Source organism: Eleutherodactylus coqui, chromosome 8 (genome assembly GCF_035609145.1).
Source record: "Eleutherodactylus coqui strain aEleCoq1 chromosome 8, aEleCoq1.hap1, whole genome shotgun sequence".
Classification (NCBI taxonomy): Eukaryota; Metazoa; Chordata; class Amphibia; order Anura; family Eleutherodactylidae; genus Eleutherodactylus; species Eleutherodactylus coqui.
Window position 1 is genome coordinate 109,333,121 of NC_089844.1, and position 144,179 is coordinate 109,477,299.

A 144,179-nucleotide genomic window follows, 5' to 3' on the forward strand; every position below is an offset into this window, starting at 1 on the left:
ATTAATTTGACCTAGATCTTTCTCCCATTTTTCTTTTGCATCTATTGCACATTGTCGCAACTAATAAGGAAGCATCTGTTTATATAAATAAGATTCTACAACCCTAATAATTCCCAAACACCCAAGAAAGTTCACCAAAGGGTATTGGACCGTAAGCACAGATACTCACTAGCCTTGAGCAACCAATGCATGTTATAATTGAAGGAACTGAAAGAAACAACTTTGGGAAACATTATAAAGCTCTCTAAATTGCTCAAAACTATGAAAGAGACCCCCAAAATGTACCTGACCCACACATTTTACCCCTCTCTTCTCCCACCATGAAAACCCAGCCAACCTAAAAGACTGGCAATTTAGGTTGCTTCCAAAGAAGGGTGTAAATAGTGAATCCATCTAGTTGTAAAATCTATTAAAGTAATCCCTTTTTTTCCTCCTTTCATCATTCTCTCACATACCATTATAGGGAGAATACAGCCTGTCATTTGAGAAACCAATCTGCTATTTAACCCAACCCCAAATCTTTCTCCCTACCCCTTCAGCTGTTGGAACACATCCAAACATTTGGAACTGCCAGCCCTCCAGACAGTCTATCCCTTTGAAGGGTCCCTAATTTAAGTCTAGCAGATTTTTTTTATTCCACAATAAGATCTTAAATATCCTATGGAATCTAAAAAATATCATGATGGAATCAAAAATCAGGGAGTTTTCAAGTGTCTAAAGGAGTTGTGACATCATAAGCATTTTAATAAGATTTCCCCTGCTAACTATCAACAAAGGAAGACACCTCCAGACCGTGACTTTATCCTCAAACGTTACTACCAATGGAAGAAAGTTAACAAAGATAACGTTCTGATGTCTAGAAGATACCACAATTCCCAAATATTTGAACTCCTTCACTATTTGTAATTGCATATGTTCCAATGGTAAATCTGCTGCAAAGGGTTTAAGGGAAGAATAACATATTTCCTTCAATTAATAGTAAGCCCAAACATCCTACCAAATATATCACAGATGGACATAATAGGACCCGTAGATCCCCCGTAAACAACAACAAATCATCTCCGTACTATTGAACACTTTCCTTAATTTCTCCATGATGCTGTCCAACTATATCAGGTGATTGTCTTATCAAACCAGCCAGGGGCTCAACTGGCAAGGCAGAAAGAAGAGGGGACGGGGAACACCCCTGCCTTGTTCCCTTCTCTAACACCATCTGTCCAGAAACATGGTTGCTTACCCTCACTCTTGCCCCTGGCATTGAATAAATCAATTTAATGCATACCAAAAACTCCTCAGCAAAGCTCATCCTGTCAAGAACAGTCCATAGATAATTCCACTTGAACCCATTAGCTCACTTGAAGATTCAAATGTAAACTCTTTAAATTAATAGTGGTTAATTTCTTTGGCATAAAGATACATCAGTAGTCAAAAAAGATATTAACCAATAAGAACCAAGAAGGGACAAATCCTTTCCTGGTTTAGGAATTAGGACGATTATAGCATCTCTCCTAGATGATGGAAATATAACTGTAAGCAATAATTCATTAAAAAAATGTTAATAAATGTGGCAAAATGATATCTTGATAAAGTTTAAAAAATTCATTTAGAAGACCATCCAATCCAGGAGTCTTTTCATTAGGAAATGTTGCAACTGCATCCTTTAGTTCATTCAGAGCCAAAGGAGCATCTAACTATGCTGCTTTGAAACAGACAAAATTGGCATCTGCACATGAGCTAGATACTCATAAATATCCTCGTGATCTACACTTAATTTAGAAGCATACAGATTCTTAAAATAAACAAAAAAGGTTTTCAAAATGTAATTTTCCTTGGTAGCCAAGGAGTTATCAGGTCTTCTCCATGCTGCCACATAAGATGATCATCCCTTTGCCTTAATTATAGAAGCCAAAAAAACAACCCCCGGCTTCCTCTTTCTCTAAAACCCTCCACTTTATAAAGAGACGCTTGTTTTTTATGATACCTCTCACATGTTCTACAAGGCAGGACTGTGTCTCTTTCCCATTACTTTCTGCCTGATTAGTAGGAAAATGTATGTACGCTTGTTCTGCTTCTAAAACTCATCGCTGGAGAGTCATAATAGCATCCCAAGATTCAAATTTATACCAACTAATCTTCAGTAAGTAATGACCATGCGTAAGTGCCTTCATAGCATCACACACCACAGACACTGAAGAGGAACCAACAGTAATATGAAAAAAAGCCTGTAAAACCTCTCCTGTTTAAGCATTACCACCCAGCAAATGTAACCAGAAGGAATTTAACTTCCAAACTCTATCAATGCAAAATCCCCTGCTATTTATGGTTAACAACAAAGTGGGGAGTGCTCAGACATAATTTGTAGTAGATGCTTTATTCTATGAACATAAGTGAACATAATGGAGTACCTATCGGAAGATTTATTCTAGAAAGTGTATTATGTCAGCTTGGACAGCAAGACTATTGTCGAATTTCTGGATTTCTCAACTTCCAGAAGTCACGTAGACGTAGTTCTACTAATAAGCATGTGAAAGCAGTTGGGGAAGGAGAAGTCACTATAGGGTCCTTATTAAATCTATCCAAACACTTATTAAAATCATCCAGCATTAATACAGCCACATTACAAGATATATCCATAAATTCCATCATGTTCTTAATACATTCACTGCAGTACAGAGGGCAGAAATATATTGCCACTAAAAATTAATTCTTTTGTGCAATAGTACATCTAAGACAAAAGAATCTCCCCTGGGAATCTATGAGCGAAAACTCACATCTAAAAGGAATAAGTTTATAAATCAGTACACTTAATCCATGTAAATAACTCAAGTACACAGAATGAAAAGAGTGTGCCCAAATAGAATGGCGCAGCAAGTGTACAACATTTCTTGTTAAAGAAGTCTCTAATAAACAAACAATAGCTGGTTGAAATTGCTGAATAGATGCAAAAAACAGCATATTTTTTAGACTTATCCCACATACCGCACACATTCCATGAAATTATATTATCCTCCTGAACCATGGTAAATGACATTCATTGTCATGTCTCTCACCTAAACACATAATTTGAGATGCTGGTTGCATTGCATACTCTATAAGGCGTTAGTCAGACGGGCGTTTTTTCGCGCGATTTGCGCATGCGCATGCGTCCGGTGATTTTATAAAACCATTGCTTTGCAATGGTATCGGACACATGAGCGCTTTTTATGCGCTCGTCCAATAAATTATAGAACAGAAATCACAGATCACACCTATCTGCGATCTGCGATTACTGTTCTCTTCTCTATATGCGCTCAATGGGGCCGGCGGCAGCAGCGCCGACCCCATTGAGAACATATAGAAGACAAATCATTCTTCTTTGCCACAGCTGTAACAGCTGTGGCAGAGAAGAACGATGTTTGCCCATTGAATTCAATGGAGCCAGCAATACAGCCGGCTCCATTGAAAGCAATGCGCTGCGGGCGATCGCGGGATGAATTGTCGGGAAGGGCTTAAATATATAAGCCCTTCCCTGCAATTCATCCAGAAATGTGTAAAAATAAAAAAATATATATACTCACCTTGTCCCGGCAGACGGAGTTCAGCACGGCCGGCCTGCAGTGGGTGTAAAGGGGGTGTGAGTCAGACCTGCCCCCTGATTGGCTCAGCGCTGAGCCAATCAGGGGGCAGGTCTGACTCACACCCCCTTCACACCCACTGCAGGCTGGCTGCGCGGAACTCCGGCTGCCGGGAGCAGGTGAGTATGTATATATTTTTTATTTTAACACTTTTCTGGATGAATTGCAGGGAAGGGCTTATATATTTAAGCCCTTCCCGACAATTCATCCCACACTCGCCCGCAGCGCATTGCTTTCAATGGAGTCGGCTGTATTGCCGGCTCCATTGAATGCAATGCGCTGGACAGCTCCAGCCCGTTTCTAATGAAACGCGGCTAGGAGCAGATTTTCGGGTGATTTTCGGGCACCGGCCACGCGATTTGCGGATGCGCATCCGTCATGCGATCCGCAAATCGCGCGAAAAAACGCCCGTCTGACTAAGGCCTTAGAGTTTGCATACTCTTGCAGAAAGAATGTTGCCTCGCTTTGTCGTCTGGTTTCAGGGCCGGTAACAATTGCAAATCGGTAGGGATAACATCGCAAACGTTTGTGCATAATCTTCCAGACAGGCGGCTGCGGGACATCCAATACTTTGATGGTGTATTTCTGAGGACACGCTCCACTGTTTCCACAGTTACTGGTGGATGGACGGATGTTTTTTGCTTACTGATGCAATCTTTTTCCTTATAATTGGTGTACCAACTACTGAACTGTTTGAAAATGACGTTGCACACTGATAAAAGACTGGTAGACGTGAAAATAAAGCACACAAAATATTCTCCTGTCTGTATTGTCAGTCATTTTGTTTCATATTCTCCTAATAGAAAAAATCTGAAAAAACCTTTTTGGACCTCATTTAGCAAAACTAACTGTAAGATTGTCCTTGGTGCCCATAGCAACTAATCACACTGTAGCTTTCATTTTACCTGAAGAGCTAGAGAAATGAAAGCTGTTGTGCTGTGATTGGTTGCTATGGGCAACTAGGACAGTCTTACTGTTAGGCTTTCTACACACGAGCGAGCGTGATATCGGGCCGAGTTTCACAGCCCAATATCGCACTTGTCAATGTGTGATTTACAAGCAGATGTAAGGCGTTTTTTTTTTTAAAAAAAACACCTCCCATCACTTCAGGTAAAGTAGCGATCCTCCGGTGTGGCTGAAACCGAAAGGGTTTACCATGATTTTCAGTGGGAAACCCTACATCACACTCAATGCACTGTGTTTTCTGGTCCCATTGAAAACAATGGGCGATGCGTTCTGAGAGAACGTCCAAAGATAGGTCATGTCGCAATTTTTTTCAGCACGGCGATATGGGGAAAAAATTGCTCACGTATATAACCCTATTCAAAAGGAAGGGGTTCATGTTCATGCAAGATTTTCTCGGCCATGTGAAAGCGTTCTTAGACAGTTTTGCTGAATGAACATTTTTGAGTTTCTGTTTCCAGTGATATCAAATTTATGTGTCTGAGTGTCATTAAATGTGAGTTATGAGGGTTTCAAATTGGGAAGATCATTTGTAATAACCCTGGGCTTACACATGTATTTTTTGATAGAATTTATGTCAGTTTATGGGGGAATTTTAGGCGACTGCACATCTCGGTACAACATCTTGTGAATATGTGTCCTTTTTGTGATTTTAGATATTTTAACTGATTTGTCTGTGGTTTTGGTGCATAAACTAATGGTGTGGATTTTAATGTAGATTTTGGTGTGGATTTGCACCAAAATCCACGGCACAAAATATGCTGCAGATTTTGGTGCAGAACCGAACCAAAATCTACTACATGGGAACGTAGCCTTAAAAATGTAATTTATTTCAAAATAAATTATTTTAAAAAAGATTGCTAAAATATATAATCATTAGAGATGAGCAAGTGTACTCGCTAAGGCAAACTACTCGAGCGAGTAGTGCCTTATGCGAGTACCTTCCCGCTCGTCTCAAAAGATTCGGGTGCCGGCGGAGGAGAGCAGTGAGTTGCAGGAGTGAGCAGGGGAGAGAGTGAGAGAGTGAGAGAGAGATTTCCCCCCCCCCCCCCCCCGCTCCCCGCGTTCCTCCCCACTCTCCCCCGCCGGCATCCTTTTGAGATGAGCGGGCAGGTACTCACATAACTACTCGCTCGAGTAGTTTGCCTTAGCGAGTACGCTCGCTCATCTCTAATAATCATATACACTAACTGAATAGTATAGGTAATTGTAATAGAAGAGATTAATGTGTGTAATGCAATCTCCATTACACGGATTACACTACTCTGTTTGCAGAAACCAGGGCAGGTCTGAAGCAGCTGATATGGAAGATTAAGACTAAAAGTGAAAAAATGGGCCTCTAACTGAATTTAAAGACATCAAAAATTATGACAACGGCAAAAAATGGCCAAATTCAAATCAAAATTGACAATGAGGTTGTAGAATGCGTGGGAGATTTCATCTTCCTTGGTTCAAAAATTGACCAGGCTGGAGAAGCTATGCCAGAGATACAACGTAGGATAGCATTGGGGCGAAGTGCGATACTAAACATGGACAAAATCTGGAAAAATAGGGATATCAGTATAGCAACTAAATGCACAATAGTGCAGACCATCATTTCTCCCATAGCCATGTATGGATGTGAAAGCTGGACTGCGAAAAAAGCTGATAGGAGGAGGACTGATGCAAACAAGCAGAAAACAATTGTGGATGAAAAACCGCAGCATGCTCCATTTTCCTGTGATGTCTGCACAGACAGTTTGCCTTGAAGTCAATGGAAGCTGGAAAGGCCGCGGATTCCATGGGAACAGCAGGAGTTTAAAAAAAATCTCCGAGCCATGCAGAGCATCTGCAGTACAGATTCAGAAAGCAGGTACGCATGGACTCCGCTACCGCCAGGTCCGGATTCCGCATGCAGAATCCAGCTCTGCCATGTGCATGCGGCCTAACTGTCATTCCAAGCATTTTTTAGCGGTTGTTGGTTTCCATCGCTTCTGCGTGTTTTTTTACATACATGCAGCAGCGAGCCGTGTCAATGGCTTGAAATACGGAAATAAAGATTGGGACTCGATCGGGTCAAATCTTCATTCATGCAATTATATGGTGTGTGTGGGTGAACGGAAAAACACATACGGTTGAGTAAAGGAGGCCCATGGGTTTATTCTCACTTTTGCAACATGCTCCATTTTGGTGCACATTTGCCCACCAAAGGCACAGATGCTTTGCCCACTATGGGGGGGGGGGCGCGATCACGGATTGACTGACATAAATTTTACAGAACCCAGGCAGCAATGTAAATTTACTGTCGGTAGTCATGAAGGAGTTAATAAAGATTTCCGCATGGTATAAATTTTGTCTTTATTGCTGGTCAGTGTGTGACCATACGTTATAGGGTGGTGCCTGCTGTTGCTGCATATGAATCAGTCAAGCTGCATGCACAGGGATTGTTACAAAGTTGCGCCCGAGTTTTTCCATGTGTTGTCCTATGTGTGGGACACCACACAGTCACAAAAATAGGACATGCTATATTTTTATTCAGACTATTCGTCCTAGGAAAAAAAAAAACTGTGTGAATACACCCATTCAAATGATTGGGTGCTATTTCAGACTGAAAAAAGTCCGTGTGCATGTGCGCTAACATGTAATCATAATGCTTGTCCAACTTTGCAATGGAGGTAATTGTATTCTATACTGAACACCTTCTGCAATAGATTCTACTGTGAGAAGTAAGTTATAGTGTTGATTGACAGGAGATGGACTTACAGTCTTCAATCATAACAGGTAGAACTAGAATAAACATAAAAGGTAGTCTTTTTGCATGTAGCTTCACAATTCCTCGGTGCGGCTAGTTTTGTATTGTTCGATTCTTTTTTATTTGACATTTACTAGAATAATATAACTGAGAGAAATAGTTTTTTATTTTATTGTTTGTGTAAATTTTGCCGTGTTACTGTCCCTAATTACATGCCATACTTGATGCAATCAATTCTTATGTGTTCTCCAAAGTGGTGAAGTTTTAATACTGCTGTAATAAATAAGTGAAGACATCCGCATCACTACGGAATTAAAGGAAAACCATTTACCAAAGTGCCACCTACCTCGTAACCAGCAATAGGGCAGGGGTCTTTTGGCTGGCAGCTCTTGCAGCTTTTCTGGACCCTTTGTACTGTGCCCATACATGCAGCTTGAGTATATACCTGATCCCTAAAGCCCCATTTACACTCGCTCAAAATGCATTCAAAAGATAGGACGATTGACAGTTTGAGCTATCATTTTGCATAAGCTGCTAATGGACACTAATGCCCATTAGTAGCTTATTAGTTCATTTGCATGTAAATGAGCATCCTTTCGCTGTATGCAGATAACAGCAGGTGGTCTGTTATCTGCATACAGCCCCCTTTGTTCTGCTGTGGAACTGCAGCTGAATACAATGTTATCAGTGCTCCTGTGGAGATTCACAGCGTGCGGTCCCTGCTATAAGCTCTCCGGCCGAAAGATGGATTTTAAACTTAACTAAAAATCATTGTTTGAACGAAAAGCAAACAATAGTAGCATTTACATGCAACGATTATCGCTCAAAACCCATCCTTGGAACGAATTGTGAGCGATAATCGCTGCGTGTAAATGGGGCTTAATAACTAAGCCACCATCTGTGAATAGTAGGTGTGCGAATGGCTGTTCTTCAGTATTTTTGCACCTATTCTCAGTTCCCTAATTTTGCTTTGTTCCAGTGATATGAAAGTTGAGTTTGATCCTAGTGTTCTTTCGTTCGAAATATATCATAATTTCACCCTATTAAACAGGTGTTGCCATTTGTTATAATTATTAATAACTTCAGAAGGGTCGGTGATCCGGGGATTATTACGGTTGCCAGATTGGGTCAGCAAGGAATTTTTTTCCCTTGAATGGGGAAAATTGGCTTCCACCTCATTGGTGGTTTTTTGCCTTCTTCTGGATCATCACTGGGGAGTTAAAGGGTCACCTGGATGGACATATGTCTTTTTTCAGCCTAACATACTATGTTACTATATTTGAATAGTATGTGGTTTTGGAAAAAAAATGAAGGCAAAATCTGCATCAGATTTTACATGCAGATTTTGAGTTGGATTTTAAGCCATCTGTGCGAAGAGAAGGTCCCCTACGCATTCACGTGACCTTAAGAGAAAATCATAAAACTGTATTGAATTATTTTGCCACTTGAAACTTGGCATGAGAAGATTCTTAAATTGTGATGCAACTTCTTGCAAGTATGTTTCTCATGAATATCCAATAAAAATCTGCAATAAAAATCTGTTGTAAAATATGTTATATATGCCAATCTGCTGATATAGCCATACAGCACCAGTGCCCCGGAGATTCACGAGGTAATCAAAGCCAGCTACCAGCATATCGAGGGAGTTTTCATTTCAAACATTACTCGACAAGGATGTCAGACAGCGGCAGATAAACCTCTAGCTTATCCTCTAAGTTACTGTTGTATTATCTTGTACTGCACTGTTTGTATTGAACATTCTCCAGGTTATTTACCCCTGAGAATCATCAGCTGCAGATGTTAGGAAGGGCTAGTATTTACTGAACAGATTTTTAGAGTTTTGTACTGCATACCAACACTACAGTGGAATATTGCATTAAGGTCTTAGAAAGCACAACGTTTATCTCAATGCAATAGAATATGTATTACTTGCTTTTCTACCTCCTTATCATTCCCTTATTAAGGAATTTGCAAAACGAAGCACCAGACAGAAAAATGTGTTGTTGGAATTAGCACTTCGAGGCTCCTTCAAATTATTTGTGGAAGTTTTTTTGTTTATCAAAAAAAGCCATAATTTTATACATTTCTTATACATTTTTGGGTTTATAATAGACATTTTTGTCATGTGTTTTTTCCTATAGTGAAGGCTGTGGAAAGACAGATGACAAAATTCATACTTAGGGCTCCTTGACACTGGCGAGCGTGATAACGGGCCGTGATTCACAGCCCGATATCGTACTCGCCACCATGTGTAAGCCCCATGAATGCGAGTCGTGTTCATGTGGAAACAGTCTCATATCACTGTAGGGATGAAGGGAATCCCCGCTGCAGCTCTCACAGCTGTGGCAGAGGATTGCAAAGTTCTCCCATTGCTTTCAATGGGGCCGGCACTGCTGCCACCGATCCCGTTGAAAACAATGGGCGATCTCACAGAGAGATAGGACACACTATGATTTGTTTCCAACATCGCATCGTGGTGCCATGCGGCAAAACATTGCTAATTTGAGTGAACCCATTCAAAAGAATGGGGTTTATATTTGTTTGCGATTTTCATGCCAGTGTGAAGGCAGCATTAGAGCTTGCTGCATTTAACCCCTTCCAATCCACTGTCTGACGTCTTTCTACATTCTGATTGAAGCTTGTACAGCTCCAATGTCAGAAGACGTCCCACAGGGTATTCTTACCGCCTATTGCCAGCCACTATGCTGTCGATGCATCTTTGGCGCACACACATTGGCTTTAGCCAGCAGATGGCACTGTTGTATAACAGCAAAAAGAGAAAGCCTTTTAGGAAACTCTGAATCCAAAATTGGATTGGTAAGGGTTAGAAAAAAAAAAGATTGACATAAAGAACACACCAAAAATTGAGAAAAATAATACAAAAAATGCTCTACTTATAGCGTGTATCATATTTCCTTATTGCCTTATAGTTAGTATGTAGCAGCAGTATTTGTAAATAAAAAATAGTGCATGTCAAAAAAGACAGAAAAAAAAACACACAAAAATACCACACTATTTTCTCTAAGGTTAACCTCACATGGGTGAGCGTGATATGGAGCCGTGAATCCTGGCCCCATACCATGCCCCCCACCATGTGAAATACCAAGGGATGCCAGGCGTTTTCATGTGAAAACAGAGGAATGAACAGTTTTTCCCATTGCTTTCAATGGGGATGGCGCTGCTGCCGCCAACTCCATTGAAAGCAATGGGGCTGCGATGCGAGATCTCGCAGCTAGGTACAACATGCTGCGATTTCTTTCCCACATAGCATCGCGGTGCCATGCAGGAAACCATTGCTTATGTGCATCACCCCATTCAAAAGAAGGGGGTTTAAATTTCTATGAGATATGTACGTCTCAAAAAGCACAAATCTCGCACAATGTTATCGCTTGTGTAAAGCCGGCCTTAGGGTACTTTCACATTGGATGAGATATTCTGCAACGACATTGCCTGCCTACGAAATATTCTGCACCAAAATCAGCACTACTAACTTGTGGATTTTGATGTAGAATCAAAAATAGCAGAATTCTACCAGTAATTCTGCATCATAATCCGCAGTTAGACATGTGTATTGTTGTGCGTTATATTCCGTCCCATGTGAAGGTACCCCAAGGCCTCATTCACACCGCAGTATTGTGTATCAGTATATTTAAATTAAAACCAGGAGAAGGTCCAACATACAGAAGAGGTGGAAATCCTTCAATTATACAGTTTTTCTGTAGGTTCCACTGCTGGTTTTGGCTTACAAATACGGATTCAAAACATTCATCAAATTACTGCCATTAGAAAGAGGGGTTAAAATACAGTTTCTGGCATAATTTATAGTATATTTGTGGCCCCTTCAGAATATCCCAACTATTTTTTTTTTATAATAGTGTAGGGACGGTAGAGAAAAGAGTAAAAATTCACAAATTGCAAAAGTCGCAACTTAAAAAAAAAAAAAAAAAAAAGCCCAGCTATTTTTCTGCTAGTTTTTCATGAAGTGCCAAAGCCAGAGGTAGATAAAAAAGAAACAGGAAATGTAAAGGAAAGACTTAAAAAAAGACTTAAAAAACTGTATGAAAAACTGGTGTGCCATTTTTCCTAAAACTCTGGAATGTGAAACTACTCTAAGCGCTCTTTTACATCGGCACTGTCCACCCGCAGTGTAGCCGCATGCATAGCTCGCGGCTACACTGCTCCAAAGATGGCATGAATGGGCTAATTAAAATAGCCAGTTGACACGATTCGAGGTGCGGGCTGTGTATGGAAAGCACACAGCAAAGATAGGACAGTTTCCTATAGAGGCGCTTTCTGTGCGCACCTCTCATGTGTGCCCACAGCGCTAGTCTGATTTCAGACTAGCATATTTTACCTCTGTATTTGGTCCGTGTTTTGCTGACTGTAATACAGAGATAATGTGTATCTATTCACATGACTGTATTTTTCAAGTCCCGTATAATTTTTTTAGACACAACATGACCTATTTTTTCCTTTTCTGCCTAAATATTGCTATTATCTTCTATTCAGCAAATTCAGATCTGATGACATACAGTCTCAATGTCATCTGTAACACCTCTGTATTATAGATGTGTTGTAATACACTCACCTGAAACTGAAGAGTATGTTTAGAGTTACTTAGATTTTTTCAAAAAGTGAATATATATTCAGTGTAATTACCATATATACTCGAGTATAAGCGTAGTTTTTCAGCACATTTTTTAATACTGAAAAAGCCCCCCTCGGCTTATACTTGAGTGAGGTTAAAAAAAAAACAAAAAAAAAAACCCACAATACTCACCTCCCAGCCTGCATGTGTCCCCAGCGCAATGGTCTCCCTGGCGGTGTGGCAAACTGCTTGAGAATACACCTCGCTGTCATCTCCCTGCTCAGTTTTGAATTCCCCCGCCGTCAGCGCTGTGTAGATAAGCGCTGTGATTGGATCGAGCGCCTCACTCATTCACAGCTATTCAATGAATCACATCACTGAATGGCTGGGATTGGTTTATCGAGCGCCGGCTGTGATTGGCTGGCACTCGATCCAATCACAGTGCTTACTTACACAGCGCTGACAGTCGGGGAATTGAAAACCGAGCAGGGAGAGGAGAGCGGGGAGAAATCTGAAGCAGCTTGCTGCACTGCCGGGGACACAGACGCCAAAAGTTTTCCTTTTTTATTTTACCCAGTATATACTCGAGTATAGCTAGGCTTATTATCGAGTCAAAACGTTTTACCAGTTTTTTGTGGTAAAACTTATTGCGTCGGCTTATACTCGGGTCGGCTAATACTCGAGTATATACCGCATTTGGTTTTTATATACTTATGGACAGTCCTTCTCGGGGATTAAATTATATACTTATGGAAAACCCATTTATAACTGCTGATAGAATGATCCTGTAGAACAACGACTGACAGGATATTGGGCAGTTGTGTGTTGGGTGCTCCAGAAGAAAGGGTACCTTTACACTTAGCGTAGTTACTGCAAACATTCCCCAATGGAAAACCCGCAGCAATTACTCTAGAAAAGCAAAGTGGGCAAATCTGTACCTAAATAATGCAATTTTAAAGGGGTTGTCTTGCGGCAAGCATCAAAATTTAGCATTACCCCATTCCCCCTGTCACCCCCCTGGCATAAAATAGCAAATTAAAGTGGTTTTTAAACTGCTTGCTACTCACCGATCCGACGAAATAAGGAGTTTAAAAAATCTTCTCCCTAAGAAGGCCGCCGGTCCTTTCCCAGGGATGGACTGTGGTTTTCTCCCATGGTGCACTGCGGGTCTTCTCCCATGGTGCACCATGGGCTCTGTGCGTTCCATTGCCGATTCCAGCCTCCTGATTGGCTGGAATCGGTACACGTGACGGGGCGGAGCTACGATGACGACGCGGTGACCAGCTCTCCGGCACGAGCGGCCCCATTCACCAGGCAGAACACCGCACAGCACAAGCGCGTCTAAAAAAGCAAGAAGCCAGCGAAATTAGACGGAGCCATGGAGACGTGGACGCTAGCAACGGAGTGGGTAAGTGAATAACTTCTGTATGGCTCATATTTAATGCACGATGTATATTACAAAGTGCATTAATATGGCCATACAGAAGTGTATAACCCCACTTGCTTTCGCGAGACAACCCCTTTAAATGCATAAATGTTATGGGAATTAACCCATTTATTACAAGAGCTGCATTCCACAGCATAAATCCACAGCATAGATATGTTGCAGACTTCTTGCAATATGTGAAGGAGAGTTTAGAAATTCCCTCAAAGCTTGTACTGTAAATGTTGCGGAACATCTGCTGCGATCCTGGCAGCAAAAATACCGCGGCATTTCCGATGTGTGTTAAAATGGCTTAAAAATGGCGAATAACCATTTCTGTATTCCTGATCATGCGATCTGGTGTGTAAGCCGCTTCCTGAAAATAGACTTGAATACAATAACCGTTACATATCAGAGCCGTTTTCCCTTGTAACTGAAGCTGCTAAGGAATCTGTAGGGGAAATTGTAATGCATAGAAAAAGTATCTTCCACAAACTCAATACTTCTTAAAAAAAAAAAGAAAAGCCGCTACTCTGTGTATAAAATGATAAGAAAGGCCTTTGCTATCAGGAAAAAAACAGCGGAATTCACATTTTCAGTCCAAAAAAAAAAAACACCAAAAAGCTACAGCTATTTGATGAAGAATCACATAAAATAGATATGAATAGTCTGGTTATTAAAATGTAAAAAAAAAAGAAAAAATTGGTATAAAAGAGTTATTAGTTTCCCTGAACTGTTAGGCTATATGTATTCACATTGGCAGATTTGTCAAAGACATTTCTGCGACTATTCAACTCATCTGAATAGGAGCTGCAGAAATTCATGTTCTCTCACTGAAACAACCCCATTCAGAGGTATGGGATTCATTTTCAGTGGCAGACATTTTCTGCAGCCAATCTATTGCATGAGGATATAGCCTTATATATAATACAGCCAAAGTAGTTTTTTAGATTAAAAAAACAGCAATTAATAACATTTATTTTATGGCCTTGTTCATGCATTAATTTTCATCTGAATTTCATGTGGTTTACCCTCAAGAAAACAAATAAAAATTCAGTGACTGAGAACATTTCCATATGTGCTGTAACATTAACATGTCCCGCATTCATTCTTTTTCCACATAGCAGAATATTTGTGTTCAGAGTCTTCTTAATATCCCCCCAAAAGTTATTAAAATTGGTATTGCTCCCAGTCTGCCTGAGGAAATCATAAGGATCTATCCACTAGGACGCATGCGCAGCATGGTTCAGGTTAAGGTTGGGACATCGAAAAACGATATATCGAAATATCGCTAATGCTTTGGCAATACTTTTCATCGATATTGTTATGTCCAATATATCGGTAACATCGATAGTTTAAGGCGATATAATAGCGATTTCTGTAAAGAAGAAACGTGTCTTGTGGTCCGGTGACCAGATTCTCTCTCTTTATATTCCGCCCTTCCCCTTGTGTTGTACAGGATGTAGTTTTGCTCGAGGCACTAATGAACTTATAAACAAGTTCTAGAAACTTCTGGAAAGTGTCAGGTGACTCTTTGTCACCAATAAGGTTTGCTCCAGGCAAAACGACTCTCAGAAAAAGTGGGGTCTTAGGCCCCTTTTCCACATGCGTTTGTTCATCGCGTTAGACGCAGGCTCTGAATGCTAGGATCTAAAGCGATGGCTGCGGGCAATGCTTTCTGAATTAAAGCATTTCCACATGCAGATGGAAGGCTGCGTTAAATGCCCGAAGGTTGCGTCCAGAAAAGGAGACGTGACATGTCGTGCGTTCAGCATCTAACGTGAACGCAGTGCCCATAGAAAAGATAGGAGACCCATCTAACGCAACTACAATTGTGTTCGGGGCACTGCGTTCACGTTACCAGGTTCTACCACCAACTTGAAAAAATGCAGGGCATGCTGCCCCACAAACACACAGAGATCATGCTCACATCCCGTCAGGTCCAGCGTCCATCTTCTGGCTTCCTTGTAGCTGGCAGGACCTTGCTTCAGTGTGTTTACCTCCAGTCATCTTTCTGCACTCCTGGTCAAGCTGGTGAAATTCTGTCTGCTCGAAGGAGCATTGTGAAGGGAGAGCATGTGAGCAAATTAATATTTCTTGGCTCATTAGATAATGATTATTGGGGCCAATGATAAACTTCTTTTCATATAGCTAATTATAATTATATGTTTCACCTGTAATTTTTATTTTCATTTGTAACTTTAGTATATTTTCATGTTATTAATAGTTAGAAGTTAATAATAAATTCAACAGTTTAAAGTTTTAAAAGAAAACTATAATTTTTTTGCTGATTTGTTGCTTTATTAACCCTAGACCTCTTTTATTTTTATACAGCATTTAAAAAAAGTCGATATAATCGAACTATTGATAGTTTCCCACAGATATTTTACAATAATCGATAGTATCGACTATCGCTCAACAAACTATCGACTATCGATATTTTAGTGTCGATGTCCCATTCTAGTCCAGGTTATCATGGGGTCAGAAGCAGTCGCACCCTGATGACGTCAACAGAACGCTGACGGACGTTCAGCTCTACAGTAATGGCCACTGCTTTACAGAATCTTATGCGGTATGCTGTGTATATAAGGACATTGCTGTATTTAGTTACATATCCTTGATAAGGGCGTGATTTGAACGCCATAACGCGTCACATTTTAGAAAAGATTTTTTTCTGTCACATTTTTCTTGTCGTGTTATTTGTTACGGATGGTAAGGCCTCAGTCACACGGGCGCATCGGCATCCATACAGCGACGCTGATGCGCCCGTGTGACTGACACCAGCAGACGGACGTACCTTAAGACGGCCGTCTCTCTGCAGCGCCGGAGGAAAGAACATGTGACTGGCTTCATTGCCGGTCACATGTTCTTTACTCCGGCGCTGCAGAGAGACGGCCGTCTGCAGGTACAGCCGTCTCCTTCATGCAGTCACACGGGCGCATCGGCGTCGCTGTACGGATGCCGATGCGCCCGTGTCACTGAGGCCTAACATGGAGTTTTATTGAATAAATTGTTGGTTGGAACTTGGATCCCATGGGAATTTTTCCAGGCTAAAGACTGTTAAGGTCGTCAACACGAGCGCGGAAGAAAGTTTTTTATTTTCAATAGGACAAAGTTTGGAAGAGTTTGAAGGTACATATTAAAGTGTCTAAATTAAAAATGACAGTGATGATTACCCCTTGTTTACTTAATATGGTAAAAGAGAATCCGCAGATGACTGGAGTCCATGGGGAAAAGAAAAGAAAAAGACAAGAGATTTTCTTCTTCATATGACACACATGTAATTATAATAGAGATCAGCAACAACAGATTCTTGTGACAAATAAATATCGGAGCAATATGTGTAATGAGTGTGGATATCAAAATCAGCACAGACGGATGATTATGTGTCTATACCGTCCAGTTGTCATCAAATTATCTCCTCTCTTGTCAGCTTCTATTCTCCCGTCACAGACAGTGCAGTAGGCTGTCGGAGCTTCTGCAACCCATAACTGCTCTTCTCATTAACACAAACACAGCTCACACATGCCAGACTGATTTTTCATCCTTCAAGCGCTCAATTTTATGGCTTTCCGATTTTAGAGACGTACGAACATGCCAGATCTAGATTTTACCCATATAGTATACATTGTTTTGATACAGTCATGTTACTAAGATAGTTGCATGACATGATGTGATCTACTTTGAGTTTCAAGTATCATAATGTAACAGTAGTCTTTTATATAAAGTGTTCCACGGCGTTTTATAAACCTGAGGGTAAGTGAGCACATTAAATCAGACATTACATACTGTATTGTGTAAAAGTTTTAGACAAGTGTTGAAAAAATGCCAGAAAGTAAGAACTTTTCAAATATGGAAGACGTCTGATTGGCTCCAAATCTATTCCTCAGCAGGACAACGAGCCCAAACATAAAACCAATGTCGTCAGCATAAAGGAGAACAAGGAGTCCTGGAAGGGATGATATGACCCAACAGAGTCCTGATCTCAACATCATCCAGTCTGTCTGGGGTTACATGAAGAGACAGAAGGATTCCAGCAAGCTCCATCCACAGAAGATCTACAGTTAGTTCTCCAAATGTTTGTTCTGTACAACAGTCCAGCCATCTTTTAATACTGTATACATAAAGTTGTAGGAGCGATTCCCCTGCTTTTATCTCCGTATGTACAGATACTGTGTGAAGTGTACTAGCATGTAAGGGATGTGGGATACAGCAGGATGATGGTATGAAAACTAATAGAAAAAGTAAATGGACATTTTCCTCATATTAACCGATAACTACTTACATTTTCCAACAAAGCTAGAGAAAACTTGATGTTTTTTTAAGTTGGATTCATACTTGCAATTTTAGGTGCAGTTTTAAACTTTAAATTCAAATACATTCAGAGGACAAGAAAAGTTATTCACCTAGCCTTTAAGGGTTTCCTTTTTTATGACCCACTTTTAACCTTGGCTAAAAGGAGAACCACAATCTGGGATGTCGGCATTATATTAAGACAATGTGACCTATTAAACATATTGTAGTGCAAAGGAAGAACCAATTAGACATTATGGACAAAAGCGCTATTTATTGACACAAGTTTTTATAAATGTTCCCAAATTTTTTTCTTAAAAAGAGATTAGAATGCTTTATTTAAAATTAATGACTGTAAGATGAGACAAGAATTGCTGTTATGATTATTAGTATTACTAGATTGACTCTATGTTCATGTAATGAACATCAAGTGTTTGGAAAAATAGTTGTAAATGTTTTAAAAACTTATTATTTTAATTGGCAAGGACTTCAGGATACACTGCATTTTCAGTGTACCAACTTCCAACTGAGCATACCCCTTGAACTGTTCGCCATCCATGGCTTGGTCTTCCATGTTTTGGGGATATGTCAACAATCAAACTGGTAAGCACTTGATATGAGCATCGCTTGTTAATGCTTGACTCTCCCTAGTGGCGCTGTTGGCTGAAGAACAAGAGCATCGCTAGACTTAACACAGGAACTTTGACCTGGCCTGACTGGTCCCTCAATGTATCAAACTCACATTTTATGATTTTACGGCAGTGGTGAGGATGTCACAAATCTAATGACACCAAAATCATCCACCAAAGGTCACGCAAAGGGGGCCAAGTGTGGTGCAAGAAAAAGCCTGTAGGATTCTTTACATTAGATTTGCTTTAAATTCCAGGGTCCTGTACATATGGAAACAGGATCAAAAAAAGACCCCACCATGTGTAACTCTGGGTGTAACTTTTGGACCAAGCAATGTAACTCCTCGTGCTTCCATCTCATAGTTCAACACAGGTTGTGGCCGGTGACACATGCTCGTATATCTGTGGCTGAACTAAACAAAAGTATAAATACCTAGTTGACCGCACTAATGAATTATGTTCATTAAGTTTTGTAGTTTGCATTATTATTAAAGGGGTTGTCCCGCGGCAGCAAGTGGGGTTATACACTTCTGTATGGCCATAATAATGCACTTTGTAATGTACATTGTGCATTAATTATGAGCCATACAGAAGTTATAAAAAGTTTTATACTTACCTGCTCCGTTGCTGGCGTCCTCGTTCCCATGGAGCCGACTAATTTTCGCCCTCCGATGGCCAAATTAGCCGCGCTTGTGCAGTCCGGGTCTTCTGCAGTCTTCTATGGGGCCGCTCGTGTAGAATGCCGGCTCCGTGTAGCTCCGCCCTGTCACGTGCCGATTCCAGCCAATCAGGAGGCTGGAATCGGCAATGGACCGCACAGAAGCCCTGCGGTCCACGGAGACAGAGGATCCCGGCGGCCATCTTCAGCAGGTAAGTATGAAGACGCCGGACCGCCGGGATTCAGGTAAGCGCTGTGCGGGTTGTTTTTTTAACCCCTGCATCGGGGTTGTCTCGCGCCGAACGGGGGGGGGGTTAAAAAAAAAAAAAACCGTTTCGGCGCGGGACAACCCCTTTAAGTGTTCTATTTTTGTTTTAGGAAGCAAATATTCCACTTTCCTAACTGAAGAGCAAATAAGGCGCATATTACAGAACAAAAATGACAATGAGCAGACAAATTTGTCTAAAGACCAACATAGTACCAGATGATATAGCTGATTCTTATAAGTTCTAATTATTATCTTAGAAGGCTTTCTTTTTTTCTGTGTGCAAGTTTCTACAGTTTATTTTGTTTTTTATAGACATAAATAAGTATTTTTAACTTTGTGCCTTCAGGATAGGTCATCACCCTTAACATGTCTATTCAGATTAGCTAAAGAGGCATATGCAAGATGGTTATCCTACAGTCTGTGAGGACAACAGGAGAAGTGGCATTCAGACACTTATATTGCCACTTATCTTGAAATCGGACATGTTGAGTCCTATTTCCACCAATGGTAGGCAATGGTGTGCCAGTCGAGAAGAGCAGGGTTAGATAAAAAATTTGAGATAACCAGAAGAATGGGTAAATAAGGGTGTGCTACTGAATCACTATCCATCTGACCCACGTCATGGGCCTCTTACTAGCCAAGCCAGGATCCAAATGCACACTGATCAGGGGCAAAACCCTGAAACAGCTGTCTGTGTATGGATTCTTGCCCGATTTTCAATTCCCAATCATTGTTCTAAAGCCCTGTATAAAAGGGTCGGACATTGATTTGAAGGAATGCTGCCATCCATTAGGTGGCGCTCCAGAGGCATCGTTCCCTCTTCCTTATTTGCACTGAATCAAACTACTAATGACCACTTGACTGTGACTATGTATGTTTGTGTGTAGGTGCTTCTCATTCTCTATCCCTGGTGACATCATCACAGGTGCTACAACATATATAAAACATAGAGTCTGACCGACAGAAGAAAAACAAAGTTAGGGCTCTTGGAAGTGGAGGACAAAAAAATAACAAAATGAAAATACAACTAAGCTATTATTATCTCAGACACAACAACTCAGCGGTCCTGACAGAAGACACTGACCTATCGCCACCACAGAGATCCAGTGGGCAGAAGGACCTGCAGTGACATCATTGCTGTGGGAGGAGCCATTGTGCAGCTTGGTAAAAGAGATCCAGTGGTCTGAAGGACCTGTGGTGATGTCACTGCTGTGGGAGGAGCCATTGTGCAGTTTGGTAAAAGAGATCTGGTGGTCTGAAGGACTTGCGGTGATGTCACTGCTGTGGGAGGAGCCATTGTGCAAATTGGTAAAAAGTACTGTATACTGGATAAGCCGACAGCAGCCACTAGGACCTGTGATGACGTTACCGTCATGTGATCACCGGTGTGGGTGGAGTCAGGGATCACATGAGCAGGGGCTGATTACTGTATTCAGGAGTCTGCTGAGCTGGTGATGTCTGGAAATCAGCATGAACGTACCACAGCTGTGTGTGTGTGTGCGATGTGTGTGAATCTGGATGCATGTAGTAGAGCTGTGTGTGATGTGTCGGGATCATACTGGATGTACCATGTAGCACAGCTGTGTTGTGCATTGCAGCACCTGAAACATTGGTACTATAATTTCCTAATAATTACTAGTCACTATATACAGAGCAGGGATGAAAATCTTATAAAATGTTGCTGGTTGGTGTTAGGATTGTAGAAAAAGGGTTCCAATCTGGATAAGATTGGTTTCTGCGCGCTTTTAATTTTCTTGTAAAAAATAATAGTGGGTCGCATTTGTTTGCTGGGGCATAGTTAGAAATCTGGTCTGTATTCATTATACAGTAGTGCCCACATCAACCCATACTACACCTTCTACATGATAACATGAACTTGTATCTTATTACTAGCCCCCTGTACTACCTCAGCATACCTTCATGTGCAATCCAGTTATTAATGTAGGATGGCATGGACTCTAAAGAAGAAGAAGCCAAAGAACTGTCCCAGCTGCTCTGAACTTATTACAACCCAGAAGAGGACTCACATGACCGGAGCTGCAAAGTGCCAATGTTTGTTTTGGGACAGAGATTGGTGTTATAGTTACTAGTGCAGGAAAATCACAGTGTGTTAGTGTATTATAACTCTGCAGTTTGATATTTTGTAGTATAATATCGCTCTATAGTTTAACCCCTTAGGGGCCAAGCAGTTTTTGGCTTTCAAGACCCCATAATTCTTTTTGGTTTTGCCTGCATGCCTTCAAGCAACCATAACTTTATTTTATTGTTGGTGTAGTTTTATAAGATTTTTTTGGATGAAGAATTGTAGATTTTTAAGTATAATTTTGGGTTACATATAAATTTAATGTTAAATTTCTATTTATTTTTTATAATGGCTGGATGCTTAAAATAATACTTCCACCATTGTTTTCACTTTTATGTTTACTATATACACCAATAGTAACATTATCTTTATAGTATGGATTGGAGGGAAGCCAAATATATGGAGAGAGCATGTGTATTTTACTAGATTTTGAGTTGTTTGATAATAAATGTGTTTTTTTTTTATTTTGTGAATTTCTTAGTTTAAAAAAAGGTTATATGTATTTAACTGTATCAAAGTCCCACTACTGGATTTCTAATCTTTTACTTTTAAAGGGGTTGAGCCAATTATAGCCAATTAGGACTGATGGCCCTTGTAAAAGAAAAAAAAAAAAACACAGACCAGAATTGGACTTGCAACGTCCTCTACCTGCGGGTATTAGGATGGACACGGATGTGTGTCTATGTGCTGTTCAATGTGAGTTGCGTCGGAGAACCTTGGGCACAATCACATATGTCCATGTGAATGGGCCCTAACTGCAATTTACAGGGTAATCACAAATAAAACATAATTGAACAGAACTTGGTAATAATACTATCCAGGACATGCAGTAGCAATCCATGTGAAAAAAAAACAACAACAGAAGATGTTGCTAAAGCTGTTTTTGAGAGGTTTATGGAGAACGTGCAAGGTAGTGTTTCAAGACAGTTAGGCTGGTTTCACATCTGTGTTGGAACCTCTGGTCGGAGGTTCTGCCACGGATCCGGCTCAAAAAACTGGAAGAAAAAGCGATAAAGCAGTGTTTTTTCTTTCATCTTAAAGCCAGCCAACTAAGTGGAAACTGAATGAACCCCATTATAGTCAATGGGGTCTGTTTGATACTGTTCAATTCCATCTTGAGACAGAGCCATTTGGCCATGGGCATTCCCCTTTCCTCAATGGAGCAGGAAAGGGTAACCCCAATTGTAACCTGAAGTGCAGGTGTGTGAAACCACCCTTAGGCCACTCTCACACATCCGTTTTTTTACAGCGATTACAGCGGCATTTTTCCAACGCTATGTGTGAGAGTGGCCTTAGACATGGCCCAATCAATAATGCTTAAAATCCTGTTTCTGTTGGCAAGATTTGTAACTCTTTTTTTTTCACATGGATCACCACAGCTTGTCTTGGATAGTATTGTTACCAGGTTTGGTTCTATTATGCCCAGTAGAGGTCTTCTAGACATCTCTGAATAGGGATGGGATACTTATTTTCACCCTGTATTTATTTAAAACTGAGCTACCAAAGGGGTCATGACTGCACTACATAATAAAAGGGGATAATGTGGCTGGCACTTTGTACTCAAAAGTAGGCAAATGAGATATTAGGATATGAAGAGAGAATATAAAAAAGGGAGCAAGGGCAAAAATCTGTGTGAAATTAGATGTTCCTAGCAGATCTTGTACACACTATAAAAAACATCCCAGGTACATCCTGGACCCAGCAGCATAGTCTTTGCTAGATGTTACTTCTCTGTAGGAACCCACTGCTTACATGACCTGATATTGGTATACCCAAGTGCATCTATAGAGGTCTCTTTAAATACCAGGGATAGAGCTCTAATGCTCAATTATTTTGAATAATTATCTGTTCTTGCAGGCATAGTAATATTCCAAGACTTTAAAAAGAGAAGTACAGTAGTAGGAGAGATATTAGTCAGATAAGAAAAAACAGCTTGTGTATACAAAAAGAGTCATTGCGGCCTTGTTAATTACACTTTTACAATCTTCTACCGCAGCCTGAACTTTATACTGTGTACACGGATCTGTGTTGCTATGGATATAGCTACCCCACTGACATCTAGTTAACCACTCACTTTATCATTAAAGATATTCTTGCACTACTGGTTTGGAAGGGGAAGCTCTTACTCTTGGGCTGTAGTCATAACCAACCCTATCATAATCTGTAATTGTATAAGAGGATTATGCTCAAAACACTGATGTGTTATTTTGTTTAGTTTTATGCCAAAACCTCTGAAGTAAATAATACGTCGCTGCTATTCAGAACGAATATTAAATACAACCATTACATTCATGGCTTTATAGGACAGAATAAAAATGTATGTTCTCTTTCTCTGTTGTAACGTTTTCTATATATTACAATACATATAGACATTGTTATATTTCAGAATGGGAGAAATATGGTTTTACTATAGGAAATATGACTATTGACGGAACACTGAGAAATGGAAAAATTCCATTCGCCAGCATTCTGTTGATAGATGTATTTCCTATTATGGAACTGTATTTCCCTATAAAATAGAATGGAGACTGACATTCTGAAATATGGATCCACATTTCAACCTCTGCTATTATGGAGCAAATAGACCATAAGGAAACATCAGAAAATGCTGTTATATCGGAGTGCTATACCAATGTGTCCTCAAGGATGAGATCCCTCCACAGTCATATAACATGGCAACATAGAAGACCGATGTCTGTCCTTATATTATTTCCTTGATCCCAGGCATCTTTAAACCAAATATATTAAGTTCTTAAAGCAACCCTCCAAGCCTGGACCAACTGAGATGGCCACACCGCTTCTGTAACTACCTGATGCACACTGTGAATTAACATGCATTAATTGTCTAAAAGGCTGGTTGTAACAACCATTCTGTTGATCTAGGTTTCGTTAAACAAAGTTCAGCTAATCGAAGTTTAAGGAAAATCTGTTGCACCAACACTTTTTTATCTAAAATTTCCAAACCACGTTCACTTGATCTTCGATCAAAAGGTTGAACCTAGAAGACTTGTATTGTTCATGGTGACTGGGGACTGTGGTCACCAATGGACACTACCACCAGCAAATGTGGGTGTAATTTGACCACCCAGGAAAAGCCTATCAGGCCATAAACCTAGTCCGCCATCTAGGATTTTAGTTGCTAAACTAAGTTCAACTAGTTTCATCCCCCAAAATGGGGAGATCAAGTTTACCAATAGTCATGGGCTAAATCATGTTGGTCCAACCTTTTTCTACTTGATCTTAGATCAACTCTTGTTGATCTTAAATCAGAACTTTGGTGCAACCAGCTCTAAGACTCTACATGCTGATCTGACTGGCCAGCACTGCTCGCATGGCAGCACTGAATAATCTATTCAGGTATAGTGTCTTAGACTAACGATGCATAGTAATGCACTGTGTGTATCAGGCAGTCAGAGAAGCTTGTGAGGCCATCCTTGTTTGTCCAGGCCCGGAGTGATGTTTTAATGGTTCTCTGTAGTAGAGCATAGTACAGTATAGTAACAGATACACAGATTCCAGAAGTATGTCATTCATGTTGATCCATTCTGCAGTTCTTAAAAAATAAAAATACATTTAAATTATGCGGCATGTGTTCAATGCTGCTAGAGATTAAATTGAGGATATTCATGTATGCACACTTTATCCATCCTCGTCGAGCTATCCCTGGCAATAATAATTTAATGATAAATAACTCACCCGGCTCCATGTCACCTGCCCTAACAGCACCATAACTTAGTTAATGGTGCTTTAAGCAGATGACAGGTTCCCTTTAATGTATGTAACTATACTAGTTTGCCACAAGAGGATGAGATCCAGGTTGTCATCCACAAGTTGTTTCTTAGCAGCAGTCAGACTTGCTTGTAGTTTTCTGCAAGCGCTTTCTGGGTTGGAGATTCACAATCCCCGCCTCCAGGAAGCGCTGCTGTGATTGGTTCATCAAGCATTTGCTCTGATTGGTTCTTGAGCGCTGCAGCTCAGCCAATCACAGCCATCGCATTAAATGGCTGTGATTGGTTTATGAGTGCCGAGGCTCAGCCAATCACTGTAGCGCTTGATGAACCAATCACAGGCAGCAGCTCCTGGAGGCAGGGATTTTGAACCTCCAAGCCTAGAAGTGCTTGCTGAAAACTACAAGCAAGTCTGCCGGAGCTGCATAGGAGACGTGCGGCAGGCCTGACAGCGGCTGTTAGGCCATATTTTCAGGGTTCGGCTTATATTTCAAGATCCCCTGAAAATCTCGGCCAAAGAGAGCTCTAAAGCTGCGCGACTTTGTAGTGACACAAAATCGTGATATCGCCGCGAGAAAATACAGCGATATTGCACAGAAAACAGATGCGATATCGCTGTCATTTTCTCTCGGCGATATCGCTGTCGCCTGTCTGAAAGAGGCCGTAGATCACATTTTTAATTTTATGCTTAGTGGTTTTATTCACATAACTGCGAACTCTTCATATTTATGTATCATAAATACATAGATTTAATACAGTAAGGTAAATTTAGCCTAAAACAGAAATGAAGATGAAAAAACAAATACATACACTTTTTTTTTAATTTCAAGTTTTATTGGTTGCCAACAAACTGTCTCTTCTCAAGTTGCCTTTAAGTTTACAGTATATAGAATTCATATTCCTAGTCTCATTCTAATAGGTATAATATAGACCCATCCATCAGGTCTGTATAATACCGCACAAACAGCTATAAAGAACAAATTACATGAATAAAAACAACAGCACATAGAAAGAAAAACAGGATTACAAAAAAAGTAATTAAAAGTTAGAATATACTTTCATACATTTATTCCAGTATTGAATAAATACATTTATAATTGATCTATAGGTCACTTGTAAACAACTAAATGGGACCCCTATTGATTGAAAAAAAATTTGAGCATGCTCATTATGGAATTCAGAATTTAAAGAACTGCGGTACATCCAAAATAAAATCCAACCATCTTTATTATATAAAAGGCAAATCAGTGATATGCAACGACGCGTTTCAAGGTACTTCGGTTCCTGTTCACAGCTGAATGCTAAGGAGCAAGTGAAGAGCAATTTGAAAGAATGTAATACTTAATGCATATTTTTTCAAGTTAAAACCAGCTAGTGAAGCATGTTCCATTTTTTTATTTTATGACTGTTTTTTTTTTAAATTTCATTTTCTGCACATGGCTAGGAGGGCTGTCAACCTACTTTGCTGCAATTAACATTTAGGCATGAGCCATGCACACATGGGACAGTGTTGTTTTGTGACTTGTGCAGAGGTTGTTGCGCAGGGAGGGAGAGGTGGTGAGATGTGACATCACCTATTGCAAATGGTGGATCCTGTTATATCTATGTATAAGTGTTAGTTTTCATTGTAATGCTGCCTGTGATGATAATGAGATGACAGCTGAAAAGTTCTCTGTACAGAACAGAAGTTGTCTGACTATTAATGGGCTTAATAATCAGTAAGAAATACAACTTTTTAAAAAAAATATAGATTGTGACATTGAAAACAAGCCAAAAAAATGTTACATATATTTAACATAAAGGTAATTTTCTGTGGTATATTCCCTAAAAGTGACTTGCGGCAAATCTCAACAAAGGTGGTGCTATGCTGAAATATGCAAGCACAGGTATAGGAACACTACATATAAAACATTTATGCCTTTAATGCAATGTGCAATGCTGTGACTATTTATTTTATTTTTTATAAGTCACGCATCTATTGTAACATTTGTACAGTGTATCACGCAATAGTATTTCGTTTGTTACGACAAGCATTCAGCAATGTCCAAAAGCAAACAAACATTGTGAGCCGTGTGAAAATCAAAGAGTTAAAACATCCCTCTCTAATCTGTCCTTCAACCTCTTTGGCAAAAAGACTTTGTCTATGTTGGCACATCTTCTCTTCTATATTTTAAGTGTGGCCAAAAATAAAGCAAGGAAGTGAATGTGGTAGTACAAAGAGGCTTTCCAAAAAAACATCCCAGCTATCTCCTGACATTGCACAGAGGGTCCAGGGACTCAGATGAACACTGCAAGAGCAATAAGGATTTTTAGGGGCATTATGGTAGTGTAATGGAAACACATCTGCCCCCAAAAGTCCCTCATTTTCCCTGCGGTATACAGCTATGCAGAGCGAGGTAGACCTTGGCAGTTCATGGTTCAACTAAAAAGGAAAGGGGTATAGTTAGTAAAGTAATGCAAGAAAAATGTCTCTCCCACAACTGACAACATAATAAAAGACATTGTCGACATTGAAATATTAACTCAGACGCAGTGTACAATAAAGACAAACTTGTTTTGTACATAAAAGAACATCATGTAGCCCAAAAGTATAAATATAAAAAGCTCAATACAGAATTTTAGCCAGCTGAAATGCTCCACATTTTCCTAGGTGGCACTTTAAAGGGCTTTTGTACCTTAGGAAGGCGATCCATGATTACCACTGACCCAATAACGTCATCGTTGTAACTTCTACATGAGTATTAAATGAATTGAAATAGTGAAACAATACCAAAAGAATTGGCAAACCTCTCTTAATTTAATCTGAGCAATATTACATAAGTCACCAATGATTCAATAGTGCGAGTATCCTCATAGGGTACATTAGTGATAAACATGTCTTTATTTGTAATAGCAACACATGACTAAACATCCAGTAGGGACTCATACAGTGAAATCAGCTGCACAATTTCAACTTCATTAGACTTTGTAGATATGATGAAACTGACTTTATGTCTTGTACTAGGAGTCTTAGGCAATAATAAGACTGGGGATGCCTTTTACTGAATCACTGTATTTTCACAAGCATTAGTCAAGAAAGCATTAGGAAATCCAAAAGCTGTCTTCATAAATTTTAAACCATCTGTTTAATCCGCATCAGCATTTGATAGCTCTTTAGGTAGCTCAAGGCCTATGGTATGTGATTCCCACTGGAGTGGATTGGTATGGTGGCATCAATGCCACTTACTGTATACTTAATTGTCTCATTATGCCAAACGTAGGTGAAGACCATAAGCTGTTAAAAAGGTACGCCTCATTTAAGAAAAAACGTTGGATACATAAAAAATAGTCAGAGAGCACAGCAAGCAATATACAGATCCCAAGAAAGTAATGGAGTCTGTAGACTGCTCTCTTAGCTGAGGAATGCAATGCAAAAGCAGAGGATCACAGTGCTCAGTTGAGTTGTTCTGCTCCTGTTTTAGTGATTGGTGGGGGTCTCAGCACCCAGATCCCCATAAATCTAAACTTTAGGGTACTTTTACATAAGACAATTATTAGGTTCTCAAGTGGCTGATAGCGGTCACAATGATTATCGCTCCTGTACTTTCACACAGGAGCAATGATTGCTTACTGAAAGGAGGTGGAGCGGGCCAGAGATCTTTTCCAGCCACTTGCCTCTATCCAGAGTAAACAGGCAGTCATTCATAGATAAACAAGTGCCTGTTTACAGGGGCCAACAGTCGCTGAAAACCAAGCGACTCTGACAAGTGAGCAATTCTCACCCATATGTCCTGTCGGTTCCCGTGTTTTAAGTGGTTACGTGAATGACCGTTAGCCTTAGGACTTGTTCACACAAGCGTTGTTTTGCGCGCACAAAATCGCAAGTCTATTAGAACCATTGTTTTCCTATGATGTGTTCACATGTCCGTGTTTTACAGGCCTGCAAATTCAAACACCTGCAAAAGATAGGACATGCGTGCTCTGCATAGGTCTGTGCTGTGCGTAAATATTCCCTGCGGGGAGTCCCCTCATCACTGAACACTGTGACAGCACTGTCACAGTGTTCAGTGATGATGGCATTCCCCTCGGGGAGTAAAGAATCCCCTGCCACAGCTGTCACAGAGGATCGCAATGTTCTCCCATTGCTTTCAATAGAGCCGCCGCTGCTGGCGCCCCATTGAAAACAATGGGATGCAGGCAACCCCTGCAGTGATTTTCGGGGAAGGGCTTTAAATAGAAGCTTGTGTAAAAATATATATATACTCACTTCCCTGACGTGTCAGAGTTTGGCACATCTAGCGGCTTGGCTCACCGGCACTGTACTGAAGCTTTTTCAGCAGGCAGGAATTTAAAATCCCCGCCTCCTGAAAGGGCTGCATTTGATTGGCTGTGCACTCAACCAAACACAGGCAATACTCAGCCATTCATTAAATGACAACTGAGCGCTGCCTGTGATTGGTCACAGCACTCAGCAGATTTTAAATCCCCGCCTGCTGAAAGAGCTTCACAGCAGTGCCGGGGACCAAGTGGCTAGATGCGCCAAGCCCCTACAGCATTGGAGGGGTGAGTATACGTTTTTTTTGTTGTTTTTTTTTAACACAAGCTAGGCATGATTTTCAGGGAAGGGCTTACATTTCAAATCACCGTGGTTGGTGCCTGTAGCCCATTGCTTTCAAAGGGGCCGCCGACAGCAGCAGCAGCCCCATTGAAAGCAATGGGCACGGAGCTTCGTTCGCGTGTTTTTTTGCACATCCGTACAGTTCTGCTTTTTGCAGCTCGGATGCTTGCAAAACAAGGTACGTGTGAACGAAGCCTTAGCCTGTAATTATGAAAACAATGCTATGATATTTCTAATCAATGCTATATGCAAAAGTTATTTCACCGCTTTAGATCATTTAACACATTCAAATAATGATTGCAACAATGTACAGACCTTGTAAATATACCCCAATAATTTAAAAAGATCAGATTGTGGGTAAAAAAAATATATATATTTTGTTAATTTACCTTTTTTTTATTTTGTTGATTATTTTACTACAAACCAAGGTTTCCTAAGCTATATATTGTAGGTTACCTAGAGAAACAAATGCGATTGATAAATCATGTTTAGCATCATGCTGCTGCAAGCATTCTCAAGAATTTGCTTTTTCAGTAAAAATGTGTGCATAGAATATAAACCATGCATTGTAGAAAATCCATCACAACAAAATGCTGAAAGCAACATTGGGTCTGGAGGAATGTGCAATAAAACACCACATGATTTCAGCAGAACAGAGATGTTTTCTCCTACGTGTTATATGGACCTGGGCAGCTGCCAGCTGTCTAGATACATCAATGACAAAGTACCCAACTATTGGAGGCAACCAGTCGACTAAAGATATAGTGTCGCAGGTATGCAAGGCAAAGGAACACACCGTTCCCAATACTAGTTAACCATGTCCTACTGCTCTGGAAGAAATCCCTGAAGCTCAGATGCAAGAACATACTAGTACATGGCCCAATATATCCATAAGAAGTAAATACAGACAAGGAATCCAAAGTACTTCATTACTTTGAATTAAAAACCCTACCCACCTCACACGATCCGAAAACGTTCCCGTTCTGCCAATGTACTCCGCTGCAGCAATAACACCACTTACACATGGCTGAGGAATCCAATCATCAGCTCATTTTGTCCAGGAAGTCATCACTGTTGTAGCAGGAAGTGAGCCACAGCGGGGGCTGGGGAATGGCAGAATGGGAGCAGTTGGATTAAGTAAGGTTAGTGTTTCTTTATTATGTTTTGCAACCACATTGACCTGCATTGAAAATGTTTTTTACCCTGGTCAACCCCTTTAAAAGCTGTGCAAGTTCAGAGTGCTTGCTTAACAACCACTCCATTGAAACACCTTCTCACTATGGTCGTGCAGTGAAGGGGAATTGGGAGCGCCAGACCCCTGTTTTAGCGATCGTGGAATTCTCAGCAATTAGACCTTTATCAGCTATCCTGAGGTTGAAAATGTCCATTAAAGGGGTTGTCCCGAGGCAGCAAGTGGGTCTGTACACTTCTGCATGGCCATAATAATGCACTTTGTAATGTACATTGTGCATTAATTATGAGCCATGCAGAAGTTATAAAAAGTTTTTTACTTACCTGCTCCGTTGCTGGCGTCCTCGTCTCCATGGTGCCGACTAATTTTCGCCCTCCGATGGCCAAATTAGCCGCGCTTGCGCAGTCCGGGTCTTCTGCAGTCTTCTATGGGGCTCCGTGTAGCTCCGTGTAGCTCCGCCCCGTCACGTGCCGATTCCAGCCAATCAGGAGGCTGGAATCGGCAGTGGACCGCACAGAAGAGCTGCGGTCCACGGAGGAAGAGGCCATCTTCAGCGGTGAGTAGAGAAGTCACCGGAGCGCGGGGATTCAGGTAAGCGCTCCGGTGAGCTTTCTTTACCTCCCTGCATCGGGGTTGTCTCGCGCCGAACGGGGGGGGGGTTGAAAAAAAAAAAAACCCGTTTCGGCGCGGGACAACCCCTTTAAGGGCCCCAGTTTAAACTGCTTAACAGTGATGACAAAGTGAACACACATGTGGCACAATTTGCCTGCCCAGCAAGATCTGCCCTCCGGACATTCGTAAGAGACTGTAATAATGATAAAATTAGTTTAGTCCTCATGCATAAAAACTCTTCTACCAAAAAATGATAGTGCTGCCCACAGCAATCAATCAAATAAAGAGAGGTGATGTAATAGGTTTCAGTGGGCAGCATTTAATGTTTATCTAATATTAAATGTATGTACCGTATATAAGTTATTATGTTACTTCTCCAATACCAAGAGTTCAGACAACTATTTTTTCATATTTTTATTGACATTATCTGCAGATCGTGTCATTTGATGTGATAAACTAGAACCAGCCAGCCATCGCTCCCTTCCACTTAAATGGTTGAAATGTGGCAAATTAACAAAGCAGCTGAACAAGATTTCCCTGTAAATTAAGCTACTTTTGCCAATAGCCACTGCCAAGAGGTCCTGCCTTGCTCCGGACAATACAGTTGTGATATACGAGCGGTTGTACTTCGTAGGATAACAATGAGCAAACCTTTGAAAAGTTCAGTTTGGTCAGTTCACCAAATTTCAGCAAAAAGCTTGCTTCAGTCCAAACTAGTTTGAACTAAACCAGAGTCTCACCAATACCCATAAAACTGGTGTATAACACTGTCTAAGGGCTCCTTCACACAGGCCCTGTGATTTTCGTCCAGCCGCATCACGGCCACAGCGCAGCCCAAAAATCATGGGAACAAGAGGCAACCATGACCAAGTCATGACTACATCTCCCGTTTTACCGCCCATTCAGATGGCCGTGCCTGCGGTGTATACACCACAGCCCAGGATACCATCGGACAGGGGGAGAGAGTTTAGCTGTGCTAAACTCCCTTCCCCTTCCTTTCCCCTTTCCACCCCTTGCCAGTTGTCGGCAAATGGAGGGGGTCGGGCGGGAGCTAGTGTGCAAATTTTCCCTTAACGTCCCGCTTCCTCCCTTTGCAAACAGCAGGCAAGGGGTGGAAAGGGGGAGGGAGTTTAGCAAAGGCACTGGAAAACTCCCTCCCACCTCCCTTTTCTGGCAGTTCTCATAGGCTTCCATAGATTCCAGACCTATCTTTCCAGGCAGATGTTAAAACAGCCAGCCAGAATGCGCACCGTATGTGCTATCTTTTCTGGTTGTCCGTTTTTAACGAATCCAGGAAAAAATAAATAAAATCGCCCATCTGAGCTGATGCATTGAAACCCAATGCATCAGATGGTCATGATTTTCGGCCAGCATTTTATCGCGGCAAGATTGCCGCAATAAAACACTCGTGTGAATAAAGCCTGAGAGCCATAAAAGCTCTGTATAAACACTCTTAGGTCACCTAAGTAGGAGTCCAAGTACTTTTGAGCTGTTTTCAAGGCAAAGTTAGTGAAGAAAAAGAAACTAAAGAAAGAAGAAAAAGAAAATTATAGAAAAGCGAGAATGAAAAAGAAAGGAAAAAGACTTTTGACAGCTTCCTTCTTTTAGCATGTTCGGCTGAGTCGAACCGTCCCAGGTTCAGGTTCTCAATGAACATTTAGCAACGTCTGACCCGCGATAGGGTTCAGCTGGTTCAGTTCACTGAACACTATTCATGGACATTGCCTTTTTAAATGTATATATCAATGTGACTATATTTTGAGCTACAAAGAACTGCACTGATTGACAAAGACAAACCCTTTCCATTTGCCCTTTTCAAGCAAGCATATTATTGAGGGGAGTGCTCTACTTATGACCACTCCATGTGCCGGAATGGATACCTCCCCTGTAAGAGTAGTTCTTGCTTTGGCAGACCCGTCACTTTCAGTGCATTATATGTATGACTTTTCATTTTAATAACCAGCATAAAGATGCTTCATATCCTTTGCAATAAACTCTTGTAGCAGTGGAAATCTCCCTACCGCTAGAAATCTTATGCAGTCACAATCAAAAAACATTTGGAAAACAAAAACTTCCATTAGTCTGAGCCAACTATATCAGTCCTATAAACACAATCATTGTCTTTTACAGATGGCTCTAACTTTTACTTTTGACGGTCCCTACAACCAATAATGGTTGTTACTAGGCATGTATTCATCTATTGTAGGAGACAACATCACTCACAAGAGAACCACGTCTGTACTTTTATTGTGATGTTTTAGTGTACTGTCCCTTTAAGACAGGATTCTGAATAACTCCGTTATAAATGATCTCCACTATTATTCAGCCAGTTACGCAGTGCAATAAAGTGTTACATAAGTCTAACACAAAATGCTTTTATGTCAATATTTTTTTCCAAAGAATCACAGTTGGTTTTCTAAGTAAGACATGTCAAACATGTGACAAGTATAAATAAATGTTTCAATGACAGAGGTTAAAATACTGTAAAATACATGGCTGGATCAGTAAATCACATCTCACTGGATGACGAACCCTGAGGTTTTATATTGATGAGAAGAATTTCTGTTAAATAATACGTGTTAAAAACTTGTTATTAATGGCCAATACTGAGAATATTCCAAGAACTGTTTCATAACTCGGCTGTGATCCCTGAAATGTTTCTGCTTTGGTTAAATAGGAAAGGAAGTTTAGCTGAACATTACACTGACTAAGCTTTGTGTTTGCTGGCTTTCTGAAAGATACAAGTGTAAGTTATACTCCTAAGCACACTGTTCTGTTCTGATACAAGTAAAATAGGACCATAGATTCTAGAGAGTTTATTTCCAAATTCAATCAGAAACTATTCAGGGCATAGGTCTTGTGGTATACAACGAGGAAACAATTAAGTATGAGGCTGGGTTTACATCAACATCAACCTTTGCCGTTCTTTGGCTCTATCCTATGAGCTGAGCAACAGAAAACATGGAAGTGCTGGATCCAGCAAATACAAGACCCGACAGCTTTGGATGGACCCAATTGACTACAATGGGGTTCGACTGGTTTCCAGCATGCTACTCTCTCATCTGGGATTTCATGCCAGGGACCCTGAATGGAAACAAACCAATCAAAAAAAAGGAGAAGGACAGCACTTTACTCAAATATGTAGAGCAATAGAAGTGAGTAATATTTACCTGGTGTAATCAGTGGTTCCACAAATGGGGACCACCTTCACACACAGAAGCCCAACAAGCATTTAAAAAAATGATCAAAGAACCACGGCAAACCCTCATCCTACTAGGACATCACTGAGGAGAGCGCCAACTACCACCTTGTGAAACAAGTGGTCCTCAGTGTAAGAAATGTAGCAAAAGGGGGAAATACAAAGATACCAGAATTTAAGGGTGACCTAGTGGATGATTGCAGATAAAAGGTTAATGTCACCAAAAATAACTTACAGGAGGGGGGTAGTAGGACCTCATAGCTTCCCCTTTCCAGGTCCACGCTTCAGGTCCTAATTCTTATAAACTAATAGGTCATCCATAGCCATCAGAACTACTATGTATAGTAGTGATTAATTGGATGCATATAAGTATAAAAACATATGATGCGTTTGAGGTGCCAGAATACATTCTTATCTCAAGCACTGTGTAATTATACGAATAGAGCCTCTGCCACACATGAGGATATAGTCTTAGAAACACCACTTTTTTCATGCAGGTATGCCCCAGGCCACGGGCTACACTGATATGAGAAGCAGGAGAAAAAGTTAGTTACTTCATTCCTCGTAAAAATGAGCCTCCAGTCCCAGGGACCAAATTTGAAGCTATGCTGTAGGGTGTGTAATACTACCTGGTGCTCTGTGCTTGCACAATTCTCTTCTGGGTACACCAGTTTCCAGGTCCCATTTTTGTCTTCTAAGATGGCCATAGCACTCCTCTCACTAACCGATTCACACTGTATATCAATAGTCTAAGACTCTACACGCTGATCTCGAGATTGGTCAGCGCTTTTCTATGGCCAAATAGAGAGCAGAGTTTAGTGTATTAGTCTACGAAAGCTACAGCAACATACAATGTGCCTCTGGTAATGTGAGGGACACCGCAGCCATCTTGTAAGACAGGAATGGAACCGAGGAACTAGTAAATCTTCAGCAGACTGGCACAAGCAGATGGCACCAGGCGATATTAGTCCCTCCCCCTTAGTGTAACTTCATGTTTTGTCCCAAGATCAGCCTCTTAAGTCAGCACTAAACTGCATTCCCCAGCATTCCTTTCAATTAAAAAAAAAAACACACCTTGTAATAGACTAAATACTTTGATAGCCTACAGAAAAGGCACACAAGCTGGTTTGTGAGAAGAGGGGGCCAAGAACAGGTGCGAGAGATACGTCTGTGACTAGGTGACATAACAAACAGCTTGAAGGGAGCCAATATGGCTGTCAATGGAAGTTGGAAACTTGGCTTTATACATTCAATGTCTATTGACCAAACCCATCAATTTTGGCCAACCACCTGTGTATGGGGTCCTCTCGACTGTCCTTCAAAAACTGAAGCCAGAGGAGACAAGAGCCACTTGTGCTGTTGTATTTCAACATGTACAATCCTTTTGTTCTTGAGAGATAAGCCACTGCCAGGAGGTGTCTGGTAGAAGTTTTCTCCTCTCTCCTATTCAGAGCACATGCATACTTGGCCGAGCATGCATCCATATGGGTGAATTGGAAGAGATAGCTCTCGGCTTAATGCTTGGATATGTCATGTGTATGCTCAGCTTGAAAAAACAACCAAATGTTAGTCTACTGCTATTACTTTGGAAAGACATAGTAGAAATCTTGATAAAGCTGGCTATAAACGTAATGATTTTTATATAATCAATCCAATATTTATATCAATCAGGGCCTAATTGTTTCCAGATCTCCCATAAGTGATTCATCCAAACAAATTCAATTTCATGCACATCTCCTGAAAGCTTACTACTTGTATGGTCAATGTGCCTCATAATGAAACATCATATACAACTTTTCAAATTCCCATAGAAATGTCATAAAGATGCAGTTTAACAAGCTCTAATACATTTTCCATATGATCATTTTTGTATTATCATTATGGTATAAGAAAATGTATGTTTATGGCCAACGCTGAACTATTTATCCAGAAGATATTACCACCTTACAATGAACATGGGTTTTCCAATTATGAGCTATTGGCCATCAGGATAGGCCATCATAGCAGAATGGTTGGGGCCCGCCACTTGGGATCCCCACCGATCAGCTCTTTGTTGAGTTGCTGCATTCAGACACGGAGCGAATTTCTAGCAGAAGCAGACAGCGCTACTGCTATTGCAGTGGCTCACGTTGGTATGGCAGGCCAAGGCGCGATTGAAATAAATGAGAACTCAGGCTACAAATGAAATGGCCCAAGTTGGGCTACTGCAGTGGGAATTCAGCTGATTCCTCAGTTCCATACATTTGTCTGGCTAACACTGTACCATATTGTTTTTGCTCAGCTCCATACCAAAGGCCTGGCAAACAGCTGATTAGCAAGGGTGCCGAGCAGCAGGCCATTGCCAATCTGCTTTCAATAGCTTATCCAGGGAAAGCCAAATCTCTAGTCAATTTTGCCTTACAGGGCAAACAAATCCTTCCTTGCTTCACATGGCATTCATTAGTCACTGGATGAACATCTAGTACTTTTTGAATGTCACTGTATTGACCATTACAATTGTTTAAGAGGTAGGGCATTCTATAGTTCTATGGGGCTGTTCACATCAGGATTTTAATGTACGTTTAGTATATATATTAAACATGCATGAAAAAAAGGATACAAAACATATGCCATTTTAAGCCTGTGTACAGTTTTGTAAGCGAACACTTTTTTTTTTTTAGGCATTTAAAAGCAACAAAATGATACATATAACATATGGAAATGCACAGCTTAGGTTCCATACGTTATGTTTGACATATGTCTCCCCCCAAGAAATGTACACGAACAAAAAGGATATCAAACGTGTGAAAAGTATGCACTTTTGAACTACATTCGGCCAACTATACTTTATTGTACTTCAAGCAATAAGCTTTAATCCTTTTTTTGGCATTAAAATGTATGTACTTGACATATGGCTAAAACGTGAAGAGCCCCCAATTGTGAAGAACCCTTTCCTATACTGATATTGGAATTGCTTCCAAGTAAAGGTTTAGTGCTCTACTGTACAGTTCTTCAAATGAAAAAAAAATCATATGCTAGTTCTTTCTAATAAACATGTATATATTTTTCCCCAAGTTATTAAGACCACCACTAATATGTCTTTTTTTATATGATGATGTAAGAGGTTAAAGGGAAGACTCCATGCTCCAGGGCATACTTACCTGTAGGCTGCTGCTGGGGCAGCCAAGATGTGCTGACGGTGGCTGCCGAAGTAAGCCACACCCCCAGTCAGTGACATAGCCGGGATGGGGAGAGAGGTAGAGAAGGATATGCCATTTTAGATACTTGCTTACTGGTGCTTTAATAAAAAGTGTTATAATGTAACATTTAAGTACAAGAACCCTCCTATGGAGTGCCATTACGTATATAGTAATGTTTTTAGAGAAGTTCACTTTTCTGCATGAAACATGTCTCTGCCTCCATCACTGCACCTTCACATACCATCCTCCTACTTCACTGAGAAAGCTCAATTTTTGTAGCCTTTAATTGTTAGAGGAACATTCCCGGATATCAAATCCATTAATCTAATCACCTACCATTAAACGCCTCTCTAGTGATCCTATATCCTCTTTTTATACCACTACACATATACTAAGAGGCATCATGCAGGGCCGACCCTACGGTTTTGCCACTTTAAGACTATGGGGAAGATTTACTAATCCAAATAAACCAGAATTCTGGCTCAATTTATGGCAAAAAAAAACTGGCAAACATGCCTTGCACTAGATTTATGTGTTTTAGACCCTTTGTGAACCTCACAACATGGGGTCTAGAAAAACTAGTGTGTGTGGCTTAAAATGTGCCACAAACTTTTGGTATAAAATATTGCTATAAAGTCAGCCAACCAAAAGGAAGAGAGAAATGTCTAAGAAGATTTAAACAATATGAGGGAGTGGGGGTGATAAATTTGGCGCATATATTTTTTTTAATTTTATGACAATATTAATAACTCTACCCCAGTGTGTTTTTGTCAAGCAGAATATTATTAAGAATGCCAGAAATTAGTAATGAAGGTAAAATATTTTTTATACTTCAAATAACATAAGCAAGAATGGAAACTTTAATTGAAGTATGAATTCCCCACCATTTGGTTTTCTGCTAACAGCAGGGATATCACAGTTAAATATTAAACAAAGATTAGGCAATAATGTATGTGACTGCTCATACGTGGGAAGCTGCAGCTATAAGCAGACTGAGTTATGGCAGCAATGGGTTCGGTATAAGAAACTGGATATGTTTCTGCAAATAAAACTATTTCAAATATTTTAATTCTTCTTTTGATCTCTTTCTTTTAAAAATACATGTTAGTGTGCAGAGATACATTGCAGACCAGTTCATTTGTCAACTTCCAAAGTTGTGATACTGCTATTTCACTTAACCCTAGAATAAATTGGAATGGGACCAGAAAAAGAAAGCCTACATTTATTATCTGTCACAATGGCTAATCTACTAGACCCGGAGAGTTAGGGGGTAAGCAGATGGGTCAGATCCGCAGTGGCAAAATGAACACCAGTCGGTGTGGATATGGTTGCAGATTTGCAACAGATTTTGCCCTTCACATTGCAAAGGTGAAATCTGCAGCCAAAAATTGACATGCTGAGGATTTAAAATATGCCAAATCTGCTGCAGAATCCGCATAGATTTTTCCCTCACCATTTAAACGATGCAGATTTTCTATGCAGAAACTCCATCAGGAAAATCCACAGCGTTTACACTATATGTGAATGTACCCAAAAGGGAGTTCACACATAGTGGAATAGCTGTGGAATTTTTGTGTGAAAGGAGAGTTAAAATTATTTCACAGCAAAGTAAAGTATAAACATAAAAGAAACCCCATTCATTTGCAGCAGAAGATGGGCACCATGTGGGCTTGAGGAGTTAGGCACCATGTGGACTAGAGGAGTTAGGCACCATGTGGACTAGAGGAGTTAGGCACCATGTGGACTAGAGGAGTTAGGCACCATGTGGGCTAGAGGAGTTAGGCACCATGTGGGCTAGAGGAGTTAGGCACCATGTGGGCTAGAGGAGTTAGGCACCATGTGGGCTAGAGGAGTTAGGCACCATGTGGGCTAGAGGAGTTAGGCACCATGTGGGCTAGAGGAGTTAGGCACCATGTGGGCTAGAGGAGTTAGGCACCATGTGGGCTAGAGGAGTTAGGCACCATGTGGGCTAGAGGAGTTAGGCACCATGTGGGCTAGAGGAGTTAGGCACCATGTGGGCTAGAGGAGTTAGGCACCATGTGGGCTAGAGGAGTTAGGCACCATGTGGGCTAGAGGAGTTAGGCACCATGTGGGCTAGAGGAGTTAGGCACCATGTGGGCTAGAGGAGTTAGGCACCATGTGGGCTAGAGGAGTTAGGCACCATGTGGGCTAGAGGAGTTAGGCACCATGTGGGCTAGAGGAGTTAGGCACCATGTGGGCTAGAGGAGTTAGGCACCATGTGGACTAGAAGAGTTAGGCACCATGTGGGCTTGAGAAGATAGGCACCATGTGGGCTTGAGAAGATAGGCACCATGTGGGCTTGAGAAGATAGGCACCATGTGGGCTTGATAATTCAAGGAATAAATGAGGATAGTGCCTTAGAACCAAAGAAAACACAAAGTTCCCGGGAGGTTCTCTCAGATCCTTACACGATCCATTCCGGTGGAGAGCCGCATGGGAAGTAAAAAGTAGAATTCCCCATCAGGTATGGAGAGAGTTTTTGGCCACCAGCTGATCTCCCTCCCATCTGCCCAGTGAGTTTATTCTGATCCTCCTGACCTAGTGTCTGAGCGCATTAGTAAGTGTTTACTGAATGTGGGCTTGAGAAGATAGGCATGTTCTATTTGTTGCGAAATGCTGCAGATTTTCACCATGAAATTCGTTTACTGAAAGTGCACACCAAAATCTGCATCAAAATCCACAATGGGATGAATTATCATAATAACGTAAGGCCGGCTGTACACTTACCATGTGTGCGAGTTGCATCCGAGAGGTTTGGGCACAACTTGCATCGGACATCTGTTTGTGTGCTGTCCGATACACAGGACAGCCCGCACAATATCATGCATTTGCATGCCCTAGTTCCCATCCATGATATGAGCAAAAACGGAACATATCGATGGTCTGTACGAGAAAAAAATGTCAGTGGACATAGCCCCAAAGGCTATAAAGATCCGTATCTGTACTAATTCATGCTGTCCGTGAATTAGTACAGACAACATATGGACCCACAGCCTTGTGTGGTGCAGAGTTTTAAAGGTAGCAGAAATGCAGTCCTAAACTCTTGCTCACGACTTGAAGGTTACGAATTCAATCCCTGCATCGTTCAGGTAGCCAGTCGACTCAGCCTTCCATCCTTCCGAGGTCAGTAAAATGAGTACCCAGCTTGGTGGGGGGTAATAAATAAATTACCCGAAACCACTGCGGAATAAGTTGGCGCTATACAAATAACAAGATTTATTTTATTTCAAACTAGCTTACCTGTCGCACGTTGCTGCGAAGACAGACATACATTCATTCGTTTTTATATATCTAGATAACAACCAATCACAGCGCAGCTTTCATGTTACCTCAGTGGTATAATATATAACAACCAATCACAGCGCAGCTTTCATGTTACCTCTGCGGTATTATATATAGCAACCAATCACAGCGCAGCTTTCATGTTACCTCAGTGGTATAATATATAATAACGAATCGCAGCACAGCTTTCATCCAACCTCAGTAGTATAATAGTAGCCCCAATCACAGCACAGCTTTCATGTTACCTCAGCAGTATAAGAAATAGCAACCAATCACAGCACAGCTTTCATGTTACCTCAGCAGTATAAGAAATAGCAACCAATCACAGCACAGCTTTCATTTTACCTCAGCATTCTCAATATCCAGCAATTGTCTTGCGAAACGTTCGGCGGATGCATCATTTTGTGGTTGAACACTCATCCCGTTGCTCGTAATGCCTTTTGCTTTCGTGCTTGAGATGGAAATCAAACGATCTTTGTCTGGGGGGGCATAACTGTCGACGATGCTCGCACGCGCGCCACCTATCGTAGGATAGTTGTACTATGCCTATAATCTTCCCAGGAGTGTACTCAACAACTTCCCAAAGTCTCATGGCAATTGGATGAATGGTGTAGTAATGCATAAAGGACAGACAGACATACATTCATTTATATATATCAGGAAGTGAGAGAATTAGATTACAAACGTAAAATTTGGACGCTAATTGTTTTGCGCTTAGAATTGAATAATCGAGTTGGGACCCATTAGCTTTTCCTATTTATGACATATTCAATGCCCATGCCAAATTTAATGTTTCTATGTGAGAAAATTACATTCCGTACGTAAAATTTGGACGCTAATTCTTTGGCGTATAGAATTGAATAATCGAGTTGGGACCCATTACCTTTTCCTATTTATGACATAATCAATGCTCGTGCCAAATTTCATGTTTCTACAACATCGGGAAGTGAGAGAATTAGTGGCAATGATGGAAATCGAACGATCTACGTGGGGGGGTCGTAACTGTCGACGACGCACGCATGCGCGCCATTTATCGTAGCATAAATGTACTATGCCTATAATCTTCCCAGGAGTGTACTCAACAACTTCCCAAAGTTTCATGGCGATCGGATGAATGGTGTAGTAGCGCATAAAGGACAGACAGGCAGGCAGACAGACAAACACGCATACATTCAATTTTATATATATAGATATGCTAGTGTTGGGGAGGCCTGGGACGGTTTCTCTCCCACACCAACATTTAACAAGTACCTGTGAGCTCTCCAGACAGGATTGTTTTTTGTGAACATTTATGATCACAGTTTCCTCCAGGAGAATTTCTGATAGAAACCTTAGACATATAGACAGCCACTGTAAAAAAAAAAAAAAAAAAAAAAAAAAAAAAAATAGAAAAAAATATGTCTAGTGTTGGGTTCTGTTTAAATGACTGCAATTAGGTACCTCACAACTGCACTCACGTAAAGAAATCCTGGCGGGAAGGTCCCGAGTATTAGTAGTGGTGGACTGAACCAGTGAGTATACCTTATCTTAACATATTTCCCGTTTTTTTTTTCTTTTTAAGTCAAAAAATTTCAAAAACAAAAATTATTACGGATACTTTCACTATAAAAAAAACTGCACTCACCATGAGATCCACAATATAAATATATCCTAACAGCCTGCAGGTGTCAGTGTTTCCACTGCTTCATTTGAAAAGATTTGGCCATTGGCTGAAAGGTCCTATTGGCAGTAACTGCAATGGTTACAGCATAAGAAAGTTATTTGTGAAAGATGGCAACACAGCGAATATAAACAAAATGATGAACTCTTTTCTAATTCAATAAGTGAAAAAGGTCAATGAAATCCAACTTTTCAAGTAATTTACCTCTTTTAGGCCAAGAGTCAAAGAAAAAGTATCCAAAATAGCGCTTCACGGGATGAAGTATATTTTTCTCTGCACCTTAAAGGTGTAGTTTTATTGTTGCAACGCGTTTCAACCCACTCAAGGGTCTTTTTCAAGCATCATGCTTGAAAAAGACCCTTGAGTGGGTTGAAACGCGTTGCAACAATAAAACTACACCTTTAAGGTGCAGAGAAAAATATACTTCATCCCGTGAAGCGCTATTTTGGATACTTTTTCTTTGACTCCTGTATACACTGGGCTCCCTGTCCCTGGGGATCCCAGACATCCAAGCAGCTCTCCAGACAGGATTGGGAAGGAAGTTCGTCCAATTTATCTACAGGCTGTCCCGGATTTGGAGGTACTAGTGAGTTAACCCGCCACAGGGTTGCTCACTTAGTGCCGGGTAAGTCCTTTTTCATTTACATTGATAAAACCATTAGCACTGTAGGAGCGCTTCCACTGATCCCGATATCATTGTTATTCTCTTTTAGGCCAAGGGGATTTCATACCAAATGTTATCTTTATTGGACCAGAAATGAATATGTTATTTCAGTTTGTCCTGGTAAGCAAGGGTGTAACTATAGGGGTTCTAGACTATAAAGAGGTATCTAGGCTGTCTTGGTCCCCCTAGGGCACAAGCAGTCCCTATATGAGAACAGTAATATAAAGATGGAGGGGGGGGGGGGGGGGGGAGTATGGAGAGGCAAGTAACTGCTGATTTGTCATTTTCATGCATGGGAGACCTGTTGAGAGGGGTTTGCCTAAACCCGGATAATCCTGTTTGACCCCAATACACATTCATTGGTATCGACAACATAGTCCCTTTTCTCATGTGCTGCTGACAGTGATAATTTTTCTAGCAGCAGAAACAAGCTTCTCAGCCGACAAATCACTTGTTTACATAAGCCATAATGAAAGAGTATTTGTTTTAGGCCCATCTCTACTTGCTGTTTATTTTCAAGCCTGAGGTATCTGGTAGAGATGAGCGAACGTACTCGTCCGAGCTTGATACTCGTTCGAGTATTAGCGTGTTCGAGATGCTCGTTACTCGAGACGAGTACCACGCGATGTTCGAGTTACTTTCACTTTCATCTCTGAGACGTTAGCGCGCTTTTCTGGCCAATAGAAAGACCGGGAAGGCATTACAACTTCCCCCTGCGACGTTCAAGCCCTATACCACCTCCCTGCAGTGAGTGGCTGGTGAGATCAGGTGTCACCCGAGTATATAAATCGGCCCCTCCCGCGACTCGCCACAGATGCATTCTGACAGAGATCAGGGACAGTGCTGCTGGTGCCGGAGCTGCTATAGGGAGAGCGTTAGGAGTTATTTTAGGCTTCAAGAACCCCAACGGTCCTTCTTAGGGCCACATCTAACCGTGTGCAGTAGTGTGGAGGCTGCTTTTTGCAGTGTTGCACTTTTTTTTTTTTTTTTTGTATATCGGCCGTGCAGAGCATTGCGTCCTGCAGTAATTTTACATTGTCCAGGGCCAGTAGTGGTGAGGCAGGAATAGAAGACATATTTAGTGTATATGGGCAGTGGGCCTTTCCAAAAACATTTGGGGAAAAAAATCTATTTGGGCTGCCTGTGACCGTCCTCAGTGTACTGGGTCTCTGCTGGGGGTAGTTGTCCTAATTCATACGCAGCCAGCAAAGTGTTACAGCAGGCTTGCGCAAAATTCTTTCCTGCCTCTGTGTTGCCTCTTACATCACCGCTGTATTCCTGTCCACAAGTGTACTGGGTCTCTGCTGGGGGTAGTTGTCCTAATTCATACGCAGCCAGCTAAGTGTTACAGCAGGCTTGCGCAAAATTCTTTCCTGCCTCTGTGTTGCCTCTTACATCACCGCTGTATTCCTGTCCACAAGTGTACTGGGTCTCTGCTGGGGGTAGTTGTCCTAATTCATACGCAGCCAGCTAAGTGTTACAGCAGGCTTGCGCAAAATTCTTTCCTGCCTCTGTGTTGCCTCTTACATCACCGCTGTATTCCTGTCCACAAGTGTACTGGGTCTCTGCTGGGGGTAGTTGTCCTAATTCATACGCAGCCAGCTAAGTGTTACAGCAGGCTTGCGCAAAATTCTTTCCTGCCTCTGTGTTGCCTCTTACATCACCGCTGTATTCCTGTCCACAAGTGTACTGGGTCTCTGCTGGGGGTAGTTGTCCTAATTCATACGCAGCCAGCTAAGTGTTACAGCAGGCTTGCGCAAAATTCTTTCCTGCCTCTGTGTTGCCTCTTACATCACCGCTGTATTCCTGTCCACAAGTGTACTGGGTCTCTGCTGGGGGTAGTTGTCCTAATTCATACACAGCCAGCTAAGTGTTACAGCAGGCATGCGCAAAATTCTTTCCTGCCTCTGTGTTGCCTCTTACATCACCGCTGTATTCCTGTCCACAAGTGTACTGGGTCTCTGCTGGGGGTAGTTGTCCTAATACATACGTAGCCAGCTAAGTGTTACAGCAGGCTTGCGCAAAATTATTTCTTGCCTCTGCTGTGCGTTCCGTAAGCGGTCAGCCTCCAACCACAGGCCAATAAGCGGCACATTTAATTACAGCGTTCTGTTTCTGCACTACTGGTAATACACCATGCTGAGGGGTAGGGGTAGGCCTAGAGGACGAGGACGCGGCCGAGGATGCGGAGGCCCAAGTCAGGGTGTGGGCACAGGCTGAGCTCCTGATCCAGGTGTATCGCAGCCGACTGCTGCGGGATTAGGAGAGAGGCACGTTTCTGGCGTCCCCACATTCATCTCACAATTAATGGGTCCACGCGGTAGACCTTTATTAGAAAATGAGCAGTGTGAGCAGGTCCTGTCGTGGATGGCAGAAAGTGCATCCAGCAATCTATCGACCACCCAGAGTTCTGCGCCGTCCACTGCTGCAACTCTGAATCCTCTGCCTGCTGCTCCTCCTTCCTCCATTACAATGACACATTCTGAGGAGCAGGCAGACTCCCAGGAACTGTTCCCGGGCCCCTGCCCAGAATGGCCAGCAATGGTTCCTATCCCACCGGAGGAGTTTGTCGTGACCGATGCCCAACCTTTGGAAAGTTCCCGGGGTCCGGGGGATGAGGCTGGGGACTTCCGGCAACTGTCTCAAGACCTTTCAGTGGGTGAGGAGGACGATGACGATGAGACACAGTTGTCTATCACTCAGGTAGTAGTAATTGGAGTAAGTCCGAGGGAGGAGCGCACAGAGGATTTGGAGGAAGAGCAGCAGGACGATGAGGTGACTGACCCCACCTGGTTTGCTACGCCTACTGAGGACAGGTCTTCAGAGAGGGAGGCAAGTGCAGCAGGAGGGCAGGTTGGAAGAGGCAGTGCGGTGGCCAGGGGTAGAGGCAAGGCCAGACCAAATAATCCACCAACTGTTTCCCAAAGCGCCCCCTCGCGCCATGCCACCCTGCAGAGGCCGAGGTGCTCAAAGGTCTGGCAGTTTTTCACTGAGAGTGCAGACGACCGACGAACAGTGGTGTGCAACCTTTGTCGCGCCAAGATCAGCCGGGGAGCCACCACCACCAGCCTCACCACCACCAGCATGCGCAGACATATGATGGCCAAGCACCCCACAAGGTGGGACGAAGGCCGTTCACCGCCTCCGGTTTGCACCGCTGCCTCTCCCCCTGTGCCCCAACCTGCCACTGAGATCCAACCCCCCTCTCAGGACACAGGCACTACCGTCTCCTGGCCTGCAACCACACCCTCACCTCCACTGTGCTCGGCCCCATCCACCAATGTCTCTCAGCGCACCGTCCAGCCGTCGTTAGCGCAAGTGTTGTCGCGCAAGCGCAAGTACGCCACCACGCACCCGCACGCTCAAGCGTTAAACGTGCACATAGCCAAATTTATCAGCCTGGAGATGCTGCCGTATAGGGTTGTGGAAACGGAGGCTTTCAAAAGGTATGATGGCGGCGGCGGCCCCGTGCTACTCAGTTCCCAGTCGCCACTACTTTTCCCGATGTGTCGTCCCAGACCTGCATGACCACGTCTCCCGCAACATTGTACGCGCCCTCACAAACGCGGTTACTGCCAAGGTCCACTTAACAACGGACACGTGGACAAGCACAGGCGGGCAGTGCCACTATATCTCCCTGACGGCACATTGGGTGAATTTAGTGGAGGCTGGGACAGAGTCAGAGCCTGGGACCGCTCACGTCCTACTCACCCCCAGAATTGCGGGCCCCAGCTCGGTGGTGGTATCTGCGGCGGTGTATGCTTCCTCCACTAAACCACCCTCCTCCTCCTACGCAACCTCTGTTTCGCAATCAAGATGTGTCAGCAGCAGCACGTCGCCAGCAGTCGGTGTCGCGCGTCGTGGCAGCACAGCGGTGGGCAAGCGTCAGCAGGCCGTGCTGAAACTACTCAGCTTAGGAGATAAGAGGCACACGGCCCACGAACAGCTGCAGGGTCTGACAGAGCAGACCGACCGCTGGCTTGCGCCACTGAGCCTCCAACCGGGCATGGTCGTGTGTGACAACGGCCGTAACCTGGTGGCGGCTCTGCAGCTCGGCAGCCTCACGCACGTGCCATGCCTGGCCCACGTCTTTAATTTGGTGGTTCAGCGCTTTCTGAAAAGCTACCCACGCTTGTCAGACCTGCTCGGAAAGGTGCGCCGGCTCTGCGCACATTTCCGCAAGTCCCACACGGACGCTGCCACCCTGCGCACCCTGCAACATCGGTTTCATCTGCCAGTGCACCGACTGCTGTGCGACGTGCCCACACGGTGGAACTCTACGCTCCACATGTTGGCCAGGCTCTATGAGCAGTGTAGAGCTATAGTGGAATACCAACTCCAACATGGGCGGCGTAGTAGGAGTCAGCCTCCTCAATTCTTTACAGAAGAGTGGGCCTGGTTGGCAGACATCTGCCAGGTCCTTGGAAACTTTGAGGAGTCTACCCAGATGGTGAGCGGCGATGCTGCAATCATTAGCGTCACCATTCCTCTGCTATGCATCTTGAGAAGTTCCCTGCAAAGCATAAAGGCAGACGCTTTGCGCTCGGAAACAGAGGCGGGGGAAGACAGTATGTTGCTGGATAGTCAGAGCACCCTCCTGTCTATATCTCAGCGCGTTGAGGAGGAGGAGGAGGAGCATAAGGAGGATGAGGAGGAGGGGGAAGAGACAGCTTGGCCCACTGCTGAGGGTACCCATGCTGCTTGTCTGTCATCCTTTCAGCGTGTATGGCCTGAGGAGGAGGAGGAGGAGGATCCTAAAAGTGATCTTCCTAGTGAGGACAGCCATGTGTTGCGTACAGGTACCCTGGCACACATGGCTGACTTCATGTTAGGATGCCTTTCTCGTGACCCTCGCGTTACACGCATTCTGGCCACTACGGATTACTGGGTGTACACACTGCTCGACCCACGGTATAAGGAGAACCTTTCCACTCTCATATCCGAAGAGGAAAGGGGTTCGAGAGTGATGCTATACCACAGGACCCTGGCGGACAAACTGATGGTAAAATTCCCATCCGACAGCGCTAGTGGCCGAAGGCGCAGTTCCGCGGGCCAGGTAGCAGGGGAGGCGCAAAGATCAGGCAGCATGTACAGCACAGGCAGGGGAACACTCTCTAAGGCCCTTGACAGCTTTCTGGCTCCCCAGCAAGACTGTGTCACCACTCCCCAGTCAAGGCTGAGTCGGCGGGAGCACTGTAAAAGGATGGTGAGGGAGTACGTAGCCGATCGCACGACCGTCCTCCGTGACGCCTCTGCCCCCTACAACTACTGGGTGTCGAAGCTGGACACGTGGCCTGAACTCGCGCTGTATGCCCTGGAGGTGATTGCTTGTCCTGCGGCTAGCGTCTTGTCAGAGAGGGTGTTTAGTGCGGCTGGGGGAATCATCACGGATAAGCGTACCCGCCTGTCAACCGACAGTGCCAACAGGCTTACACTCATCAAGATGAACAAAGCCTGGATTTCCACAGACTTCTCTTCTCCACCAGCGGACAGCAGCGATACCTAAACAACATGTAGGCTGCACCCGCGGATGGAAGCATTGTTCTCTATCACCATCAAAAACGTGGACCTTTTAGCTTCATCAATCTGTGTATTCTATTCATCCTCCTCCTCCTGCTCCTCCTCCTGAAACCTGACGTAATCACGCCGAACGGGCAATTTTTCAATTTTTCTTAGGCCCACAAGGCTCAGTCATATAATTTTTGTAAACAATTTTTATACGTTTGAATGCTCATTAAAGTGTTGAAACTTTCACCTGAACCAATTTTTATTTTAACTGGGCTGCCTCCTGGCCTAGTTACAAATTAAGCCACATTAACCAAAGTGATTAATGGGTTTCACCTGCCCTCTTGGTTGGGCATGGGCAATTTTTCTGACGTACATTAGTACACCAATTTTTTTGGGCCCTCGCCTACAGTGTAATCCAATAAATTTTTTGCCCACCTGCATTAAAGCTGACGTTACATCAGCTGTGTTGGGCACTGCAATGGGATATATTTATGTACCGCCGGTGGGTTCCAGGGAGCCACCCATGCTGTCGGTCCACAGGGAGTTGTAACTGCACGTGTCTACTTCTAAAGAACCCCAGTCTGACTGGGGCATGCAGTGTGGGCCGAAGCCCACCTGCATTTAATCGGACGTTACCTCAGCTGTGATGGGCACTGCAATGGGATACATTAATGTGCAGCCGGTGGGTTCCAGGGAGCCACCCATGCTGTGGGTGCACACGGAATTCCCATTGCGGAGTTGTACCTGCCTGTGACTATTTATAAAAAACCGCGGTCTGACTGGGGCATGCAGACACCTTGACAGAATGAATAGTGTGTGGCACATAGGTTCCCCATTGCTATGCCCACGTGTGCAGCTCCTGATGGAGGTGGCACAGGATTGGATTTCTCATTGCTTCTGTACAGCATTGTGGGCTATCGCCCCGCCCCTTTTAAAGAGGGTCGCTGCCTAGCCATGCCAACCCTCTGCAGTGTGTGCCTGCGGTTCCTCCTCATGGCAGACGCACTTATAAATAGACATGAGGGTGGCGTGGCATGAGTGCAGCTGAAGGCTGCGCAGGGACACTTTGGTGTGCGCTGTGGACACTGCGTTGTGCGGGGGTGGGGGGGTGGGCAGCATGTAACCCAGGAGAAGTGGCAGCGGAGTGTCATGCAGGCAGTGATTGTGCTTTGTTGGAGGTAGTGTGGTGCTTAGCTAAGGTATGCATTGCTAATGAGGGCATTTCAGAAGTAAAAGTTGTTGGGAGGGGGGGGGGCCCACTCTTGCAGCTATTGTGGCTTAATAGTAGGACCTGGGAACTTGAGATGCAGCCCAACATGTAGCCCCTCGCCTGCCCTACCCGTTGCTGTGTGGTTCCCATCACTTTCTTGAATTGCACAGATTTTCAAAAATGGAAACCTTAGCGAGCATCGGCGATATACAAAAATGCTCGGGTCGCCCATTGACTTCAATGGGGTTCGTTACTCGAAACGAACCCTCGAGCATCGCGATAATTTTGTCCCGAGTAACGAGCACCCGAGCATTTTGGTGCTCACTCATCTCTAGTATCTGGTGAATACCCTACTTTTAGGCAAGGTCCACCAAACCGTAGTTGGTTAAGAAGAATGTGCTCTCCTGTATTTTGAGTTTCCCTTGTTTCAGTGATGTCATGGATTTATATGTTGGTCCATTGCCGTCATTATTACATCCCAGTCTAACGCTTTGGTAAAATTCAGGGAGAGCATCATAGTTTGTCCTACATGAACATAACACCCTGTATATATGCTCTATTACAGCATGTGGATGTCATAATGGAGTTGTCTTCTGCTTTGGACCACCTTCTACGAGCCTGGAATGCTCTGGCAGACCTAGGACATCCATGCATTATATGAAAGGCTATTCCATTCATTGGTTGCCATGAGAAGCTACATAGCCAGACATGACTTCCACAATGATCAGAGGTGTTAGATCAGTCAAACGCTTTAAGATCTTACTCACATGAGTGTTTTTACGTGACTAATTTAGCCAAGATAAAAAATAATGATATTATATATAGAAACTATCTGAAGCATTGGTTTCCAATGTACTCATTCAAATGAGCAATTTTTAGTTGCATAAAAATGACGCACCAGGAATAAATAGGCCATTGTTGACTGAAAATGGAGACCGATTTTATATGTAGTCGGAAGAGATAGGTCTTGTCCTGTCTTTTTGCCGAGATACTCTGGAAGCTCCAATAGACTCTTATGGGAGCTGGAAAAAAAATAGGGCGAGGCAGTTTAGCTGTGTCTAACGCTGGGAAAAACATTGTAGCCGGATCTAGTTAAACATAAGAAGTCATTCTAAGGATTTATGCCGACCAAGGGATTTCCGCACTGTAGAATATATTTTCGCTAATTTGCCGCAGTCGCCTGTGAATGGATGAGAGAACGTGGCTAGAGCTCGGGACTTGCTCGCTGCTATTCTTAATTCATGCGATTTCAGCCATGACGCGGCCAGCGTGAAAACGCATTGCTTGTGTGAAGGAGGCCTAAGGTGTAGGCCATTCCAAATACAATAAATGTAAGACATGGCATTAGAAATATATTATTTTTATTACAATTATTACCAATTACCATAATTATTATTTTGCGATTAATACTATAGTCAACGTGTAAATACGTATATGCACCTTTAAGTTGGATGCACACTATGGAAAAACATGCAATTTAAATGGAGAGTTTACCTTAGATTTCAACCATACAATATAAAAATCGGTCAAAACTGTGGTCTTTCCATTTTGTGACAGACCGCACATACTGCTCAATTTTTTTGCAGCACGGCCCAAAATGTGTAGATTTTTTTTCTGCTGTGAGTGAATGGGGTGTAAAATTATCTTTAAATAACAAAGTATTCATCAAATGCCAAAAACGTTACTAGGAGACAAATTTGGAATTTGTCCATAATACATAATGGCGTTTCTTAGCAAGTTCTTGTCACATCTAGTCACGTTCTTTTCAATATCCTGTAAATTGTATTTCAATATATATAAATGAACGCTGATCTATTGGTGGGCTGAAAAAGTCTGCAGACTCAGATAATAAAAAAGTACAAATGGAGCCTTACCATCCACAATAGCCATGATACACACAAACATGGAGAAAACATAGAAATCCCATGTATAGGTTACCCTTTGTCAAACTGAAAGCCAGTACAGCAATGCAACTGCAGCAGGCAGGAATAAAGGGGAATATAGCAGTGGTTACAAATATATATGGAACGCCAGAAGTTTGTAGTGACACAGGGACATGAACACTGGATTTGTGTGTACTACAATTCCACTCGCTGTGGGTATGGCCGACACAAGGAAACCAGAGATGTCTCGCTGTGCCCTTGCGGTTTCTCCAGCGGATTGGGGAAGAGGGAAGATCATCAGCTCCAACATGGGGAGCCCCTCCCTCTTCTCCATTTTCAATGTAGGGAAGCTAAAGGTGCTTCCCTGCATCACTGTGGGTCCTCCAACAGCATAGGAAGATGGAAGATCATCATCAACCACTCTTGTTCTCAGACACTCACTTTTATATCCTCACTTGTACCACATGACACAGTAGGATATATACATTCAGCAGCAAAGCTGACAGGCAATGATTTAAGGGGAGTTAACCTTTCAGATGCCACAGCTATGCAATATACATACAGAAAATTGAAATGACAGTTTTCCACAGGCAATACGTGTATGACAATTATGGAGGGGACCAGGATGTTGTTCTGGCACACTACACAACCATTGAGACACCAAGGAAGGATATGTAGGTATAGAAAACAACATAAATAACCTTGGTATACCTCTGCAGGAAATTAGATATGGGATATGGAGGTGCGGTAGAGCCCTGAGACTTCTATTCGTGGCATATTATAGCCCCCATACAACTCATGTTTTACAGATCAAAGAACTGTTTACATGCACGAGGTCTTCTCCACAGTTACCATGAGCTCTACTTTTGTCAAGAATTATGTTGCGGAGCTCAGGAGGCCACCAGAAACTGGGTCGGGGATGATGTCACAGTGTGACCCCCAGCCTAGGTGACCACGGTGTCATGTACATATGCTGAATGACAGGGCACATGCACCATCAGCCGCCACTGTGAGGCATGATTGGTCAGCAAGAAGGTGGTTCCCCAGAGGGCCAACTAATATCGTTGCACATTTATTCAGAGGGTTGCTGGTTATTCCTCTGCATGGTGGAGTTCTGGTTCAGTCCATGTCCTGCTGGTGTCATCTGCTTCAGATAAGTCCCTGATATTTATACTTTATTGGTGTTGCAACATCTGCTTTCTAGTACTGTTGTGACTATTGTTATTTACATCAGTTATTTGTCACCCCTTGTTACCATGTAGGGGCAGTCTAAGTTGCCCCCCAGGTTCAGCACGTGGAGCCGCCCTTGTCAGGGCAATCTCCCCTTTTTAGGTAGGATTTTCCTTGTATTTGTATGATAGGGAGAGATTTTTCTTTCACCTCTGTTTAGTTTCATTATTAATGGTTTTGTTCTCTGCATTTATTAATTGTGCATATATCCATCCTTTTAGGACGATCCAAATGAAAAATTTTTTGGCGTCCAGCTAAGACGTAACAAATTAGTGCTTGCATACAGAGTTGCTGAATAGTTCATTCACGAAGAAGCAATCATAAATTGTCATTCGTCTAATAATGGAGTTGCTATAGGCAATACCTCAATCTTTTTTGCCATGATTTTAATGGAAAAGAATAAAAAGTATGAAGTTTGTATACATTTATGTAAATTCTATATAAATTTATGAAGCAATACTGCTAATAATCTGCTGTCCTTGTGTACAGCACTTCAACCCAAAGTAGGCTTTTATTATCTAGGACACTACTAAATCCAAGCCTGCAAGTAATGACACAAGCCTCGTGATATTTCTGCTTGCAGCCTAAAAATATGTGTGGTCTCCTAGGGAGCAAGGTGTTCTCTTTAAAAGCTGGCTGCTGCTGCAACTCATGTCAGCCTTTGCATTGATTGTCCATTAGTTCTGCTTCAAAAGCGCTCAGAAAATCCATTGTGGAATATGACTATATAAGAAAGCTTTGTCTATAAAATATAAATATACATAACAGGATGGAACAGCTTTGCATCTGAATACATACTGTCCATTCTGTAGGCTGAAGTTCTCGGCTTAGGAATCCATTGTCACAAATCACTGCGCACAAGTTATATTGATTGTGATAAAATGCAAGTTGATCCAGAAGTTAAAAAGATTCTGTAATGCTTATATCTTCTACTACAACGTTTGTATAAAATTAAAATTGATCAACCAAATTGCATTTAATTGCATTATTTGTGGCTAGATTTATTCTCTGCAATCAACATTAGTTAAAATCTGTCTGACTAATTTGTCTAAACTATATTCACACCTGCCCAGATGACATTCCAACTGGGTCTCCTTCTAGGTTTTCATCATTTTTGATGCCAAGAACATCATAATATCCCGTGCTATCATTGCTAGCAAAATTACAGAAATATCGCCAGTCTATTATTATCATTACGCAAATGAGGTCCACCAGTCGCCATTTAGATTAGTCATTATAAATGAAGGGCATAATACTATTGTGAACAGAGCACAACAACATCACCTTCCCAAATCACTTATAGGGGTTGTCTTGTTACAAACGGACCTTTTAAATTTAGATCCAAATGGGTTAAAACAGTACTTACCTGTCCTCGGCCCCAGCGATCCAGCACTGCAGACCCACAATCCTCCTGGTCTGTGTAGACTGTGAAAGTCAGGTGACCACTGCCTGATAATCAGGGGGCCGCAGTGTCACCACCCATTCTTCTGGCATCAGCACTCACACCTTAGGTGCCATGATGCCAAAAGTTTGGAACAGTGCTGCTGTGGTCACCGGAGTTCCACTGTCAGACCAGATAGATTATGGCGTTGCAGCATTAAATCGCTGGGGTTGAGAACAGCCAAGTACCATTTCTTTTACTGTTTTAACTCATCTGGATTCAATTTTAAAAAGCCAGTTTGTAACTGAGCAACCCCTTTAATGTCAATCCCATGAACGTCTACCACAGTACCATACATCAGCCATTAGGACAGCCACATTTTCTGTACAGATTAAGGGTCAACCCTCAATATCACTTCTAGTGTGCCCAAGGAGCTCCAGCCTGACACCGTTAGATTAAAGATGTCCTTGCCTATTCAATGTCATCAACAGTAAACCAATAACAATCAATCAGCCCAACATACTATATATTCCAAATAGGACTCAAATATTATTCACCAAGAGAGTCATCATGATCCATTGCCCATAAACTTTCAAATGCAACAGAGATTCCTCTGTGGGTAGGCTAAGAAAATACTGTATGCATAATACCATAAGACATAGCTCAGCATCAATGTTATTTAGGAAAATATATCAACAAAACCCATGGAAGGTTTCCTAAAAAAAAAAAAAAGTCAGATTCACCTTCCGTAAAATGAAAAGTAATATCATAATGATCTGCCTTTAGTGAAACAGAAGGAAGGTAAATACAAGGAATGTGCAGTCATATCCAAGAGCTCTACCTCAGTTGAGGCCTAAAATAATAAATAAGCTGTCAAACGTTTTGGGAGTATTGAAAGATAGCCTTAACTGGTTTTTACCTTTTTTTAGATTTTTAAGTTGCTGTTATTTTATATTCAATGATTCTTGAAGTGCAACTCACAACAAAAACTCCACAGGCCCCTAAAGTTTCACTTTTGAAGATACCCGTTTCTTGGCTGGAAGTAAAGTCTGCGCTGTGAATGGCAATTGAGCGCCTCTTTTATGAGCCACATGGAAGTTTGCATAGGGTATACTCCAACTGCAAATCATTACATTTTTCATATTCACTTCCAATTGGTTGAAGACATTATTGCTCAGTTGACGGCACAGACTTTAGCTGCAAACTAGAAAGGGACATATGCCCGTCTCTGGAAGAGACATGTTCAGGTAGGTTAAACTCTAGGACCATGTAGAGCTCCTTGACCATGGCCCAAATTAGATTTTTTTTTATTTTGCCCTGAGTTACATTTTAACATTGTAATAAAGGCAAAAAGTAAAATGAACTGGTAACAAAGCTGATATTTTCATTTTATCTCTTATGACAGTTAGCTGATGGCATCCCTTGCCTCCTCCTGCCATTGATCATAGACAGTGTTGTGTCACCTCTATTGTTTGCGGCAGACGCTGGATCTATTGACTGTTTTATGGTCCCATAGGGTGTGTGCCTCTTAAAAGTGCCAGTGCACAGCCAGATTTTCCAAAATGGCCAATTAGGACAAGGATCTGCCCATTTTAGAATCTATTCCCTGCTAGCAGGTGCCTGAGCAATTAGTCTAGTTTGGTATACAAAGAGACGCATTTGTTCAGACTCACTTCTGGTTTGACTCGTGCTTGTTCTACCCAAGTTTCCAGACTCCTCCGCTCCTGACCTCCACTTGTTTTTTGACCACATTATCTTTGCTGCCTGCTCTCAACCTTTGCTAGCTATGTGGTTATGCAAGAACTCCACTTGTCCTGAACTCAGCTCTGTTCTGAAGCCACGTCTTTGTCTGCTCCCCCAGTATCACAAAACAGTTATCTTGACAAGTTTATATCAGCTGCTACAATACCAGGACTGCTTCCAGCTTGGGGACTTTTGCCTATCCTAATTGGTGGGGTTAAAGGGTGAATACCAGGAGACTCCCAGGTGCTGCCCTCAGAAATAGCTCTAAGTCAAATTGGTTTGTAGCACAGTGGGTCCACATCCACTGCTTAACAGTAACTATTCATTGGGAAGTATTTGTTCTCTAGTTAATAGTTTCCTAATAACCATGCCATGACAAGCAATGGCCAAAGTGTGTTCAATCCCCTGCTTTGCAAAGGCATATGTAGAATTTTGTAAATGGGAGGGGTTCAGGGCCATGAAGATGAACACACACACACACACACACACACACACACACACACACACACACGGATGAGAACGGACATAAGGGGAAGGTTTTAACCCTCTAACTCCCCCTTGTATATGCCCCTGCTACTTAGTAATAGAAGACATACACCACAGGTGACTACACTGGATCTCCATGCACTGATTTTGTTAAAGTGTTGATAGTACACATGGTGCTGGGCATAAGAGGATGACCAGAAAGTAATGCTGATGGTCTGACTTTGTATCTTTCGGACCAAAGCTGAATATTTGGTGAGGAAACCCAGGGGTCAAAAAGTCAGTGATCATTAATGTTAGTGGCATGAAAATGCTATCAATCAACTGCCTAGATGTCATAATCTAACTTCAGCAAAAACTTATTACAGATACATACGTTGAGACTAGAGAAGAAAACAATAAGTTAGCAGATGATTATTTTGTAGAGAGAGAAAGCTGAAAAATGTTAACATGCTGCACTTCAACTGCTGTACAATATAAATAGCAATCAATATGGCAAAATTCATGGATAATAATTTTTTTTTATTATACCCAACTATTAAAGGGTTTTCGGAGATTAAAAAAAAATACAGGATGCATGTAAAATAAAGAAAAAAAGCCATACTTACTTTTCCAATGGCCACACCACTTCAGACCCAGACAGTCCAATCCCGGAAGCGCTCAACCAATTACTAACCTCAGCTGTTATATGTCATTCATGCACAGAAGCCTGCTTAGGCAAGTGATTGGCTGAGCTGTCATGTGAATGATGAACAGCATTTGATGGCTGCATTTGCTTCTAGGATTGGACTCAAGGGGTTGGAATGGTGGGACGGGAAGCCATTGAAAGGGGAGCATGGCTGTTTTCTTTAAATTTACACCTTTATCAGCCGCTTGTATTTTTTTTAATCTTTAAAACCTCCTCTAACACTTCAGTCCTTTGGGGTTGGTCATTAGTAGTTGATAAATGGGCATCAGTCACTTGGGATCTCCATCCATCCGCTGGTCGTCCGGTCCACTGCCAATGCAGCAGGGCCAGATGTGATCATCAGTGGACAGGAAGTGATAGCACCGCCTTCATGTATGATGGCTTTTCTTACTGGGGCAATTAGAATATAATGCATAAATACTAAAGACATATTAGGCCTCCTTCACACTGGTGACAAGGCATCACTGCGAGAAAAATCACGGCGATTTTGCATTGCTGGTCCGTGCGATATCGCTGCGTCTTCTCGCGGCAATACTGCGATTTTGTAGCACTACAAAGTCACGCGACTTTGTAGTGTCACATGCAAGGATTTGGGGGGGGGGGGTGCTTGAAATACAAGCCCTACCCCAAAAATAAGCTGTAGCTGAAGAAAAGAAAAAAGGATACATCCCCTCTCTTGCATAGTCTGGGGTGCCGACGCAGCTTCTCCCCAGGTCCAGGCACTTTTTTTCTTATTCATCTTCTGGCCGGGGATTCAAAAAATTTCCTCCTCCTGAAAGCACTGGCTGTGATTGGCTGACAATTAGCCAATCACAGCCAGTGCTCAATGAATGGCTGTAATTGAACCAATCACAGCCATTCATCGAGCACTGGCTATGAATGGCTAAGCGTCAGCCAACTACAGCCAGCACTTCCAGGAGGTGGGGATTTTTTGAATCTCCGTCCAGAAGAGAAGAAGAAGATCAGTGCTGGGACCTGGGGAGAAGCTGCGGCCTGGCTGACAGCGCATCAAAGGTGATGCATGGGGGTTTTTTTTCTGCAATTAGGGCTTAGATTATAGCTTTTTTTGTGTCGGGTTGTTGCATGCTACAAAACATCGCATGTGTGAGGGAACCCATAGGAAGGCCTGGGCTTCTCATACATGCGATTTGTAGCATTGCAGTAACGCTACAAAAATTGCACGACTTTCTCGCCCGTGTGATGAAGGCCTTAGGTCGATGTTCTGAGAGGGAATAAAGAAGAAAAATAGCAGGGTATACCCTAATAACTTAGTGACAGTAATATCTAGACACAGGAGCAATTTATTTGATTCCAATTGAACAATGATGTTTTGCAGGATCTAAAGGACTAAATTAATACTTAATTTTGAGAAAATTTAAATTGCTGATCCTATAATTAACACTACAAAAAAAAGCATAGCGTTTCACATAATGATGTATGAAAAACACCATCCTCTTGTATGTGCCACATAAGGTTTGTGTAGAGGCGGTGAGGGAATTTTTCTTCTTGTCTTTGCAATTTAATGCAATAAAGATCACAGAGGAATTAGATGACCTTTAAGTAATACCAGACTGAGGACACGCTAGGTATGATGATGATCCTGTATGCTTAATTACCATGGCAGTGATGCTGTAAATGTTTAGTCTAATAGAAGAAGTTCTTATTCTTCTTTAATTATGCCTATTGATCATTTACTGACTGCTAAAACACCAGTAAGTATCTTAAATCCTTGGTTTAATAATCTGTAAAAACTGAATATATAGATATGGTCATCCATTTCTTACTTATTTGTTATGTGGAAACGTTCCACAATGCCATACACAGACTCTGTTCTATTCAATCACATCTGTATGTCACCAATGGAGTTCACAGTCTAAATTTTCACAAGCATGTAAATCATAAATACACAACTGTAGACAGAGGTAAGAGTAGGTTTTTAGAAAAAAATCCCATTTGCAAACTTGCATTTTCTGCAGAACCCAGCCCAATAGGTTTTATAGACTGTGTACTATACTCTCCGAGATCTGTTCTCTTTGCTCATTTAACAAACAAAAACTACTCAACGATTTCCATAGCAGAATAGGCTGGAGAAAATCTGCAGCAATCCCATCTACTACCGACCATGCACACTGAATAGGGATAGACTCCTCTGCTAGAGGCTTTTCACCCAGAGAACAAAAAGGAACAATTATATTAAAAACCAACTGCTGAATTGATCCCTCCGTGACATCTGCCAGGGAGGGATTGGTAGATGATTCCACCAGGGAATACATATTGGAAGGTCAGCCGATTCCACCAAAATCGGTGGGTTTGGCCAACATTAATTTAATGTGTATGTCCAGCTTAAAGGTATTCTACATGACATGGTCGCCTGTGTGGATCATGTATGGTGGCTCAGGGTGGAGGTTCATATTAAAGGCCACTGTTCTGTTTCAGCTGGCCTAAGAGGAACTAGAAATATCTTGTGTCAATCTGACTCCTCACTTATCTCCTGTATCTCGGCACTGCCATTCCACGTTTCTAGAGATGGTCAAGACACTCAGCTGCTTTGGTTCCTATGAAAAATTCTACATGCATGTAAAAAGTAATAAGAAGGCAAAAGGAAATGAGTTCTTATTTTTTCCTAATTCTTCCTTATTTTTCCTAATTTGGTAATGCATTGAAAATCCATCCCGTGCAATCTCTTACTCACTGCACATGCTTCCAGCACTGTAAATTAGTCACTTTTAAACATGTAATTTCTTGCCCCCTCCGTCTATTCATTAGTACGTGTCCCAGGGGTGAGAAAACCCATTTAATTGGTGTATTTGTAAATCAAAACTTAAAGCGACAGCCAAATATTTGTAATTATTATCAATATTTTCACATTTGGTTTTGGCAGACATTTTTTTTGCAAAACGGACAACAGGAAGCGCAGCCATATTGGTTTTCACCTTTGGACTAGCTTCTAAGCAGTTGACAATGAACTCTCACTATACTATAAATACAATGTTGACAAAATGGAAAGGTTATCCATTTTATGAGAATGTAATTAAAAAATGACAACACATTTAGCTGCACTTCATATGGTCATGTCTGCAAAAATGTCAAAATCTCTGTATATAAAATGAACATAACTACTAGAGATGAGCGAGCATACTCGCTGAGGCAAACTACTCAAGCGAGTAGTGCCTTATTCGAGTACCTGCCCCCTCGTCTCTAAAGATTCGGCTGCCGGCGGGGAGCGGTGGGGGATAGCGGGCAGGAACAGAGGGGAGACCTCTCTCTCTCTCTCTCCCCTCGCTCCCCCCTGCTCACTCCCGCAACTCACCGCTCACCCGCGTCGGCAGCCGAATCTTTAGAGACAAGCGGGCATGTACTCTAATAAGGCACTACTCGCTCGAGTACTTGGCCTTAGCGAGTATGCTCGCTCATCTCTAATAACTACCAAATGATGGTTGTGGCTTTTAACTCCTGGTTTACTAACCAATGGATGATTTTACATTTTGGGTGAAAATGCTCTTTAATTCTGTATTTATTAGCCACATAATAAATGAAATGGATCTGAATGAATGAAATGTCTTACAAAGTCATGGGGTGACATCACTGTATATTGGAAAGTCAGGTCTTTTCACATTTTCAGCCCACATCGAAACTAAAATATTGACTATACTATTCATATATATTACCCCCAATCTAAATGAACCATTCTTAAAAAAATGTAGGAAATAAAACTTCCCAAGTCCCAATAAAAGATTTTTTTTTTTCCTTTCTTACATTTTCAATATGTCCCCCACAACAATTACTTTACAACTCTGCTGACAATGTTAGCACTACATAAATAAAGGCTAAGAATAATAGCTCCAGATTTAGAGACAAAGCTCACACGTTCAGCTCACAGCTCCACTGCAGACTTTACACGTTCAGTATTAGTCAGCACTAAGGAAGCAACTAGTGCTCAGATTACAAATTAGTCTGAAAACTGATTAAATAAGCAAGGGACTTGGAGTCTTGTACTTCCACCGAGCATGAATATTAAAATGCACAGCCCTTAAATTCAAAATGTATGGGAAAGACTAAAATATTCAGTATGGAAAAAGAACAGAACTAATGCAGAGTAATCAACATCCCTTTGGGGAAGTAACATATGTCTGCATCTATTGGTGCTACATCTATATGAAATTCGAGGATTGGTAGGAAAAAAAAAAAAAAAAAAAGGTCTTGCATGACCGTGCAGCACTGCAGCTTGTGAATTTGTAGTCACCATCTGCTGAACAGACATAAGGAACATATATTCCAATTAAAGGAACACTCATCAATAAAACTGATACACTGTGTCTAGAAAAGAATCTGAGGGACTGGGTCATGACACAAAGAACACCAAAAAGGAGAATTCCTAAAAGACAGCCATACACAAGAGATGTACAAATGCAGTAGTTATCTTATTATGTTGGCATGATAGAGTAGTGCACAGGCAATTCAAAGTGAATGGCAACACTACAGATATAGCATAGAGATCAAGGCACACCTATGCTATTTGCATATTACACTTCAAATAATAGGTGGTACTTGTTACATCTGTACATCAGCCAAGCCCACCAATTTTGGGGAGACCAACTGACCATGGAATGAGTATGTAGGCCTCTTTACCTTCCCCAGTTGGCAGAGATGATTGATCAGTTGGATTCTACGCAAGTTGCCCAATCCTTCTGTTTGCAGGGAGAGAAGTTGTCGCCTTAGGGGTCCGATAATTTGGATTAGATCACTCATACCTCCTTTAGACTGATATGCCCAAAGTTCGATGAACCCCATTAAAGTCAATGGAGTCTGTCTGGCTCAGCTCAATCCAGCATGTGCCGGGTCTGAGGATTCCAGTATTTTCGTTGTTTGTCTCTAAGGGCAGAGCCAAAACCTTTTACCTATTCAGAACACATATATGCTCAAATCTATAGTATATGTGGGGGTTGGGAAGGACAGCTGTCAGCTGAACCAGCGTTATTCCAACAGCTATCTAAAGGTTAATGGCCAGCATTAGTCGCACTTTGCTTCCTCAGTTGACCAGTTTTGTCCAGAGTGTTTTTAGAATTCCATTATAATACAACATTTTTGTATCTTGTTCATACCAAAGCAGTAGTGGTGAAGTTGTTGCATCTGTTTTTCAGCTATTGTAAAAGGCTGAGAAGTACTTACTTTTAATCTATTCTCACACAACATAATGTGGTGAAGAAGAAAACAAATTTGACTCCTATTTCCGCAGTTATGCACCACACTAGCTTACTGGAAATGCAGATGTTAAAAGGGAATCTGTCAACACCTTTATGGCTTTTGTATAGCTTTGGATAAATTTACATCTTATTAGTTGCAGCACTTGCCTCACCCTGTGAGAAAGAAGTTCTCATAGTCAAGATTTGCAGGCTGCCCAGCCCTCTTGCTGCTGATTGACAGCTTTCTCATCATTTCTGTGCAGAAAAAGAAAAAACTGTCAATCAACAATGGGTGAGTGGGGTTAGCCCACAGCTCATGAATAGCGAGGACTCCCCAATCATGTATATCATCAAGGGGACTTCTTCCACACAAGTTCTGAAACAACAAATAAGGTGTACATTTCTTCAAGACTACAGGATAGACATTTATTACATACTGAATGCTGAAATCTATTTGTTTGTCACTACTTGATGCTGCCGGGACTGGAAGCACATTGGAGACCAGGATAACACTGAGTAGATGCCCAGGATAGGCATCACTCTTACCTTCGCTACAGTTGTCATAAATGGGTCCAAAACACTATCCCTACTGGACTACATTGTGAAAATATGCCCCAAACCACAAGCAAACAATATTTTCATACCATTAGTTATATAATTATCTATCTATATATCCCTGGAGGACATGCATTAAACTGTAGTGTGTGAACCAGACCCAGTAGTGATTACAGTGCATTAGTAGCACACCAATATGTTCTACAGTGCAGTACTACGAATGTATTCATCCACATTGATCAGCTTTTTTCTGAACACATATGCAGAAAAAACTAATGAATAAATATATTTTTGGAGAGCGAGAGGAAACATAGTATCCATTGGAAATATATAATGCAGATGGTGTGAAGTACGTAACTAAAATTGGCCAAATACATAACAAAATGAATCCTTATTTCCTCCAGAATGCTTTCATCCAACAACTGTGTTTTTTTTTTTTTGTTTTCTTGGACAAGGTATACAATTGTTTAAAAAAACATCCAGGTTACAGCTGAAAAAAAAAAAATGTTTTTTCCTACATATGTAGTTCTGAGTGGCCTCCATATGTGGTACATATTTGGCCCATCTTTTTTTCCCGTGCGCCATCCATTTTTCACGCCCACAAAAAAAAAAAAAAAAGGAAACAAACCTCAATTTTTTTTTCTGCCTTTTTTTCCTTAAAGGCCAGTACATGGTTTGCGCAATTTTACAACTGTCCCATTCATCTGAATGGGGCTACGAAAATAAATACACACGCTGCAGGGGGAAAAAAAAAAGCCATTCAGGGGTATGAAACAGATTTTCAGTTACAGAAGTTTCTGCAACTAATCTGCTGTGTGTGAACATATCAGTAGACTACTTTCAAATAAGTCAGTGGAGTGCATATTCAATGTGACCTTGTGCTTAAGAACTACTCAATAAAAGCATACTGCTTGCCCACCCCGGAATGTGTTTGTCCATATTACTGGAAATGCACATTAATAATCCACATCACTCTGAGTCACAGTTTTCATTTTCTTACAGTTCCAAAGTAAAGAATGCACTAAATACAATGTACATCCCGGCTATAAAACGTTGCTTTGTCATCTATATTGATATTGATGCTTTGCCAATCCAAGTACAATTGTTCTGACAAGTCAGACACAAGAATGAATACTATTAGATTAGAATATTTTACTTAACAGCATAATAATGTAATAATAACAATATACAACCGCTGGAGACGGGGAGAAATTGCTTTTCCAACCAGTGATTAACTTCTAATTGTTACATTTCAAAGCGCATTGAAACAGCGTTTTACAATGAAGAGTTGTTAAAAACCTACAAGCATGACATTTCTCTGCCAAATGATATTTTAATGAATTCTTTGTCAAAATGCAATTTAATACAGCTATCTATTTCCTGCAGATCTCAGGTTTTCACAAGCTCGAATGCTCACCTCCTTGGATTTTTGCAGCTTTCTGCATATTCAAGTGGTTGTAATCTTCGACATTCACCCTTCATACGCAGACCCATATAACCTTTCACCAATGTAATGATGCTGCTTTGTAGACTCATTATAAAACATATACTGATACTTAGCAGAAGCACCAGAGCAAGAGGTCATGCTGTAGGGCTGGAATTTGGCAGACTCGTGGAAAAAGCGGGTAAGTGGCTCTACTGGGTGGTGGGTTCATGTAGCAGATTGCAAGAAAAAGTGCCAAAGGTTAACTCTGGAAGGACATTAAACTTGCTTGAACCAGTTATGAGACGGATTGCATTAAAATAAAGACCAGCTGTAGCTAATGTTGTGCAGGCCAAATAATAGCAGATTAAAAGCCCAGAACAACAAAAAGCACACAGAAAACAGAATATTAAAAGGTCATTAAAACGGCACCTGTCGAGGAGTGGAATACATTAGGCCAAGTGAATAGTCACGACATGTTGGAGGATAGTAGTTGACATGTTGGAGGATAGAAAATTAGCAAGCATAAAAAACCCGATTGACTTTGACAAGGGCCAAATGGGGAGGAGTAGACAATTGGCCCAAAGTATCTTCACAACAGCAGCACTTGTAGGGTGCTCCTGGTGTGCAGTAGCTAACACTTACCAGGTTGGTCCAATGAAGGCCAACCAATGAACCAGCAAAAGTGTCAAAGGCACTCAAGGATCTTTGAATGTGGAGAGTGAAGGTTAGCCTGTCTGATCTCACAGAGTTTACTGTAGCACCATTTGCTGAAAAAATTACTACTGCGTACGTCAGAACACAAATGATGTCACTGTGCTACTGAGGGGCCGCCATGGGGTGTCACTGTGCTACTGAGGGGCTGCTGCGCGGGGGGGGGGGGGGGGTCACTGCTACTGGTGGGCCGCTGCGGGGGATTACTGTTACTGGGGGGCCGCTGCGGGGGATCACTGTTATACTGGGGACCGCTGGGGGGGTGTGTCACTGTGATTCTTGGAGCCGCTGTGGGGGGGGGGTGTCACTGTGATATTGGGGGCCGCTGCGGGGGATCACTGTTATACTGGGGACCGCTGGGGGGGGGTGTCACTGTGATTCTGGGAGCCGCTGTGGGGGGGGGGGTGTCACTGTGATATTGGGGGCGCTGTGGGGTGGTCACTATTATTGCTGGGGCTGTTGGGGGTGGTCACTATTATTTCTGGGCATTATAGGAAGACAGCAAGCTGGGTCCTGGCATTGATGTGGAGGTTGCTTTGACATATACCACCTACCTAAAAACATTACACAGAACAAGGAAACCCCTTTTTCAGCAGGATAATGCTCCCTGCCACACTGCCAATTATAATGTTCAGGAATGGCTTTAGGAACATAAACATTTTTTGACATGAAGGCTCTACCTTGCATTTTACAAGCAGTAACTATTAGAGATGAGCGAACCTACTCATTTCGAGTATTTACTCGATCGAGCACCGTGTTTTTCGAGTACTTCAGTACTCGGGTGAAAAGATTCGGGGGGGCTTCGGGGAGAGGCTTGGTGGCGCGGGGGGGGTAGCAGCGGGGAACAGGGGGAGCCCTCTCTCTCTCCTTCTCCCCCCCACTCCCTGCTGCAACCCCCCACTCACCCACGGCGCCCCCTGAATCTTTTCGCCTGAGTACGGAAGTACTTGAAAATCGCGGTGCTCAGGCGAAAAGGGGGCGTGGCCGAGTAGGTTCGCTCATCTCTAGTAACTATCATTTTATACAACTTTTGACACTTCAAAGTAATATTCCAAAACTTTTGATATGCAGAGGTCCGTGTGCCGAGACTCCCACTGATCGATGAATCCAAGTGGCAGAAGCAAACAGCTGAGTGCTCACTGTGCCCTCTGGGCTTTGATTGGCTTTGCTTAAGTAGCCAGATTTCTATGAACTCGTACACCACTAATTCTCTGAGTTCATACACCGTGATCCCGCCTTTTTGAGAAAAGCTGAGCAGAACCAAACATGGCTGCAGCTACCTTGGGGGTCTCGGGTTGTGCTAGGCCACAGTCCACAGAAGCAAGGGGGAAATCACATGTTTCTCAAGTGCTCCTTCTAACCAAATCAGCACCGACCCCTACTGTACCTTGACTTCTATTGTCTCGTCTTTCTTTCAGCTCTGCAGTCCTCTATGACTGTGCTGGACTGGTAGCTCTGTAGTGTATACCCACTGGTTGTTGCCAGGCTGCCCTGCCCTTTTCCTAGTTGGGCTGCCAGTCTCTGTCTCTCCCTGGAACTATTTTTACTTTGTAGGTTCTTTTTCACAGCATTCAGCCTAATATATCACATGTAAAAACATTTAGATCACTCTTTGGGTTTGATTTACACGATGCATTCAAATTGTAGTTTATTGTTTTAATTACCACGAAAATGCTGTGGTTTTGCAATAATTAGTACAATAAACTGGGAACACTTTTTTTCATAGTGTGGAGAAATTGGAGGTAAAATGAAACATGGGAGCGCAGAAATGTAGCACTGTTGACTATAGATACAATGAGGTTGGGGTCAAGTTTTATGAACATCCCAGGGCCAATGGTATGCTATGGGTATGTTCATATGGGTCAGCAATGCTGTGGATTTTCGGCAGCAGAATTAGCTGTGGAAAATCTGCAGCATTTACAGAACAGGAATTGAGGATGGGATTTTGGAAATCCAATGTACACACTGTAAAGAAAATCTGCAGTGTGAATTAACATGCGGATGTTAAATCTGCAGAATGCCAATTTATGCTGCAGATTTCACTCCATCAAATCCATTTTGTGTGGATTTGCTACCCTGGATTCACTTCGGATTTTCTGCTGCAGAAAATCCATAGCAACTCTGCAACATATGAATATACTCTTACTCCACCACTGGGACTATACGGTGTTGAAACCAGAATGCCAACCATGTTGATTGTCATGTAAGCATCCTACAGATATAATGAAGACAAGGTTGAGCAAGAGAACAATTCAAGGACTTGTATATACGCGAAAATTCAAATTACTTGGTTTGGGGAAAAATATGAGAACATATTGGAATATATTCAATTATCTGTAGCTTGATATAACTCAAGCAATGCCTGTATGAGAGAATAACTATGTAATACAGTACAGCCCCATTGGAACATGGCACAAACTTTTTTCTATCCAAAACATTCTGTATACCTCTGCAAAAAATGGAAGTCATACTTATTGGAGACACAGTAAGGCCCATACACTTCTATGGGTGCTGTATTGTGCAGAGCTGTAGTACAGCCATGTGCATGGGACCTTACAACATTTCTGAGTATTGCCTCTTTCCAAAAAAAAAAAAATTCTTCTGCTAATATATCCATTTAAAATTGAAAATTTAGCTGCTGCAAACTTATCAAGTTTGGACACGGATGGAGGTTTTCAATAAAGTAAGCAAAAGGTCACAGCTGTTCAGCTTCATTATGGGACCCAGAACACAGTCTGAACAAAAGACTTTCAAAAATGTAATTATGTAATTCCTAACCAAAAAACAAGTAATACTGGCACTTGATAATCCTAATAATAAAATATGTGTATGTACAGACTAACATTACATATACACATGAGCACCATGAGTGGCATTATCTGGACCTAGCGCTGTCGTAGGTTTTACAGTTGTCAAACTGCTCTGTGAATCCCGATTTCTCTACCCAATTTCCTGCAACATGTTTCCAACTTGACGTAACTTACAGAATCCTTACCATTCTTCCCGACTGCAACCTTGAACTCAACAACACAGTGCTACCATGATGAGAATGATTTTCCTGTTACCACCTGTACGTTTGGCTTCCTAAGGAACATCTGGACCTTAAGGAAGTTTCCCGAGCATTAAAAAAAGATGTGCGAATGGATTACATGCAGTAAGATTAGTCACTTACTAACTTACTGTTTGCATTTAAATGCCTTTGCAAGCCAATCGCTCATGCAGGCTCCCAATTATGTTCCTTATGTCCCGTTAGTATGACGTTGTGTACCCTGAATATGCGATTATCCTCCCTTTCCTCCTTACTGTAGTACAGGGAGGGTACACATCGCTTGCCACTTATCGCCACTGCTCCTTGGTTCTCCCCGTGCCTGGATTGTATTTCACATGCTGGGCACCACATAAGGCAGAATTAGTGAGTGACAGAGTGCAGTGCAGACAGGGATCATTACCTAAGAAATAGTGATAGATGGGCATGCCACATGCAGTAAGCCGAAAATAGGGACATCATCATTGAGAGGATAGAAGAAACAGGGGAACTGTAGTCCTTCTCATTTTAAATTCCACCCACAGCAATCCCTGGCAGCATCCAAGTAAAGGTGTTTTACATAACAGGGAAGGATAAGAACAATGAAAAATAACTAATATTGATCTATGGCAGCATTATCTAGCCCGTATTCCATAATATTTTTTAAGCTTGGAAAACCCCTCTGAAGGGGTTGTACTGGATAGGGCCGTCCGGATTCCGCAGAAAATACCGCCCATTGCATGCAATGGAAAAGTGATTTTTTCCTGCACATGAGCGGAAATCAATTGCAATTTTCCGCTCATGGAGGGGGGGGGGGGTCAAAAAATAATTGCAGCAGGCTCTGTTTTTAGGCGGATTCTGTGGAGATGGTTTCCACTGAAGTCAACGGAAGCAGACTGTCCTACGGCCCTTCCGCAATCATTGTGGAAATGTTGTGTGATCCACATCATCGCCTAGCAATGGTGCAGCAAAACCTGTACCGCGCATGTGCCGACCGGACCATCCGCAGTACAGATTAAGAAGAATCCGGACAGGTACGTGGGGTCACCAACCAGGCAGAGGGTCAGATTCTGCATTTCTGGAAGACAACGGCCATGTTTTTCTACTCCTGTACAACAGCTTTAGCCCCTTAAGGAAGCAACTATTTTAGGTGGTAAAGGGGTATTCCGGGACTTTAAAAAAAAATTTCTATTGCTAACCGACAGCTCACCATTAGCCACTTCCCAGGCCCACTGTGGTCATTGCAGAAAGCGCTACCATAGCACAGTGGCCTAGTTTGGTATTGTAGGCACAGCTCCCATTTAATTCAATCTCAGCTGCTGCGTTATGGTCAACGCTTTCTGCACCGACAGCGGCCACTGGAATTAGCTGGTCAGCAGGGAGTTCAGTGGCTGGTCCCCGCTGATTTTACAAAATGTCCTAAAAGGATATAGCAGGTGTTTTTCTGTCTTTCGTCACTATATTCCAAGAGCTATGACTTTTTTCCTTTTTTTATCAATATAGCCCTATGAGAATTGTCGTTTAGGAAGGGGGTGTTGTAGCTTTTAATGGCACAGTTTTGGAGTATGTACATTATATTGATAAACTTTTTTTGTCTTGGGGGGTGGGGATTGGTAATGAAGAAAACAGCAATTACGCCATTGTTTTAATAGACATGTTAACTTTATTCTGTGGTTCATTGTGATTATAGCGACACAAGATCTATATCACCTATATTCTTTATGATGCGGGAGGGCATCAGCTGTAATATACAGCTAACACTCACTGCAGATGGAGGGGCTACCATTCCTATAGCCTAGTCATCCCTGCTACATACATTTATGGTGCTTTGCTCTAACTGAAGACTATTCTTACTTAAAGGACTGTCTAGTTTGGAAAACCTTTTTTAAATTAAGAAGGTTCCCATGTAACTAGCTGATTGAGGAGGGTTCCAATCACTTGCGTAACTATAGAGGATGCAGGGGATGTGGTAGCACCCGGGCCGAGGAGCCTTAGAGGGCCCATAAGGCCTCTCTTCTCCATATAGGGAGCTCAGTACTATGAAGAATGCATTATAGTTGGGGGCCCTGTTATAGATTTTGCATTGGGGCCCAAGAGCTTCAAGTTACGCCTCTGGTTCCAATGCTGGGTTGTCCTACACTCATTATCAACGTGGGAACCGCTCTACGCTGATCATTTTCTTTGTAGAGTGAAATGAAGTATTATATGGGGCCCTTTGAAGTCCATGTATTTCGTGACAGGGATGGCTGTTGCTCTTTTGTGCATACTCACATTGGTCGGAAATGCTGCGCAGCATTTCCGTTCCGTGTGAACGTACCCTTATAGTGGCTCTCCATTCTGCAAAATAGTAAGACGTTCTGATCAGAAATCCTGTTCTACTAATTTCATATACTACATTACTGCATAAAAAGAGTATTTACCAAAAAGGGACAACACTTTTAATAGATTTGTCTAGGCGAGTAGGTGTGTGTGTATATATTATTTTATTTTTTTAAGAACAATGCCTCCTCTCAACACAGTGGCATGATAAGCTATTACAATTCAGAACACTTAAAAGGTCTTATATCTACAAGTAAACAAACTTAAAATCTTCCTGGAGCTACGCTGAAGAACTACTCAAGTAGTTCTCAAGTAGGAGAAGATGCATTTGTTATGGTGCATCACCAAGTACTGTGTTCACCAAGCAGCAATTGTGATATAAGTGGATTCACACTGAAGTAGCGATAAAATAGCCTTCTCTTTATCTCTATGACGAACACTTGATATTCAAGGGTTGCTGGACAGAATGCTGATTATATTCTTTCAGCATCCCATCAGCTTATAAAGCCACACTGGTATATACTGGTTACTTCTGAACTGCCTTCTCAAAACAGTTCTCTTGCATTTTTGAATTTCCATTTAAATTCATCAGCATGTTCAGTAAATGACAAATCAAAAATATAAAAATAGAGTTGAACTTCCTGTTGCCACTTTTGTAAAAATGGCCACCATAACAAAAGAAAAGTCAACATTGCTGTAAGTAAAGCAAATAAGTTATCCAAACTTTACTTCTCTAACTTATTTACTGGTATGTGCTTATTTTTAGATATTGGCTGGAAATCCTCTGAAGAAACTATTTAATATACATTTCTTCATTTTTTTTAAAAATCCATTGGCCTTAAACCTTCAAGCAAATGTTTAGCAACTATATCGAAATGTTGTAATTGCTTCTTGCAACTTCTTGCTATTCCTTCCTCTTGTGATAATAAAAGCAAGATTTGAACATTAAAAAGCCTAATGGAACATATTAACATTATTTTAAATTAAAGGGAAGGTTTACAACAGGTCATTGAGACACATCAGAAGGGCCCCAGTGATCACAAGAGCAAAACACAACCATTACAGTCTCATTGTAGTGAATGGAAAATGTCTGAATGTGTCACTAGCACAAAGATAAAAGTGCATGGTAGTCAGAAAGTGATCATCCAAGTGAAGAGCGGGAGTAACAGGGCAAATGTATGATGCTCATAGCAGCATGTTAGATATCTAAAAGTGAACATTCCCTTTAATATCTCTTTACCATGGAGTCTTAACAGTCCACAAGTTGCTTAATGCAGCCATCTCGTAATTTCTCCTGGCTACATCATCTTGGTAATTATGAAATCACAAGGATTTATGTATGCTGTTGCAATGTAGCCGTCTGGGTCATCTTGGGAATATAACAATGGAACAGCCGAGTTCTAAGTGAAAGCTCTAAGTTTAAAGGTCATGGTGGATTTTGTTCTAAATTCTTCATATCATTGTTCATATTAAAAAAAAGAAATCCTAAAATGCTGCAATCGTCTTACTTGTCACTAAGCTTCACAGTAGACTAACAAGTCCTGTTCTGTAGAGACCATTAGCAGTCATCTTACTATCCTCACAGGTAGGATTACAATGAACGGTAACTCTTCTATTATAAAGGTCACATCTAGGTGATGGTCACAGATCACATTCTCCTCCTGGAACACTTTCTCATAGAAGTCATGAAAATGAGTGATGCAATAATCCTTTACAGCGCCACCTATTGGAATGGTAGCTATCCTACTAGTCAACATTCAACCTTTTAACAGGCCTTGTAATATGAAAAGGATATAAGCCAAGCCAGAATATCTAGGTTATTGCCCCTTATCAGTGTGCAGTCGGATTCTGGCTGGCTGGGTGAGATCCATCAATGGGAGTCCAGGGGGGAAAAGTTTTCTCTTTGTAGAAAGCACCACAAGGATGTAGGGAGCCTTATAAAGGTCATGTAATGTTCCCCCCAAAAAAGCCACATAAATGAGCAATGGAATGATCCTCCACTGCGCCCCCTATTGGAATAGTAGCCAATTTATTAATATCTGACCTTTGAATAGGCATAGACTCTAGGACTTAAACCAAGCACATTAAGCCAACTTAAATAGTAAAAAGGCCAGTTGTCATTTGTACGGTCATTGAATAGTTGTACTATTCAGCCACTAAATAACTTCAGCTTCATTATTGCTGAGCCAATGTCATGTCTTGTTAATCATTTCAGAATCCAATCCATTATGTAAACTATTTACACAGTTTTCTACAAGCACACACAAGTTGTCAGTCTTTGTCCGCACATTTACAACTGAAGGGACATTATCAGGAGGCAACAAAGACAAGCAATTACTTATCTGAGAATTCTTTCTTGAGAACAATAGAACCTTACCCCCTTATCAGGCTCTGCAAGTTGGCCCCTGTGGTTTAAGGCTCAGTTGTGCGACTACCTTAAGGCCCATTTACACAAAACGATGATCGCTCAAAATTCGCTCAAATGACAGTTTGAGTGACAGTTTTTCGTGATCATCTTTGCATAATTAGCTACTAAAGAGTTAATGCAGGTGGAGCAGGATACCTTTGCAATAGCTCCGAGAACAACGCAGCTGTTTTGTATATGCAAACAGCTGCATTGTTCTTGCCGCTTTCAGCTGGCTTTCTTGCTGGCTATAAATGAACGATGAACAAACAGTGCACCATGGCCGCGCATTTAGACGCAACGATTATCGCTTAAAGGACGGCTTTTGATCAATAATCGTTATGTCTAAATGGGCCTTTAGGCTAATGGCCCTTCTACATGGGATGACAGTCAGCTAAACAACGTCACCACCAAGGTCATTAGCGCACATGGAGAGCATTTAGACAGACAGACTTCGCCGCTTGATCGCTGGCTTCTCCTATGTGAAGTGCTGAGCGGGGAGCATTTACACAGAACGAAAAGCCAACGATCCAGTGATAGTTTTTATATTGACTGAAGGTCAGCGAAAAACATTTGCAAACGAACACTGAGTTTTTTTGCATTTCCACTGCAAGGTTATTGCTGAAATTTGTTCATTTTTTAACAAATTTTGAGCAATAATCCATGTTTAAATGGGTCATATGTAGAGATGAGCGAGTATACTCGCTAAAGGCAATTGCTCGAGCGAGCATTGCCTTTAGCGAGTATCTCCCTGCTCGAGACGGAAGGCTCGGCTGCCGGCGCGGGGAAGCAGTGAGTAGCGGCAGTCAGCAGGAGGGAGCGGGGGGGGGGGGGGGGGGGGGAAGAGGAGAGATCCCCTCCGTTCCGCCCCGCCCTCCCCCCCGCAGCTCGCTGCCCACCGCCGGCACCCGAACCTTCTGTCTCGAGCGGGCAGGTACTCGCTAAAGGCAATGCTCGCTCGAGCAATTGCCTTTAGCGAGTATACTCGCTCATCTGTAGTCATATGGCTACATGGTGACTAACTACAACAAGGGTCACGCAACTAAGGATTACCATGTATCCCTGTGACCTCACACTCTAATTTAAGTCAATTGAGTTGTAGTGCAACTCACAAGTTGCCCCAATCACGAATCACAGATCACAAAAAAAAAAATCCAACTCTGTGGGTTGTGGCAACTTGCTAGTCACACCCACTGACTTCAACAAAAGTGAATGGTCACAAGGGCATACGTTGATCTTTGGTCATGCAATCCCTGTTGTGGCCAGAGTTGCCATGGAGCCCTAGCTCAAGGCTTGCTGCACACAAGTGCAATTCACTGTGTGCCACCCGCGACAGTCACCTGGCATGCAGCAAGTACGCAATATCATTGCGTACTTGCTGCGGGCCACTAATTGCCATATATTATCTTGGTGTGTATGTGCGCATAATATGCGCCAAGATAGAACATGCTGCAATCCTTACTGCGTGCAATGTGTGTGATCGGCCGCATGGGTGCCTATAGCATTGGTACAGTGTATTCCGCACACAAAACCCATGCAGAATACGCTGTACTAACACAGTTGTGTGGAGGAGCCCCAACAAAGTCGCACTCATGAGCTAGCTCATTCAGACAACAACTAGCTCTCCTGGATCCAGCATAAATATGCAGATGGTTGAGCCAAATGTCAATGTTTATTTTAATGGGAATGTCAAAGGATTGGCATGATAAAAGCCAACATGTCTGAACTTTTTTTCCCCATTAGCATCTGCCATCGGAGTCAGTAGGAAGAACTTCATATACTTTAGATTCTTGGACTGCTACAATTGGTTGGTGTAGTTAACTTTTATCAAAGTTCTTTAGCCTGTTTTTTTTTTACTTACATCTATTTTACTTTCATATCCACATAGTTTGATACATATAGACATCATCACTATTTATGTTTACCCTAGATTTTAGAAATCTCTCCCTTTGAGCTTTATAGTGCATTGAGGATAGTCATATTTTAGGCGTTGTATATATTTTATAATAACAAATATACAATATAATATACTTCTGAAGGGAAAATGGCATGACAGAGTGCCTACTGGAATGGGTGGCATGTGGTCAATGTAGGCAGACAAGTCAACAGCTATGAGGCCCGTGGGACATGGGGACTTGGGGCCAAATAGCCCTGCACCCTGTCCCACTGCTGACTTGCCTCCGCTTTCCCCTGAATGTCCAGCAGTATAAGCTTCACTTACATTGATTACTGCTCTCTCAGTCCATGCAGGCTGCTCTTCTATTTCCATCCAACTCTCAATGTAGTACTATGAGATGGGGTGGGGTGAGGGGCACCTGCACTGACTGAGAGCAGTGTGAAAGCAATTGAAGGTTATTGTGAGGGTTATGAACATATTAATTTATATATGTATGTATCTTTGATATACGTTTCCGGAGGCTGTAGGCCTAAATTGTACATTCTATTCTGTGTCCTATGAAAAGCTCTGCTAAATGAAGTAGACGTGTAATCTTAAGTGTCCATCATGTCTCCAAGATCTCGTTTAGCTTTTGTTTACAAAGGTTGTGAGGAATGCTTTGATCATTGTCTGCTGTCTAGGTCCAGACACGATGTCTAAATACAAACAAATAAAGCATTGTTTATAGAGAAGACAAAATTATGTACCAGTAAAACAGGTCGACCTCTGTAAAGCAGTTCAACCTCTGATACGCCTACTATTTTTTTTGTATAAGAAAGACAATGTACACAATAAAACTCAGATTTGCTCTAAGACACGACCGTGATGCCTGTGTCTATTGCTTTCTCATGGTGGCTGCCATAACCACCTTTGATTTGGAGCCCCACAGCATATTAACGTAACATGGAAAAATCCCTATCAGTAATTGGCGCCCGATCGCGGGGCTTGATGGAACAAGAGGACCACCTACACCTCGAACCCCCCCGGACCCAGATGGGATAAGGAGCCACTCGGAACCACGGATTGACAAAAACTGCGCAGTAAGGTAAGGTTTTATCTTGCCACAATCTATCCGTGCTTCCTGGCTGCTCCTTTCCTGTCCGAGGGGTAAGAAGTGCATGCCTCTTATAAATCTTCAAGCTTTTTAAGAATTCATATGGTGGGCTGAATATGCTGTGCGGGTGTTTAACTGTTATTGTCTTTATTTGTTACTTTGCATGGTCAGTGTACAGAATATGATACCCTATTGCCAATCTCTGGAAGGCATGGTATAACTTATACCAGGGAAGCCTAAAATTTTCAGGGGATAAAACCCCTGATGGGATCCTCTTATAAACATAAGAGAAGTAGTAGAGACAAGGTAAAATATGCAGGGTGAGGAAGTACAGAATATGAAACCCGCTTGCCGATCTCAGGAAGGCATGGTATAAATTGTACCAGGGAAGCCTAAAATTTTCAGGGGATAAAATCCCTGAATGGGAGCCTCTTATAGGTATAAGAGAAGTAGTTGAGACGGGGGGAAATAAGCAGGGTTGGGAAGTACCGACACTTTTAGACAAGTGAGGAAGTACTGACACTTAAAAAAGTACTGACACTTTAGTAACTGACATGCAAATGTTTTTGTCTTTATGTGTGTGTATAAATGGAAGGACCTGTATGAGAGTTAGACTGTGTTATATGGTGTATACTGTCCGGTAACCAGAAACGAAATGAAGCAAAAATGACCAAATGCTGAGCCAGACCATAGGGGGTGGAGCTAGGTGATGTAAGGAGATGGGAGGGAAAAACAATAGGAACAGGTCTTGCTCCACCCTACACACAGTCCAGCCTAGGTGAGAAGTGTGTCTCCATTTTAAGTGGATGTTGGTGTATATATATATGTATATTGTGGTAATGTATAGAGTGAAGGTCACTCTTAGACTCCATGTTAAGTCTCTCACTTGAACAAATGGAGTGACCAAAGGAGGGGCATCTAATTTTATTCCTGAGACTAGTTGTGTGAGATAATAGCCCAGGATTACCACAGTGTATATATGTATATACAGATTCGTGGAATATGTGGAATTCAAAAATATTGAGTTGTATTAATTTGAATATTATTGAATTAAGATATTAATATGAGATAATTGTGTACTTGAAACACCTGATAAGTACTTTAGTCAAATTAATAACAAAAGTTCTATTTAAAGTGTATCCCATTTCCAATTAACAACAGTATATTATTTGAAGAGTGTATAAAGAAAATAATAATAAAAATAATAAGCCTCTTGGTGTATATAAACCGCCAGCCATTGGCCATAGTGCTGGTAAAGAGGATAAGGTATGGAAGACTGCATAAGAAAATAGTGAAACAAACAATCGTTTTATGTGTGTGAAAGAATAAAAACAATAAGCCTCTTGGTGTACATAAACCGCCAGCCATTGTCCATACTGCTGGTAAAGAGGATAAGGTGTGAAGGATGGCTGGGGAGGTTGGCGGATGAGTGTTGGTCCCCATCCCACTTGTTGGGGTCCCAATCAACTACAGTATGGGCCTTTTGTGGTGTCTTATTCTCTTTGAGGCGTAATTTGAACTAAGTCTTGCTCCTTGCAGCAATATATATTAATGGCGCTGTGAACAGGATTACGCAGAGAGTAATACACTAGTTTGTTTTAAAGGAAAATTTTGATAAACTGATAGTTGAAGAATTTCTTGTGATAATCTGGCATAGTGTGAAAATGTCGCCGTTTAAGAAAATCCGAAATAGTACGAAAATGTCGGTAGCTAAGAACAAAGAAGTGTCCGATGAATTGTTAATTATGCCAGGGTGGAATAAAGCCCCCTATAATATATTGGCCGCTGAGTGGTCGCAGTGTGGTGAATATCAGTATGTGAGTAGAAACGGGCATAAGTTGTATTGTGTTTGTCATTGGGTAGCCTATTCTGAACGAATTGTGTAAAAACCGCGGTACTAAGAGTTTTTCTTATCTATACATAATTCGCTCATTATTGGAAGTCTGGTGTACAGTAAATACAATCCCAATTTCTACTTCACATATTATCAGTCCGTATAGGAATGAATAAAACCCCCCCTTAGTGAGTGTGAATTTGCAGTTTAGAAGATGTTTACAGGCAGTGGAACCAGTTATACAGCTATTTGTCTGGAGAAGTTTCTGTGTTCTATAGAAGATAAGATACATTTCAAAGGGTGGAGTACTGGGCTTTAGAAGACCTACTTGTCTTTGCAAAGAAATCTGAATTAAGAATTGGTTATATTTGGCTACACAGGAAGTATGTTGTAATATATATATATATATACTGTTCAGTAGCTGAAAATGAAATGAGAAAAGAATTCAAAGATGTTCTCTCATTGTCGGGTTAGTTCCCTCTTCCATCTTCACCCCCTCCTTCATCTCAATTCCAACCGTCTCCTCCCCACCCTATGCCAAGTCATCCACTCCAAGGTCAAACATTGGACTGGAGGGATGGACCTGCTGGCATTGTGGACAACAGAACCCGGATTGGAGAGAGCTGCCCTGCTTGCGGAGCTCCTCGGTGCAAACCGGTTATGCCTATGCTCACTAGATCCTAGGCTAGTGAGTGGAAGCATGAGAAGGAGGACAAGGAGGAGATGCAGGAGTATATGTAGAACAGGGAAGGCAGCGGGAACTATAATCTAAAATTATGTGAAAGACTATTGTGGCACAGATTGGGATAAAATTAAACATAGAGAATTGAGAAGTGGTAAAATATTTTTAATTTGTCTGAAACATTGGGGAAAAAGAAAAAAAAAAAAAAATTTGAGAGAATCCTCCTTGTCTCTTTCTAATATCACACAAAGAGAAGGAAGAAAGTGTAAAACAATTCTATGCCCCCCTTCAACAACGTTTGTCAGATCTGGGATATAGGGGCATAGAAGAGATGGGTAAACATGTACTTAGTATGGCCTTTGTAGAAGGTCTATTGAAATCCCTAAGGTCATAGATAATAAGCCAGAGTGGAGACAGTCTGAATCTCCGGCCCCTTTTCAGACAAAAGGGCATTTATGTAACTGTCCTGCAGGCTTGGACTCCGCCTGAGGGGACTGTGCTGTTGCAATATGTTAATGACTTTCCAGCTTTGTGCTGAGGATCTGAAACATGTCAATCTGCATCTATTTCTCTTCTAAAATTTTTTTTTAGCAGAAAATGGCTGCAAGGCTTAAAAAGGAAAAATTACAGCTTTGTAAACAAAAGGTTGTTGTCTAGCTCAAGAAGGCAGACATCTCACAGAACAACGCAGGGCTGCAGTTCAAGCCATTTCTGTATCTTCTTCTGCTGCCAAAGCTTCGCACCTTTTTGGGACTTGTCTCATACTGCCGTCCCTGGCCTTTCATGCGACAGCAGTATTGACGCAAAAACATGGAGGACGTCCACGGTCACTTGGGTATTACTCCATGAGATTGGATCCGGTAGCCCGAGGAGCCCCCTCCTGTGTCTGTGCGGTGGCAGCAGTACAAGCAATGGTTGACAAATCTTCTGAGTTGGTCCTGGACTACCCCCTAGTGGTTCTCACCCCTCATGACATCCAGAGTATACTCACTCAAGTACAACCTAAACATCTGTCTCTAGCTCGTCAAATAAGGTTGCAATGTGCTTTGCTCATGCCCCCCCTTTAATATTTCTTTTCAATGGTGAACCCGGCTACTCTTCTTCCAATCGAGTATCCTGTTTCAAATGGGGGAGGGGGAGGCATAGGTGATCAAATGGGGGAGGGGGATGCATAGGTGATCTATGTACTACAGATCAGCTATTTTTAAAAATTTTTGCAAATAAGAACGTGATCTATTTGGAATAGAATATCAGCATGATTGTCTAGCATTGATGCAACAAGAAAGTTTAAGTTTTAAAGAGTTATTGAAACCCCTTGTTAATACATATTTTGAGTTGTTTTTATAGATGGTACCAGGGTGATTGATGACTCCACACCAGATATGCAGTGTTCACACAACAAGATCTCTAAAAGCAGAATGCCTCCGCATGTCTCAGTACAAGAAGCGGAACTGAAGGCCCTCACTGAGGCGTGTAGAGTGACAGAAGGTAACCATTTACACTGACTCCTGGTATGTATTCGGCATAGATCATGGTTACGGCCCAATATGGAAGGCCAGACATTTTTAAACTTCTGTAGGACAACCCATTGAGAATGGTGTAGCAGTACAGAACCTTATGAAAGCCCTACTCCTACCAGACAAAGTAGCAATCCTGAAGGTGAAAGCTCATACTAAAGCCAACAGTGCAGAAGCAAAAGGCAACGCCCTAGCAGACTTCAGCGCAGACAGCGGCCCTCAAGCCGTGGAAGAAAGAAGAAAAGAAGATACTGACCGCACAAGTCAGAGACTATGATTTGGACTTTGATAAAAATTTGAACATTGATGTACTAAAGACATTACAGTCACAAGCCAGCAAAGAAGAAAAAGATAAATGGACTAATATGAGAGCAGTAGAACAGGGTGGCGTATGGCAAACAGTCAGTAACTTGCCTACCACGATCCCTGTACCCCATGATGGCCCAGCTGATCCATGAAAAGACTCACCTATCGGAGGCAGCTATGTTACCTACGCTTGAGAGAGAAAGGGTTGCCCCCTGGGTTCTTTGTAGCTGCTACATCATTTGTCCAGTTTTGCATGAGCTATGCCGTAAGCAACAGGGTAGAAGTAAATTGACCACAAAGGCACTTGCCAGGACCACTCTACCCATTTCAGGGATTGCAAATTGACAACATTCAGCTCCCACGTGTTGGGAAGTATGAATATGTGCTTGTTGTTGATGTTTTTCAGGTTGGAGGCGTACCCTGTTACAAAAGTAAATGAGCAGGTAACCGAAAAGAAGCTCATGAATAAGGTAATCTGCAGATACGGGGTACCAGAGGTAATCGAGTCAGATAGAGGTACACATTTCACAGGTGAAATAATGCAACACTTCATGTCTGCCCTGGGTAACTCCCAGGCATTTGACACCCCTTATCATCCACAAAGAGCCAGAAAACCATATTGCATTATAATATTTCTCTTCAGGCAATGAAACCCTGCACCAGAGGAAAACGAAAATGGTATGATACCCTATTAGGGGGAATTGGTACAGGTGTAGGGGTTCTAAACTCTATAGATTTAGAGGTGATGAAGAATAAAATGGCTGGGGTAGGACAGGATGTTTCTAGATTGATAAATGTTCAGGCACAATGCATGCCTTCCTTGTTCCTCCCCCGATGTCTTGCATTAGGATATGATAAGGATGTATTAACGCTTTTTAATCTGGTTTTGCGGTTTAAAAGGATTTGTTTGTAAATATGAGTAAATTCATGAACTATACACAATGTAGCCTGCAATATGTATATATGATTCACGAGAGGGACAAAGCAGTCAGATGTGATGACAAATAATGAAAAATTGTGGAGAAATATTCTCAATAATGTAATTCCAGTAGCATCTTGGATACGGCCCGGGGCTGATGGTGTAGAATGCTCTGATGAGTATAGCACTGGGGAAATGATTTTATGATGTAAAGGACACAAGCCTGATGTGTAAGTCTGTAGTACTACCTGTGGTGTTCGGACCGCCTCTATATGCTTTACAATATTGGTTGCCCAAGTTCACAGGTATGATGATTTATAGTGAAAATAAAACCCATGGTATAGAGAACTGTGAAGAAACACTGGATGGCCTAGCATGCGGACGGAGTACAGCCGCATATGAGCCATGTTTCCAGCAGCCTTCAGTCAGCATATGTGATTGGACGGTGTTACCTGCTTCATCTATATGCTGATAGAAGTTGGCCCCCAATATATATTCTTTGTTGCCAACCGAACTGGAACCACCAGTATGTATAATCTCATCACTCCATTGTCTGGATGTATACAGAACATATCGGTGATACATTGGTTTACAGAAACTTACACATTTTTGCCAGATGCTGAAGCAACATTAAGGTACTACTGGTACCCAGATGCTATCCCTATGTCAACTCTGACAGTATCCTTGGGTAGAATTGTAAGACTAATGATAGATACTGAACACCTTTAAAAGCATTTGGATGTTACTAACCTCTCCCTTATGGAATTAGAAAAATGTATGGGTAGGAGATAAGCTAGTCAGCCTAGGTACTAAGATCCAGGTAGACACAGAGTATAACTAGTATGATATTTTTACTGGATGGTCACCTACAGCAGGAAAGATGATGGATTTTATGTTTCACCCTTTACTAATACTGTTTCTTTTGTTCATTCTTTTGAGTGTTTGCAATTTATGGACATTCTGTGGGATACGGAAACAAGCAAATTATCTGGAATCGCTCCCTCTACGATATCGTTAAAACAGTCATACGTAAAAGAGCAACAACAGTGGGGATCCGGCGAAGAGGATAGAAAGACCGGCAGGGGTGGCTTAGCACCCTTGATAGTACCACTACAAAGGCTCTTTTCAAGATGGACTGTTTCAAAATGGGGGATTGTGAGGGTTATGAACATATTAATTTATATATGTATGTATCTTTGATATACGTTTCCGGAGGCTGTAGGCCTAAATTGTACATTCTATTCTGTGTCCTATGAAAAGCTCTGCTAAATGAAGTAGACGTGTAATCTTAAGTGTCCATCATGTCTCCAAGATCTCGTTTAGCTTTTGTTTACAAAGGTTGTGAGGAATGCTTTGATCATTGTCTGCTGTCTAGGTCCAGACACGATGTCTAAATACAAACAAATAAAGCATTGTTTATAGAGAAGACAAAATTATGTACCAGTAAAACAGGTCGACCTCTGTAAAGCAGTTCAACCTCTGATACGCCTACTATTTTTTTTGTATAAGAAAGACAATGTACACAATAAAACTCAGATTTGCTCTAAGACACGACCGTGATGCCTGTGTCTATTGCTTTCTCATGGTGGCTGCCATAACCACCTTTGATTTGGAGCCCCACAGCATATTAACGTAACATGGAAAAATCCCTATCATTATGCTTCTAGAGGAGGCTGAAGAGCCACATAGGGGACACTTACTATGGGGTAGAGGATACTGAGCGGTTCATTAGTGGTAGTGGCAGTATGGTAAGAATATGCAGAGATGAGTCATGGCTGAAGGAAACCTTCATGGTCATCTAGGCCCAGATAAGTAACAAAAGGAGACTTCACTAGTCAGAGAAGTTGTCACCTGTGATCACTATGGCCGCCTGCAGACGGCCGGGTCGGATCCCACTGCAAGAATGGATGCGGACCTGTGCCTCTGCACAGCCCTGCGGCTCACCCGCTCCCGGCATCTTCTCTCTGCCCTATGTGCCGGCTTCCACCCAGCCAGCGCATGCGCATAGCGGAGTCGGCCCGTCCATAGTGACGTTTCTGTGTAACAGTAATAGAACATGCCGCGATTTGTTTTCCACGCGGGCAAATTGCGGTTGTGTACATAGGATTGCATTTTATAATGCAATCCTATGGCAGTGGGCACGGGCGGAAATTCTGCGGGAAATCCCGCTGTGGAATTTCCGCCCCTGTGCAGGGAGCCTTCCACTGTGTAGAAATGCTATCTGACTATTATATGGTGACTGCATTATTCTTGAGCTGAACTGCTGTATCTAATATCATTTTTTTTAATGGAGGATAGAAGGTAAACTCTACGTTTTGCCGTAAATGCCATGATTTATATGTATGTCCTTGGTGGGCATGACACGCCATACTCTGTTAGCTAAACACACCCTCATAGGGCACATGGCAAGGGACTGCTATCGAAGGCATCCTCTAAAATAGTAAAAGGATGATTCTGGCTAGTAATATATCCATAATATATAGTAATACTCTAGTGCAGAATGTTATTTTGCCTTTTCTTTTGCTTATTCCAATGTATCTAAATTGATCGGACTAAACTCTTCCCCAGCTCTGTGAATAGACGCCTGTGTGTGAGAGACAACTGAAAAACAGGCTTATGAACTGCTGACAATATCATTTCTGAAGGACTCCCATATATCACAGCCAACAGCATGTGCGTGACACTGTCAGGAAGTCTCCCTCATAAATAGCTGAAAGTTTTCTCTATGAATAAGGCTTGTTTTCTATATTGTGGATCCTTTAACCTCTTCATTTCACCACTTATATCCTTGCTTACACATAGCGAATGCAGTTTTTTTCTGTTTTTGTGCTATATTCCACTGCTACTTGCTTGCTAAACGTTTGGCTTGGTGCCAACGGCAACAACGTAGCATTAATATGTTGATAGATATGTTTTGCAGAGAAGGAGGCGCCTTAATTGTAGTTATGTAACACAGTAAGTCTTACAGAAGATTACCTTGCAGAGCAGATTTTCCTTGTGAACTTTGACACAATTTTCCCTTCCCAGAAACATTAACACCTGCCCTCAATGTGTTTACTAGAGTTCTTCTTCGCTGTCCTTTTCAGTAATTTCTTCCTTCTGTTCTGTAGTGAATAATGTTGCTGACCTCCTACCTAGAATCAACAAGAGGGATTACCTAGCATCACATTTTAAAGACACCACCTTGCAGGGAAAATATGGGTCTCATGTATCAATACCGACTCCGAGAATAACTGTCCTTATAGCCCACAGAAAATAATCATAGATCACGTTTAATTTGACTAGTGCGACATAGAAAGTAAAAGCTAAACTTAGGTTGCTATTGGCAAGATGAATATTTGGCTTTAGTTTTGATACATGATTTCTCCTACTCGCCCACCTCCCCACCTATTAAACTTTAAAGCCTCCATACACATTGCGGGCTCCTGCTCACGGATGGATATTTGCTGTGGAATCCCCGGCGGGCTTCTGCACTGTGGATTCGCAGCAAATGGTATGGGAAATCAAGGGGAAAAAGAAAATGTAAAAATCGCAGCATGCTACATTTTTTCGTGAATTCTGCATAGACGGCTTCCATTGAAGTCATTGGAAGCCATCTGATCCACAGCCCTTCTGCAATCACATTGCGGAAAGGTTGAGGATTCTGCATCATTGCTAGGTGATGACAATATTTAGGCAATGTCAGCAGCACTCACTGAAAGTCCACAAGATAGCGGAGAGGTTAATGCACTCCAGTGAAGGATCCGATCCTGATCCTTATAGACCAGCACTTGAACAAAAGGATGTCTGGCAGCATCAGCGCTGCAAAGTCATCCCAACTGGGATATACTTTATTCTTCTACAGACATTAAACAGGCAGTAACGTTACAACTCCCGAATGTGGAGGTTTTGTCAAGCTTGCCTCTTTTACATCTGTAGAAGAATAAAATATATCCCAGTTGGGCAGATTTTGCACCCCTGATGCTGCCAGACATCCTTTTGTTTAATCGCTAGGCGATGAGGCGGGTAAAGCAGGAGTTCAAAAGAAATAAAATCTGTACTGCACATTCCCGATAGCTCGCTGTGCGGACCATCCGCAGTACAGATGAAAATGAAATTGATCTGGTACGTGCCGACACCGCTGCTGGCAGAGACGGATTCCGCTGCGGGATTCTGCATGTGCCGACACCGCTGCTGGCAGAGACGGATTCCGCTGTTGGATTCTGCATGCGGAATCCGGCTCGGCCATATGCAGGGGGCCTCATAAAAAGTTGCCCAAACAAGCCGATTTGAACAGAACCGGATGACTGTCCAATTTGTATGGGGATTTCCGTCTTCCCTCAACAGGTAATGTTGGAAATGTAAGGGGAAAGAATGATTAGGCAAGTTGAATTTCAACACCCAATCCTCTTGTTCTCTCTAGAGATAAATCACTGCCAGGGCCTAAAAGCGAGTATTTATGTGTGTGGGGCGAAATAGCTATGAGCAGAAGCGGTGTTCAGCTAAAGGCTTGTGAGGTATACAGGCACCTTAAAAAGGGCTTGTCCAACTTTTTAAAAAATTTAGGCAGTCACTCATGCAATAAAATATCCTTTCTTCACCTGGAAACTGGTGCAGCGGATCCCACAACAATCCCTTTATGTACTGGTAGCAGAAGTCAGATGACTGTTACAGATTTACTAAGTGAAATGCATCAAATTCTGGAAATTATGCAACAAACCCTAAAAAGCTGACACACGTGCCATGCACCATATTTGTTATGAGTTTCAGGTACTTTTTGCACCTCACTAGTCTTCAAAAGTCATAGAAGTCATAGAGTGAACTCCAAGAAGGGGAGTCTTAAAGTGCAGCAAAATTTATTAGCATGCACCAAAATTTTTTCTTATATAAACCAGTAACGTTTTGTCAATCAAGAGATGGAATAACTAAGAGAAAAGTGTCTAACATGGTAAATTTGATGAATCTCCTCTTAATTTATGTGGTCTTTATTATTGAGAATATTAAAGAGATTTTCCAGAATTATCATAATGATGACCTATACACAAGATGGATCATCAGTATTTGATCAGTGGGGTCTGCTGCTCTTGACTCCTATCAGCTGCTTGAAGTGGCAATGACACTCAAGTGAGCACGCAGCCACTTCACTGCATACCAGGCACAGAGCTGAACATTTTATAGCAGCTCAATCCCATCCCTTAGGCCATCTAACTGAAAAAATTATGATGTCACAGGCCTGAGATGACGCCAGAGTGCTCACCTGTACACCGCAGACTCTTCAATTAGCTGATAAGCGGAGATCCCGAGTGACAGACTAATATTGATGACATCCTGAGGAAAGGTCATCAATATTTTAGTCCAGCGCTAACTACAACTATTATATATATATAATATAGGTAAAAAAAAAATGTTGAATTCACAGAACCAAACAAGATAGACATAAATGAACAAAGTACAACATTGATAAATGCCTTATTTGTGCATTGCTTTCTATATCAGAGCAGATCATATGCTTATCATGAGACTAGAATCTTCCAACAATCCTCACTAGTTTTTCTTAAAAGGAGGCCTCTATTCTGAAATCTGTGTCAAACCTGAGTGAAAGTACTATTATGCAATGAATAGAGCTTCTGATGGAATAGTTATGGCAACCATCCTAGCAGCATTACTAAATAATACTGGAGCCATAGAATAAATCAGCACCCCATGGAACTGCAATCTAGGCACAGGGGACTCCTGATCAGGCATACTTCGTTGGAAGGAGTTGGAGATCTGATCCCACTCAAATACTTGGTCAGCAATTTTGGCTGGAGTCTAACATTAAGGGCTCATACTACTGACTTTATTTAGGCTTTATACAACCTCCAAATTGTACCGAGCCATCACACAAAGCCCATACAAGTATACAAAGCTTTACTATACTGTACGCATCTAATATCACACAAAAGTTTCTTTTTGCCGAATTCCGGCACTGAACTGTAAGCATGGCATCTAGAGAACAATCTCTCCATACATATACTGCCTGATGGAGCCTGCACAGAGGCCTGCAGCTCAATACTCGGGAGTCATATGGCCTCCATGAAGTGCCATATTGGTTCTGTGTACACAGCTCGGTCATGTGGATAAACCCAAAATATATAAAACATATACAGCTCTAATAGCAGAATCAGCATTGTTCGGGCATGTTCAACACGGAATAGATTGTCCACAGCTGATATTCTGCAGCACATCGTAGTAACATAGTAGGTGAGGCTGAAGGGAGACAATGCCCATCTAGTTTAGCCTGTTTCTACCACCCTCCCCCTTGTTGATCCAGAGGAAGGCAAAAAAAACAAACAAATGAGGCAGAAGCCAATGTAGTCCATTAGGGGAAAAGTCCTCCCTGACTTCATAATCACAGTCAGAATAAACCCTGGATCAACGTTTTGAAAGTTTCTACCCGACTCCAAGACCCGGATTAACAACCCTATTGGTTATTTAAGGTCGATATTTGTAATATCACAGTGCTCTAGAAAGGCATCTAGTCCCCTCTTAAACTATCGATTTTGCCATCACCACGTCCTCAGGCAGAAAGTTCCACAGTCTAACTGCTCTTACAGTAAAGAACCCCCTTCTGTGTTGGTGATGAAACCTGCTTTCTTTTAGACATAGTGGATGCCCTCTTGTTACTGTCGCAGTCCTGGGTATAAACAGATTATGGGAGAGATCCTTGTATTGCCCCCTAATGTATTTATACATAGTCATTTGTTCGCCCCTTAATCATCTTTTTTCCAGGGTGCATCGGCAGCTGAAATTCTGCCTCAAACCCTACACCATTCAGCTTTTAAGGTGGACTTCAGTGTGGAAGTCACCCTGTCATTTCAGAAGAGATGGATTCTGCAGCGTATCCAGTGACATACTGCAGATTTAAATTCCACATCACATGTCAATTTCTGCAAAGGTTTTGTGCAGCACATGGACATTTGAAAATCTCTTACACTTTGCTGCTACTGTAAATGCCACAGATTTTCCATGCGGCAAAGCTGCCCTGTGTGAACATGCTTTTATGTATATGCCCATGTGGGCATAACATATGGTCATTTCAGGGGTCAAGACAGGCAAGTAATTGAATTTGCTGAACTTTCAAGAATAGAGGCCTGTATTTCCTAAACTTATGATCGCAATACTTATTTTAATGAAAGATTTTTGAAGTCAATGTGCAAAACAGCTCGTTTCATAATACTACATTTTTCTGAATTATTGCAAATAATGTTGATAAGGAATATAAAACATGACCATATATCCATGGTTACACGCCCCCTCTTGTGCAAAAAAAAAATCTATTTACTGTAGATAGTAAATTTATAGATATTTTTAAATTAAAGAGAACACGGTTTATATAGCAAAGCACAAAATGAAAGAACATGGAAAAATCAACAAGTTATTTTAGAAATGTTGAAGGTGTCCATGTTTTGTTCATTGATGGATTAGCAGCTACATGTTTGCCAAGTCTGCATCCCTACTGGTTGATTCTGACTCTCCGGGTCTGTTAATTTAATTTCTATAGCTAATCAGCTAAGTTAAAGCTCTTAAAATACAAATCTGTTTTAGAGTCCTACAATAACTGGATTTAAATTATAAAAGTTTTACAAAAGTAAAGTATAAGGTTTAGTAATGACCGAGTCATATCGAGTACTGCTCATTAACTCTTACATAGGGCCTACTTTACATGGCAGCAATTAAATTGGCTTTGAAAGTTAAATTGTATTGCCCTAAATCACCAAGTCAATGAGGCTTAAGAGTTGACTGAATAAGATAACGGTTTGCAATGGAGGTGACACTTCAAAACTCATTAACAGCTTTATGCATACTCTAATAAATACAGAATAATTGGGGTTCAGTGAAGCATTAAAAGTGCCATTTTGCCTTTTACATTCTAGTAGGCATATTGAGAGGGATACTAGGCCCCGCTGAAATATCGCTAACACTTTTTTTGGTGCAAACAAAAATTTATTTTTCTCTCTGTGTGCACAACACTCAAATGATACATACGTGTAATGGTTACAGACTCCGAAGAGGTATAGAGCTTGACAGTTTATCTCACACTTGGTTGGCATGTTCACTACAAGAGAAGGACAGGAGAACTGTTGCAGCAAACTTGTACATCCTCTCGGTGAGGACTAGAGGCTAGTTTGCATCTAAGGTGGATGACGACTCTTACAAGCAACCTTCGGTGCTTCCATGCATGGCTACTCCCAAGCATCAAATCCTGCCTATGGGTTAGTTGGGTTGCACCAACCCCCTGTATACAATGCCCCGACATCTCTAATGGTCTCTGTAGTCATTACCCATTTCTAGAATCACATGGACCAGACTCTGCTATCTGCATGGAAGCCCTCTGCTGTCGGTCCTCAGTTTCTTTTCCTTTAATGGAACCTCCTGCCATTGGTGGAATATGAAGGAAGTAAAGCGATAATTTTGGAATAGCCACTTATCCGTTAGGCATATGAGCAAAATAGTTACAGAACTGGATTACCAACTATTAGAGTATATATAACTTCATGTCCAGTGCCAGGTTATCATGTCACTAAAACAACAAAAACAAGCTAACTAGCATATGCATTACCCAGTCAATTAAACGTTAGATTTCTGCAAATAGGAGGGGAATTTTTTTTTTTTTGCTGGGGGATCACCATGGACACTGTACACATCGGTCAATGGCAGCAATTAAAAGGCATTAATAGAATGAGGTTTAAAGGGTTCTTTTTTCAAAATCTATTTACTGTAGATAGTAAATGTATAGATATGGTAAAATGAAAGAAAACACTGTTTATATAGCGAAGCACAAAATGAAAGAACATAGAAAAATCAACAAGTTATTTTAGAAATGTTGAAGGTGTCCATGTTTTGTACATTGATGGATTAGCAGCTACATGTTTGCCAAGTCTGCATCCCTACTGGTTAATTCTCACTCTCCAGGTCTGTTAATTTAATTTCTATGGATAATCAGCTAAGTGAAAGCTCTTACAATACAAATCTGTTTTGGAGTCCTACAATAACTGGATTTAAAATATAAAAGTTTTACAAAGTAAAGTATAAGGTTTAGTAATGACCGAGTCATATCGAGTGCTGCTCATTAACTCTTACATAGGGCCTACTTTACATGGCAGCAATTAAATTGGCTTACATTGGAGCAATTAAATTGGCTTACATTGGAGCAATTAAATTGTATTGCCCGAGGAAGAACCCTGAGAGGTTCGAAAGGTCGCTACAACATTTTGTTAGCCATTAAAAGGTATCATATCTACAAGATTACTTGGCTTCTTTTGCTGGGAACAATCACATTTTGCTCTTCAAAACAAAACACTTTCCCAATGACACGCAGACGTTAGAGGATATCCACCAATTAAGACTTTTTTCACCCTAACAGACTCCATTCAGCCATGTATTACATGGCTGACCATTTATTTGAATGTTTGGCATGCAATACCCCAATTTTCCTGCAGCAGCCACTTACAGGAAGTGCAAGATTAGCCATGATATATCAGCTGTTCAGAGGTTTCAGAAACCTGACCCGCAGTGACCAACTGAACAACCGACTGGCTTCATTAGAAAGAAGGTTTTTCTAAGGCAGACTAAGGCCTCATACCCACGGATGTAATGGATTTTGCATACGGGAGCCCACAGCAGAATCTGACCCTGCCCATGGTCGAGGACACTGCATACCTGTCCAGGTCTTCTGCTTACCCATCCGGGTCTTCTTGATTTTTCACTGTGCGGAAGTGCCAGCTGGCACGCTACCGCACATGCACAGCAGAGTTTTTTCTTATTTTAAACTCTTGCTTCTCATGGAATTCGCAGCCCATCCACAATTCAATTGCGGACAGGTCGCGGATTGGACTGCTTCCATTGATTTCAATGGAAGTCACCCATGCAGGAACCGCACTAAAATGCAGCATGTTACGATTTGTTTTCTGGACCAAAAGGTCCGTAAAACAAATCTGCATGCTTGAATACATGCATAGATATCCCTGCTTCCCTATGGGTGGGTTGAGTTGCGCATCATCCACACGTATTCCACAAATCAGATCCGCCTGTGGACATTGGGCCTTATAAAGAAAGGATATAATATATACACACATATCCTGTGGCTAAAACAAATAACATTTAATTCCTTTGTTTTTTGGTTTTGTTTGTTGTTTTAAAGGAATCAGTCAGCTCAAATATGCTATCCAAACTACAGGCATGATGTAGTAGAGCAGGAGGAGCTGGGCAGATTCTGCACCTTCTGAGCTGAATAGTCCAATGGATGGTCCCATCAGTGATTGATAGTTATCTGTATAGGATTGTACATACAGAGGTAGCTGTCAATCACTGACAGGACTGCCCATTGGACTGTTCAGCTCAGTCCAATTAGAAGATATGTAAATGAATAAAATGCAAGTAATATTGAATCTTTCCCCATATCAATCTGCTCAGCTCCTCCTACTCTATAACATGCTGCCTGCAGTTTGGAGAACATGTTCAAGCTGACAGACTGTTAAAGCAATGTTTAAGTTACTATATGTCTATCTGGTGCCACTAGTGTGTACAAAAAAAAGCATGTACCACAGGTGAAAAAGTCTCAGTTTTTTTAGCAGATGTTGTGGTGCCACATCATTAGGGTGAAGCCATCAATATCAAAACAATCGCAGTTGTAGGGTGCTTTTGGCCATGACTTGCCTAAAGTGGAAATGGGGCCCACTCAGATCCCCTGATTGAGTGCCACTTTCAACTGGATCGACATCTTCAGGACATGGATTCAGTTGAAAACTAAAAGTAGTGCAAAGAGCCATTGGCTCCCTCCCCCGCTCCTTGCTCTTGGTCGGGAGTATGGAGGAGTCAGAGTCTTAGTTGAGACAACACAAAGAGATCACTGCTTTGCATTGCCTGTGTCGGGTTGCAGTCAGCAGGCAGCAGAAAGAAGACCCAGCTGCTAATCTTGGGAATGGGTTTAGAGGAGTTTTAATTTTCCTTCAAATTAATTAGCACAAAGAGGGTACAAGGTTTGCACACTATATAGGTTTTTTTGTAAGGGGGTGGCATATAGGTTTATAGTGCCCAAGTGTACAAACATGGTGAAGTTGGGAAGATAGAAAAATAACCATTGACTGAATGCTATGTTCATCTTAAACGGGTTGACAGATTCAGACATAGACCCATGAAGATCTCATATTCTCACCACTTTCCTTAATGAACGTACATACTACTATATAATAGTCCCACCAGGATGTGAAAATCTGGAGTCTGGTGGCAAAGTTAAAATATGGGTGCAATGGTTTCTCTCTAAGGTTATGGATGATCATCCAACCTCATCATCAAAATCATTACATATGGTAGTAAACAAATGTCACAAAAAGCATGTATTGTACCATTATTACCAATCTGTGAGGGGCATTTGTAATGGCTTACTCCACTGTTGAAGGTTTACACTAGCAAATTGCATTTCCATTAGTAAAGACACTGATACTTTTATGTGGCTTCATATGATAATGTTGTTGCAGAAAAGTCTGCTGTATATATCCACAGTTGCAGAAGTCTTTGAATGAAGCTTTTCTCATGAAATTTGTGACCCCATCAAAGTCCAACCATATCTAATAGTTTTATAAAATATGTAGAAAATCCCTTGGTCAGTTTCCCTTTTACTATATGCTGTAGTTTAGGGCTTTTAATATACTAAGTCATAAAAAGCCATGAGATGCAACGCATTTCACTTATAAGATTTAGTTATTATGTATTTTTTATGAGCATGAGTAAATTAAATCTATATATCTCGTAAAACCAGTCCAAAACACCACCTTTTTGAGAAGACCAACCTGATCTAGACTACATTTTTCTATGAAGAATCAAAACTCTATATCCTATGTATATTTGCCTCTTTTTGAGAAAACACACCCCTCTGGAAGACCATTTCTCACTGCAATTTAAGGTGTTCATTTCAAAGAGGTTTTATTACAGATATATATAGATCTGCTGGCATCTAACACTTTAAATTGTTTTCTCTGAATATCACTGAAAGCTCTCATTACCAAGATTAGAAAAAAATAAAAAATCAAACTGTCTCCAAGTTTATCCGGCTTCTTAAGGAGCCAATATTTTCTCCACTCTTTATATATCCATAAATATATGCACAGAACTGATGGTCTAGAATTCAACCAATTTGTGGTTAAAATGTGGAATGAGTAGCACTAAATTTACCTTCCAAAATGTAAAGAAAATCTCAGCTCGCCAGAGTTAAGGTCAGAAATGATCCTTGCAGTGTCTTTCAGCTTATTATAGAAATGCTGCAAGACATATTTCCCAATGTGTGGCTGACTTTCCAGGAAAATCCTGGAGGAGGGGGGCACAAATTCCACCAGTTTTTCTACACTGGGGCCCTCTTTTTCCTCTACGGGCAGGCTCCAGGTCTAGATTATGCAGAATATATAACAGAATGGATGTTGTAATCCTTAGCAGAGATATATAAAAAGTATAAGTAATTTAAGGAGACATAAATTAGCCGCTTACAAAATTGACTCCTAACAGAGTAACGTTTTCTTATACTTGAATTTCTTATAAAGATCCAGGTATTATATATTCTAGAATTTTAGTGAAAGCAATATTTTTCTTGGGTTGTCTTTTTTTACTCAGATTAGCTCCACTTTTGGATGTTTTTGAATGCATTTTGCATTCAAAATAAAAATGTAATGTTTTACTATGTTTGTACATATATGTTTATTAGCAAAGATATTACATCTTTAGACAAAAGTAGTAGACTGTCCTAAAAAGACCTAGAAGATCGTTTAAAATATCATGCAGGATATGCTGGTTTGACCTCTTTATTTAATACTGAAATAAGATATCTCACACTTAAGCAAGAAGTAGTAAAGTATGATGGTGTTTGTATGCTGCAGAAGATAATTTTTTTGCAGCTCAACACTATTTATACTGAATAATACATTTTCCCTAAGCTTCCATGATAAGTATATGCATTTGGAGTAATTGCACCTAAATTCAACTTTAGTGCACTACAGAACAAAGGACTGATAATCAATGTGTGCCATTCTATCAACTTCTATGCCCAAGGCCTCAAAAACTCATACTGCAACTATACCACTGAATCTAATAGCTATGATGCAAATGTAATATAACTCCAGGAACATTGCACAATATAACACATTGCTGCACCCTGTAATTGTTGAATAATTCTTCAGACTACAAAGCAACTAAAATATGGATAGATTGATATATAGACAGACAAATGGATAGAAATTCACAGATAATAAAACTATTGATCTGTTATGCTTCTGTTTTACCAAATCTGGCAATATACACTCAATTTACCCCAAGTTTGACTAGTCATACAATGTTTTACACTATTTGGTGGGATATATGTTTAAGGGTGTGCACACACACTATTAAATATTTGGGATTATGGAGATTTTTTTTCCATGTGGAATATAATTTGCACTAAAGCTCATTTGGTATTTGCAAATTGCTGCACATGTATGTTCTTGTACAATAGCTGAATAAAATTATAATATTTCATCAGCAATGATCAAGAAATCTGATAGCGACGGCAATAGTTAAACGTCATATTATGTGTGTATATATATATATATATATATATATATATATATATATATATATATATATATATACATACATACATACATACACACACACACACACACACACACACACCTAATACTAGGACAAAATCCTTTACAGCCAAACCTGTAAAATAATAGCTATGGTAAATAATAAAGAAGCACTACCTACAAAGTTAACAGCAAGAGGTATCATTACACAATCCTAGTATCTACCTGTGTTTTTATTATCTATCAGAAAGAAGCAACTATTTCTCCAACATTTTCTCAGAAATAGGATAGGATTGGATGGATTGATGGATGGATGATAGATAGAATCGAGTTGCCAAAAAATTGTTTGATATGGATACTATAAAATGTTTCATTAATGAATGCCCTAAAAACCTGATTAAACCGTTCAAGTCAATCAATAAAACATTTTATATAATGGACCAGAGGTGTAGCTAGACTCTTTTATTTAGGCCCTGTACCTAAACACCCTGGTAAAAGAGCCCAGGGCAACTCCCCTGCAAGCCCCTACTACCTCTTGCACGCATGAGACTATGGTAAAATGTATCTATTATTACTAGCAAAAATGTAGTCAATGTCTGATTTTCTTCCGTTCATAGAACATGTTCTCCTGCCATACAAGATCATCATCACTGGGAATGTGCTGCTCATCTGGAAATACAGTCAAGTGTAATATAAAATTACAAGTCTAAACTGAAAGACTAGTTTATTTTTTTATTATTATTTCCTCCTTTTTTCATGTCATCAGTCTGTAAACAAAACAGAGAGAAATGTTAAGTACATTCCATCTAGAAATTGTACAAATATTGTGGCAGTATATTTTAGTGAAATGTATAACTCTGCTAAAAAGGAAAACTGTATTTTCCCAATATCCCACAGCCACACAACTTGTTGGAAACTTTAATAAAATATGATATTTGGTTAATCAATGTAAGAGAATGTTGCATGTTCTAGAATATGGAAAGATCATGTGATCTAGGTTGATTCTAATTTTATAACTGGGTAGACAAGATACTTCATTCACTTCTTAAATATGATCCAGCAGGCATGTTTGAAAGGTTTTAATATGGACTGTTCCAAGTAACACAGCAAGTCTACACTAGTAAAAATTCCAATGTCAAGATGAAGAAGCCAAAAAATTAACTTACACATTTAGACTGTTTTAAAAAGTATATTAACCCAATCCCTTTATTTTCTCATAACACAGTAAGAAAATGAGAAGGGGGAACATGTGTTTCTTGACTAGATGTTATAACCATTTAAAAGTTATATTGAATGATAATATTATTCAAATTCTTAGTCCGCCACATTCAAATTTCTGCAAGTCTGTGGCAAAATCCAAATGCATGACCTACAGAAAGTGCTTAAGATTTCACAAGAAGGTTGAAAATTCCATGCTTGCCCCGAAATCTAGACAAATTTGTTCCGTGGCATGGTCTTGGCGTTTTGCAAGTGCCATTCACTTTGATTGTGTGGTATTTGTTGTGGAGTTTTGACTCCTCTTCTATTACTTTTGTTGGTATAAATGAATTTTTATTATTTTCAGTATATATATATTTTTTTTTTTTTTTTTAATGAACATCTCTGCACCAAAACAAAGAAAACTTTTTGTGTGCGATTTACACAGATAAGACTGCAAAAAGTCTGGGTATTAACTAGTTAAAGACTGAAAACAGATCTGCTTCTGCTTTTTGGCCCTAGTCAGGGCTAGGAGATGGGAGCACTGAGAGCCAGCAGGAAAGTAGTGAGACATCAAACAATGCTCATTGGAAAGACAGGGAGTGTTTTCTGAAATTCTCCTTAAAATGAGTCAGTATTCCAGTGAGACTATTCTTATTCTATTAAACAAATAATCATTTTCAGTTATGGTTATCTTCTAGTCTAATATTAAAAATAAAACAAAAGCATGTGTTAAAACATGGGACTAATTTATTGTCAAATCCAAAGTACTTAATAGATAACAGGGATAAAAAATAATGGCGCTGAAATTCTGAAAGTCGAAATAGAAGAGTTAATTGAAAAATCAGAAAGCCACTGAAGCAGCTAGAAAAAGATAATGAAAATAAAAAAATATAATCCAGCGGGTCCACACGTTATTGAAGTGATGCATATCATGGATTCGGATTTTGAAATCGCTATAATCTTGTTTTTTTTTCTACTAGCGTTACAAGTAGTTTTTTTTTCATGGAAACTTACAGTATATAAAAAATAGAAAAGGTCACCTCCTACTGTGGAGTATAAGGATATTTGAAGTTATCACTTGGCTTTGTGGCAATATCAAAGCTCAAGGTGCTGTCGGAGTTAAGATGTTTTGATAAAGATAGGTCCCCCATGGCAAAAAAAACAACAAAAACATAACAAGTGAGCTCCTGCTCACCTCTCCTAGCTGCAGCCGATAAGCATATCAAATGGGATACCAGGAGCTGTCAGCGGGGTACATGCAGGGAGCTGGACGTGGACTGTAGGGGCTTGTTTTTTAATTTTTCACAAAAACATTTTATCGCACACTATCCCTTTAAGTGAATTTAAGCTTTCTTTGGCAATATACTTTTTACTTTGTAACAGGGTAACAGGGTACAAAATTCCTGACAAAAATCACAAACTACACTTAATTTTCCATGATTAAAGAAAAGGTCGCACTAAACGTCTAAAGTGACACCTCTGTGTCATTGCCATTAAAGGAGATGTCCCGCGCCGAAACGGGTTTTTTTTTTTTTTAAACCCCCCCCCCCGTTCGGCGCGAGACAACCCCGATGCAGGGGTTAAAAAAACCACCCGCACAGCGCTTACCTGAATCCCGGCGGTCCGGCGTCTTCATACTCACCTGCTGAAGATGGCCGCCGGGATCCTCTGTCTTCATGGACCGCAGGGCTTCTGTGCGGTCCATTGCCGATTCCAGCCTCCTGATTGGCTGGAATCGGCACGTGACGGGGCGGAGCTACACGGAGCTACACGGAGCCCCATAGAGAACAGGAGAAGACCCGGACTGCGCAAGCGCGGCTAATTTGGCCATCGGAGGGCGAAAATTAGTCGGCACCATGGAGACGAGGACGCCAGCAACGGAGCAGGTAAGTATAAAACTTTTTATAACTTCTGTATGGCTCATAATTAATGCACAATGTACATTACAAAGTGCATTATTATGGCCATGCAGAAGTGTATAGACCCACTTGCTGCCTCGGGACAACCCCTTTAATGGTTCATAATTCTAGAAGATAGACCTGTATGGACCTGTGCTCCTATAGCTGACAGATTTAGTACTTAATAAGGACCTGTTAGCTCTGACATGTCTGTTTTAGTAAATACTTGCATTCCCAATGAAATTATTCTGGAGCATCTTTTCTACATTGTAGTACGGTACATTTTTTCTGCATTATACGGTTTTCTATTATTCCTCCTAGAAATTAATAAGTAAATTCACAACTGAGCGTTACCATTCTCCATAACAAAATTCCTCACACCAACTAGACAGCTTCACAAGGAGAAAACAATATTCCTCCCAACCTGCACAGTCTGTCAGAAGTAATTGGACAATGACAGAAACTGTAGTGAAACATCCATGGATAACAGAGGAACGAACGACACAACATACAGTTCTAAGGCCTCCCTCACACAGGCGTTTTTGTACAGCGTTTAGCGCTGTGTTGTCAGAGCCGGCAAGCTCTGATTGACCGAGACAGTCAATGAATGGCTATGATTGGGCATCAAACCAGCGCCCAGAACCAATCACAGCAATCTATTGCTGGAGGTGGGGTTTTCAAACCTCACTTATAGCAATAGATCATCTGTCAGTGCAGGGGAAGCCTGGAGCAGCACCAGAGATGAGCGTCCGGGACCCGGACGGCAGCTGCTAGATGAATTTTGTGTTTTTTTTCAAGCATCCTTGGCTGCGTTTTTAGCTGTGCTGAAAATGAAGCCAAAACGTTGGCATGAAGAATGGCTAAAACCGGGCTGAATCTGCAAAAAACGCTGCGTTTCTGCAAATACCTGTGTGAGCAAATCCTAAGAGTAGATACTTTTGTTACAGCGTGCAAATAACCATTATTTATAGGAGAGCTAACAAATCCTCTATAAAATGGGGTTAGCCCACCATAGCAACTTATCTGTCTCCGTAAAGATAAAAGGGAGTGACAGTGCACATGTGTAACCACATACTCAAGTCCCCCTTCACATGATCAGTGGACATCTGAGCAGCTGACCACTCACTGATCAAGCACTCATCACCTATCCACTGAATAGGTGATAAGTTGCTCTGGTGGGCCAACCCTTTTAAAGGAAACATTTTTTGTGTTTCTTTTTTATTCCGCTCATTCAATTTAATTGTCTTTCTCCTCAATAGCGATGTATCTGTTAAGCTAAATGTTTTTGTTTTTCCTCTTTACTTCATAGCTACCACAAGGCCACAGTCAAATCCAAACCAGAATGGTGGCCATGGATACAAAATTTGACCAACACAAACTTTTATATGTAACCACATACAAGATTTTTTCCTTATGCTTTTGCTAGAATTTTAAAATCTAGCTGACATTTTCTGACTAATAGGATTAATTTCCATCATTAGAATTAAAATATTTGTTATCATATACACAATTAGACCCATTTAGTAAATCTGTTTAAGAAAAAAAAAATGACTGTTATCCTTAGCAACCAATCACAGCGCAGCTTTCATTTTACCAAGGCAGTTTAAGAAATGGAAGCTGCGCTTTGCTTCGTTTCTGTGGGTAGCTAGGACTGGTTTTCTGTTAGTATTAATAAATGAGGCCTAATGACAGCTCTTACTTGGTCAGAAGTGATGGATTGCTGGCGGTTTTACAACTACAAATATATATATTTTCAAAAAAGTATAAACCATAATTACTTAAAGATAAATTCCTTTAGTATTAAACTAATGAAACTACTACAGGACACCAATGATGACTGAGCACCAAAACGTAATGGATATTTATAAATATCGTATTATTTTACTTTAATTAGGTCATATGATCTCTTTCTGCTCTGAGCAGTGTTTAGTTGTCACAAGAATGTGTTCACTTATCAACTGACACCTGTGTCAGGAAAGATAATAAACCTGCGCCTGACACATTTCATAGTGTGGGAAAAAGGGAAATAACAGCTGCAAACTGCTACAATGTGGAAACCATGTTGCAACAGTTAACACAGCTTAAAGTCTTTTCAGATGACATACAAATGCTAAGTGACAGATAACTTAAAAGCAACTCCAATTAAAAAAGTTAATCGTATAATAGGTTTAATCAGCCATTTGTAAAGGTGGCCATACACCTTAGATATCAGTGGACAACTAATTCTTCTGACCACTTCTCCTTCATACTTCTTGCTTGGCCAAGCATGCAAGTGTTCTCCAAAGCGAAAGAACAATATGTGTAGCTTTACACGGGTCGATATTTGCCTGACTAATCACTGAAAACAGCAATTATGGGCTGTTGTTCTGTGTAAACATGGGAGCCAACAAGGTAAGCCTGGCTCACAAAGAACGTCCTGATTCCGTCTGCCGAATCCTACACGGAATCCGGCCCTGACTGCAGTGGGTGAGCCTGCGTAACTGACGTCTTCTTCACCGGCGTCCGCGTGCACCGGTCTTCTTCCGGCTTCTCTGTACTGCAGATGGTCCGCACGGCTCGCTGTCGGACACCCGTAGTATGGATTTTTTTTTTGGTTAAACTCACTTCTCCTGAGAAATCTGCGGCCCCTCCGCAATGTCAATTGAGGAAGGGCTGCAGGTTGGACGACTTCCATTGATTTCAATGGAAGCTGTCCATGCGGGAACCGCAGGAAAATGCAGCATGCTAGAAATTTTTCACCCGCGAGCGGAAACCAGAATTGGTTTCCACTCGTGTGCATGAAGAATCAATTTTCCATAGTATGCTATGGAGGGTTATTGCTGCAGAACCTGGAGGCGGACGCCAGCCTCGGATTCCGCAGCAAAAATCTGCCCATGTGCATGAGGCCTCAGTAAGTGAGAATCTCCCAGATGTCGGAATAACTTGGTTTTTAGCGCACCTAAAAACCAAGACACTATTGGTCTGAGCAAATAGGCAGTTGTTAGTCTACAGATGACTGCCCGCTTACTCTGAATAGAAACTGGCCGCCAGAAGAGACCTCCAGCGCTCTACGCCTCCAATCATTGAATGACTATCGTTCCTTTTATAAAGCACACGAGTGATAATTGTTGAAATGGCTGTCAGGTGCTTAAGCACCTCATGTAAAGCCACCATAAGCCGCTGCCAGACACAGCAAGAATCAGAATGTTAATCATTCACTGTAAAAGGGCCCATATATGCAGGATGCCTTTTACTACAACATATGCTGTTGAGGGAATGTCAGCACACCATCACACTGGTCAGCTGATCCTCCTGAAATCAGTGGGTTTGACCAACCTTCATCTAAAGTGTATGGTTAGCGTAAGACTTCAATATTTGACCAATTTTAGATACGCTGTCTTGCATGACGATGAAGAAATCAGTATTAACCACATCACTAAAGGTCAGGTCTAAAATAATTCCTTCAATACTTAACATGTAAATACTTTTTAAATTTAACCAAATAAAATATATTTATTCAGTAAATAAAAAAAAGTTATAAAATGTATCAGTCCAAAGTAACTATAAGAAAAGTATCCGAGAGTCTTTTTCACAACATATATTACAACATACACAGACTAGAATTTGGCTTGGTGCTTCCTAATACATGACCAGGCTGTGAGAAATGGACATTTGCCCACTGCTTTTTGCCTGGCCAACTTTTTCAACCACATCCTTTCTCCAATGCAGTTTAATGCTGTTGCTCTAAGAGGACTGGAAAAGTAAACTGTTGGTTATTGCATAATCGTCTAATACAATATGTGATCAGCTCAGTAACAATAACCGATAAAAAGACAGGAAAACATTACGTCAGCAAAATGTGTTTTCATTTAACAAAGAAATAGAATAAAGACTACGAAACCTTAGAGCTGATGTCATATACTACAAGCATAATAAAGGGTCTGAGCTAGATGACGACTGTACATGGAACAGAAGAAAAATATTTTTACATTTTGTGTTATATTTGGACAACCTATTCCAGTTCATTATAAGCCTGCAGATTAGATTTCACAGTAATATGGCCTAGCAGGCTTTATTCTTATTAATGGTATTCATTTACTATTACTGTACACCCAACTAAACCCCCCACCAGCACCGTTTTGCATTATGTCAAGTCTTTAGCTTTCATATTCTCATGTACAATGAAGAAACTATTTTGGACACAATTAACATGCATGCATCCTAACTAATTAAAAGGGAAGCTTTTATCAGGAAGATGGGAGGTATAATGGAGGCTCAAATTCTATCACTTATAGTTCTACCTAAAATAGTGCTTGGTACAAACACGAAGTGGCTAGTGGTACCTTGTCTTTTAAATTAGACGGTAACGACAGGGCATCCGCTACGTCTAGAGGAAAGCAGGTTTCATCACCAACATAGAAAAGGTTCTTTACTGTAAGAGCAGTGAGACTGTGGAACTCTCTGCCTGAGGAAGTGGTGATGGCAAAATCCATAGAGGAGTTTAAAAGGGGACTTGATGTCTTTCTGGAGAGGAAGGATATTACAGGATATAAATCTTTGGTTAATTGTTAATCCGGGTATACAGGTAGGTAGGAACTATTAGGGGTTGAGCCAGGAATTAGTCCGATTGCCATTAGGGAGTCGGGAAGGAATTTTTCCCCCAAAAGGGCTAATTGGCTCCTGCTCTTGTTTTTTTTTTGCCTTCCTCTGGATCAACAACACAGGAGGATAACAGGCTGGACTAGATGGACATTGTTTTCATTCGGCCTTACATACTATGTTACTATGTTAGTGTCTATAGATAGTCCATTTTTTCTATTTTTTCTATTTTGGGATCTCAAAGTTCTATTGTGACATTCTAGAGCATTAAGCATCACTTTGCTTCATCTAAATAGATCGAAAATTCATTTCTGGATAGTTTCATACGACCGGTATATGTTCATAGGAGTCAGAGCTCCCGAGCAAACTTTGTTCCAGTGTCTAGAGGATCACTTTAAATGATTAAATTCTGGTCACCTGCAGCCACCACTAGATGGAGCTTATAAACGTATTGAAGACAAACTTACTTTTAAGTTCACTTGGAGTTACATGATGAAATTATTTAAAATAATTTATGACTATGACTGACTGTAGAAGAGAAACTCCAATCTCTATAAAGATATAGTTAAAAAATTAATTAGCATACAATTTTTTACCTTTTATGATAAAAATAAGGAAAACACACACTACTAGTCTAAAGGACTAAATAACCAAATTACATTTTTCTAGTCTGTTTTCATTTTCTGATTGTAGTTTTTTTTTATTCAGTTGTTTGTACATGACTATGGGGGCAGCCATCATTCCTGAGTTGTATTGAACAGCATTTAGAGATATGCTTTATGGCAGCCTCATAGTCACACAATGCTCGGGAGCCGACCCATTAATTTGTATAGGAGACTCTTCTACGCAGTTTCTGTCATTTGTGCAGAGGTCATTTTGTAGGGAGCAGAGTAGATAGTCACAGCTCATACCTATTATGAATGGTGGCTCCTGTGCCATGTACATATACATGTTTACCTTTCAGTGTAATGCTACCTGTGATGTTAGTGCGATTACTACTGCAAAGCTTTCTCTGCAGATCAGGAAGTGACAGACTAGTATTAAACTCTGTGCTATGTGGGAAAAATGCAGGATTTTATTTTAATATTAGATTGTGACCGAGATTAAAAAAATAAAAAAATTAAAAAAAACAAAAATTCATGTGATCTTTAGCATATTGTGGTTTATATAAAAGGTAGATTTCGGATGACACATGACCTTTAAAATGTGACATGGTATGAAAATACCAGGGAAAAGCAGCCTTAGTGCTTGTTTACATCAGCATTAGGGATTTCCATTTCCCTGTTCTGTTCGGGGAGCAGGAAAGCCGCACTCCCTGGTCAAACTGAACAGTCTTATGATGGGACTGAACGGTGCCGAACGAATCTCCATTGACTAGAACAGGGTCCATTCGATTTCCAGCCTGCAGCTTGGCATTTTGCTGGAGTTTACAGGATAGAATAGTGCAGTTATTTTGTCCTGTTTTCTGGTGGAAATCAGTGACAGGGGTTTCGAATGTCACCACCGATCCGAATGAGCCCCAACATATAAAATAGCATAGCTTTTCCTGAATAATGGCATGTTCCACCAAAGGACTTCAGCTGCTGGCTAGATAACCGAACAGAACAATAAAGAGACCTTCTACCGACCCAGATATCATAGCCAACCTCTTCCTACAATGCAGACACAATATAACATGACACAAACTTTTAATAGTTTGAGTAAATTCCATGAACTGCAACTTCACTGACAGACAGACAGTTTGTCTGGAAATTCATATGCAGAATTTTACAGAATAGCCATGTTGTAGACCATGCAGATGGACCAAAATATAAATATTACAATCTCCGCAGGGCAACCTTTCACCAAATGTTCCTAAGTGATGAACCTCTACTCTACATGTGCTGCTATACAGCAAACACTTATCAGAAAGAAAAAAGGAGTCAGCATAAGATTTTGCACAAGATTGTAATTCAAGTATGAAAGAAAAGTCACGAAGTATGGTCTCCAGCTGGGGGCACCTGTAATATACATATAGCTACTGCAGGACTTTCTTCCTCATCACAACAGAACTCAGTAAATCAGATATATACATGATACACCATATTCAAACTTATGTGCCTCCCTACTGCATAATAAAATATGTAACTGTGATCAAGTTATATAAATTAACTTGGGGCTATGACATGTTAAGGAATGCTCAAATATGGACATATCACATTATGTGCCATACTCCATCCATGACATGTACGAAATGTTGGAAGTTAGGAATTTCACAAAAAAAAAAAAATCTAAAAAGTGTAAAATTAAAATGAGTAAATATGGAGTTAGCGAAGCTGCCATTGTTGGACAAGAAGTACAGCCATATTGCTTGTCACCTTTGAATTATCTTCCATGCAAATGGTTAGGCTGTCCATATGCCTTATAGTTTCTCAAACAAATGCGTGTTTGGCTGACAGCCATCTTACTCCACCCCATCCCCCCCAAACGCACACATAACATGCACGCTCAGCCGAATGTACAGACAGGAAAAAGTTGTGGGTTTAGCTGCAGAGAAATAAACGATCGGGCAGTTGAAATCCATCTGCCATTGGAGGATAGTTGGGAGGCCTCCATACACATTAGAGAATCAGCCAATCTCATCAAAGTTGTGTGTGGCTACCATTACTTTGTTATTAATTGAACAAGTTGACAGAATGACTGGTGGCTATGAATCTGCAAGAAATTAGTTTAAAAGTGGCAGCCAATGTGGCTTTTGAGATAATGGACACCACCACAAAACAGAAGAATGACTAATATGGCAATTTTAAATTGCTTGGCTTTTCTAATCGCAATAGATTTGATTTGGAGAAAAGATCTACTATTCATATTCCTTAAAGGGACTGTCCAGGATTTTTAAAAAGTACCTTGACAACGGGGAATGTGATACAATAAAAAATAATCATTACTTACCTGCCGCTCCTGTGCTGATGCCCCAGTGTTCCCTCCTGGTCTTTGTTTATTTTGATGCAGCGATCACATGCCGAATATCCAGGTGACTACTGCAGGCAATCGTTTGCCTCAGTGGTCTTGTGCTGTACAGGCAATAATCAAGGACAGTGATTGGCTACAGCAGTTACGTGAATGTACAGGATGTCATAGCTCCAAAGTAAACAAAGACTGGCAGGGAGCACGGGAGCATTGGTGCTGGAGCGACTGGGAATTTAACAAATCAGTTATAGCTCATTCTTTTTATTTAATCACATTCTCTGCTGCTGTGATAATTTTTTTAAACTCCCAAACAACCCTTTTAAAATGGATCTGTCAAAACACATTTTTGTCATTTGGCTAGTAAAGCAGATAATATTTCTCTACACCATTTAAACTAGGAAGAGAGCAAACATGCCATAGTTCTATACTGCTCTTAAAGGGGTTATCAAAAATATTTAGCACCTATCCACAGGAGAGATGATATATGTATGATCACTGGGGATCTGATTGCTACCCCCCCCCCCCCACCCATGCCCCCCGAGATGAGAACAGTGTAACTCAAGTCTCCCTAGTGAATGAATCGGTGGTACCTCCTCATGACCTGTACTTTATTCATTAATTTATGGAGATAGCCAAGTGCAGCACTTGGCCAACTACCCCAGTCCAACATAAGTGACTGAAGTGATGGTCAAACATGCACACTGTTGCTTCATTCACTAGGAGGATTGAGCATCTGTGGCTCTCGTGAACCATGAGGTCCCAGCGGTTGGACCCTCAGTGATCATAGAGGATAAATGTTTATTGTGGTATTACCCCTTTAAACAAGGCAGATCTGATTTAAAAAGGGTACCAACAGAATTCTAAGTAATCCCCACAGGATAAGTGATAACTTGCTTATTGTCAGGGTTTCACCAGCGAGACTGCCACCAATACAGAGAATGGGGGTCCCATGTCCCCCTCTGCCTGTCACTACAGCGCTGCTTCTCCCACAAGTGAATGAAGTGCTGGCCAATTATGCATAGTTGGCGCTTCATTCATTTGAATGAGACTGATAGAAATACTCGAGCACTTTCTGCTTGGTTATTTCCACAATCCCATTGAGAGTGAATGGAGCAGCACTGCGCTTGAGCAATCAGCGCTCCGTTCATTTTCCTCCGCACTGTGGGAGTGCAGTAAGCCCATAGTAAGGAGGAATGCAGATATGGGTTCCCCATTCTCAGGATTGGTGGTGGTCTCAGTGGTGAATCACCCACCGATCAGCAAGTTATCCCCTATCCAAAGAATAACTTGTAATTCTGGTAAACCCCTTTAACGGCTTGCATTAGGCCCAGACCAGACCTGGTACAGGCGTTCTACTATTCTCAGCCTATATACTCAACTCTCTCCACTTCCAAAATGTGTTGGAACTGAAGGGATAAATTACCTCTAAAAATGTAGGAATGGGATAATTTAATCATTGACATCCAATTACCATATCATCAGTCTGGTTTACTGACAAATAGAGGGAAAGGTTAATATAGAGTACTTTACTCACTCCTATTATTATATTATGTTACTCTACTGACGATGATCCGTGTTTCTAGGGGAAATATTACGCTGGTGTCTAAGAAGGAGAATATTTGCAACAAAGGTGTTAAAAGTAGAACAGAGAAAGCTGAGCTGGATTTATGGACCCTAAACCATCAAGTGACATTTTCCACATGGCAGTGCAATTATTTAGCCTGAAGTATTTAAACTACATTTAAACTATATTTCTTCTGTGCAGCAAAAAAAAAAAAAAAAAAAAAGGGAAAAAAAAAAATTCTGGCGAAAATGAGAATCTTTAGTTAGTGGTTAAAAAAGGCCTCAGCTCTCAGTCTTGTAAGATTCTAACGTAATCATGCAAAGATGCAATATTAATTAGAGCTCTCACTTACATACACAAGTGTGAAAACCCCACAAGCTGCTCTATTACACTAAATAACAACTCAACGAAATCGGATCCTTCACGTCTTTCTTGTCTCCAAAATGCACTTTAAGATTCTCAGCCTGAGCAGTCGTTCAATTTTTTTTTTTAACCAATTTGAGGCTAGGATTTTCCTTTCCAATTAGAAATTAGACACATCGTTTAGTGTACTGATATAATATTATAAAATGTGGTCTTTAATGGCTAGAAGGAAACATACTAGTGTGCCCTCATTGTACCATCTGCATAATCTTCACAGTGATGGAGCACAGTAAATAGACTCTCAGAGACAAGAGGATGAATCTAAATTAGTGCTGGTGCTGTCATACCACCAGACCAGCATAATTACTCCCTACCATCGATACCAGTATTTAAAAGTTAATTACAGTGAGTGTGAAGAAAGTAAAATTAGCTGAACATTAGAATGACAAAACAATTCATTATTTTAAGTTAACGACCAATATAAAAATATTCGGAATCACTTTGACTGTACGTCTCTCTCTCGATTTACTTTATTAGTATCCCCAACCCCCGCCAAGATAAAAAAAAAGTAATTTGTGCCTTTTTTCTCCTCTACAGAAAACTGCCTATGTATAAAACAGAGGTAAAATTAAATTACTATATAATAAAAAAAATGCTTAATCTAGTTATGACAACTTTTATACTTTTTTATATAATTGTTTGAACACATTATTTGTATATTTCATTGTAAAAAAAAAACAAGTCGGATAAAAATACTGTAAAAGTTATTATTCTCACAATTCTTTCTTACATTCTGTGTAGCCATGTAGAAGGCTAACAGATATGTCCACAAGTAAAAGTATGCACGGTAATATTATGTAATGTTACGCTAGAACTTTTTTTTTTCTTTGTAGCAAATTACAAACATGTGTCATCCATGTCTCCATTAGCAGCAGCAAAATTCAGCATGCAAAATAATGTTAGGAGTCCTTTAGCCGAAGTGAACGCCTTGATTTGCATTTCTTTTTGAGGCTAAAAGTGGCCCCCAGAAGCGGGACTTTGCGGGCCAGTTGGATAACACATTAGCTCATCTCGCCCCCAAAATCCCGATTCTGAAGCCACATGATGATGAAAGGGTTATCGTCAAAAATCCATACCTTGTGTTGAAAAGTCATGGAAGCAAATGCTTAACTTTCTATAAGGTTCTGTTACATGGATATTGCTCCTAATCTATAAACTTTGTACAAGCTTCATAACTGCAGAATCTCTGTTTTACTCCCTAGTCTTCCTCCTTAGTGTCCTCACATATAGTTGAGAGAGAACACCAAAATGAAAAAACATTTACAAGGCATTTTTTAAAATACAAGAAGGAACAGTTTATTGTCAGAACACTGTTCAATAGTTCCCTTTGGCAACTTACCATGGGCTTCAGCAGCAACATATGCACTGCTGAAAATGCATGAAACGAGGCACTGCAGGGTTAACTGGAGAACATAAGCCATAAGATTCAAGTTCTTTCCAAATGTAGCTGTCAACCCTTATTTTGTTAGCTTTGGCTTGGCTCATGGATTGCAGGCGCCTCGGACAGAACCCAAAAAAGTAACAACTGGTAGAATAATAGGATGATATGAAATGTATAGCAAATTGTGTCTTTTTTTTTTTTTAAACAACTCCCTCCTACCCTAACCACCATAAAAGTTAAAGGTTTATAACATATCGGCAATTTAAAGAGTGACTGCAAGGCGTTATTTAAACATGATAACTTTATAAGGGATTTTGAGAGTATCAGTTACAACCAGAAATGTGAATTCAGGGACCTTTTAATGACCTACTGTGAAAGATTTGACGGCAAGAATTCACAACTGTACGGTATATGTGTCAGTTGCCTCTTTAAGTACTGTCATGTATACAAACCATATGCGAAGATTTGCTGCAATGCATACATAATGGGACAGGAATTTTTAGATATATTTTTTGCATACACGCATCTCTGGTTATGATATACTTCAGTACACTATCAGATTAACAAGGTGATCATTATAAGGGACGTGCAGAATATTTCTTCAAAACGCACCTAGAGATGCAGAAAATTCACATATATACATGTGGATTATAGGGCGGAAATCCACAGCAGCAGATTAAGCTGTGCCTTTAGATGCGTGCTGCAGAAATATTCCACATGTGTGAAAGGTCCCTTGGCCAAACTAAACAGTTTTATGCTTTGACCTCAGCATTTGATTATTAAAAATAAGGGACAGTGACAACTTTTTAAAAGTACTCTACACATGCTCAGATAGGACTCGAGGCTAAAAAGGCCTGCCAGCCCCATCAGAGGTGCAAGTTACTCTATTCGTTTTTATTACATGCACTCAGTTATAACATGATCAATAGTTTTAGAGCCGTTTTGTACATACACAATTAAGGCGCGACAGGACTGGGCCTCTATGTTCTATATTTCCATACATGTAGCACTACTAATCGTTAGGGTACAGTAGTAAAGCAAATTAATTTCAACAATAACGAAAGCGAATTCTCGCTTTAATTTTTTTTTAAGAAACTTTACATTTTGGCTCTTTAAAATGTTGAGGAACTTGACCTAATAAAAATATTACATGTTCCCCATAGATTTTTTTTTTTTATTTCAGCTCCATCTGCAACTGACATTTTTGGAGCGAACACACAAAAATCGCACACTGTAACCCTGTTGCAACACACAGGACAGCGTTCCATCTTAGTGGGTGTGTTCCCATTATGTGCACGCCATGCTTCTTTCGTTAAATCATTAGAGGACTATGTTTTACAGTGGATTTCATAAATCTAATTCTTTCAGTGCCATTAAAGACATACACAGATGTACAAAAAGTTCACCATGTCCTTGCCAGGCAGCTTACAAACAGTTATTCATTTATTATGCAACTTTTTAAACAAACATATCCAAAACAGAACACTATTTGCAAATATTAAAAAGGTTACATGTAAATGAAGAGCAGTAAAGAGGGGAAAAAAGCAGGTTCCATAAGAGATGCAGCAGCACAAATCAGCTGAGATCTGTTGCTTTAGCAGGCAGCACTAATATAGCAGACTGCAGCTGAATGTCAGACACTGTCTATGGCAAGGTCCCCTGAGAATACAGGTACTTAATCCATTGTCTTCATGCAATCTACAGCAGTAGGGGATAATAAAGTCTTACAGTATATCCACACTCTATGTTCCAAAATACAAGGTCATACTATAAAGTAATGATCAATAGCAATAAATGAGCTATGAATCCCCCTTTATATATACACGCACACACCACACCTGCATATCCAGGGCATGCATTGTACCATGTGTATGTGCCATGCACTAGCTGCCTCTTGTGCCCATGCTGATTACAGGCTGCTGCAGTCTGTATTATTTATAGAAATCAGGACAAAAGGAGGGTAACTTACAGGCTGTGGAGATAGCAGGCAGAGCCCAGGCTGCAGATCTCCCTCCTGCTTGTCATTCCCTGAGCTGGGGAAGCTTGATCCTCAGCCCTGCTCCTTCCCTTAGCGAATCCTGACTCATTATATAAAGATCACATTGCCAGGCTTCTGTAACATTTCTTCATCATCATCATCATCATGGTCACGCCACAAGAGGCCAGATCAGGGGTGAAAAAAAATCCACTGGTGACTGCAGGAGCAATCCAAAAAGTGACTGCAAAAATTCACATGTATCTAGTGAAGTATGTGATCTCCACAAGTGCCATTTAGACAAATTCAGCTGTGCACAGTAACAATGTTGCAGATCAGGTTGTGGCTCCATACAAAAAGGCTGCTGCAGAAAAAAAAGATCCCGAAAGTGGTTCTGAATATGGAGCTGTGCTGAAGTCCAGATCCTCTGAAAATTATTTTCCTAGAAACTACCTCCAAATATAGTAACAGGGAAGGGGCATTCCTAGAAATTCTGGAGACGTCAGAGAGTTAAGTAGCTTCTGTGCGCAGAGCTCCTGCAGGGGGCGCTGCTGCGCTGGTTTCAGAGTACAGCAGCACTCAGCACAGACAGACCTACATGCCTTTTGTATCAGATAATGGTTATACTAAGAGGGAATACTATTTAAACCTGCAGTTTGCAGATTAGATCCGGGACAGTCATGTGAAAAGCCCAGGAGGTTGAGGTTTCCTTTATTATTATGTTATTGTTGTGTTTATGTAGCTTTTAGCAGTGACAAACAGGCAGAATATTTATTATGTGTCACAAAATCTTTACAGATCAGAGAGAAAATAATATCTAATGTAAATAATGTGGCTGGTATATGAATGCGTCATGTTATGGAAGACAGTGGAAAAGGTGACACTTGCAGTATGTGTTATATTTAGGAGGAAGTGTAACAATTTTCTGAGACACCTATTGATTTTGATTTCTTCTTTTGTGATTGCAATGGATGAAATTCACTGAGTGGTTACTTTATTAAAGACACCATTCTGTTCCGGATTGGAGTTTCCCTGTATGGAAATTGGATACAGAGTGCAGCATAAGATCAAGTGAGCCAATTTTCCATGAATCAGTGTCAGGGCTTAAACAGACGACCCGCAAAACAGGACGAAACTAAACCATTGATCTCAATGATTAGCAGGATTCTCCCATGATATTGCTGCGCATGACAAAAGATAGGTCCTACCCTAGATATGGCTAGTCCTATCTTCCTGCTTTTCTTTCTTAAAGGGGTTGTCCCGCGGCAGCAAGTGGGTCTATACACTTCTGTATGGCCATATTAATGCACTTTGTAATGTACATTGTGCATTAATTATGAGCCATACAGAAGTTATCAAAAGTTATTCTCTTACCTGCTCCGTTGCTGGCGTCCTCGTCTCCATGGTTGCCGTCTAATTTTCGCCGTCTAATGGCCAAATTAGACGCGCTTGCGCAGTCTGGGTCTTCTGCTTTTCACAATGGGGCTCCGTGTAGCTCCGCCCCGTCACGTGCCGATTCCAGCCAATCAGGAGGCTGGAATCGGCAATGGACTGCACAGAAGCCCTGCGGTCCACCGAGGGAGAAGATGCCGGCGGCCATCTTCACCGGGTAAGTAAGAAGTCACCGGAGCGCGGAGATTCAGGTAAGCGCTGTCCGGTGTTCTTTTTTAACCCCTGCATCGGGGTTGCCTCGCGCCGAACGGGGGGGGGGGTTGAAAAAAAAAAACCCGTTTCGGCGCTGGACAACCCCTTTAACTCGCATGCAATAGCAGAGTTTGAATAGTCAGAATACACTGGTACATACGCAAATATGCTCAGTAGGGCGAGCGTATTTGAACATGTGCCCATGTGTTTAAGCCCTCAGTGTTGTCAATCCATGTTAGGCCTCATGAACACGCAGGTCCGGATTCCACCTGTAGAGTCACACGCAGAATCCGTCCCTGACTGTGGAGGATGACCCTGCACACCTGTGCGTCAGGCGGTTTTCTTCGCTGGCGTCCGCACGGATCTGTCTTCTTCCGGCTTCTCTGTACTGCAGATGCTCCACACGGCTCGCTGTCGGACATGTGCAGTACAGACTTTTTTTTAACTCCAGAAGCGCCGGAATATTAGCCGCAGGCGCATATATTTAGGCAGCTCATGACAGGGTTAACGGGGAGGCTAGGGTTAACAGTAGTTTAAGAGGTGGGGGGGAGATAGGGAGGAGTAAGGGGGGAGGCAGTTAGAAAGTGCGGGAAAAACGGGAGGAGGAGCTCTTCTGGCGGCAGCAGAAGGAAGAAGGAGCAGAAGATAAGAAGACGGAGACAGCGAGGAAGAAGAGAGAAGACACCGAGAGAAAAGAAGAGTGAAGACGGCTGGAAGCACCGAAGAGCCCGAAGAGGAGCGTCTGGAAGAGCCCAGAAGACGACTTACCGGTATGGACGCCGTCATGGAGAGGGTCCGGGCAGCGGTGGAGGAGCGGGGCTTAGACTGGCTGGTGAGCATACTGGACGGAGGGGCCCCTGGCCCGGGACACGTGGGAGCGGGTCCGGCGCAGCCTGCGGGAGCAGAGGGAGCGGCGCCCGTTGTAGCAGCAGCAGCTCCGGCTAGAGGAAGAGGACGGAGCCCAGCTGCTGCTGCGACCCGCGCGCCGGAAGTGGCAGCGGGACGGAGCCTAGGGACCAATAATGGTCGCATTGCCTCAGCGGTAGGGAGGTGCGGGGCACCGGCTGTGGAGAGGAGAGAGCCGAGGCCACGGAGGGCTCGCGCTCCGGCGCGTCTAAGCCCCGACTTGACCCCTCAGCGTCGGCGCCGCATTGAGAGTCCCTCACGGGCCCCTCCGGGCTGGCTCCCAGCAGTTTCCACATCAGCAGGTGGGGAGCGCAGGCCCGGGAGGAATCTCACCAGGCAGGTCGGTGCAGCGTCTGGCTCCAGGTCCCGTGCTGCCAGGGGGGCGGGGCCTGGCACTAGACTGACGGCAGAGAGAGCTGGAGCAGCGTGGGGCCGCTCACCGGGAGAGGTGGAGGTTGGTGAGCAGCCTCACAGTGTTCTTTTAGTTTCGCAGGACGTGCGGCCCGCGGGAGCCAGTTCGAGCAGCAGAGGAGCGGCTGTGACTCCGGTGGGGCGACTGCAGCCAGATGAGGACCTCGATTGCCAGCGCGGATCACCGTCTGACGAGGATTCGGATCCGCTGGAGGGAGGATCGGCGGCTGGTGGGACTACAGCCCCTACGCAGCCAGGTGAGCGAACACACGGGGACACACATATCGCAGTTAGCCGCGTTGCGCCAGCGGCAGATAGTGCGGGGGGGGCGGATAGGGGGCGGTGGGGCGACCGTAGGCACACGGGGCGCAGCGAGCGAGTTGGGGTTAATTTTAGGTGGGTTATTGGAGCTTTGGCGCAAGCAAGAGACAGGGCCAGGGCCGTCGCCTGTATCTGCCTGGACTTTACCATCCAATGCGTTGAGCAGTCGCGATAGCGCCACGGGGGGAATTGCGACGGAATCGTCGGCGGGGCAGCAAACAGCTCCTGTTACGGTAGGCATTCAGACAGAAAAGGATGGGGACGGGATTCGCCTGGATGACAGAGCAAAGGGGGAGGTATATGTTTGCTTTGAGGGCCCACTTGAAGAAGGAGGTTAGAGAAAAGATCTGGCGTGACGAATATGTCGAGATCTTTTCCCTTCTCCCTTTAGAAAAATTTAATTTGGATAAAGGGAAAAGGACTGAATACAAGAAGGAAGAGGAAGAGAAACGTCGGTGGAGACTTTCTCTAACTGGATGCAAGCCTTCGCTATTCTGGCTAGCGTTATAGGTGAAAGGGCGCCGGAGAATTGCTCCGGCCTCTTGTTACCTCGACGCGATAGGTGAGGCGTATAGGGTTTACGGGGGCCAGACGTGGCTTAGGTATGACGAGCAGTTTCGTCAAAGAAAAGCGATAAGACCGTCTATTCGGTGGGATCAGAAAGACATAGGGCTTTGGTTGAGAGTAATGGCCCCAGTTAGGTTCGGGCAGCCCTTTCAGGGGGGGGGGGGGGCCGGGACAAGCAGCTCGGCCAGCGGTTCCCAGGGAGGAAGTCAGGGAGGACAGTCAGGGAGTCATAGGCTCGGAGTGTGTTGGCAGTTTAACGACGGCCAATGCAAATTTGGGAATAGCTGCAGGTTCAAGCACGCCTGCTCCCTGTGCAATGCTGCGTCACACGGAGCAGCAAAGTGCTTTAAAAAAGGAAAAGGAAAGGGTTTCTGGGCAGCTGGAAAAAGGGATGACACCAGTGAAACTGGCAAAGATGGTGCCGTTTCTAAATAGGTACCCCGACCGAGATAAGGCGAGTTTATTGTTAGAGGGTTTTAGGGATGGTTTTAAAATTCCCGCCCCAGTTCATAGGGTTCCTGTTACTACAAAAAATGTACCGTCAGCGCTCCGGTACTCGGCGGTTGTAACAGAGAAATTGCGTAAGGAAGTTCAGTTAGGACGCATGGCGGGGCCGTTTAGCTCCCCTCCGGTTGCGGATTTGGTGGTGTCACCGCTTGGAGTGGTTCCTAAAAAAGAGCCAAACAAGTTCAGGCTCATACATCACTTGTCCTACCCGAAAGGGGCGTCAGTTAATGACGGTATCGATCCGGAAATATGTTCCGTGGTGTATACCTCATTTGACGCCGCTACAAAATGGGTACGCATGTACGGGCAAGGGGCTAGGTTGGCGAAAGTGGACATTGAGTCTGCTTTCAGGTTACTCCCGGTGGCCCCAGAAAGTATTCGCTTGTTAGGCTGTTTTTGGGAAGGAAGTTACTTTTGCTGGGGTCCCTTCAATGGGTTACCTGTCAGTTCGGGGTGCCTTTGGCACCAGGGAAGACCGAAGGGCCCACAACGTGTTTAAAGTTTCTGGGCATTACCATTGACACCGTGGCAATGGAATGCCGGTTGCCCGAGGACAAAGTGGCGGAATTACAGGTGGAGGTGAACAGGGCAAGGGTTGTCACAAAAGTTACGTTAAGAGAGCTGCAGTCGTTGTTAGGCAAGCTCAATTTCGCCTGTCGCATAAGGCCGATGGGGCGGAATTTCAGTAGAAGGCTAGCATCAGCTACAGCTGGGGTTCGATTACCCCACCATTTTATACGGCTGGGCAAGGGCCACAAGAAGGACCTGGCAGTATGGGCGGCGTTTTTGGAAACCTATAACGGGAGGTCAGTAATGATGGAGGAGGTGGTGGACAATTTCGATTTGGAATTGTTTACTGACGCCGCAGGTAGTTCGGGTTTTGGAGCATACTTCCAAGGCCGGTGGTGTGCGTCCGGGTGGCCGAGCGAATGGTTTTCGTCAGGTTTGGTGAAGAACCTGGTACTGCTTGAGCTGTTCCCCATAATAGTAGCCGTGGAGTTATGGGGAGCTCAGTTTAGAGACAAAAGGGTGCGCTTTCACTGCGACAACCTGGGGGTAGTGCAGGCAATAAACAGATTGTCTGCATCATCCCCTCCCATGGTGGCATTATTGCGCCACCTGGTGTTGCAAGCATTGTCGCTGAATGCTTGGATTGGGGCAGTACACGTGCCAGGGGTAAGCAACTCAATAGCGGATGCTCTTTCTCGCTTTCAGTGGGAGCGATTCCAATGGTTGGCCCCAGGAGCGGAAGAAGAAGGGGTGGCTTGCCCGAGACACATTTGGAGCGTGGTCAGCGAGCAGTGAGGCACCTGATAGGTGACTCCTTGGCTCGGAGCACATGGGCGGCTTACAAGGCAGCATGGGTAGAATGGGAGGAGTGGTTGCGGCAGTGGGGCGATGTACGGACGGACGAGGACGCGGTAGGGGCATTGTTGGGGTGGCTGGGAAAAAGCTCAGAGGCTGGTTTGTCTGTGGCTAGAGTTAACAAATTTATGGGGGGGGTGGCGTTTGGCGCTAAGTTGAGGGGTGTAACTGATGTAACAAAGAACTTGGTAGTGAGGCAGGCGCTAAAAGGGTTTAGAAGGGGACGGGGAGGTCCAGATACGCATCGCCCAGTTTCGTTTGAGTTACTACAAAAATTGGGGTTCGCGTTGCAGGAGGTTTGTGGGAACGGGTTTGAGTATTCGCTTTTTAAGTTCGCTTTTTCATTAGCCTTTTTCGGGGCGATACGAGTGGGGGAATTGGTTCCCCCAGCAAAAATATAGGGGGGGGGGGTTTGAATGCCGAGAACACTAGAGTTATAAAGGGGCGTTTGGAAATAGTCATTCGGCGTTCTAAGACGGATCAGGTCGGAAGGGGTCGGCGGGTGTCTCTTGGGCGTGTTCCAGGGGAAAACATGTGCCCGGTTAGTTGTTGGGAGAACTACTGTTCTCTAGCAGGGGCCAGGGTAGGGCCCCTGTTACAGCATCAGGACGGTCGTTTTTATCAAGGTTTCAGTTCGAGGCGGTGTTCAAAAGAGCGATAAGTGTTCTGGGACTGGATGGTTCGGGTTTCGGAACACATTCGTTCAGAATAGGTGCGGTGACAGAGGTGGCAGCGAGGGGTATGGATAGTCAGGCGGTGATGGGAATCGGTCGTTGGAAGTCGGAGAGGTTCAGACGGTATATTAGACCGCATTTGCTGTAAGGGTGGGTAGGGGGCACATGTTGGGGCGTTATTTACGGTTAATTTTGTTCTTTTTGTTTTGTTACAGATCTGCGTGCTGCACTGGTGTGGATAATGGGCCACTCGTACGTGTTTTGGGGGGGGGGGGGAGGGCAAGGGTCAGGCCTAATGGGAGGCAACTTAGACTGAGTGAGGATGAGGCGCTAATTCGCTGGATAGGAGTGCGGGGCATGGCCTGGTTCCGGGTTTTGCAGGATGTACAGCGCCTAGTCTCTCTAGACAGGACGCCCGACATCCTAGTATTGCACGTCGGGGGCATTGATCTGGGGCGTAGACCCTTCAGAGAGCTAGGCAGAGATATACGGTACGATATGCTACGGTTGTTGCATATGTACCGGGGCTTGATCTTGGTATGGTCCGAGATGGTCCCCCGTAAGGTTTGGCGGAACGTGTGATCGGTGCAAGGGATAGATAAAGCAAGGATCAAGGTGAATCGTGAGGTGTCCCGCTTCGTGGTACGGAATGGAGGAGTCGCTGTGCGGCATATTGATCTCGAGAAAAGGGTGGGAAATTATTGGAGAGGCGATGGGGTCCACCTCAACGAAATTGGGACGGATCTGTGGTTAGAGGGGATCCAGGAGGGGATAGAACGCGCGCTAGTTCTGTGGGGGGCTGCGCAGGCATGAGGTGTCATGCCATGCTGGCTGTGGCAGTTGGAGGGGGGGGTGGAGTTCTCGGAGCCAGTTCGGATGCGGGGCGGGGGGGGGGGGGGGGGAAGCGGAGGGCCGATGGCTACCTTTCCCCCCTTCCCGCCCCATTGTTGGTATACAGTGTGTGGTCAGTCTGTCGCCTCCCGACTCTGTCAGGCCGGAGTCCCTGCGGAGACGGGTGGGCTGGCCCAGGAATGGCTAGCGGGTCTCTGAGTCGGGAGGTGGGCGACTAGGGGCAACCGGGTGTGTTGCCTCCCGAGTCGGCGGTCTGGCGACGGGAGGGCGGTAGTGGGAGGGATCTTCGGTCTCCCGAGTCGCATAGTGGGAGAGCGGCGGGAGGCAGTACGGAAGATCCTTTCCCTGTTAGTGAGGCGACAGAGGGGGTTGTAGGCTCCGGGGACTTCCCCCCTTTTCGGTGGATTGTTTATTCTTTAAATGTGTTTTTTACCCATTGTTAAATTTAAAGTTAAATAAATGGCCGCTGTGGCCAAAATTTATCCAAGCCAGAAGTGGTAATGTATTGTTTGGTTGGTAAACAGGGAGGTTTGGGGTTAGGTCACAGAGGCTCACTCCGTAATACTCACGTCATGCTTTTCCCGTGAAATTTGTGCTCTTTCCAGAATGACAATTGCAGACAGGTCGTGGGTCAGAGTGCTTCCATTGACTCCAGTGAAAGCTGTCTATGCGGGAACCGAAGGAAAATGGAGCATGCTGCGATTTTTGGCTTGCAAATGAAAAATCACGATTTTTCATCTGCGAGCCAAAAATTGCATTTGATTTCCACTCGTAGGCATGAAAAATCATTTTGCCATAGCATGCTGTGGAGGGTTATTGCTGCGGAACCCGGAGGTGGACACCACACAAGCTGAGGAAATTCTACTGTGATTCCGCTAGCAGAAATTTCAGAGCATTTGCTGCCTATGTGAAGGTGGCTTAAGAGAAACTGAGAAGCAAGACTTCAGTGGGCAAAAAGGGTGCAGTGGATTTTTGCAATGTAGCTCCTCCCCACTGAGTATGTCTATAAGGCCGGTTTCAGACAAACAACAGGTTTCGACAAAGACTTATGGCACCCCGTGCGACCCCTCCTTTTGCGATTTCCAGAGGACCGGTACCCCTTCTGTTCGACTGAGCAGGGGGGAGCGCGATGGCTATGGCAGGACGGCCCCCACTGGGTTAGCTCCCCAGTGGCCCAATCGAATTGGGGGTTGTGCAACGCCAGCCACGGCATCCCTAGTACCATGTCTACCGACATTTTCTCCATCACCAGGAATGATAGACCTTCCGAATGGCGACCCCCCACCATGAGTTGTAACACTGGGGTCCTCCATCGAACCAAGCCCGAAGCAAGAGGAGTAGCATCAATGCTAGCAAAACGAATTGGCGTCTTCAGCGCCACAAATTCAGCCCTCAGGGGCTCAACGAGACGCATGCTTATCAGGTTAGCAGCTGCTCCGGAATCAATAAACGCCTGCCCTAGGCGGGAGAAGTTCCGGAATCTAACCTGGCAGGGTATCAGAAGTCTAGGACGTACCTGAGGTCCTAGGCGACCCTCCCTGCAGTCGCCCAGGACTGGAAGTCTTTCTGCCGATTCAGACTGTGGACGCTGAGGCCTCCAGGGGCAAGTTATCACCCGATGTCCAGCTTTCCCGCAGTAGAGACAGAGATTATGTAATAACCGAATCCGGCGTCGCTCCTTGGGGTCCAGCGGGTCCAGTTCCATAGGTTCGGGAACAGAGACTGGTACGGACGGGGAGGGAACAGGACAAATGACCTCCCTGACTCTATGGGTCGGTCTATCTTGCTTCCCAGCCCTGAGCCTCCTATCTGCCTTCACTGCTAACTCCATAGCCTCCTTTAAGGACCCGGGAACGGGATGGGAGATCAACAGTTCTTTGACCGCGTCTGAGAGACCTTGCATAAAAACGTCTTTCAGGGCACTATCGTTCCATGCAGTATCACCCGCATAGCGTCTGAAATTGGAGCAATAATCCTCCACACCAAGCGACCCCTGATGCAGCGCCAGCAACCGAGAAACCGCCAACCCCACTCTGTCCGGTTCATCGAAGATGCCCCCAAGTTCCTGAAAAAAGGAGTCCACCGAATGCAGGGAGGGGGAACCCTCGGGAATGGAAAAGGCCCAAGTCTGGGCAGAGCCCCGCAGCAGGGACATTATGAGCCCGACCCTCTGGACCTCCGAGCCGGAAGAGCGGGGACGCATCCGAAAAAACAGGCGACACGCCTGTTGAAAAACAAAAAACTTGTTCCTCTCCCCAGAGAACACCTCGGGAAGAGGGCACTTGGGTTCGGGACTGGTAACGGCATTCTGCTCCTGCGACAATGCCCACTGCTCCTGGGCCACCATGCGAGCTGACAAATCCCGGATCACCGGCACCAGGTCTTGCAGCTGGTTTGCGAGGGCGCTGATCGCCGCCATGAAAAGAAAAACAGTATTTTAAGGGCCAGTTATTATGTTACGGCACTCTGCCCCCCGAGCGCCAGTTGGGGTGCCCTGATCTCCCGCACCCCCACTGTCCCTGCCTACTTGCCTCGGCCCTGGCTAACCCCAGGCGGACAACTGGACGGCGGTCCCTGCCCTGGCTAGGGACCTGGCGACTGACAAGCAGGAACCTACCTAATGGGGGGAACAGAGTGCCGACAGAGGAGGCAGATGAATCAGACCAACAAAACTGACAAGGCTGGAGATGGAACTCACAGGCAAACTGGCAGGGTGCTGGATAGCAACTAGTGCTGACTGGGCCAGACTAGATTAGAGGCAAACAGAACCAACTAAAACAGACTGAGTAACAGGGGACCAGAGGGAGCTGACCGACAACTAGGGACTGACTGAGGAGAACCGCAGACAGACTGGCTAGGTGCATGCAGAACCAATAACTGGCAATGAGCTCAGTTCACTGCCAGTCTTTTAACCACAAGGTTCCGCCCAGGGGCGGAGAGTGGGAGGAGGCAACTCCACCCACTGCTGTATAAGAAGCACAGAGGAGTGCGGGCGGCACCCTACGGGCGGGCACGCCCACGCCGCCGCCCACTGGCCAACCCAAGCTGCTGGGATGACCTCGACACAGGGCTCCAGGCTGCTGGAGCCGACCGCGGGACCCCATGCCGCACTGTATGGTAACACATATCATAACACATCTACAATACGGATCCATATTACAGACGTGTTACAGATGACATTATAACTGTATGTCATCAGTATTTGTCTCTGTATTTTCTGTCATTGGTTTTATTTAGTATTGGACAAATACTGATCTGTATCTGTCCAATAGGAAAGAATAACAATATGAAGGCAAAAACAGAAAAAAATAGCTCATGCTGAGTTTAAAAAAAATAGGCTTTGTAATTTACAACTGTTAAAAGTATCAGGGTAAGAAAAAGTGGGCGCCTCACATGAAAAAGACCTGGCACGGGGCAATTATTTCCTTAAACAGTTACATAAGGCTCTAAAAACAAGACTTTGGCAATGTTACAGTACAGGGACATTCCTGTAATCTGGCATTCAGCATGAATGTCTGATTATCTGGAACTTCTTTTCCAGTACAGAACTGCAAATTAATTAGGAACTTTGCAAAATTAGAATCAGTACAGGGAGAAACAATGATGAGACTCCTCTGATTAAAAAGCCCAGTGAAAGAAGGTTTTCTTCTTCCATCCTCTCTGCTATTGCTGGAGAGTTTTATACAGAGGCGAAACTTGAAGCTCCCGGGCCCCAATGCAAAATTTGTAACAGGGCCCCCAACTATAATACTTTACTCATAGTACTGGGTTCCCTATATGGGCCACCTAAGGCTCCTGGGCCCGGGTGCAACCGCATCCCCTGCATCCTCTATAGTTACGCCCCTGGTTTTATATATTTTCCTACAATATTTGATAATCCAGAATGCATTATGACTAGAGATGAGCGAACGTACTCGGTAAGGCCGATTTCGCAATTGAGCACCGCGATTTTCGATTACTTCACTACTCCGGTGAAAAGATTCGGGAGTCACCGGGGGGTGGGGCGTGGCGGTGCGGGGGGTAGCAGCGCGGAACAGGTGGGAGCTCTCTCTCTCTCCCCCCCACTCCCCTCTGCAACCCCCCGCTCACCCACGGCGCCCCCCGAATCTTTTCACCCGAGTAGTGAAGTACTCGAAAATCGCGGTGCTCGATTGCGAAATCGGCCTTACCGAGTACGTTCGCTCATCTCTAGTTATGACCCATGTAAAATTAAAAAAATTGGCTGTATGCCTTTTCTGGTTTGGAACACATAAGAGAAGACAGTTGGGGCTCATTCACACAGACGTATTTTCTATTCATATTACATCTGTATTGCATCCAGACATAATACAGACAGCACACATAATACAGACAGGCTCCTGGGCCCGGGTGCAACCGCATCCCCTGCATCCTCTATAGTTACGCCCCTGGTTTTATATATTTTCCTACAATATTTGATAATCCAGAATGCATTATGACTAGAGATGAGCGAACGTACTCGGTAAGGCCGATTTCGCAATTGAGCACCGCGATTTTCGATTACTTCACTACTCCGGTGAAAAGATTCGGGAGTCACCGGGGGGTGGGGCGTGGCGGTGCGGGGGGTAGCAGCGCGGAACAGGTGGGAGCTCTCTCTCTCTCCCCCCCACTCCCCTCTGCAACCCCCCGCTCACCCACGGCGCCCCCCGAATCTTTTCACCCGAGTAGTGAAGTACTCGAAAATCGCGGTGCTCGATTGCGAAATCGGCCTTACCGAGTACGTTCGCTCATCTCTAGTTATGACCCATGTAAAATTAAAAAAATTGGCTGTATGCCTTTTCTGGTTTGGAACACATAAGAGAAGACAGTTGGGGCTCATTCACACAGACGTATTTTCTATTCATATTACATCTGTATTGCATCCAGACATAATACAGACAGCATACAACACCATTGATTTACATTGATGTATGCAGATAAGGATTTTTTTCACTGACTGATGGATAAAAAAAAACACAGCATATCCTATTTTTGTCCTCATTTACAGACTGAAATCGCCCATTAAAGTCTATTGGATTGAGTAAAAATGCAGCGAATACTCAGCAGTAGGGATGAGCAAGCGTACTCGGATAAGCACTACTCGCTCGAGTAATTGGCTTTATCCGAGTATCGCTGTGCTCGGGGCTAAAGATTCGGGTGCCGCTGCGGCTGACAGGTGAGTCGCAGCGGGGAGCAGGGGAGAGCGGGCGGGAGAGAGGGAGAGAAAGATCTCCCCTCCGTTCCTCCCTGCTCTCCCCTGCAGCTCCCCGCTCCGTGCCGGCACCCGAATCTTTAGCCCCGAGCACAGTGATACTCGGATAAAGCAAATTACTCGAGCGAGTAGTGCTTATCCGAGTACGCTCGCTCATCTCTACTCAGCAGCATTCTTATTCATTGCGTTTTTTATGCATGTTGCCAAAAGGCAGTGGGAATAAAAGTGACATCAATTGGGCCTTCTTGCGCTTTTTTTTGCGTGCCTGATAAACGCAGTGAATACAGATGCAAGAAAACATGCACATGCTTGAAAAATGCAAACACCACGCACATACAGTAAAAACTTTGTGTTTTTTACAAACCCAAATTCTGTATGCCCAAGTGAATGACCCCTTAGGCTAACCCCAGATTTAGCAGAGCTTGTCTATTAAATGTGGCAGTCATTGTATATTTTCAGTATTCATTAACCTGTTCTCAACATCTGCTGTATACCTATAGTGGAAGTCACAAGGGAGTATCTGGAACTGGTTCAGGAGCTGAGCCCACTCCATACAAAATGGGTGGCTGTGTTATATAGCTGACACCTGCCTGGAATCACTGGGATCAGAGACAATGCTGATCCCAGCCATTTAACAGATGTCACAGTCAATAGCGACTGGGGTATCTAAGCTGTTAAATAGAGAAGCAGCCCTCTCTGTCACACCATCAAATGAATGATGATCATGATGCGATTGCAGGATGTCGATGGGTTTGTATGGCATCCAGGGGCCTAAAAATGTGTTACAAAGCTTAGTGTACCAATAACATCCTGCCAGAGGCTTTAATACCATATCATCACAATATGCTGCACAACTTATTTTTGGACATGCAGGACTAAAAAAAAAAAATTAACAAAATGTTCAAAATATTTAAAAAACAAACAAACCCAAGATTAACAATTCAGGATAAATGTTTTTTTCCCCATTTTTTTTGTAAAAATATAAACATTATAAAAGCATAATTGGTATTGCCAAGTCAGTAAAAAGCCAATCTAGCAAAATATGACAATATTTATCCTGCAAAATAAATACCATAAGCAATAATAAATAAGTAAATATATAAATAAGGTGAAAATTGACTTTTTGTCAACTCGCCTTCCAAAAAGTACAGAATAAAAAATTAACCAAAAGTTTGTATGCGCCTCAAAATTGTACCAATAAAAACTACAGCGGGATCTCAAAATATAACACAAAGCAATGGATTTTATTTTTTTATTAAGAAAAGTTTTTTATGTTGTAAATGTAGAAAAATGGACAAAAACTAAATAGATTTGGTATCTCTGTAATCATGGCCCTTTGGGGTTTTCCAGGCACAATTACTATTCCTTAGGATAGATTATCAATAGTGGATAGGCTGAAGACCTCTGTCAGCACTGCTATGCACAGGGGTCTGAGTGGAAGCTGCTACTCTGCCCCCTATGTAGTGGCTGGCGCTTGTCACTGCAGGCGCAGCTTCCATTGATTTCCATGAGCGCCGGCCACTACCCAGGAATTGGAACAGCATTTTCCACTTTGACGACTGTGTATAGTGGTGCTGGCAGTTGATCGTCCAGGTACCCAAGTGGTGGACCTGGCCGATCAACTACTGATAGATCATCATTAGTGTTTGCAACTGGAAAACCCATTTAACTACACAGTGTATGCTGCACAATGAACACCATAAAAACAAAACCTGAACAATAACAGCATGATTGTCTTTTTTTTCCCTTTTCAACCCACAAACATTATTTCAAGTTTTCCAATATTAAATGGTATGCTTAAAAAAATACAGCTCGTTCCACAAACAAGCCTTCATACAGCTGTACTGATGGGAAAAATAAGAAACTGATGGCACTTGGAAGGTGGGCATGAAAAACAAAAATTTCACCACCAAAGCTGACTGTATCAGGAAGAGGTGGGGTTAAGCAGTTTTAAACAAAAAATGTTCGATTTTACATTTCCAGGTTAAAAAAATGCACCTTCATAAAGGAGTTTCCCATTTTAGTCATTTATGGTGTGTCCTACAAAGTTGGATGCCTACCTCTCAGGAAAGCATGGGTGACCTGACCCCTATTCTTCTAAACAAGATGCCCGCATCCAGCAGCAATTAGAATGGAGGGCATTTTTATTCCATTCTGCAAGTGAAGACATCAAGCACATTCAGGCAGAGACTGAATGTGAAAGCAATGAGTTCTCCAAAAGTTACTGAAACAGCCAAGAAAGCTTTGTCTACAGGATTAGATCAAACGCTGAAGATAGCAAGATTTTTTGGCATGCTATGCTAGGTGGACTCCATTCATTTTAATTTAATGTAAATATATTCTCACTTGTGCAATGAGAAATACCTTGCCAGCAAAGGTTCACCATGAAGAATCCAGATAGGGTGTAGCTTCACTATGCACGTAGCAGGCGATGCGTAGGCGTCCCTCTTAGGAGTCATTTAGGTGATTTTCTTTGATCTATTTTATAAGACTCTGACTACCTATTTATTGAAAGGGCTAGAAAACCTGTTATATTAAAGGACAGATTTACAAAGCCTTGAAATGAATGGGTCAATTAACATAAATAGCAAAAGACACCAATATAAACAGAGTAGACCGGAAAAGCAAATCAGTGATTGTTTATATTCACTAATTTTTTCCTTGCCTTTTTAATAGATCTCATCCAAAGCTCCATTAACCCTTTAATGCATAGTGATGCCCAGTACATACACATACTGATGGATTTATACTGGCCCCCTAGGGTTGTCCAGTATTAGTGCCTGTTATGGCATAAGATATGCCCTAACAGATGCCCGTGCATTTAACATGCATGGGAAATATACAGGCAATCGTGTAATGTCATATAAACACAAGTTATTTAATAAAAAATTAATTAAAAATTATAATACGAGTCACTAAACATTAAAAAAGTGTACATATTAATTATCTCCGGACCTATAATGATGCATACAATAAAGTTATGTCATCTACTAACAGTAAAGGCTATAAAATATGTGTTTATTAAATGCTAATTTATACTACACACTAGTAAGATATTGCTTATAAAAATGCAGGACTCGGTCTGGCCTCAATTAACTATACAGCTCTAAAAACCATTTAAAAAATGTTTATAGCAGACAGAATACAAGGAGACAAAAACGAAAAAAAAACACTGCTTTTGAAGTCAACACTGGCTCGTTCTTTAAGGGGTTAATCATATAATCTGCACACGAAGGCCACTAATCTGATATCTACCTTTTATAAGTGAGAGCTATACAGTAGATCATATACAAAGCACACTGGTACACAGAACAGTAATTCCATCTTCCTTTACTGCCATACATCTCATTACAAGCCCGTATATCCTCCTTTATATTGCAGGACAGAGAGTAGACTTGCATTACATTATTAATTCAATATGCATTAATATTAACATTCCCTTAAAAAAAAACTACAGTAGCTAGACTATCATTCTCCAGGGGCAAGGATTCAGTTTGTAGCCTGAGCCATATATCTAAATACCCTTGCCAAGGCAGAGTAGTCTGTTGCCCACCACCACTTCCTTTTATGCCCATGCACACATACATCTGAAAGGGGCACTGAAATGGGTGATGCAGCCCGCAAGAATTTTTTTGCTTTTTTCAAACTTGCTCAGTGTGTTACAAAAACGTTTAAAAAGTCTTATATCACCTGATCTCCCAGTGGGGGCCAGGTACACTTGATACGTGATATGATGATAAATTGAATAGCCACCTATCCCTGACACATGCCATCTAGTGCTGCAGTCCCAATGCCTGCTGCATGGATTTCGGATGAACGTGACTGCTCAGCCACTCACAGGCTTCAGCGGTCATAGAAGAATCACCGCTGAAGCCAGTGAGTAGCTGAGCAGTTACATTCACAATGAACAGCATGTGGGCATTAGTGTAGCTTGACGCCACCGGAAGCTAGGGGTTTGACAGGAGTAACGCCCCTCTCATACCCTTAGCTCCCGATAGGGTCAAGGCAGAAAGGTCCTTGCAGCAGAGTGGGGATAGATTTTCCCAGTGCTGCAGCCTTGGCCTGAGGGTAACTATAGTTCTTAGGCTTACATTACCTGTAAATGCTGCCATGTTACCGCTGTAAGATGGCAGCATTTACATCTCGTAATGTAAGCCTAAGAAGTATATTAACCCTCAGGCTAAGGCTGCAGCACTGGGACAATCTATGCAGACACTGCAGCCTCTGTGCTCCGTCCCGGGTGGCATTTGTCCCATGCGGGCTATGCGCCCGGCCCCTCACCTCTCAGCTGTCACTGTCGCCTCCCTCGTGCCCAGTAGCAGTGATCTCCATCCCTTGGCCGCTCACTTTGGCGACAGGGCCCAGCTTTTCTGCTGCCATGGGGGAAGGGGTGTTGTCATCTTTCTGGTTCCATTCCGCCACCGCCGGGTAAATCACTTGCTCTGGGCGGTTTGTGGCTGCAGCGCTGCCGGCGGCTGTTTTTTTTTATGCTTCTTAACTGAGCCAGCAGGACCTGCTGGCCAACAGCCTGTCCAGTCAATCAGGTACAGAGGGCGTCACCCCCTGTCAAACTTGTCTCCACCAGGAATACCTGGTGGAGTCAAGATACACTAATACTCAGCGTGTGACCATTCCAGGTTCCATGTGGTAGGCACTAGGGCTGCAAGGACAGTTGAGTATTCAATTTCTCGTTATTTTAAACCTGTGTCATTTTTTGAATGCCCTGGAAAACCCCTTTAGCCCCTATCAAGAGGATAAAGAACAAAGACAGTTCCAATGTCTTTCCCCTCTTAAGTCAATAAGAGGATTCATCAGGGAGAAAACATTATTAAGGTTTTGGTGGTGACATTCGATAGTTTGCACACCTCCCTAAACAATGCGTAATATCTAGCCAACACACTGTGCAAGTTTAAAAAAAAATAAGGCTTGATAATCCCTTTAACACTAACCACTATACACATACACATATATAGCTGTACTCCTCTGTTATGACAGGGCTATAAAGAAAAAAAAATTCTTTGAGAAAAAGACGGAGGACTTTAAAAAAGTCATTAGATTATAATAATATATAGTATAGTATTATATACAATAGTAGAACTGTATTTCTAGATTGTTTTAGGACATATTTTTTAAGAAAAGGTTTAAATTATTAAAATTCTGAAATAAAATCAAGATTGGCATAACGCGCCCCTTACATCACCTCACAGGGCAAACATACATAAATATAAAAGGCATCTGTTACTTTAAAAAAAGGGCTAATATAGAGTGAATCCAAACATTAAAGAAATATGAATAAGATTTTAAAATTTGATGCAAGAAGGTATAAAAATATTACTATAGATGAATGGGTCAATTCTGACTACAATGCTCACAGTCACTATTAAAGTAGAACACCAGTAAGCTGGTGTAACAGTAGAAAAAAGGTACAACAAGACTAACATATTATTTGGGCATTAGGGCTTATTCACACAAGTGTATATCCTCCGGTCGATATACGCTACCGTGTGATGCACAGGGCGGTGTATACGTTATTGGGCGGTGGGAGACAGCCCTTCCCTCCCGCTCGCCAGCTCTTTGCAGTGGGGGAAGGCAGGACGGGGTGGGAGCTTCCTCCCCTCTCTGCTGTTTGCAATGGGGGTACAGGGCTTAGCTCCACCCCGTTCCACCCCTCCCATTGCAAACAGCGGCAAGGGGCGGAGAGAAGAAGAGAAGGGGAACGAAGTTTAGCAGTCATGCTGCTAAACTCCCTCCCACCTTCCTTCTCCTGCAGCTGTCATTGGCTCCCATAGGAGTCAATGCAGCTGTTGCCGGTGACGTAGAGGCGCCCAACTGGGCGCTTTTACGCTGCGGAGATATGCCCCTTTGCACTAATGCATTGTAAACTAATGCATCAGAGGGGCAGCGTATATCGGCCGGGGTGTGAAAACCCAGCTGATATACGCCCATGTGAATAAGCCCTTATTGGTAAAGGATCATAACAAGGATGGTAGAAGGAAGAACCTATAGATAGAAAGACAACATTTATTGAGACATATTGTCCATGGTCACGGTGAAGGCTTAAAGGAAGTGCAATATTGAAACCAAGGTTCCCAATTAGGGCCAAAAGAATCAGGTTTGGGAATGTTGGTTGCATGCGTCCATTCCATATCCAGTAGTTGTTTACTAAGCAGAGGGGATCTGGAATAGATGAAGAATGGGGATATTTTCAAGAATTAGCAATACTCAAATGAGTGACAAGTATTATGTAGCTTACTACTACGTTTGCATGGTGCAGAATGTCGTGAGATTATGAAAACAAAGGGCCATTGCTGGGCTAAGAGGAATTTATTGTAGAGATGGGGGCATTGCCACTCCATGTAGCGGTAGATACCTTTGAGGCCACAACCTCCCCAGCACTGATCCGAGTAATATATTTTGTCCAGCACAAAGCTGTCTTCCAGTCTGAAATGGAATATTTACTATCCAAGTCCGATTCCCATTTTGGTTAACAACAATTTTTTATTAATTTTGGAATGATCAAAACATATTAACGGATTCCCACTTGTTTGATGGTTTATCCATTTGGAAAGTCATAGAATCATAAAAACCTGAAATACTCTCAGGAAGTTACCTTTAATTTTTGTAACATACACATTTTCCTTCTTTTTACTAAAATGTTTAATACGCCCTATTGAACACCCCAAATGTAACGTGTCACCTTTAGGCCTTAGTCACATGGGCGTTTTTTCACGCAATTTGCGGATCGCATGACGGATGCGCATCCGCAAATCGCGTGACCGGTGCGCGCAAGTCGCCCGCAAATCGCCCGAAAATCTGCTCCTAGCCGCGTTTCATTAGAAACGGGCTGGGCCGGAGCTGTCCAGCGCATTGCATTCAATGGAGACGGCAATAGAGCCGGCTCCATTTAAAGCAATGCGCTGCGGGCGAGCCCGGGATGAATTGTCGGTAAGGGCTTAAATATATAAGCCCTTCCCTGCAATTCATCCTAAAATGTGTAAAAATAAAAAATATATATATATACTCACCTTCTCCCGGCAGCCGGAGCTCCGCACGGCCGTCCTGCAGTGGGTGTGAAGGGGGTGTGAGTCAGACCTGCCCCGATTGGCTCAGTGCTGAGCCAATCAGAGGCATGCCTCACTCACACCCATTCATGAATTCATGAATGGATGTGAGTCAGACCTGCCCCTGATTGGCTCAGCGCTGAGAGGCAGCAGTCACTCACCCATTCATGAATTCATGAATGGGTGTGTGAGTGAAACCTGCCTCCGATTGGTTAGGGCTGTGACCAATCAGAGGCACATCATTCAGCAGGCGGGGATTTTAAAGCCCCGCCAGCTGAATAGTGCCGAGAAGCAGTTCAGGAGAACTGACAGCGGCCGCGGCTGGACTCCGGCTGCAGCGGAAAGGTGAGTATACAATTTCTTTTTATTTTAACACATTTTAGGATGAATTGCAGGGAAGGGCTTATATATTTAAGCCCTTCCCGACAATTCACCCCGCGCACGCCGGCAGCCCATTGCTTTCAATGGAGCGGCTGTATTGCCGGCTCCATTGAATTCAATGGGCAAACATCGTTCTTCTCTGTCACAGCTGTTACAGCTGTGGCAGAGAAGAATGATTTGTCTTCTATATGTTCTCAATGGGGTCAGCGCTGCTGCCGCCGGCCCCATTGAGCGCATATACAGAAGAGAACAGGAATCGCAGATCGCAGATAGGTGCGATTTGCGATTTCTGTTCTATAATTTATCGGACGAGCGCATAAAAAGCGCTCATGTGTCCGATACCATTGCAAAGCAATGGTTTTATAAAATCGCCGGACGCATGCGCATGCGCAAATCGCGGCTAAAAACGCCCGTCTGACTAAGGCCTTATAGTGTAGCATGAAAGAGTTCAATATATGAAAGGTAAGTGACTTCATAACTGAGAACTCCGGGTTTACAGTCCTCCTGTAATGTTCATTTATGGTTACCAAGGCTTTACTTATATGTTGTACATACCGGATGACTCTGGGTAGATCTAAATTGACCTGCTCAGCAACATTATGAATTATATATGGCGTACAATTCTACTACATGTAGACGTCATGGTGATAGCTAGTGAAACTTGCAGCCATGGCAGCAACATCAGGACTTTAGCATCAGACAATTTGACATTGCTTTTTACAGGAAAAGCTGGCTGTGTCCATTTGAATTACATCAGCAGGTGACATTGTGTCATTAAGTCACCTGCATTAGCTTTCTCAGGGTAATTCTAAAACTATGGGTACAGATAGGATGCAATGTCAGATTCCACTGTGCTATGAAAACTATTGCGCTTCCCAGACGCAGAATGATGGGTAAACATAAAACAGATATTGTTAATAATAATGTAAAATTATTCTTGTAATTACTACTATTTTTTCATTAAATCTAGCTCATATGTATGTAAATCAATGTTATACAAGTTTTCTGTGCTTGCCTAGCCCTTAGGACATATTTAGAGAACTTGCTTGGAACCCGAAAGTGTTCTCCTATTAGTAATATGAGGAGGTATGACTGTGTACATATAAATAACTCATATCCTCTTTTACCTACTCTCAAAATTATTTGAAACTAATTCCAAAGTCCTATGATTTAGAACATCAGTGATTATATATTCCTAGAATCCAAATTGTACTTGAGCGTTATAGATAACTACAGAGCAATGATACCCGTGTTTGTATGTACAGTCTCTCAGATGGGCCAAAATTAATTTCATCACTGCTATTTTAAGTACACTGGTAGGTGACTGTATTTCTATGCAGCTGGTTCAAAGCATGTATATCAGTAAAGAGAAGTAGATTGTGAATGGCAATAGACATTACTGAAGTAAATAGATAGATAGATATCTACGTAGATATATATCTATATATAGATATCGTAGCACTATATATAAATAGGAAAATACAGAACTACTTATGCCACAATGTCTATAGGTGGATCTAATTGGCGGAATCCACATGGGTCACCTGCGGGAAAAATTCACAAATGAAGCCATCCATAGGAAAGCATGTGAGCCTGCATATGAATTAAAGCATGCAAATTTGTTTTGTGGACCTTTTGGTCCAGAAAACAAATTGCAGCATGCTCCATTTCAGTGTGGTTCCTACACGGACGGCTTCCATTGAATTCAATTGCAAACGGGCCACGGATTCTGCTGGAAAACAGGAGCTTTAAAAGAACCTCCACTGTGCATGTGGGGCGACACGACACGCGGTGCTTCCGCACACATCCGCAGTGAAGGAAATAGAAGACACAGACAGGCACGCAGAAGACCTGGATGGGTAAGCAGTGTCCTTGGCCACGGGCAGGCTCAGATTCTGCTGCGGGCTCCCTCATGCGGAATCCAATCCGCCTGTGGACATAAGGCCTTACTTGAGCTGTTCAAGAAGTGGTTTCAATTACTGCACATATGTTTTGCATACAGAGGTGGGACTCAAAGTGGCTTAAAGGGGTTCTGTCATTAAAAAAAAAAAATTCTATACTCACCTATTCTTCCTCAGGCAGTCTACTTACCTCATCTTCTCCCCACTGATCTTCTCCTGTCTCCTCTTCTTGTTAAGAAGTGTTCATTTCTAGTTGTTCATAGCGTTTACAGCCTAGCAGGGAGTGCCGAACTACTGCAGAGACTGCATTTCTTGCTAGCCAATGAACACTACGACACAGTGACATAGTGTGCATTGCCGGGCAGGATGAAGAATGTGAGGAATGCATGCTTCATAACAAGAAGAGGAGGATCCGGCCGGTTGCAGGTGATGTGGCCCAGGGGACTGGAGAAGATCAGCGAGGAGAAGATGCGGTAAGGAGTCTGCCTGGGGAGGAATAGACGAATATAGAATTTTTTTTCTTTTATGACAAAACCCCTTTAGGTAGGGCTTTCAAAATCCACCCCTCCAGACCCTCTATTTTCAGGACAAAATTCTTTCCCGGGACAGGAAGGGGAGATGGATATATTACCTGCAGTTGTTCTTCTCTGTTGAATAAGTTCCACACTCTGATTTTGTCCATCCAAGATGGCTGCAACAATTTAATGCACACTGAGAACTGATTTCTGACTGGCCATTGCCGATCCTGTGAGCAGGACTGCCCAATCGGAGACAAGTATAATACATTAGTAGTCTAACACTGCCAATTCACTGTGGGGATTAGCAAATCTGCAGATTGCATCAGACATTGAAGATGGAACCTGGAACTGTCAGATTGGAGGGATGGCAGAGATGAACAACTGCAGGTTATATATCCCCATTCCCCCTTTGGTCCTGGGGCAGAATTTTGTCCCAAAACAGGAGTATTGCTATAATATCAGCATACAAGCTGTTGGACAGAGAATCATTTCTTTATTTGCCCGGGTGTGTGTCCCTTCCTCATCAATCTCTAGTGTTCTACATTATAATTTCACATACTCTCTATATATATATCTATGCCTCCATCCCCTCCCCAGTGGTGCAGTTTTCAGTACAGGGCCAAGAAGCCACCCTATCTATGTATCTCTAGTATGGTCTGCCAGCTCCGTCAGTTTTATTCCTAAAGGGCCTTCTGCATGGGGCAATCATCGGCCAAACAATGATTCATTCCCGATGCTTGTCAAGTGTAAACATACCAAATGGTCAAACAACAAACGATAATTTGTTTTTGTTGATCATATTTTTTAGGGCCCTTTTACATGGAACGATTATGGTTCAGATTATCGCTAGATCGTGCAAATTTGAATAATTGTTCAGTGTAAACGCTGCCAATGACTGAATGACGATCAATAATTTGTTCACTTATCTTTCGCTGTACGGTTTGTGCAGGCATAAAAATCAAGCAATGATCGGCTAGTGTATAAACCTATGAATGGCTGACTGTTTACTGTGAATGGAGGTGGGCGGCTGCAAGAGATCTCCGATGCACTCTGCTCCCCCATTCACTGGACGACTGTCACTCTTGAGTGAAACCACAGGAGCGATGGTCGTCCCGTGTAAAAGGACCCCCAGGTAGACACAAAAATTACTGTTTGAAATTACCCTAAAAGATTTTTAGCTTGTTTTTCAATGGAATTGTACAGATAACGGGTCACATTGAAGGTGGAAATAAATCTGAAATGATTCATCTTCGTCTTTTTTTTTTTTTAAATGACAAAAACATGGCATTTTAACAGGAGTGTGTAGACTTTTAATATCTACTCTACCAATTTATCATCTATCCATCTGTATTGTTGCTATTTTTCATCAATCTTATATTTATCTATGTAGCTATATCTAATCGATGTCATATCTATCTTATTATCTGTGTAGCTACAGTGTTTTCCAGAAAATAGGACCTACCCAGATAATAAGCCCTACTCCAGTTTTCAGGGGAGGCTTGAAATAGAAGCCCTCCCTAGAAAATAAGCCCTAACAAACCTACATAAAAATGTTTTACAAAAATCAATAGTCACCTGGTCCGCAGCGTCCCGCTGCCTCGCGATGGTCTCCGGCGGCGCTGCAGCAAACTGCAGTGTCCTCCGTTCCGACATCTCAGCTTCTTTCTAGTGACAGGGCTTTGAATACCCCACCTCCAGCAAAGCGAGCGCTGTGATTGGATCGAGGGCCAGCCAATCACAAGCGGCGCTCGATGAGCCAATCACTGCCATTCAGTGATGTCATTCACTACAGTATCAATCTATTTACCTGTCTATCTATCATCTACGTATCTATATATCATCATTCTCATGTTTATCTGTCTACACTATCATCTATGTAGCTATTTATCATTTGGCTCATATCTCATATTTATCTATCTATTACGATCTTTTTTTTTTTTACATATTAAACTTATAATAATTCCGGTATCATGTTTTTAACTCAATAGAAGCATTCTGGTGATTATCAAAGAGCAATAGTAGACTGAGACAAAACAACTAAGTATGAGCAAAGCCTTAGATCTGGATGGGTTTTCAAACTCTAAATTCAAGCTAAATTTTCATTCTGGAAAATCTCTTTAACTTCCAAACTATCATTTAATAAGAAAAATAGATAATATTGTTTTTTTTTCTTACATCTGAATTATGATACACTCAGAATCACAATATTCTAATGGTAGGAGTGACCATCTGGTAGCAGACATACATTCACATACTTAAATAAAGGAATACATCCAGAACATGTCAGCAGATAAATATACTGACACTTGTACTCCATATTAGAACTTTCAGCAGGTCTTGGCAGTTAGGTGAATTCAATAAACATAAGTTATATCACATAATCTAGGTTGGAAGTTATTAACTGATATTTGCAGTGAAGTCTTTTTCCAGAAATTAACTGCAGCATATTGGTTTGTGCAAGTCTGGTCCCCAAGGTCTTCAACTGCTTTCACTGTCTGCTTGGTGAGCTTGCTAGGGCAAGCAGAGGCTGTGTTAATGTATCTTGTGTCTCAGCCTGTACTCTGTGTATTCCACTGTATTTTGCACAGATTCCTGTGGGTACTTCGGCCCGTAATTTTGAACTTAAAATAGTGTTAGCACAGTTTATCGGAATGAGGGGGCACATTGTAAGCGTTTTACCTTGTTTGTCAGGTGAGTTTTTTTTAGTTAAGAACATGCATTAAATAGAGAGCATAAATAAATAGGAATCATACAGTACAAAGCAATACATAGAGCCCGCTGTAATAAATAATGACTTGTATGTATGTTTTAGGTACAGTGTGGCCCTTTAATACATCTTCAAATGTAAGGGATACTGAGGGTGAATTCACACGTGGCAGATTTGTTACAGAAATGTCTACAAATGAATATCTGTTCAAATCATTGGGATGGGATTGTTTCTGCAGCAAGAACATGGATTTCTGCACATCCCATTTAGGACATGGACATCTGCAAAACCTTCTTCAATAAATCTTCTGTGTGTTTATTAAAAAGGGAACCTGTCAGCTCGAACGTGCTGTCCAAACTGCAGGCGTCATGTTATAGAGCAGGAGGAGTCGAGCAGATTGATATATAGTTTTATGGGGAAAGATTCAGTATAACTTGTATTTTATTCATTTATATCTCTGCGCATTCTGATCTCATGTACAATCATACACAGATAGGTGCCAATCACTGATAGGACCGCCCATTGGACTGTTCGGCTTCAGAGATATTAATGAATAAAATACAAGTTATACTATAACATGATGCCTGCAGTTGGGACAGCATATTTAAGATGATAGGTTCCCTTTAGGGGTAAATATACGCAGAGTAGATTTATTGCAAAAAAAGTTTTAAGCGGTCCATGTGAACGTAAGAGAATGCATCACATAATAGTTAGTATTTATTATAAATATATACTGAAAATATATATATTATTTGATTTTGTTTCCTGATTATATATCCATTGAATTTTATGCATATGATTATGGGGACAATCATCTTGTCTGAGCTATTGCTCTGAGCTGTGAACCTCACTTCCAGAGATTTGCTGTACAGCAGCCACCTGAACGTACGAAACTTGAGTGACTTCTATAGAAGTTTTCAGAGTATTTTTTGTGACCTTATTGATCAATAATCCCCAAAAAATAAGACATGCAGTGATTTTTCAGACTTGGACTATCAGTCAGCATGAAAAATCACTTGTGAAATTATTTAATCAAAGTGCTAACAACCACTTGTCCGTGAGTCCATGTGTGTTGTGTGAGTTACATGCAGAGCCTGACAGCACCTGTGATGATGTCACCAACATGTAATCAGTTACCAACTCATAGCTCCGCCCCTGATCACATGACAGTGACATTCTCACAGGTCCTTTATCCTTGTGCACTGGATACAGCAGTACTCAGTTTGGAAGTTTGTAGCTGGTTGTGAGACAGCTGCACATCTGTGTGGAGACTCCAATAAATGACACTCCAGAAATGTACATATACATAGCTGGCGGTGCATATTGACCAACAGCAATGAAGCATAGTCCTTCACCGCTACCTTCACATCTCCTGAACATGATATCATGTCATTTCAAGTGATAATGCCGCCAACACTAGTCGAGCCTTCATCTAATCATCAACTGTTGCCCAGTGTTCAAACAATCCCTTTCACTATATATTATATTAGTAAGTAGCGCATTGCGCCACCAGAAACACTGGTACTACCAATATAAATAATACTAATAACTAATCCAGTCAGATGAATGGGTTCATTTCCCGTGTGAAATCTGACCATCTCAGAATCGGACAGAACTAGTGCAGGAAAATTGCTTGTGTGAATATACCGTAAGAGCTGATTCACACAAACGCATTTGCGCTTTATATTACGCATGTAATATTTGTGCATGCAATACGCAGTGAATAGAACCCATTGACTTCAGTGGGTTCGGACACATGTCTTTTTTCAGTCGCGCAAAAAAAACACCCACGTTTTATTTTTGTGATTATTGTGCACGAAAATAGCACATATTAAACTTAATTGCCCGCTGAAATCAATGGAAACATGGCTGCATGTTTTTTGTACACTCAAATACACAGGGCAGGCACAAGCAATAAAAATATAGTAAAGTACGCACACATGCGCGCAAAAACGCAACAGCTGTCACGCAAATTCACAGCGCAAAACCACACGTAAATACACTTCTGTCCTTGTGTGAAGCCGGCCTTACCTTTCAACATAACCCTGATCCCTGTAATATTATCGTCCAGTGTTTACAGCCCTGCTCATTAACACATGAATATCTAGTGCAAGCATTGGATTAAAAATCAAAGGAAACAACAGAAAAGTAATGAGAATTGACAATATCACAAATATATTACATGTAATATACGTAGACTTTATGGGACGCCACTTTAAAAAACGATTGGTCCTGTTTGCACCCAAACTCTGTCCTTGTCTTTATAGATCATTCAGATGCTACGTTTGTTGTAGACGTTTTTTTTAAAACTAGTATCTTAAAGGGGTTGTCCCGCGCCGAAACGGGTTTTTGTTTTTTTTAACCCCCCCCCCCCCGCCCCCCCGTTCAGCGCGAGACAACCCCGATGCAGGGGTTAAAAAAAACAAACCGTTCAGCGCTTACCTGAATCCCGGCGGTCCGGCGTCTTCATACTCACCTGCTGAAGATGGCCGCCGGGGTCTGCTCCCTCCGTGGACCGCAGCTCTTCTGTGCGGTCCATTGCCGATTCCAGCCTCCTGATTGGCTGGAATCGGCACGTGACGGGGCGGAGCTACACGGAGCCGGCATTCTGCACGAGCGGCCCCATTGAAGACCGCAGAAGACCCGGACTGCGCAAGCGCGGCTAACTTGGCCATCGGAGGCCGAAAATTAGTCGGCACCATGGAGACGAGGACGCCAGCAACGGAGCAGGTAAGTATAAAACTTTTTATAACTTCTGTATGGCTCATAATTAATGCACAATGTACATTACAAAGTGCATTAATATGGCCATACAGAAGTGTATAGACCCACTTGCTGCCGCGGGACAACCCCTTTAAAGGGGTTGTCCTGCGCCGAAACGTTTTTTTTTTTTTTTTCAGTAGCCCCCCCGTTCGGCGCGAGACAAACCCGATGCAGGGGTTGAAAAAGAAAACGCGATAGTGCTTACCTGAATCCCCGCGCTCCGGTGACTTCTTACTTACCTGGTGAAGATGGCCGCCGGGATCTTCTCCCTCGGTGGACCGCAGGTCTTCTGTGCGGTCCATTGCCGATTCCAGCCTCCTGATTGGCTGGAATCGGCACGTGACGGGGCGGAGCTACAAGGAGCCGCTCTCCGGCACGAGCGGCCCCATTCAAAAAAGAAGAAGACCGGACTGCGCAAGCGCGTCTAATCGGGCGATTAGACACTGAAAATTAGACGGCACCATGGAGACGAGGACGCTAGCAACGGAAAAGGTAAGTGAATAACTTCTGTATGGCTCATAATTAATGCACAATGTACATTACAAAGTGCATTAATATGGCCATACAGAAGTGTATAACCCCACTTGCTTTCGCGGGACAACCCCTTTAAACTATTTTCTGCATTTTTCCAAGGACTTTGAAATGATCCTTTGAAAATCCGGGCAGTGGATAAAATTACCTTAAGGGAGGAACAAACATACAGGATCCTCTGGGTAACTTGTGACACCAGTATAAACAGCCACATGTTAGAGTATCAGGTGAAGACTGTATAACTTAACTGCTTACGTTTGTCAGCTGACGTCTTTCTCCTCCAGAGTGTTCTTGCTCAAAATAAATTCAAACTTCATCATAATGTTAATAATACAGTGATGGGTAACAGCGAAGGTTGCTACTACAGAGAAGAACATGTTCTGCTCATCCCACAACAGCTCTGCTTGTGCTGATTCACCAAAGTCCTTCCCATTAGTCAGGGTGCTACAGACACCTTGCTGGCTCCAGGCGAAACTTCATCATATGTAAAAGGAAAGTCTGACTCAATCTATGTCCATAAAAGATTCCTCTTCATTAATCAATCAGCATGTTACCATTAAGAACAAAAGTTGTTTGAAACATGTGTCATTGCCTTCAAACTTTCTGTATAGCAGCATGCCCTTAATGATTGCTTAACCCTTTCCAATGCAATTTGTATCCTAGTTTTCCTAGGGGGCTTACTCTTTTTCTGTCGTTATACAATAGCGCTATATGCTGGCTAAAGCCAGTACTGCATGAGGTGACACGTTGGATAGGCTCCGACAGCAGAGAGGCTGGCAATATACAGTAAGAGAACCCCGATGGACGTCTTCCAACATCGGTGCTGTACAGCCTTAAATCACAATGTCTTCAGACGTCAGACACTGGATTGGAAAGGGTTAATAAAGAAGAATCTTTTACGGACATGTTCTACTTGACTTTACTTTTATATAGTATATGATAAGGTTGTTACTGTAAGTTTGCTTTCTTATGTTCAGCTTGAATTATAGTCAATTATACATTATGTATATTGAATACATAAATATAATTAATTTAGTCATTTACCAAATCAAGCCAAGAGTCTTCTTTCTTGTGCCACTCCCTTTTACATCCCCATATGTCAAACTAATTGCACTAGGTCCTGCTCCTGTTTTGGTGAGGAGCAGCATTACCAAAGCACACTAGGATATTCTATTGATATCAGTGATATTCACTGTTTTTGCTCATGTGCCCTGAGTGTGGTTCTCTAATATTGAGTTGTGCTGAACATGATTTTAAAGATTAGCTAAAAGAGGGGTTTTCTGAAAAGAGCATAGACCTCCAAGGTATATTCCCCAATAGGACATGTGGCAAGAGGTTGTTTATAGCAGACAATCACTTTGTATCCATATACATTAGCTGGTTGTTAGAAATTGACTGAACTGAATTTTTCCAAAATATACAGCTGTGCAAGAAAAATGAAAAAAGCACATACAGAATGGGAGGAATTGGGCTAAGCAGCACATGTGAAAAAGGCTTGGTTATACTAATAGATACCAGACTGAACATGAGTCAACAGTGTGATGCAGTTTCAAAAAAGGCAAACACAATTCTGAGATGTATTAAGAGAAGCATAGAGCCTAGATCATGTGAGGTAATTATCCTCCTCTACTCTTCCTTGGTCAGACCTCATCTGGAATACTCTTTCCAGTTCTGGGCACTTAAATTAAAAAAAGACAATCGACAAACTGGAGCAAGTTCAGAGAAGAGTTACCAGGATGGTGAGCGGTCTGCAAATCATGTCCTATGAGGAACGGTTAAAGGATCTAAGAATGTTTAGCATGCAAAACAGAAGGCTGAGAGAAGACATAATAGCTGTCTACAAATATCTGAAGGGCTGTCACAGTGCAGAGGGATCGGCCCTATTCTCATTTGCACAAGGAAAGACTAGAAGCAATGGGATGAAACTGTGCCACAGGATTTTAAACCCCCGGCTGCTGAATACTACTCAGAGCAGTTCAGGAGAACTGCCGGCCAGACGCGGCTGAACTCCGGCTGCAGCGGAAAGGTGAGTATACATTTTTTTTTTATTTTTACACATTTTAGGATGATTTTCAGGTAAGGGCCTATATTTTTAAGCCCTTCCCGAAAGTTCATCCCGCGCTCTTCGGCAGCCCATTGCTTTCAATGGAGCCGGCTGTATTGCCGGCTCCATTGAATTCAATGCGCTAACATCGTTCTTCTCTGCCACAGCTGTTACAGCTGTGGCAGAGGAGAACCATCTTTATGCTGACAGTGCGGGGGGGCACTCTTGCCGCTATTGTGGCTTAATAGTGGGACCTGGGAACTTGAGATGCAGCCCAACATGTAGCCCCTCGCCTGCCCTATCCGTTTGTGTCGTTCCCATCACTTTCGTGAATTTCCCAGATTTTCACAAATGAAAACGTTAGCGAGCATCGGCGATATACAAAAATGCTCGAGTCGCCCATTGACTTTAATGGGGTTCGTTACTCGAAACGAACCCTTGAGCATCGCGGGAAGTTCGACTCGAGTAACGAGCACCCGAGCATTTTGGTGCTCGCTCATCTCTAGTACCTACACAAGAATTAGCCCCTTTGTCATTAATGTGGCTAATCCTCAGCTTTTCCATATGAAATGCACGCCAAATAAGTGACATGTCACTAGATTGCATACTGCAAGTTGAAATGCACTTGGAAAATTTCTGATGCATGTGAATAGGGTTGTGAACAGGGAGGCAGATGGTCTTCAGATTTGACAGGGTTTTCATGCAGAACTCACGGCATCAAATTGCAAACACAAGTTTCTAGAAGAGAAACTTTTCTCATTTTGCTGTGGGATCTGGAAGCGTTTAAACAAATGCTTTCTCCCCTTCTGTAAGGCGAATTCTTCAACCTAGATCAATGACAAGAAATGACCTTCAAGAACTTTGCATTGTTAAAATTAACTTTTCATGCTGGTTTGTTTGTACTGCATTAAAAGACTGTGTTGCATAAGCAAATCTTAAACTTATACGGAAGTTTATAATGAACTCAAGATTATTAGTTGTGCAAGAGGTTATTTGGCATGTTCTGCATTAAAGAGATGCGGATGAGATGTGATATCATACACAAGGTAGACTTACATAAACCAAGTCACACTTCTGAAAATCTATCAGGATACAAAAGAGCCAAGTTTGATTTTCTACCACTTTTCCCATTCCTTATGTGAGAGCTCTAGTTGCTCTCCCTAAGGAGAAACCATACCCTTCCTGACCCACATTTCTAAGCTTCTCACTAGCCAAGGCAGAAAACTTCTGCAGACTGATGAGAAGCAATCACCCTGAAACAGCTGTCTGTGTATGGTTATTCTGGCTTTTACTGACAATTCCCAGTTATTGTTACAGCGTTTGTTTAAAAAGTCTGACATTGACTAGCAGGAATGCAATAAGTGGTTGATGCAGAGGTAGGGTGCGGGCAGACGAGCGTAGGCGTATTTACGTTCGCACGAGCGCAACATATAATCGCCCGAGCGATCGTTTTTCACCGATCACGACCAGAGCTAGAAAGCGTATTTTTGTTTGTTCCTACTTTGCAAACGGTCTTTTCGGCAATCGAATATGCGTTGGCGTGTATTTCGGTCGCATATGTTCCGTTTTTTTTTCGAATTGCCGTTTTTATGCGCCGTAAAATCGCCCATGTGAACGAATACATTCGAAACCATTGCCTCAGATGGTCACGTATATACGTTTGGTCGCAAAAACGCGCCGTTTATGCGCTCGTCTGCCCGCACCCGTATTGTTCCATTTTCCTATTTAGGGCTCCTGCCCGCGGACAGATATTTGCTGCGGAATCCGTAGCGGATGTCCATAGTGTGGATCCGCAGCAAATAGTGCCCATAGTATGCTTTGGGAAATCAATTCTTCCTGCACACTTGCGGAAACCAATTGTGGTTTTGTAAGCAGAGGGGGGAAAAAAAGAAAAAAAAAAAAAAAAAAAAAAAAATCGCTGCATGCTCCATTTTTGCGGAATCCGTGTGGACTGCTTCCATTGAAGTCAATGGAAGCCATCCGATCCACGGCCATTTTGCAATCCCATTGTGGGAAGTTCATGGATTCCAGACATCATCGTTAGGCGAAAAGCAGTAGTTTAAAAAAAAATAAAAATCTGTACTGCACATGTCCGATGGCCGTGCTGACCATCCACAGTACAGCAGAAAAAGAAACTAACCAGGTACGCGTGGGCGCCGCCTCTCGCAGAGCCGGATTCCGCTTCCCGTCTCTGCAGTGTGCAAGGGGCCTTACATATAAGGCCAACCATGCTCCTCTGGCATATAAGTCTCCTCACACCCTCTAGGTGCTCTGCCTAAGAATTTGGTGATAGATTTCAAATGTTATCATCTGTTAGACCTTTAGGGCTATTACTGTGTCAGAGCCTGGGCCCACCAGCGCATCCTCTGGTACCATTATGGGCCAGCTGAATCCTGCATGTGGCCATACATTCACTAAGCTGTCTGGGAGGAAGGCTATCGCTGTGTAGGTTCATACTACCCATGGGAAGGGGCATTCCTCCTTCTCTCCTAGCAGCTGCGAGCACTGCCAGAATGGATTTTAGTTGCCATTAATAATTAAAAATAAAACTTTGTTCATTACTAACATTCAAAGTAAAGCCCTTCCAGGATACTAGAATATTTACAAATACAGTACTTTTTAGACTACATCTAATTTCAGTTTGCCGCGGAGGAGCACTTTTATCTAAAGACAACATTTTAGTGAAGACTAAATAACAAAAATAGAAGGAAAAAGATCACATTTCAGTTCATACATTGAAAATAATACAATAATCATTTAAAATGGTATCAATCATATTCAGGACACATTGAAAGTAATGGAGCAGCAGGATCCTGTGCACTGTGCCAAAACCCAGACAGATTGTATATGCCACCCTTCAGTGACCCCATTTGCCTGTCATAATCCAGTATATA

General features: G+C 42.3%; 1 long non-coding RNA gene across 1 annotated transcript; it reads right to left on the reverse strand.

Moving 5' to 3' along the window:
- Positions 1 to 25,790: 25,790 nt before the first annotated feature.
- Positions 25,791 to 111,340, reverse strand: LOC136576688 (uncharacterized). The gene is made up of 3 exons (XR_010786399.1): positions 110,918 to 111,340; positions 84,358 to 84,515; positions 25,791 to 27,400 (listed from the first exon to the last, which is right to left on the reverse strand). It is a non-coding gene; the product is annotated as an uncharacterized lncRNA (long non-coding RNA).
- Between the last annotated feature and the right edge of the window lie 32,839 nt (positions 111,341 to 144,179).